This window comes from Stenella coeruleoalba (assembly GCF_951394435.1).
Source record: "Stenella coeruleoalba genome assembly, chromosome: 1".
NCBI classification, from domain to species: domain Eukaryota; kingdom Metazoa; phylum Chordata; class Mammalia; order Artiodactyla; family Delphinidae; genus Stenella; species Stenella coeruleoalba.
The window spans coordinates 24,482,976-24,607,400 of NC_137169.1; the positions used below are offsets into that span (position 1 = coordinate 24,482,976).

The window sequence follows — 124,425 nt, forward strand, 5'->3', positions numbered from 1 at the left end:
GTATTAAGTGCTAGAGACTGGAAGTCATGAAGGGAAATTAACTGAAAACCAGAGATGGCATTACTCATTCGGGAGCAATCTATCTCTCCCAAAGTGAGAATACAATTTGCACCCTCTAGGGATGTTTTATACTCAAATCTTTATTCCCCAGGCTAGGGCCTCTATTCCCTACAAATTCTAAGTGGTGCTGCTATTTCCTGCTAATGGGTTTCTACCCAGCCTTCGAAGAAGGCACTTGGGAGGAGTGAAGAGGCTGAGGTTAGAGGAAAGCCCTTGCAGCCTCCAGGACCTTGGTTCTTCCCAATCATTGCCAACTTCTCAAGGGATTGGTAGGCTTTTAAAAGTGCAGCGTCAAAGTTCAAGCCTTGTTTTACCCCAAGCCAAGAAAGATGAGGGTGTGTGGAAGGGACTGGACTAATTGTGAGGTATGTAGCCCCGGTATTTATAAGGGATTAGGGAGTGAACTGTGATTGTGATAGAGGTGTGAAAAGTGGCTTGCAAACTATCTTTGGCCAAGTCTCTTCTGGTTAAAGGCATAACCATATCTATAATTATTGCTTAGGTTTGAAATCTGAGTCACCATTCCTTTTGAAGATCTCACTCTACTTAGTAAAGGTTCTAAGCATTCCTGCAGTAAAGGAATGCTATTTCACTTTATTTAACCCAGTCTTTCCTGAACTTATGTGCGCATGGGATCTTTATGCCCAAAGTACCTAAGACACCTGGGAAACAGTGTTCTGTGGAATACACTTTAGGAAACCTCAACCTGTAAGATAAATTATAGTACAAGCTCTCCAGCACTTGGCTCCTACTTAATTTGGCCCCATCACTGACCATGCTGAAGTTCTTTTGGTTCATGAAAACACACCAAGCTTTCAAGCTTGTGCCTGCTGTTTGTTAGAATGCACATGTTTTTTGCCTACTGGCAAAGTCCTACTCATTCTCTAAGTCCCAATCTAAGCATAATCAATCTGTGAAACTTCCTTAACTCCCAGGAACAATAAAGTGCTTTCCATTTCCAGTGTAAAGTGAATAAACTTTATACTTTATTCACTGTACTAAAAGTAATTGGTTTGACAGGTTTATCACCCTGCTGGTTCCTTCATTAATGAGTTAAATCTTGGACATGTGCTCACTTAAAACTATCCTCTTTCTTTTATAACTTAAGTAGGTGATTCGGTTTGTGAGCTAAAAGTATAAAACCAAACACGTTCAGAACAGGTTGGAGGTGTGAAGACCTCTGTGTTGAGGTAGGAGATTCAGAAAAGACACACTGCGCTCCCCAGTGCCAGATGACATTCATCAGTGCTGATCTGTGTGCCGGGCAGAGTCACCCCGCGAGCCAGAGACAGTACCTGTCGTGGGGGTAGAAGGCAACTAATAGCATTTCTTAATGCCTGTCAGTTTAAGAAAGACAAGCACAATGATAAAAAAAAGTCTTAGACAATGTCATGGCCCAGCAGCACCAAAACTTTCTCATATTCTTTTTGAGTTGAGTTTGATACAGCATTCCAGCCAATGCTATTGCTACCAGCTGAGAATGCCCCAAATCTGCCCACTTTAGGAAACCAGAGGGTAGGGATTGCTGCTCAGAAAAGTGCTTTTGGCAGGAGGCAGAGTAGACACAGACTATGTTCAGCTTCTTGGAAGTTTAAATGGACTGTATGTATCCCCTGGCCATATCATGCTCTGCTAAGATTTACAGTGGTCAAGCCTCAAAGAAAAGACAGCAATAAATCCAATCCACATGGCTCTTGTAAAAAGGCATCAATTTGGCTTTTAATACAAAATGAGTCAGAGAAACAAAGAAAGAAAATATCATACAAGTTATTGAGTTAAAAAAAAAAAATCCCCAACGAATAAATTTCGGTCACATTCCCTGTCTTCAGCCTAAATTAGGAAACAGGAGACTATGCACCAACCAATGTGTGTCCCTTTGAGGAAACCTTACTTAAAAAAAAAAAAAAAAAGGAAAAAAAAAAGTCAATCCCTGAAATCTGGCAGGTGGTTTTTAAGAGGCCACTGGTAAGGTTGCCTTAATGATCCTGATGAAATAGGATACTGGGATACTTGTGGTTGCTGGAATATGGCCACCTCCTCCTTGTTTCTTGCTAGTAATGATCTTCATCTGAAGGGAGGATGCTCGCTGGGCATCATTTGATGCCACTTATGCTGTCTGAGGTCTCAGGGTCAAGCAGCCTTGTGGAGTCTTCCATTCCATATCTTCACTGAATCTCTCCCATATATAGTCTCTTGTCACTGGATGCTGAGAGAACTGAGGTGCAAACAACAGAGAAGATAACTCGAAATAATGAAGGCTAAAGGAGACCTGGTGCTCAAGGGCTCTTACGTTAAGAGGCAATTTTGGTATAAAAGAGCAATTGGATTTAGCTTAAATTCCTCTCCTCTTAAACACCATTCACAGGAAACTACAGTATAGTCTGACTTTTCAATCCAAGTCCTCTCAAAACCATGAGGGTGGACTGTGCTATGGGAAATACATTATCAGGGTCTAAATCCTGATGTCCCTTGTCACTCAAACCTTAAGAAAAAGACCTTCTCAGTCATTATAGAAGAGAAGAATCAATGTCTTTGTCAGTCATTTTGTAAACGTGCGTCCGCTTGGAGAAAGTTACGTTTTCTCCTTAAATTCAAAGCTCATTATCTAGTTTAGCTAGCCAATAAAATGTTAAGTTGAAATTTATATCTGAACATTAAGAAACATCATTTTTTTTTTTTTTTTTTTTTTTGCGGTACGCGGGCCTCTCACTGTTGTGGTCTCTCCTGCTGCGGAGCACAGGCTCCGGACACGCAGGCTCAGCCGCTCTGCGGCGTGTGGGATCTTCCCGGACCGGGGCACGAACCCATGTCCCCTGCATCAGCAGGCGGACTCTCAACCACTGCGCCACCAGGGAAGCCCCGAAACATCATTGTTTTATCCAACTACATCACTGAATCATAGACCTGAAGCAAGTAAACTCAAAAGAACTAGAAATAAACAGACTAACCAACCCCGCTTTGAGGTTAAGAAAATGGATCATTGCTCTTACCCTCACCACTTAGAACAATGGTGAGACTGTCAACGATACCCATAAAGACTGTTTAAAAGGAAATTCACATAAAACAGATGCCCACCTCTGCCTCTGTATTCTTAGGGCTCTTTAGGGAGATTCCCTCACTTTCCCTTTCCCCACAGTCAGGACAGACTTACTGATGGGTTCGTCGGGGTGGAAAGCCACTTCATTGATGGAGCCAGCGTGGCCGGGTAGCTTATACAAGATCCTCCTGCTTGTGGTATCCCACACATACACAAACCTGCAAGGTATCATGAAGAGCAAGGCTAAGGCCTCCCAGAACTGAGGATAGAGGAGAAGCATGGCTTTTTCAGGGAAATGGAAGCAACCCTTTATTTATTCAATCCTTATTTATTGAACTGTGCTCTGACGTTTAGAAACTAGGAATATAGATTTTAAATAAGGCATGGATCCTGCTCTTGAGCAACTAAGTGAAAAAATAGGAATAGCTAAAAATATCAGCATTACTGGTATTTTCAAACACAAGCTTCTGAAATAGGAAAGATCATGGAGAAGAAAGACAAACGTTTTTCCTACAGATCCCACACAGAAATCTTCTTTAAAGAGCACCCAATATAATTAGGGTGTAGTTAACTTCATATGCACCTAGGAATGTCTTAAAGGTAACCCAACTCATGGCAGGTTGCAAGACTAGGCTGTAGATCCACCTGAATTTCTTCGTACTGTATTCAAATCACAGAGCCCAGAGGCGGGACAGGACATTTCTGCGATATAAACAAAACCCAAACATACACTTGATCCAAATCTTGCATTGAATTCATGGACAGAAAGAATACTGAATTCTAGCATGGGAAGGGGCCAACAGAAACCAGCTAGTCTAAACTCATTTTACAGAAAAGAAAACTAAGGTACAGTGACTTTTCCAAGGTTACACAGTTCATTAGTGGCTCAGTGGCAGAATTAAAATGAGAACTCTTAATATATTCTGGTATTCTTTCTCTTACCACCCTCAAATACCTTGTGTCCCTTGCCATCCTCCATTCTCCCCCACCCCTGCCAAAAGAAGTTCCTTTGACCCTCAGCCTTGCTTGGGTCATTTTAAACTGAAGGTAAAATAAATAGATATTATCTTCATATGACCATGCAAAGACAATCTGTTGGTAAATTTAAAAGGCTGGTTGTTTTCAAACAGGTTATACCAATTATTTACGTATTTGTTTTGTTCAATCAACACCTAAAAGGGTACACTCATCAGCACTTGATTATAAAATACCTACTTCTGAACAACATTACACTTTTGGTCTAAAATGCAAACAAACAAGAGCTTATTAATTACACTGTTTAGCTCACAAGGGCTAGGCTCTGTAGGAACTAAATAAAAGTTCCATGCAAGGTGGAAGAGAAGGAACCCCATCTGTCTACAGACTCCCTGGCTCTCATGCTCATATTTTCCTCAGTGTCTTCTTTCTTGCCATAACTGTCCTCATTAATCCATCTACAGCTATGTGGCCTACTGAAAAAGTGTATAAGTTCTGGGTTCAAGTCTCAATGCAACTATTTAATAGTTAAATAACCTTAGACATTCATTTAACTTCTCTGAGCTTCTCTTTCCTTAGTCAAATGATGGAGTAATGATGGAGACAATGTTGATCTCACAGCTTTGTTGAGAGAAATAATGAAATAATGTATGCAAAGTGCCTGGCACAGAGAATTAATGATAGCTATTGTTATGATGAATAAATAAACGAGCAAAACAGAATCACATGAAATCAACAGGCTGAATATGAATAAATCACTCACAACAGAGAGACTGACCACTCTTCTCGTAGTCCTTGATAGGAACTGTTGAAGGGTTTCAAATCTGAACATGAGGAGGTAGGTGAATTGCAAGTAGGGAGGAGAAATTTGCCAAATTCAGGCCAAGCTGAAAAGCAGTTTTCTGAGAAGGAACAATACATTTTCCAGGCACATAAAAGCCAGCAAAACCCCAGCGCTCCAAGGGTTTACTTTGAGGCCTCACTCTGCATGGCTGCCGATTAGATGCTAAATTTAGAGGGGTTCCTTATCCTCTCCTTACTCTGGCATGGCAACATTTGGGAGGAACCAGGCTCCTTACGTAACAGCGCTGCTTGTTGACTTGGGGCTAATTGGTGAGGTGGCCGGTGAAATGTGGCCAACCCTCAGCAGGTAGACATACAGGCTCTTCCTAGACCAGAGCCATGCTTCCACATGTAAGGTTTAAGGAACAGTGGGGAGGGAAAGAGGGAAGAGAGGACACTGAAAGTTAGAAAGGACCAATGTCAGAAACAAACTGCTCAGAAGAAAAGCTAGGCAGATATCATTTAAAAGCTTAATTACATAGGAAAGATATATCTCTGCTGAAAATCATGTAAAAATACTTAGAATGGTTCTTACTCTGTCAGAATGTAAGACATCTTAGGCTGTGGGCCTGTTTTTCAAGGTCTTTAGAAACCTAGCAACTGAAAATCCCTTAGATTCCCTCTTCAGGGCAGCTTGCTAAACCACCAGGACTCAAACCAGCAATGTGGCATGGTTTTACCTGTGCCCTTTTCCCCCCATAAAATACTCAAATACTTGTCCATTTTTCCTGGCATTAAACATGCCAGGGAAAAAAAGTGGACTCTGGAATCTTCAGGTATGTTCAGCATTGTTCACAAGTCAGAAAGGGTGGGACAGACCAAAGTGAGGTTTCTTTATGGTTGTGCTAGAGCCCCAAATAGGAGAAAACTCTGGCACATGCTGAAAGCCCAAGCTAGCCTAGGAAAGGCTTCATGCTTATAGGATGGTGCCTGTTTTAGTCAGGTAGCAGGAAAATCTCTAAGGGGGGGAGAAAGATGGGGTTAAGCTAAAAAGGGTTAAGACACCTCCCATTGGGAGCTAAACCTAGAGTCTGCCATCAGAGGGCCTCATCATTCTTTACCATTCCACATTTGCAGCCCTAGGCACTTGAACACCCCTACTCAACCTCTGACTCCCAATTATAGGTCACCACAGACATGTCAAATACAACAGCATCGGAATGAAGAATTCTCTCCCTTCTGTTTCTCATTCATCACCTAATTCCTCAGGCAGTTTAAATTGATAGTTAAAGCTTCACAGTCTCTTAATTCAGCTCAGGGTTGGAAAATACCTAGCCCACATGCTGCCATACCCCTCACTTAGCAATCTTGACACTTTTCCCATTGAACCCAGACCCAGCTCTGAATCATCCCCAACATAGGCAGCCATTACCAATAGATAAGCTGATATGCAGGGCAAAATTTGACTACCATCCTTGAGCTAGGAATTTATTCATGTAATATTCACTAGCTGCTTACTCATTCAGAGATGAGTAAGACTCATTTCCTGACCTCTAGGAGCATATAATTTAGTAGGGGTGCCCCACTATGTTTGTCTTACTGTAAGATGTAATAAACGTTAATAAAGGTTAGATGTATACAGTGTGACTACAAGCCAGAACAAAGAGCAATTAGTAATGCTTGAGAGGTAAGGGAAGGAGAGAGCCAGGAAAGTTTATAGATATAACATAGGTGATTACTGGAGAGAGATAGGAGTTTGGATAATGGAGAAGAGGAGATATAAGAGAGAAGCCTGGAGGCATAAGGGATGTAAGAACAGGGAAAGTTCCATGTGACTGAAGCATTGTGGTGATGGTGGGGGAGGAGTACACAATATGTATCTGAATGAACTGAAGCACGGCAGAAGAATCTCATGAGGGAAACTGGAGCCAGATTAGGAGTTTGAATTTTACTTTGATGGCAAAGGGAATCCAATAACCAAAGAAACTGTTCACACTCCAGGTGTAAAATGTATCCAGAGAGGGCAGAAATGATGTGTTTGTTCACATGATCCTTAAACTCTTCAGACCGCACATGACTTCATCTCTGAGTACAGCTATAACTCTCTGTCTGCTATAGCTCAGTATCTGCACTTAATGCATTAAACATGAGAAGATACCTGCACGGCTACATCATTCTTTACCTCATGTCCAGTAATCCTTACCTGTCGGCTGAGCCAGCTGCTATCTTGCTTCCATCAGGTGACCAAGAACATCTCAGAAGATTCTATAATGATGAATAAGCAGGAATCCAATGAATATAATAATGCCCCAAACCCCTCTTTATTAGACTACAGCATCACTAAGAGACTTTAAATTTCCTGAGTTTTTTCTTGGCTGTGCCAGACGGCTTGTGGGATCTTAGTTCCCCGACCAGGGATCGAACCTGTGCCCCTACAGTGGAGGCATGGAGTCCTAACCACTAGACCACCAGGGGATTCCCCCTCTTAAATAGAGTTTTAATTATTCTCCTCAGCATATAATCAATAATTATCTTATATTCTGTGGCCCAAGACAGCCTAATTTGATATATTTCAAACCATATAAAAACCAGCTGTAGAAACTGCTTAATTTACAGTAAATTAAGAGTGGACCTGGCAACAAAATTTTATTCTGCCTACACATGGAGGCTCCCCTTGCTCCTTTATCTTGATCCTCATTAAATTTTTTGTTTATATTATAGGAAAATAAAAATAAAACCAATTCTAACAAAAGATAAAATTTGATTTATAAAGTGAAAATGAATTTTAATGGGTTCTCAAAAGAAAAATATTAGTCTATATTAACCAACTATCTGGAGGAAAAGCTTTTTTGAAGAGCTGACCTGGGATTTGAGAGTTTAGAAAAAATTTCTGTCTCTCAGAACTTGGCCTGTGGTGCTTACTGAGCGAAGGGATGTATTCTCAGGGCTCTAATAGCTGGTCACTGGGAGGGTGAGGGAGGCCATCTGGGTAATAGCCATGGGAATCTGAGTCCCATATGGAACACTGATCTATGAGGGTCAAAGTTCCCAAGGAATTAAGATAGGAGTGTCTTGTTGAAGCCCGAAGTCCTAAATTTGAGGGGGGCCCCATCACTATCTATCTATGTGATTGCCTTCTTGCCTATGCTTCTGTTAGTTTTATTTCTGGCAAGAACAGTTTTGATGCAGAACAGTGTTACTAGAATGCAGCCCCTTCTCAGTAGAGCTGTTGTTCCTTATCCTTAGCACCATCCTAAATGTTTCTTTGAATCAAATGGACAGTAAAATTCCTCTGCCATGAAGAACTCACCTTTTCAAAGTTGTGCACATTTCCTTGAAATATCTTCACACACCTTTCTTTGGGAGCAAATGGCCGGACATCCCAGACCCGCACTGCAAATTCAAACAAACAAAGCAAAACAGCTATCAGCCAGGGGCCTCCTGAGAACCCAGCTGAAATCAGTATCATGTCAATGATAGATGCTGTTTCCTGGGTGGAGAAAGACCAACATGATACACTGCTACCTGACAAGGCTTTTTTATTTTTCTAATGGGAACGAAATGCATCCAAGTTCTATTAACAGGGACTAAGGACACAGAGGAAAACTGAGAAGGTAGGAAGGGAAAATGTCAAACACATTGCTGGGGATCTGCAACAGAAAGTAGTTGGGTGTGATACTGATTTCAACAAAACATTCTGCAAATGATTCCTCTGCCAACCCCAAGAGTCACACCTAGCAAAGTTTCAATATGACAATCTAAATACCACTGACTACTGTGACAATCAATCTATAAAAATCAAACTCAGGACTAACCTTTTCTAATTTTGCTCATAGGAGAAACTGACAACTACCAAACTACCAAGAATTAGAAAAAGTGAACTTTGATTCCAATTCTAGCTCTGCTGTATATATGGGGGATATCAGGAAAATAGTGAGGTTCTTTGTGTTTTGGTCGCCTTTATAAAACGAGAATACCACTTGCTCTTTTTTAAAAAATAAGAATATTTTAAGGGTCAAATAAAATGACACATGTGACAGAGCTCTAAAAGATTGGCAGCAATAAACAAAACAATAAAAATAAACAAAAAAATTTGTTATTTTATTGTATAGCTATAACAAGAGATTCTTATTTTTATTTTAATAACCATTTAGGGAATCTCATCTTTCCTTACTATGCACAAAGCTAGAATTAGACAATGGCAAATCTATTGAAATAGGATATAAACACCCACAGTAAGCAGTGGCCACAGCCATTGTTAACTAAAGCTAAGAATCTCATCTTTCCTTACTATGAACAAAGCAAGAATTAGACAATGGCAAATCTATTGAAATAGGATATAAACACCCACAGTAAGCAGTGGCCACAGCCATTGTTAACTAAAGCTAAACCTACAGTGGAATTTGAGTGATGTCATTTTATTTGACTGTGAAAAAACAACAATCCTTGAAGTCAAACAGGTATAAAAAGGTGAGGCTACGCATGAAAGTTTGCTATTCAGCTGAGAATACAGTCAGAAGGTAAGGATGTTCATCCATTCAAGTATTAATTGAGCACCCATTGAGTGCTAGGCACAGTTTTCATTACAAAATGTCAGTGAAAACATTTTCATCTATCAGAGGGGCAGTTCCAAACTCTCCCAATATTAAGCATATAATCCAACAGGTCATCTTTCTTTTTTGCTATAGTAAACCCACCCTCCCATCCAACAATTCAAAAATAAGCAAAGAAAGGACAAGTGTCTGTGTAAATCCAGAATATTGAGGTGTTTTAATGAGGACCTCTTGTCACATAGGGAAGGGAAGATAGACTGGCAGAAAGAGCACAACTGAGATATCAATAGGTCTGCTGATCATCTGAGCTTGGTACTCTTTGAAAATGCTTGAGAACTGCCTTGGATGGATCTCCAGACTCATCTTCCTCAGTAAACTAATCACTATTAGTTTTTTGTACACCGCTTGAATCCATAGCCTTGGATTCATAACATACCAGAGCTGAAATGGGCCTTAAAAGTAAAGTCCAGGTCTCTTATATTATCAGTATAGAAACTGATGCCCAGAGAGGACAAATGCTATGTGCAAACTTGCTCAGGGATTAGATGGCAGATCGGGGACTAGAATCCTGGCCTCTTGACCATCTCTTCTAAAGTTTTTTCCTTTTCTTCCTTTTATTTTTTTTTTCTTTTCTTTTTTATGCCCCTGCCTCCTCCCCTCAAAAGTCAATTTTAAAAGGTTACATATTCCAAGGTATTTAAGATATAGTTCCAACAGAAAAACACAAGCTCTGCAGCAAGAGTTGTGCTGTCTCAAGATAATCAGGTTTCACAGTTCAGGCAATTCAAAATTAACTCACTATTGCCCCCAAACTGACTGTTCACTGGCAATTTAGAGAATCTAAAGAAGTCATATGGAAACAAAAGCATTTTGTAGGTTTGCATGTACCTCTATCAGTTAGATAATGAAAATGACTCCTGCAAAGTTAAGACAGCCGCACACATAAGGCAGTGGTGGTTGTGACACGCAGAACGAGTCGCTTAGTAATGTCAGGGTCGGTTTTTTCTTACGCTTCTGCTTAAAATATGAGCACTTTCTTGTTCCAAATAATTTTTACTAAAACCTAAAATAAGAATAAACTACATAAGGACTAAAATTCTACTGAGATGACCATGATTTAAACAAAAATCACTGGAGGTTAATGGGGAAGGCACTAAAGAAAGAACAACATGGTGCCTGCTTCTATTTACCCACTGCCTTTCAGAGTCTTTATATACCACCGTGTTAACAAGGAACTGATTTCAAACTACAGTCTATACAGACCAATTTCTACGTAACACTATTTTTAAAAGCTAAAAAATGTTCAACTTCAACTGCTGAAATTCAGAGATATCAGTTCATCAGAAATGCCTAAAGCATCCTCTGAACTCCTTTGTCCCTGATCACAACAGAAGTAAAAAAGTAAAAGGTTTCCCCTAGGCCCAGATATCACATGTCCCTTAGGATCTATCTCACCAAGCAGGCAGGGAACAAATTTATTTACTTTCTTCCCTATCCACGGACTAAACATTTAAAAAAATTACTTCCCAACTGGTGTCTTATAATGCAGTATGCTGGACATGTAAACATTGGTCTTTCTGTTCAGGCTTTTATACTTTGGGAGCAGCAGGTTCACTCCTGATGTCTTTGACATCATTGTTTCGGCCCATCAGATAAAATTCTTTGTTGGGAACAAGACTGACAAAATGAGCAAGGTGGCTGGACATGGCATAAAAAGGCTGAAATTGCAGCTATATCCCAGGCATTTTCTTGGTTGAAGACATGCACCTCGAGCTTTTTGAAATGGTCATCTGTTATGTCATCAGCTCAGGAAAATAGCAAGAGCAAATTCCAGCATTGCCTTTTCCTGGGCAGGGAGGTCAGACTTTCTCCAGTTCACACAGACCTGGTCAGAGAGCACTGGGTTCTTTGAGAAGACCCTGTACCGGGCACTGTGGACAACCACGCTATAAGAGCACCTGTCAGCCAGGCTGGTTACCACAATGATGAGTTCCTTGTCAGCTTTGCTGAGCTGGCCTGTTTCCTTGTTACAGATGGCACTGTAGTAAGCAAAGAAGGCTCTGAATTCCAATGGCCGGTGACACAACACTTAAATACATTTGTTAAAAATCCTGTCTTCTTTTCTATCTCCTCCATGAGCTCTACAATATCAAAAGGCAGGTCCTCTTTGTAGTGAATCGGGCAACGGCTGATGGGTTTGGACTTCTCTTCTGCTGAGTCTCATAAAGGTGCAAGTTCAGGGTCATCATAGGCAACTTTTTCCAAAACCTATCTGTCACAGGCAAAGAAGAGACATCTGCCTCACAACGCCGAGGCGGCAAAGCATCGACATGGTGGCATGTGGCGTGGAGGCCAGGCTGCCTTCCCGCGCACCCAGCCCTCTGGGCCTAAAGTTTTTTCTATTACAACCTGTTTTCCTAATTGTCCTGGTGGACACCTGCAAGCCATCCTGGACTCTTTCCTTGGACCCTCATTTACCCAGCACACATTTCTAGTTTCTAATGCCCACTTTCTTTAGGGTCTACAGTGACTGGGCACTGGGAGAGCTTTCCTTTCCAAAGTTACCTGTATTGTCCATTGCATTGGACAAGAGGTAAGAGCCTTCAGAGCTTAAACTCAGGCCAGTCACTGAATCTGCATGGCCTCTCATCGTGTAGGTCAGCTTATTTTGGCGCAGGTCCCAGACCTGCAAAACAAAACAAGGCAGCACTCCCAGAAAATCAAATTGTGAACAGCAAAGAAATAGTTATTAAAGAGTCAACTGCCTGGGAAAATTAGTATGCCTTCTTAATCTGCCTCTGGGCCAAGCATTACTTTACCACAAAATATAGGATTTCTACCAAAGAAGAAAAAACTCTTGCCTTTCTAACACAGAGTCAAAGTTACTAAGTTTGACTAGAAAAATATGAACTAATGAATGTCAAATATTAAGATCAAGTTTAACAAAAAATAATAGAATTTAAAGAGGTTATTTTCAATTCATAACAAAATATATTCGGAATTAAAAAACAAAATAGCATTTAAAACACTTAAACTATGATTCTTAGCAACTAAAAATAAACTATTATAACTATATAAAAACAAGTAAACAAGTCATTTGAAAAAGGCATTATGATTGCATGTAAAATGCATATAACAAGGTAATATGCAAAAATACAGAGGCTTAAAATTTTTCATTTAACGTCATAACATGTATACAATGGAAAAGCATATTTATTAAAAGAAAAATAAATTGTAGGTTCACTGTTCCCTGTGTAGGAAAGGTAAGAGAAACAGTTCAGCTGAAAATAACCTAATGTCAGACAGAAAAAATAAATTGTTCATTAAGTTATGGCTCATAAACACACTGTAACACTATGAGCTCTCATGCTAGCATTCGAAGAGCAGAGTGGAAGGAGTGAGCATTTAGGGTCAGACCGAACCAGTCTTTGCAACTTAAGAGTTATGTATCACTGGGCCACTAACCCTCTCTGAGCCTGTTTCTGGTCTGTAAGATGGGGATAACATTTACTTATGGCTGTTGTGAGGATTACAAATAGAATGCCTAGTACACAGCAGGCCCAATAATAATTGGTAGCTATTATTAAGCAACTCATACAAATATTCTGAAGATCAAATGTAAAAATGTTTATAAAATAATCTACTATTAAGCAAAGAAGGAAAATACAAAACAGTATATTTACATAGACTGAAACTATGTAAAAAATATATTAAAGGCAATAGAAATAGTCTGGAATGTCATATGGAAAAAGAACAGCAATTTTGTTAAGGTCATTGTTATTATATAAAATTTCATCCAAATTCGATTCAGTACTGACACATAGTTTTTCTAAATGAAACAATTTTCTGCTGTCCCTTTAAGCAAGGCACCTTCCTCATCTAGAAATGAGTTTGATGTTGTATGTCAAAGCAATACATAAGGCAGACAACTCCACTTTCCCCATCAATAATTCATGTGTGGAACCCAACACACTTCATATACAACCATTTTTGTGTCAGGATGTTTGTTGCCTCAATAATTAGGGAAGCTTGAAGTGGCTGACATTTTTTTGTTCAAGCTATTGTTCCTTCTCTTCAGAGAAGGCATTGTTGAAATCTTTAGCTTTTTAGGAGAGAATGTAATTCATCATCCCTCACAACACCTGGGTGCTCCTTCCAGACTTTCCTCTTCGAGGCCTGCACATGCTGTTTTGCAGAGCCAAAACGTATCTGGGATTTGCCAAAGAAGAGTGAGTAGGGCACTAATTTAAGCAAAATATTTTGCAAATGTCCTAATCAGCTGTTCAGTGAATGTTTGGGCATCTGATTAGTGGCAGGCGCTGCTGTAGATAAAAGATGTTGTCCCTGCTCTCAAGGAGCTAAAAAAGTGATGAGAGGCCTGGAAAGGGGGCAGTAGCCAAGACAGCAGAGGGATTAATGTTCCCATGGTACATGGATGGGAGGGAGAAAGGGAAGGTTTCACAGACTTGAGCAGGATATGGAAAAAGGAGATTTTTGTTTGTTTATTTGTTTGCCGTACCACGCAGCTTGTGGGATCTTAGTTCCCTAGTCAGGGTTGGAACCTGGGCGCATGGCAGTGAGAGCGCAGAGTCCTAACCACTGGACCACCAGGGGATTCCCAAGAGGTTGTTGGGTTTTTAAAAAAAAATTATTTATTTAATTTATTTATTTTTGGCTGCGTTGGGTCCTCGTTGCGCATGGGCTCACTCCAGTGGCGGTGAGCGGGGGCCACTCTTTGTACGGTGCGTGGGCTTCTCATTGCGGTGGCTTCTCTTGTTGTGGAGCACGGGCGCTAGAGCGCAGGCTCAGTAGTTGTGGTGCACAGGTTTAGGTGCTCAGCTGCATGTGGGATCTTCCCGGACGAGGGATCGAACCCGTGTCTCCTGCACTGGCAGGCGGATTCCTGAACCACAGCGCCACCAGGGAAGCCCCTAAGAGGTATTTTTTATTTAGACAAAACAGAAGGGTATTCCCAGGCAAAGATAATGCATGAAAGCAGAGAGGCATGAAAAAATTACTGGGTTGTAGGGAATTAGGCAAAGAGAGGCAGCAGACAATGCTTGAGTGATAGGCAGGCAAAGGGCAGCTCATGAAAGGTTCTGAATGACTGGCTTGGATTTGATCTCCCTCACTGGGGAGCCACAGAAGGGTTCAGAGTAGTGGAATGAGTTGGCCAGATTCCAGAAAGATCCTTCTGGCCCAGATAATCGGAAAGGATGAGAGCAGAGGCGGGAAAATCTATCTTTACCCACTACTTTAAAAAAAATCATCAACTAAACTCCCATTCTGACTAGAGCTCAGGATTACAAGCAATGCCAAAGAATTGCCAATCAGATCTTCAAGTCATTAAGAAGAAGCGCATTTTCTTCTTTTATTCATTTTCCTCTGACTCCACAATTCTATGCCCAGGAAGAAAATCCCAAGAGGTTGGCAGGAACAGTATATTTGCTCACAAACATATAGAGAATTTGCTCACTCCAGATTTTAAAAGGGGCTTCCATTCCCTGTTTGCTCCCCCCCTTTCTCAGAATAGGCAGTGTATCTGAGAGACAGAAGCAAACAAAAACCAGGCTAGTCAGGAGTACTTCCTAATGTAGTAAGGCAGTAGGGATTTGTCAAGCAAATGCTCAAGGCTGGTAAGCCCCTGACTGCTTAAAGGGTACTTGTTAACTGACTAGAGGCAATTTGATAGAGGCAATTTGCAAGGGACATGGGTTGGGTTCAAGCCCGGGCCATAGCTACTGAAGCCCACACTCCGCAACGAGAAGCCTGCGCACCACAACGAAGAGTAGCCCCCGCTCGCCACAACTAGAGAAAGCCCGCACGGAGCAGCGAAGACCCAACGCATGCATGCATGCATGCATACATACATACATAAACATTTTTAAAAAGAGTCTTTCTGGGTCCAAGGGCAGTTACTCACTCCTAAGCATGTCAGAACAGGACGTTGTTAAATAGGGAGAAGACTGAAATTCTATGGTCTCACATCTCTCAAGCACACCCCTTAGTTATACAAGAGCAAAATGAAGCCAAATAGCTATAGCAACCTGATTTCAAATTATTAACTACTGTCGCCAAAAAACAATCTGGCGACCTGTATCCAAAATGTGAAACATCCTTATATTTGTTAACACATTAATTTTCATCTAGAAATCTATTCTGAGAAAGTAACTAAATATGGAAAAAGTTTCACACACAAATATGTTGGATACAGCAGCATAATTTGTGATAGTGATACATATGAAACAGACTAAATGTTCAGTATATTGATTGCTGCTTACTACATTATGCAATATTCTAAAAATAAAATATCTAGAATATTCTAATATTCTAGATGATGGTAGCTGACATGTGCTGAACACTTACTATGTAACTGCCATGTTGCTAAGAATATTATATTTTTTACCTCATTTAATCCATGTAACAACTGTATGAGGTAGGCTGATTATTCCCATTTAGAGATAAGAAATGGAAACTCAGAGAGGTTAAATAACTTTCTTAAGATAACATAGCTAGGAATTAAGTGGCAGAATCAGAAAAATGATCCTAAGTTCTGGGGATGTTATGTACATCATGGTGACTGAAGTTAACAATACTGCATTGTATATTTGAAAGTTGCTAAGAAAATAGATCTTATCACTAAGAAAAAAGTGCTAAGAAAAAAGTTCTTATCACAAGAAAAAATATTCTAACAATGTGAAGTGATGGATGTTAACTAGACTTCTAAAGTTACTCATTTTGTGTTATATAAGTCATTATGCTGTATACTGAAAACTAATACAGTGTTATAAGTCAATTATATCTCAATAAAACTAGAGAAAAAAAGAAACAGAAAAATGATCCTAACTACAACGCTAAGAAGAAAATAAGATAAGAGTGATGTGATGGAGAGCAACTAGAAGGAGGGCCTAGTTTCATCTAAGAAATCCTCTCTACAGATATGTCTGAGCTGACATTTGAAGACAAGACTAAGCCAGCCATGGCAATATCTAGTGTCGGGGGTTCCAGACAAAGTAGTAGCTATATGTTACTAAGTGAAAAGAGCATCATATAAAATTTTATCTGAACATTAAGACATTTACATACAGAACACTATGGCACAGAAAGAGACTGAGAGGAAATAAACTGAAATATCAAGAGTGACTAAATCTGAATGATGAGACTACGAGTGACTTTTTTTCTATTTTTATTTTTTCTAAACTTTCTTCAGTGAACAAATGATCATTTTTACTACTAAAAACATTTAAATTGTAATAAATAATTTTATCTCAATTTTTAATAATTTTATTCCCAATAAAGTTGATTTATTAACCATACATTTAAATGCATTTTTACATCTCTGCAAAACTTTTAAGGAAAGCCTACCCTGAGTTTTAGCTTGGAAAATAAGACATACTGTAAACAGCACACAAACACGGAGTTCCCAATGCTGACAAGAGAACGTAATGATCCAGAGCAGGTACATGATAAGAATGCTTGAGTTTTTAGAATACTGTGTGCATTTCTAATAAAAAAAAAAAAATCCCTGAAAATGAGCACTGCAGAAAAACTTGAACGTTTGTGGACAGAATAATGACTTTTTAGTTTAGAAAGATAAAGACTACAAAGCTATGATATGATCCAACAACCCCACTCCTGGGCATACATCAGGAGAAAACTCTAATTTGAAAAGATACATGCACCCAATGTTCACAGCAGCACCATTTACAACAGCCAAGACATGGAAGCAACCTAAATGTCCATCAACAGATGAATGGATAAAGAAAATGTGGTATATTATATAATGTAATATTACTCAACCATAAAAAGAATGAAATAATGCCATTTGCAGTAACATGGATGGACCTAGATATTATCATACTAAGTGAAGTAAGTCAGAAAGGGAAAGACAAATACCATATGATACATCACTTACATGTGGAATCTAAAATATGACACAAATGACCTTATTTACAAAACAGACTCACAGACATAGAAAACAAATTTATGGTTACCAAAGGGGACAGGGAGTTGGGGAGGGATAAATTAGGAGTTTGGGATTAGCAGATATAAACTACTATATATAAAATAAACAACAAAGGTCCTACTGTACAGCACAGGGAACTATACTCAATATCCTGTAATAAGCCATAATATAAAAGAATGAGAAAGAATATATATGTACAACTGAATTACTTTGCTGTATACCAGAAACTAGCACAACACTGTAAATCAACTATATTTCAATTAAAAAAAAAAAGTTACAAAGCTATGATGTAGAGTTATCAATTGCCGTACTCATGGGACTATATTTATATATTACTCATATTTGAGATATATTTGGATTTCAGAAAAAAATTGGTATATATCAAAAGACAAAGACTGAGATTAGCTATCTGAAAAAAAGCTGATCCTAAGAGAAGGTATAACATATAACGTGTGTCTGAGAAGACATGGAAAACCTTCAAAACCTGAAAAGGGACCCAGTTCCCTTCAGGACTATAGTACAACTGAATATATTTGTTTATAAAACGCCCTGGAACAGTCTACACAAAGAGCCCGGAATAAGCCACACTACTTGTGGTAAGAAGACATTACTGACACAAGAGTATTAGGCTAGTCTATCCCCACAGTAGATATGAAAAGATCAAATTCTCATAGTTTAAATTTAAAAAGCCAGTCTCAAAAGGTTACATATTGTATGATTCCATTCATATGAAATTCTAGAATAGGAAGTATAGGACAAGGAACATTATCAATGGTTGGTAGGGGTTAGGGATGGGCAGAGAGTTTGACACAGAGTATTATGAAGATTTTTGGGGTGATGGAAATTGTTCTGTACTGTTTGTGGTAGTTACATGAATCTGCACAAGCATTAAAATTCATAGAACTGTACACTAAAAAAAGGTTAATTTCATAGTATGTAAATTTAATAATAATAACTTAAAAGTATGAAAATTATCATAGCTAGATGACACTAATCCACTTTTATGTGTATTAGAGCCCTCTAGTGATTCTAATGATAGTGGGCTCCCAAACTTCACTCAGGGAAATAATGCATTAGCTATTAAGATGATCTAATTAAGCCCCCATGTTCTGACTGTACATTCTCCAAATAGTTATAGGGTGGAAAAGGGATGTGAAGCTGAATTTTGGAAATAGTGAATTTTGAAGTACTTATGAGACATCCAAGTGGGGGATGCTGAGTAGCTGGTTGTACACATGGGCCTGAAGCTGAAGATCTGGGTTGAGAACAGACTCATCTGAACAGAAATGACAATTAAAGTCACAGAATTAGATGAGACTTGTCCAGGGAAAGGTATATATAAGAAGAGCATCTAGTTAAGAACCTGGGGGAATAATGACATTTAAAGAATGCATAGAGAGAATAGCTTGTAGAGGTATCTGAGGAAGGATATGCCTGATGGAAGAGGTAGGAAAGCATATTGTTAGAGCCAGTTTAAAAAACAAACAAAAAAGGACTAAAAGGATCTACTGGGTTTAGTAACAGAGAGATCACTGGTGGCCTTGAAAAGAACAGTGCCAATAAAACAGTGGAGGCAGAAGCCAGACTGCTGAGGAGTGGTCAGAAGATAGGGAACTGAGGAATGGAATGGAGATAAGGCATTAGAGACAGTGAGTGTGGGAAATATTCAGGGGATTTCTCACAGGTATTAAATAAGAGCAGGACTCTGGAACCAAACTCTGCATTTTGAACTGAGGTCTCATCGCTTATTAGCTGTACAGCCTCGGGTTATTGTGCCTCTCTTAGCTCAGTTTCTTCGCTGGTAAAACGGCATTAGTAGTACTTATGTCAAAGGATTGTTGTGAGGCTTAAATGAATTAATAAAGTAAAGCTCCAAGAACAATGTCCGACACAGTTAAGTATTAGAGGATAATGATAACACTATTATCATAACCACTATCACCATCTTTCAAGAAGTCTGGCTGGGGCTTCCCTGGTGGTGCAGTGGTTGAGAGTCCGCCTGCCGACGCAGGGGACACGGGTTTGTGCCCCGGTCCAGGAAGATCCCATACGTCGCGGAGCAGCTAGGCCCGTGAGCCATGGCCGCTGAGCCTGTGCTCCACAACAGTGAGAGGCCCACGTACTGCCAAAAAAAAAAAAAAAAAAAGAAGTTTGGCTGTAAAGGGGAAGATTGACAAGGCAATAACAAGAGAATGTGGAACTGAAGGAAGACTCCCTACCCCACCAAGAGAAGACCTGAGCATAATGAAATGCTAATGAGAAGCAATACAGTTGTTTAAAAATATAGGATCTGGGGGACTTCCCTGGTGGTCCAGTGGCTAAGACTCTGCGCTCCCAATGCAGGGGGCCCGGGTTTGATCCCTGGTCAGAGAACTAGATCCCACATGCTGCAACTAAAGATCCCGAGTGCTGCAAGGAAGATCCCGAGTGCTGCAACTAAGACTCAGCACAGCCAAATAAATAATATTAAAAAAAAATATATATATATAGGATCTGGGAAAATTGATGGCATGAGATCCCAGAGACAGGAAAAAAAGGTTGAAATCCTTCCATTTAAGGGACTACCTTTAGACAAAAGGACATTCCATCCATAGTAACAGCAAAGGAGGCAAGAAGAGATGGGAATACAGTACAATTTCTAGGTAGAGACAACATAAGTTGAGTATTTACCCAACAGTTACTAGTCTCAGAAGGTAAGCAGAAGGTAAGTCAAAGTCTTTGAAATACCTAAGGAAGCCAATAAGTAAAAGCAGACACAAACTGAGTGGCCTCTCCCCACCCCCACACATTTCATATTTACTGGCACTTGCTATGTCCAAAAACTCTGCGAGGTGCTCCAATGAATTTGGCTCATTCAATCCCCATGACAACCCTATGAGATAGATATTATTATTACTCCTGGTGCACACATGATGAAACAGAGGCTGAAAGAACTAGTGTGAAGTCACAAAAAACTAGAAAATAGTGGAACTGAGAACAGACCCCCAAGTCAATTACTTGAAAGCCTGAGCTACACTGTACTGCCTCTAGACACTGTAGTCTATTGCCTCTTTCTCCAACATCATTACCATCTCACATTCTTAGCTATGGACCCCCCAAAACTTCCTTTCCATAGTCTCAAAAAGAAAGACACACTGAGAGATTAGGGTACAGAATCACAAATTGATTTACTGCTATCTCATGAGGCCAATGCACATTTTAAAAAAAAGTTTCAAATGCCTCTAGGCAGGGAATGCACCCTTCATTTTTCGGAGTTCCCACACAGGGACTTCCCACTTCACATTAACTGCCTACTCCCTAATGGCATTTACATGAGCTATAATGCAATCCTGACTTAGGAAGTCAATGAAGACAGGACAGAAGGAAAATAAGTTCTAATTTATCTTCCATTTAGTTGGCATAAAGTGCAAAGCTAAGAAGTTTGGAAAGATTTACCTCTGTGAGTGGAGATAGGTGAAAGGTAAATGTAAGATAAACATCTAACATACCTTGATATCGTTGTCTATTCCACCAGAAATAATCTGATCACTTGTGTCATTGAAGGTCACAGCTAACACTTGGTAGGTGTTCTGAAATGTCTGGATCGCTGCTTTCTTACGGATGTCCCAAAGCTGAAAAAGAGGGCAAGAGAGTCTATAGTAACAGCAATTGCACAGTATACCCCTAAATCCAAGGACTGTGGAGATGAAAACATCTGTAATGGGGACCCTGTTCAGAAACTTGTCTAAATATCCCATTAATATGGTGAGAAGTGACTATAATTTTGCCAACATATCTGAAGGCTGGTGGAACAAATCACTTTGGTTATATTTTCAGTCTCCTTTGTTAAAGTTTGAATAAACATAATTAACATGCCCTCAGAGTGGAAATCTTCACCTCGCTTATTAGTTCATGTGTTCTTAGTACAACAAGGATATTAGACCAGTGTTTTCGAACTGCAGATCTTAATTCATTAGTGGGCTACAACTTACGTTTAAAAAATATATATGGAGAGGAGGTTACATCAGTGAAAATGGCAGAGTAGGGAATGCTCAAAGGTTATCCCTCTACAAAAGCAGAGAAATACCCAGCAAAAAAACCTGACAGAACCAACTTTATCAGAATTCTAGAAACTAAAGTTTACAGCAACTAGGTGAATACTTATTGAGGACAAAAACCACCTGGGTCCTAGTAAGACAGTTTTGTAGCATTTTAACTTATCCAGGCTCCATCCCTACTCGGCAATAGTTTTGAAGACAACAGCCTACATTCCTAGTATAGGTTCCTAAGTACCCAAGGAAGAATGGACCTTATTTCTCATTTTCAAAGAATTGTAGGTTTAAATATAAAAAAAAAAAAAAAAAAAAAAAAAAAAAATTTTTTTTTTGGACCTGTTTGGTGGCTCCCTGATGGCTGAGCTCAAAGGGTTTGACTTTATTTTGCCTAACTTGGAACTCTCCCAGGGCAGAAGCAATTGTCCAAAACATTTAAAGACAAATGCATGAGCCTCTGCTGAATGGGGCAAGGGATAAACAGCAAACAGGAAAGGCTGGGGAATGAGACAGTTTGGAGAATAAGGGCTTTGAAAAGCTTTGACATATTTTTGCAACTCTAGAAGGCCACTTGCATGCCATGGCTGGGCACATGCTTAGGAAAGACCTGAGAAGGCCCTAAGCTCTCAACCTCTTGCTGACCACAAGCAGGAAGTGAAGGCTAATACAGAGTTGTAAACTGCCTGGCTGAGAGGTGATAGCAGGCCCCAACACACCCACAGAGCCAATCTACAAAGACTGGAAGAGTCCTCCCTGCCCCCCCAGGTGTTTAGGGAAATCTCTGCTGAATCGTCAGTGAACCACTAAGCTGATGAAACAGAGATTTCAGTGTCTATACATGACAAAGAATACAGAGTTTACAAAACTAGTTCATAAAATTCACTAAATAAACAACAGCTTCAAAAAGGAGCAACAGGGCTTCCCCGGCGGCGCAGTGGTTAAGAATCCGCCTGCCAATGCAGGGGACATGGGTTCGACACCTGGTCCGGGAAGATCCCACATGCCACGGAGCAACTAAACCCGTGTGCCACATCTACTGAGCCTGCACTCTAGAGCCCGCGAGCCACAACTACCGAGCCCATGTGCTGCAACTACTGAAGCCCGCACGCCTAGAGCCTGTGCTCTGCAACAAGAGAAGCCACCAGAATAAGAAGCCCACACATTGCAACAAAGAGTAGCCCCCACTCACCGCAACTAGAGAAAAGCCTGCGTGCAGCAGCAAAGACCCAACGTAGCCAAAAATAAAATAAATAAAATAAATAAATTTATTAAAAAAAAAAAAAGGAGCAACAACAGGGACTTCCCTGGTGTTACAGTGGTTAAGAATCCACCTGCCAATGCAGGAAAATGGGTTCAATCCCTGGCCTGGGAAGATCTCACATGCTGCGGAGCAACTAAGCCCATGCGCCACAACTACTGAGCCCTCGCACCACAACTACTGAAGCCCACGCACCTAGAGCCTGTGCTCCCCAACAAGAGAAGTCGCCGCGAGAAGCCCGCGAACCTCCACGAAGACCCAACGCAGCCAAAAATAAAATAAATAAATTTATTAAAAAAAAAAAAGAGCAACAACAGACTCTGGAGAGCATCTAATTTCCAGAGTTGCCACACTATGATATTCAAACGTTCAGTTTTCAACAAAAAATTATGAGGCATGAAAAGAAGCAAAAAAGTATTGCCTGTACAGAAGAAAAAAACAGTCTTTCAACAAATGGTGCTGGGACAAGTGGATAACTACATGCAAAAGAATGAAGTAGACCCTTACCTCACACATGCAAAAATTAACTTGACATGGATCAAAGACCTAAATGTAAAAGCTAAAATCATAAAATTCTTAGAGGGAAACATAGGGGTAAATCTTCATGACCCTGAATTTGGCAATGAATTATTAGATATGACACCAAAAGCACAAGTGACAAAAGAAAACAGATAAATCAGACTTCATAAAAATTAAAGACTTTTGTACATTAAAGGATATTTATCAAGAAAATGAGAAGACAACCAACAGTGGGAGAAAATATTTGCAAAACATATATCTGATAAAGGTCTAGTATCCAGAATAAATAAATCTTATAATTTATAAGATTTATAAATAAATATAAATAATCTTATAATTTAGCATCAAAACCACAAAGAGCCCAATTAATAAATGGGCAAAAGGACCCGAGTAAACATTTCTCTTTAGAAGATATAAGCACATAGAAAGATGCTCAATATCACAAATTATTTGGGAAATGCAAGTCAAAACAATAATTAGGTATCACTTCACACTCACTAGGATGGTTATAATTAAAACACACAAACACAGATAATAACAAGTATTGGTGACAATGTGGAGAAATTAGAACCCTTACACATTGCTGTTGGGAATATAAAATGATGTGGCTGCTATGGAAAAGTCTGGACGTCCCTTATTAAACAAAGAGTTACCATATGACTCAGCAGTCCCACTCCGAGATATATACCCAAGAGAAACGAAAACAGTTGTTCAAACAAAAACTTGTACATGAATGTTTGTAGCAGAATTGTTCATGATAGGTAAAAGAGTAGAAACAACTCAATATCCATCAACCGAGGAATGGATAAGCAAAAGATGGTATAGCTATACAGTGGAATATTATTTAGCCATAAAAAGGAATGAAGTACTGATAACAATACAACATGGATGAACCCTGAAACCATACACTGAGTGAAAGAAACCAGACACAAAAGGCCGCATACCGTATGATTCTATTTATATGAAATGTCCAGAATAGGCAAACCCATAGAGACAGAAATAGATTAGTAGTTGCCAGGAGCTGGAAGGCAGAGGAAAAGTAATGACTTGCATAATGGGTATGGGGATTCTTTTGGGGGATGATGGAAATGTTCTGGTATGGGATTGTGGTGATGGTCACACAACACTGTGAATGTACTAAAAGCCACTGAATTGTACACTTTTTAAAGGTTAAAACAGTGGATTTCATGTGAATTTTACCTCAATTAAAAAAATTATGGGAGATATCAGAGAATGTCACATATAGAATGGGTCGGTTCATTCACATATAAGACATACTGAAAGGAATATATACTAGACCATAGTATAAAATGTATTCCTTAATGTTGGTTGTGATAAAAATATTTAAGTTACTGTGCATAAACTACCTAGATGAGGAAACTAAAGCTCAAAGAAGGAAATGACTTGATGAAGAATACCTAGGAAGTCAACAGCAAAATGAGGACTAGATTTTAGTACCGTTTGATTCTATTACGTTAACATTGCATTAATTTAAAAGTACCAAAACGTGCGCTCATTCCTTATAATAACTAAAGTAATATATGCTTGTTTAAAAAAATTAACATTTTTTTTTAGTTCTGTTTTTTTTTTTGGCCATCCCTCGCAGCTCCTGGGAACTTAGTTCCCTGACCAGGGATTGCAACCGGGCCCTCCGCAGTGAGAGCGTGGAGTCCTAACCACTGGACCACCAGGGAATTCCCAACACTTACTTTTAATGGGGGCTTGATTCATTAATAATAGAAGAGGAAGAAAGATGAAGATTAGGTATAACAACTCTAGATTCTCATACTCCAACTAACCAATTGGTTTCTATTTTTTTTTAAATAATAAACTTACAATACAACATGGGTCTACATTTTTAAAGTGTGGATAGTAGGTCCTTAAATATGGTTCAGTAAATGACTGACAGACTTGAGAAGAACCATGAGGAAATGTCTTAAGAGTATGGGTCATTTCATTCAGAAGAGAAAGACTTTGGGGTGACTATGTTCTAGGTTTTAATTTTTTTTTTTTTTTTACGGTACGCGGGCCTCTCACTGCTGTGGCCTCTCCTGCTGCGGAGCACAGGCTCCGGACGCGCAGGCTCAGCGGCCATGGCTCATGGGCCTAGCCGCTCCACGGCATGTGGGATCTTCCCGGACCGGGGCACGAACCCGTGTCCCCTGCATTGGCAGGTGGACTCTCAACCACTGCGCCACCAGGAAAGCCCCTGTTCTAGGTTTTAAAGGGTTGTCATAAAAAAAAGAAATCAACCATGGAATCATAGTAAAGGCCAGGGGTTTAAATTCAATCCTGTGGTAAACAAGTAGAATATGAGTTGTCCCTGTGCCAAGATACCTCTTCTTTCCAATTCTTATGGTTTAGGATGAAAAGTAGTTTCTACTTCATTGATGGAAACATGAACTAAAAAAGGCTTAGTGTTACTCAGATCGATGATGCAAAAAGACTGCTTCACTCCTCTTCTAGAGACCCAACAGCCAATCCTTACCCATCAAACTCTCTGGCTATAGAATGAAGTCCAAACCTCTTAGCTTGGAATTCAAGGTCTTGATAATCTAGCTCTCACATCTTACCAGACTTACTACAATCTCTGTCTTAACAAATATTCTCTACTCAGGTCAAATCAATCTGTCTTTATCGTAAAAGCTACGGTAGCCACTTAAAGCTTGATTCAAATAGTTCCAGACAACCAAAATTTTTAAAAGATTATTTTATTCTGAAATATTCACTTACCAAAAAAATTGTAAACGAGAACATTTTTTTGCCTAAATCATTTGAGTTGCTGACCTAATGCCCTGACACTCCTAAATACTTTAGTATATTTAGTGCGCTTGTCTCACAAGATGTTCTCCTAGGTAATCTCAACACAACCATCAGAATCAAGAAACTAACACCCATACATTACTATCATCCTCAGATCTCATTCAAGTTTCACCACTTGTCCCAATAGGGTCTTTTATTGCAAAAGGATTCAGTTCAGAATCATATGTTGAATTTATTTATTTATTTATTTGTAAATACTTATGTATTTATTTGGCTGCGCCGGGTCTTAGTTGCGGCACGCGGGATCTTTAGTTGCAGCACGCGAACTCTTAGTTGCAGAATGTGGGATCTAGTTCCCTGACCAGGGATCGAACCCGGGCCCCCTGCATTGGGAGTGCAGAGTCTTGGCCACTGGACCACCAGGGAAGTCCCCATATGTTAAATTTAGCTGTCATGTTTCTTTAGTCTCCTTCAGCCAAGAAGAGTTTCTTAGACTTTCCTGGAGTTTCATAACCTTGACGTTTCGCAAAATTATAGGACAGTAATGTTCCTCAATTTGTGTGTCGGATGTTTTCTCATGATTAGATTCAAGTTATTTGGCAGGACTATACTGAAGTGATGTTGTATTTTCATTGTATCCTATCGAGTGGCTCACAATTTTCATTTGTCCCATTACTAAAAACATTCAAAACATTTTTTTTCTTTTAAATTTTGGCTGCACCACATGGCTTGCAGTATTTCAGTTCCCCGACCAGGGATTGAACCCAGGCCATGGCAGTGAAAGTGCTGAATCCTAACCACTAGACTACCAGGGAACTCCCATAACATTCAATTTGATCATTTAAGAGATTCCTCTGGCAAGCTTTTTTGCATAAGACATTCTAGGCCCACCGTGTACTTTCCCTGCCCAGACCTGAAATAAGGAGCCCTTTTAGTGGAAAATGGTATTTAAAGGCCAAGACCTATATAGTAGATGTGCTCATTGGTTTTGGGGTGTTGTTGTTCCTAGACCCTCTAAGTGGACAGTTAAGCAATATATGCATACATAGGTGCACACACATACATCTACAAACACACATTTACATCTAATTTTTTTTCCTACACTTATCTGTTTATATATTGAATGTCGTGAGCTCACACTGATACTCTGAATTCGATACTGACAACACAAGATGCATTTTAGTTTTCTCTTTCTGTATTGGTAAATCCTTTCTCTGACAGTGAGAAATCTGCCCCCCATTATTATATTTACTTATTATATTTACTTATTTGATCAGGCTTCCTGTATGTAACCAATCTCCTACATCCTCTTCCAGCTGTCTCCTGCATGGATGTCCTCTTTCCCTGTTTGAATGTGACTCCCATTCTGGGCTGATTCTATGTGAAACCCCTCCTCACCCCATTTGGGTGACCCCTCTGTGTGAACGCTCTCTTCACTCTGCTCTGGCTCTAATACCACTTTCCAGGCTGCCCTTCCTCAGGGACTCCATCCTTGTCTGAGTCTGCTCAGACTCAGACTCCCTACCTGAACTGCTCCCACCCTGTGTGGGCACCCTCAACTCAGGCTCTGACACCCACTGTCTCCCCCACACCAACGTGTAGATGACTCTTTGACCCTGCTACGGCACTGACTCTCCATGCTGGGCTCCTCCCTCCGGTTCCCCACATTGGGCCATCTACCTCGTGCTGTGTGGATGCCCTCCTTACCCTATGCAGTTTCCATCTCCCTACACTGGATGCGGATACTCCCCCATCCAGTGTGGATGCTCTCCTTTCATCTCACTTGGGTTCTGACACACCACTCTGGGACACTTTGGCCTATCCCCACCTCTAACCCAAACACCTTTCCTACTTCGGTCTATGTAATGGTACCAGGACTTGAATTGTTTGTAAAAGGGAATAACATATATGATTTCACTTAATTGCTTCATTAGAAGAAAGAATGGATTGCTGAAAATGGTTTGAAAAGACTGGTATGGACAATGCTGAGGATACCACTTCTAGACTGAAAAATACAAGTTATTGAAACCTCTGCTTTCTGTTGAGAACTCTGACAAATAAGAAACATGACATATTCCTTCTTAGATAAGCACAAGTTATTAAACTCCTATAGTTATAAACCTAGCAACAGAAAGCAACAATAAAGCATTCCAACTTGGCAAGTAACTAAAAGGCATATGTAAAAGGCTGTTCAATGAAGCAATAATTATATAAATAATATATTGAAATTAAAAATAAAGAACTGGTTAAAAAGTCACTTTAAGTAATGTGATATATTGCACATTTAAAAAATACTGCCTTGAAAATAAATACTGCCTTGAGTATGATTATTTCAAACCATGTTTAATTAAGGGAGAAGAGAAGCAAGAAACTGAAAGAAGGAAAGAGTAGAAAAGAAAAGAACGTATACAATGGAAGGTAGTAGAAAAAGAAAAAGCTAAGGAGAGATGGAAAGATAAATATGAGCACAAAGACAAAATGAAACAAAGTCAGAGAAAAGATAAAAGAAGAAAAGGTGAAACTAAACAAGAATAAGTTCCTAAGGACTTCCCTAGTGGTCCAGGTTTAAGACTTCACGCTCCCAATGCAGGGGGGCCCACATTTGATCCCTGGTCAGGGAACTAGATCCTGCATGCTGCAACTAAAAGATGCTGCATGCCGCAACAATGATCCCACGTGCCACAACTAAGACCCACCACAGCCAAAAAAAGAGAAAAGAATAAGTTCCTAGATGGTTACCATAGCAAGCCCTCAATAAATGTTTGTTAACAAAATTCATTAGGGCACTCTTGCCTCTGCCTTTTGAAATGCCAATTAGCAAATCAGCTGTTAGGTCTCTCCAACTACAGTACACCTACGTTAAGATCTCTGGGAATTTCATGCGAAACTTGTGAAATCTGAACAAGATTGAGGGATCATAGCAATGTCACCTTTTATAGTTATGAGACAAGTTAACGTTGCTGAAAACTGGGTGAAGAGTAAATGGGATCTCTGTATTATCTCTTAGAACAGCATGAGAATCTATAATTCTCTCAACAAAAAGGAAAATAAACCTATTAAAAAACAAAAACAAAACAAAACAAAACAAAACAAAAAGACCTCTGGTAGTTATTCCTAAGCCACAGACTCTCAGCCAAGCATCAAGGGGCCCAAGTGATTGTTTATTACAAGACCATTTAGTAGAAAACATCTCAAAGCAGATAATCCAGTAGGTGAGTGTCACCACCTTTAATTATGAAAAAAAGCAAATTCATTTAAAAAAGCAACAAACAATCACAAGTTGAGTGTGATTTCTCAGATGTTCTCCTTTGAAATCCCTCCCTGTTTAATCATTAAAAAAAAAAATCCAGAGTCAAAAACTAGTGCCAAAGAAAGAATAAAATGGTACTACAAAGCAGCGTGTCCTGTGTGCCCCTGAAGTAGGTTACTATTTCTAGGCCTCATTTTCCTCATCTGTAAAGTGAGGATGCTGGAGGAGATCAGTGGCTCCCAAAATGTCATACCTGCTACATCAAATCACTTGAGGAACACATTTAACATTCTGATTCTAAAAAACACAATACCATTGACATTAGCATCCAAAAAAAGAGAAATACTTGGGTGTAAATGTAACAAAATCTGTACACGATCTCTATGCGGAAAACTTAAAAACTCTAATGAATGAAATCAAAGTAGAACGAAATAAATGGAGAGATATTCCATGTTCACAGGTAGGAAGACTCAGCATTGTCAAGATGTCAGTTCTTCCCAGTTTGATCTACAGATCAATCATACTGATCAATGCAATGTCAACCAAAATTCCAGTAAGTTACTTCACGGATATCAACAAATTGGAGTTTATCTGGAAAGGCAAAAGACCCCAACTTGCCAATACAATATTGGACAACAAAGCTGGAGGACTGACACTACCCAACTTCAGGATTTACTATAAAGCTAGTAATCAAGACAGTGTGATATTGGCAAAAGAACTGACAAATAGATCAATGGAAGAGAATAAAAGGCCTAGAAATAGACCCCCATAAATACAGTCAATTGATCTTTGACAAAGGAGCAAAGGCAATACAATGGAGCAAAGACAGTTTCTTCAACAAATGGTGCTGGAACAACTGTATGTCCACATGTTAAAAAAAAATGAATTTTTTTTGCACCTTTCACAAAAATTAACTCAAAATAGATCACAGACCTATATGTAAAATATTAAACTCCTAGAAAGTAACACAGAAGAAAACTTAGGTGACCTAGGGTATGGTGATGACTTTTAGATATAACACCAAAGGCACAATCTATGAAAGAAATCATTGATAAGCTGAACTTCATTAACATTAAAAACTTCCCTGTGAAAGAAAATGTCAAGAAAATTAGAGGACAAGCTACAGACTGTTGAGAAAATATTTGCAAAAGACACATCTGTTAAAGGACTATTATCCAAAACACAGTAAAGAACTCTTAAATTCAACAATAACAAACACGGACTTCCCTGGTGGTACAGTGGTTAAGAATCCGCCTGCCAATGCAGGGGACACAGGTTCGAGCCCTGGTCTGGGAAGATCCCACATACCGCGAAGCAACTAAGCCCGTGTGCCACAACTACTGAGCCTGCGCTCTAGAGCCCATGAGCCACAACTACTGAGCCTGCATACCACAACTACCGAAGCCCGCGTGCCTAGAGCCTGTGTTCTGCAACGAGAAGCCACCACAATGAGAAGCCCACGCACCGCAACGAAGAGTAGCCCCCGCTCTCCGTAACTAGAGAAGGCCCGCATGCAGCAATGAAGACCCAACGCAGCCAAAAATAAATAAATAAATAAATTTATTAAAAAAACAAAACAATAACAAACAACCAGATCAAAAATTGAGCTAAAGAACTTAACAGATACCTCACCAAAGAAGTACACAGATGGCAAATAAGCATATGCAAAGATGCTCAACATTGTGTTACCAGAGGAGGAGGGTAGAAGAAGTGGGAATTGGAGGAAGGTGGTAAAAAGTACAAATTTCTAGTTATAAGATACATAAGTACTAGGGATGTAACGTACAATATGATGACTATAGCTAACACTGCTATACGATATATAGAAAAGTTAAGACAGTATATCTTAAGGGCTCTCATCACAAGAAAAAAATTTTCCCGTTTTTTTCCTTTTTGTTGTATCTATATGAGAAGATGGATGTTGGTCAAATCTACTGATAATCATTTCACAATATATGTAAATCGAACCATCTTGCTGCATGCCTTAAATTTGTACAGTGATGTATGTCAATTATTCTCAATAAAACTGGAAAAAAGAAGATGTTCTACATCATATATCATTGGGAAAATGCACAGTAAAACAAAAAGTAAGATACTACTACACACCTATTAGAAAGGCCAAAATCTGAAACACTAACAACACCAAATGCAGACAAGGATGGGGAACAAAGGAACACTCATTCATTGCTGGTAGGAAGAAAAAATGGTGCAGCCACCTTGGAAGACAGTTTGGCAGTTTCTTACAAAACCTTTACTGCACAATCCAGCAATTGTGCTTCTTAGTATTTACCCAAAGTGTTAAAACCTTAGGTCCACACAAAAACCTACACACAGATGTTTAGAGCAGCTTTATTCACAATTGCCAAAACTTGGAAGCAACCAAGATGTCCTTCAGTAGGTGAATGGATAAATAAACTGTGGTACATCCAACAATGGAATATTATTCAGCACTGAAAAGAAATGCACTATTAAGCCATGAAAAAACACGGAGGAATCTTAAATGCATATTACTAGGTGAAAAAAGCCAATCTTTAAAGTCTATACACTTTACGAATCTACCTATATATGACATTCTGGAAAAGGCAAAACTAAGGAGACAGCAAAAAGATCAGTGGTTCCCTGGGGTTGAGAGGAATGAATAGGTGGAACATAAAGGATTTTTAGGGCAGTTGAAATACTCTGTATGATACCATAGTGCCAGATACATGTAATTACACATCTGTCCAAACCCACAGAATGTACACCACTAAAAGTGAACCCTAATGTAAACTATGGACTTTGGGTGATAATGACATGTCAATGTAGGTTCATCAGTTGTAACAAAGGTACCACTCTGGTGGGGGAAGCTATCCATGGTGGGGGCAGTGGATATACAGGAAATCTCTGTACCTTTCCCTCAACTTTGCAGTGAACCTAAAACTGCTCTCAAAAAAATAAAGTCTTGGGACTTCCCTGGTGGCAGAGTGGTTAAGAATCCGCCTGCCAATGCAGGGGACACGGGTTCGAGCCCTGGTCCGGGAGGATCCCACATGCTGCGGAGCAACTAAGCCGGTGCGCCACAACTACTGAGCCCGCGTGCCACAACTACTGAAGCCCACACACCTAGAACCCATGCTCCACAACAAGAGAAGCCACCGCAATGAGAAGCCCACGCACTGCAATGAACAGTAGCCCCTGCTCCCCGCAACTAGAGAAAGCCCACCTGCAGCAACAAATACCCAGTAACAAAACAAAAAAAATCCCATTCCAGACCTACTAAACCAGAATCTGGGTATTTTTAGCACGTTCTTCACGTAATTCTGATATGCATACAGGTCAGCAATCATTGGACTAAATGACTTTTAATACCCCATCCTGTTACTAAAACCACGTACTGTATAGTCAGTATATAAAACCTTTTTATTATACTGACTATAATTACACAACAGTCTTGTAAGACATGTATATTATTGTCAGTGTTCTGAAGACTGATAAGCTGAGGATCAGAAAAGTGAACTGCCTATGGTCACACAATTAAGTAAACAGTTAAGTCAAGAATCCAATTATTCTTGGATGGTGGTCCACTTTATTCCAAGTCACAATGGTTCAACAGTTGTAATATTATTCTATATGATACCTAAAAAAAGAAAAAACCCTTAACTGCTTATTATTTTAAACATTTTAAATAGTGTCTGTTTTGGGAAATGTCTGATGAAACAAAGTTGTGGAGAGGAGGGTAAAGCACAGGTGGGAAGACAAGATAAGGTTCACATTATGTCACCTCAGAAACCCTCAACACACAGACAGACAACACCCACCTTGACTGTACCGTCGTCACTGCCAGTGCAGACAAGCTGGGGACCCCTCCTGGCCGGATAACAGGAATTCACAAAGGAAGTGTGCCCCTTCAGTCTTTTAACTCTCTCGCCTGTTTCACTATCCCACACCGCCACAGTTTTATCTGTGGATGCTGAGAAGAGCATACTAGAAGGTGAGAGGAAGAACAAAATAAGTGAAGACAAGGAATAGCAATCTATCTTCTCCACTTGCCCAAACGTGCCAGTTTTCAAGATCACTAACGTGCTCTGACAGCTTGGCACCTGATGCTGGAATGCCTCACCTTACATAACAAAATCCTAATCATGCTCTAGACCCAGTTATAAGGTCTGCTCTATGAAATGTAAGAAAAATTTCCCTGTCAGTCCCCACATTATACATCTCATACAGCAGTCTTCTCAATCTTTCCCTCCTTTTTGATATACAACACTTTACACATCCTTCCACTTGGAAATGTTTAATCACTCCCTGCTGTAGAGGTGAGACACACTGTAGCAATTCCTGACCCAACGGCTTGGTAACTCTCTTTCTCTAAAACTCAAAAGGTTTTGTCTCTGAGGCTGATTTCTAAGTTATGATTGAATTTACAATGCTTTCTTTACTCAAATAGGAAAAATTTATACAAGGCTATGCACCCAGTTGTTCAGGGAACCCTAAAATTTTTAGGGGTCAGAGCTGTAAAACAATAAATGTTTACTGAAATACTGAATGGGATTAATTAACTTTGTATAACCACATTTTTATATATCTGTAGTTATTCTGAAGTTATGCAATTGTTAAAATATTTATAATAAATAGTATGTTATAGTAAACAGATATGACAGGTGAATAACGTTAAGGGTAAAAAGCAGCAGACAAGATTGTACAAGTAGTTCTTTTTTTTTAAATTTGGCTGCGCTGCGTGGCTTGTGGGATCTTAGTTCCCCGACCAGGACTGAACCCAGGCCACGGCAGTGAAAGAGCTGAGTCCTAACCACTGGACTGCGAGGGAACTCCCACAAGTAGTTCTAATATATACAAAAAAACCAAACTGTTTTGAATAGGAAAAAGGCTTGAGAAAAACATATCATAATATTAACAGTGATTATCTTTGGAGTGGTAAAAACGTGGGCTATTTGGTCATTTTCCTGCTTTTTTTTCGAGTTTTCTTGAAATAGATTATTTTATTATTACTTTTATAATAAAAGTCGCTAATTTTTATATATGTAAATTACATTTTATGTCTTAAAATTTTTTTTTCTGCGATGTTGATATGTTAGATAGAGGTGATATGTCTATAAATGCCTACATGGAACAATAACACCTTACTTGGGTTTCAGCGATAGGATAATAAAGTGGCTGTCCAAAACGCAGATTTTTTTCTTTTTAAACATCTTTATTGGAGTATAGTTGCTTTACAATGGTGTGTTAGTTTCTGCTGTATAACAAAGTGAATAAGCTATACATAAACATATATCCCCATATCTACTCCCTCTTGCGTCTCCCTCCCACCCTCCCTATCCCACCCCTCTAGGTGGACACAAAGCACCGAGCTGATGTCCCTGTGCTATGTGGCTGCTTCCCACTAGCCATCTATTTTACATTTGGTAGTGTATATGTGTCCATGCCACTCTCTCACTTTGTCCCAGCTTACCCTTCCTCTTCCCCGTGTCTTCAAGTCCATAAAACGCAGTAGTTTTTGACAGCACAGTCTCCTGAGAGAAAACTCAGGGATGAAATGTGAAAGGATGCCAAGAATTACTGTAAGAAGCAGTTGTCACCCACTATGCAGAATACTCACCTGCCGTCTGTGTTATAATGCAGTTCCATCACTGCTCCACTGTGTCCCTTCAATGTAGCATAGTTATCGCAGTCACCATAGACATTCCACAACACTGTTAGGGCGACAGGGGTTCTGTGAGCATTACTAGGCAACAGAAAACTCACTATTGGCCATGGAAAGGGTACTTATGAATTCACTAGAACAACAGTTCTGAAATTATACTCCTTTGGAACACTATTAGTTCTATTAGCTAGATCAATTTTCTTCACATTAAAACAAAAATAATGCAATATTTTCACATTGCATAAAATAAAAACATTTTAGTTAATGGCTATAATTTTTTAAATCTTAAGTGTTTCTCCTGTACTTTTAAAAAGTTGGCACTCACAGCTACTGTCTGCTATGAGTAGAAGCAGACTGCAAAATGATGGTACTTATGGGAAACTCTGGAAGCTGCAACTGACTTGAAGGTCATAGGAGAACGACTTTATACTACATTCACTCATTGCAAATGTACTAAATACCTATGCCAGGTGCTGGAGTAAAATAAGGTAAATGAATAGACACAGTTCCAATCCTTAGGGAGCTTGGTCCAGCACAGAGTGAAGTTTGATGAGTGTTATTAAGGAACACTCTATACACAATAAGGTATTTAGAGTTATTTTCCTGCTGATAAAACTGTTTCTAGTTTGTTCAATGAAATTAAGCAAATCAGTAGTTCAAGTATGTTCTGCAAAGATCCTTAAGCCTTCCAGAGACTTGGCCACTAGTAAGTTTAAGGAACACAGAACCAGAACACCAAAATCAAAGCAGACATCATCCACCCTGAGGCACAGTTATAAGCAAAGAGCCAAAAGACTCTTCTTGACTAGTAGCTGAGAATCAGGTAGCAGATCCTATTGACGGACAGGTAGATTATCCAAGTGAGTTGCCACGTCAGGACTCCCTCCTTCCTTTCCAAATGCTAAGATTCTGAGGGAATGGATCAAGAGGAGAGCCTCAATATCTTTGGGAAAAAGTTATCTCTCTCCTCTTTACTCCCATTAGCCTGTTAAGCCTAGATCTCCAGTCTTGCTAAATCAGCTCGAGATTTGCCTCCATGAGGACAATGTTCTCAAACCAGAGCGACTCACTTTCCAACTGGTAACGTAATTCCTTCTGTATTTACCACATGGACCCTGAGTTCTCCACCCAAAATCATTCAGCATTTTCATGACCCTATTTTAGCATATTAGCCACATAGTTTGTTATGTGACCAACTTAGACTTATACTCTCTATGGCACTGAAGGTTTTAAAAAGTAATCACTATTTGGCAGACAGCAATTACTCCAGATTCAAAAACTATGCCTTACATATCAGTCGGTCAAATCCTGCAGATGCTAAAGTGGATCCATTGGGGTGAAACTTGCAGCAATACACTTCCCCTTCATGTCCTGAGAGAAGCATGATTGGGGCTTGAAGGGAGGAACATCTTGGAGGCCCCTAAACAAAAGAGAGAAGTACAGAGTAGTCACTACATACAGGCAAAGGAGACTGAAAGGTCAGGGAATGGGGAGTATAAGGAGAAGACAAGGGAAACTGATTGAGTGTATTTCTCCTGATTTAGAGAATGACAACTCTTCGCACATAACTTATGTCTCCAATTTTATACTCTCCTGCTGAAGTTTCCAGTGTCTATCTGTTATACTAACTCTCTTCCTCCCTCACTGTGCTCCCATCCCATACCCAACTTTTATTTAGTTAGTTAGTTTTTAAATTCGAGCGCTCAGTTGCCTGCTTGCCTCCTTTCAAGTTTGACCTCATTTCTTAGGCTGAGTGCCCATATTTTTGTCTTATCATTGTCCTACATCATTTTTTAAAAATTAATTAATTAATTAAATTATTTATTTTTGGCTGCGTTAGGTCTTCGTTGCTGCGTGCGGGCTTTCTCTAGTTGCCGTGAGCAGGGGCTACTTTTTGTTGCGGTACGCGACTTCTCATTGCAGTGGCTTTTCTCGTTGTGGAGCACGAGCTCTAGGCATGTGGGCTTCAGTACTTGTGGCATGCGGGCTCAGTAGTTGTGGCTCATGGGCTCTAGAGCGCAGGCTCAGCAGTTGTGGCGCGTGCGCTTAGTTGCTCCGCAGCATATGGGATCTTCCTGGACCAGGGCTCAAACCTGTGTCCCCTGCATTGGCAGGTAGATTCTCAACCACTGCATCACCAGGGAAGCCCTATACCCAACTTTTAACTGTTCAAATACATTAAACTAATTTCTGCCTCAGGATCTTTTACACTTGTTGCCCCTGACAGGAACCCCCTTCCCCTAGATCTTCCTATGTGTGGCTCCTTTCAAATGTTTCCTCTCCAGAAAGTCTTTCCTGGAACACTCAAGCTCAAGCAGCACCCTACCTCCCTCTGCATTCTATCAACCCTGCTGTATTCTCTCACAGCACCTATCACTATCTGAAATTACCTTCCTTATGTGTTTGTTTACATTTTGTTTCCCCTGGCCTGCCACTAGAAAAGCTCTGTGAGTGCTGGAATCTTACCAGTGTAATTCTACACTGTTTTCCCAGTTTCTAGTTTGATGAATGAATGATTGAACTAAGCTTTCCCAAAACCCTGCAGGGTACAGTTATTAAGCAAAATAGTTTTGATTATGGTCTTGGACATTAAGCCTAGGCTTGGGCAATTCAAAGAAACCTGGGCTGATATTCTTACTTGTCAGACAGAAGAACAAGTTCACTATTAATAATCCCCAAATCTCTTCAGTTTTCCAGCTTACTCATTTACTCAAAAAATACTATGTGCCAGGCACTGTTCTATGCACTGATAAAACAGGATTGAACAAAATAAACAATGGAGCTTGTGTTCTAGTGGGAAGGAGGGGCAGAAAGGAGGGAGGGAAGGCAGAAACAAGTAAAACATATAGATGGTGGTATGTGCTATGGAGAAAAACAAAGTAGCAATGTGGGCTAGTGAGCACAGGGTATTGCAATTTAAAACAGGCTCGTCAAGAAAGCTTTCACGGAAAAAGTGATACTTGAGCAGAGGTTGGGAGGAGTTGAGTGTGTAAACCATGTGGATATTTGGAAGAAGAGTAAATCCGTAGGGGGAGCAGCAAATGCAAAGGCTTTGTGGCAGGAGCATGGAAGCCAGTGTGCCTGGAGCAGGGTGAGCAATGGAAAATTGGTAGTTCAGAGAGGTCAAGGGAAAGAGGGCAAAAGACTGTCAGGATTTTAGTTTTACTCTGAGTGAATTGAAAAGCCAGGGAAAGTTTTCAGCAGGGGGTAATACGATCTGAAGTTTAGAAGGATTCCTCTGGCTGCTGGATTGAGACTAGACTGAGCATCCGTGAACAGAAACCGGAATACCATTAGGATCCTACAGCAATAATGCCAGCTGAGATAATGATGGTTTAGACCAGGAGCTAGTGATGGAGCTGGCAGAAGTAGTAGCAAGTCTGGATATATTTTGAGGACAGTGCCAGCAGGATTTATTGACCAGCTGGTTGAGGAGTTGGGGAGGGGGGTACATATATTTCTTCCGCTGAGCCTAACAGGACCGAGGGAGAGGTGTGATCACCACCTCTATCGTACAAGAAATGTAGTTAAGAGCATGGATTCTGAATTTAAAATCTGTTCCTATCAGTTACTACATAACTTTGTTTCCCCATCTACAAAATGGGATAATAGCAATTCCTAACTTTCAGGCAGTTACCAAGATTAATGGACTTTTCATATACAAAGAAAGCACTTAGTACAAGAGCTCAATGGATGGTAACTATTCCACGGTTGTTACTAATACTAGTCAAGAGAAACAGAGTGAAAAGCAAGTTGCCCCAAGTTCCAAAGCGAGCCAGTATCTTTCATTTCCTTCCTTCCTTCGTTCCCTCATTCATTCATTCATCCATTCATCCATCCACTCTTCCAACTTTCCTGAACGTTTATTCTATGCCGGATCCCTGGAACATTTAAGATTCCAAAGCCCCGGCCCCGGTTTTGAGCTCAAGGTCCTTAAGCCTAATTCTAACGTCTCCTCACAGGGCGGTCGAGATGCCGAAAACGGGCGTCAAACGGGGAAATATATGGCGCATCGCAGAGTGTTGGCTGCTCTTACAGTGCTTTTCTGCTTTAACTCCAGGGTGAGAGAGTCCCGTTCCGTCCCCGCAGTGTGGGGAAAGGGCCGGTGCGGGATCACCAGGTACAGCGCTGAGGAGAGAGGAAGAGCTGAGGGCCGAAGGCCGCCTGCTCCCTTACTCACCGCTTGCAGCAAAGCTCCCGGCGCCGCCTGCTGCTGCCCGGCTCCGGGGCCCGACCCCGCCGCTCCCAAAAGCAATTCATGCCGCGGCCGCTTGACTGGGACCAGCGGCAACTCTGGGCCCTTTCGCTTCTGCTGTTCTATCATGGCGGCAGCCACTCTCCTCAAGCCGCCACTGACCGCGCCGACACCCTCAGGCACCACACGATTGGCTCCAACTTAGTCTTCCCCCGGAACTTCCGGCTTGGAGAAACCAATCATCTTCCAATACTCCCCTCTGCACCGCCCCCTGGAGAGTCTCCTGTTATTGGTCAGTTCTTTCTGCCCTTACGAGAGTACTATTCCAGGATTGGTGAATAGAGCTGGAGTCCCACCTAGGCGCGCTGTGTCCTGTGGGTGGAAGCTCGCTGACTGGGTTTCGGTGTTGCGCGCAATGCTGCGGCGAGGAGACCGGACGCTGATACCGAGTAAGTGTAAGGAAGATCGTGGGTGGGGGCAGTGGAATCTGGAGGCGGCGCCTCCGTTATGTGGTCTGAGGCTGGCCCTTCTCAGCTGCAGGTTTGATTGCAAGGGGCAGGGGTGGCCCCGAGTTCCTGGCTCTTGTGTGTAGTAGCCTGGGTTCCCTTTCTAGGGCTGGAGCAGAGCTTTGGGGTCTCTGCGCCTGCCTGGGGCCCTCGACGACTGACTTTTTCAACAAGAGCCTTCCTTGTCGAGCCCCGTGCCAGGCGCTCCCAGGGAGAAGAGGCCTGTCTCCCAGCCTCCACTAGGGTCCTCTCTGACTGAGGAGGCCGACTTGTTTCTGCCATGATTCTGCAGCCTTTTTTTTAGCGCCTGCTCAGTGCTCCTGAGAGAGACGGAGATGAAGGAAATGTCCGACTCTCGGCTTCCAGAGCACAGTCTTGTTGAGAAATTCGGATTCATACCTGTGAACTAGGCCTTCTCCTTAATCATGCAACTGATATTTATTGTGCAAAGCACTGGGGAGACATTGTGAACCAAACATGGTCTCTGACTTCAGGGCTGTTGTTAGTCCGGTGGGGGAAACAGATGCTCACCAATGATCTCACTAAGAAATGCAAAGTAAGTGCTGCCTACGAGAGGAAGCTGGTGTTATGAGTGCCTGGAATAAGCAGGAAGGTTTCTCTAAGGAAAAGATGCTTGAACTGATACCTGAAGGAACAGTGCTAATTAGTTGGGTGAAGAGAGGAAGGCAGCGTATTCCATACAGAACAGCATGTGCAGAGGTCCTGTGGCAAATGTGAGGAAAGTGACTAACAGGCACAAAGAGGCCAGTGTGGCCAGGACAAAGGGAACAGAGGGGAATGTGGTACATGAAGCTGGAGGTGGGCAGAGGCCAGACTTTGTAGCTTTTGCTTTAAGACTGATGGGAAATCCCTGAGGGTTTTTTTTTTTTTTTGCAGGTGGTGGGGTGAGGGAAGCAGCTTGATCCCTCAGGCCTTAGTAGTGTGAACAGATTGGAGGGGAGATAGATGCAGATAGACCACTTTGGTGAGAGTTGTTGGCAATGAAGACTGGGGTATTGGTGGAACTGAGAGCTAGATATTTCCTAGACTCCTCTGCACCTAAGATGAGAATTGAATTTGGAAGTGAGAGGAGGAGGAGAGTGAGAGGCATGCCGTTTTGCTGGCAAATACCACAGCAGAGGCAGTGAGTTTCTTAGTCATCCACTTTTTGGTTTCATGACTTTCTGCAATGATAGCCATGACTTTCTTGATCATGGCAAAGACTGTTGTTTTGTGGGTTAGGAGGTATTCCTGGGAAGTTCTACCAGTACTTCCTATAGCCCTTGCAGTAGTTTTGTAAGTCACATAATACCTGGCAATAAATCCCAGTTTCTGTTTAACCTAGCTAGAATGTGTTCCAATATGTGCAACTGAACTCCATCAGGGTAGCGGTACTGCCAGTTAGGTGAGCTATAAAGACAGAGTTAAAGGGAAGTTAAGCTATTGTTTGAATGATGGACTATGGAATCTAAGCTGGATAGGGAGGAAAGTGAAGAAAAAAAGAGGGCTGATAGATTGGAAGAAAATAGAGGTCAGTATATCAGGATTCTGATGAGGTCAATCTGCTAGAGGACTTCCCTTTATCCTTAAAGGCCTACTCAGTTGTCACCTTTTAAACTTCTTGCTTCCCCCAGGCCCTTCTTCTCTTTCTTGTTTTCTTAATACTTTGAACCTAATCACTAGCCCTGATCATGCTGCATTGTAATTGGTAACCATTATCCTTACCCGACTAGGAAGCCTTTGATGACAGGGACTGTGTTGAAAAGAATGGTTTAGTGGCAAGTGTGTGTGGCTCTTGGAATGGCCTAAGATTTATCTCTTTCTAGCTATGAATTTTCGACAAGTTACTTCATTCCTGTAAAACAGAGATAGCTATTTTGTAGAGTTGTTTTAAGGATTGAAAGGAGGTTTATGGGGACTTCCCTGGTGGTCCAGCGGTTAAGGCTCTGTGCTGCCAATGCAGGGGGCCTGGGTTCAGTCCCTGGTCAGGGAACTGGATCCCGCGTGCTGCAACTAAGAGCCCACATGCTGCAACGAAAATGCCGTGTGCTGCAACTAAGACCAGGCACAGCCAAATAAATAAATAAATAAATATTTTTTTAAAAAAGAAAGAAAGGAGGTTTATGAAGTGCCTATCACAGAGCCTGACATATAAACATCAATAAAGGTGCTGAACTGATAAATTAACTAACAATTTAAAATAGAGTAAAATTAAGTACTTCAGTATTTCAGTAGACAGTTACAAATTCCTGTGTGCTCTATACTGTGGTAAGCACTGGAGAGTTGAAGGATATGATGGAGTGCAAGACAAGGGCATGCTTGGAAGAATTTCACAATCCATAAAGGAAAGAAAAAATATTCGTAAATAGGATTTGAATCCCATCTCCATCATTCATAGTTCTGTAATCTTGAACAAGGTAATTTAGCTTCTCCTGTGTCTTAGTTTCTTCATCTGTAAAATACCTTACCAAACAGAACGATAATTGCCTATCTTGTTAGGGAGGTCGAAAGGGAATTAACTTAGTTAAGACAAGTAAAGCTTCTAGGTTAAAGGCAAATAGGGAGCACTCAAATATTAGCTATTATTATTAGAAGACTTGGAAGGGACCTTAGGGATTGTTGACTGGTCCTGGGGTCCAGTACCAAAATGGCTAACTCTGAGCAGCCCTTGTCAAGACATTTGACCTCTGTTAGCCTCATCTTCAATTAAATAAGAGTAGTGGACTGAATGACCTTAATAATTGCTTTCAGCTTTCACTTTTTATGGTCCATTTTTGTTTTTCCTTGTTTCTTACTATTTTTCCTCTTTCCTGCCTTTAACCATTTTGTCAACAGATCCATGACCAGAGTGCAAAATGGGAAAAGCATCTGTCTAAGATAGTTACTCTAGAAATTTGATGGGAAGGAGGAGGATTGGGCCACCAGTTTGATATTTGAAAGTCTTCCATCTTTTGACCTACCCAGCGAATTGTGTGGAACTCAGTTCCTTCTGCTACATTCTTTAGACCAGAATGCTTTCTTCTTTCTTTACCTGTGTTTGCCACATAGTAAGGCTCTATTCACTCATTCAAGAAAACTTTGAGTACCTACTGTATACAGGCACTGGGAAGACAAAATCAAATGAGAAATGGTCCTTGGTTACATGAATGAATAAATCCAGACCCTGCTCATCCTAGCCTCCAGGAATGATGCCCTTCTAATTACTCCTTACTAATTTGGGACCTAGTTAGTGTTAGAACTATATACTACTCTTCAGGGACTTCCCTGGTGGTCCAGTGGTTAAGACTCCTCGCTCCCAATGCAGGGGGTCCAAGTTCGATCCCTGGTCAGGGAACTAGATCCTGCATGCTGCAGCGAAGATCCTGTGTGCCACAACTAAGACCTGGTGCAGCCAAATAAATTAAAAAAAAAAAAAAAAAGAACTACATACTCTTCAAAATTTAGATGTGGACGGTGAATTCTTTCTGAGGCAGTGTGGAATAGTGGCTGAGAATGAAGGCTCTGTCATTATTCTGTCTTTGATGTGTCCCAGTTTTTTGACTTATCAATTGATTCGCCTCAATTCTTACACATAACTTAAAAATAAATTAAAATCACTTTAACTCTCAGAGGTCTATCTAATTGGTACTGTTAAGTAACAACAGTAAATCTAAATCTTAAACTTAAAAACAACAACAAAAATCTTGGCCAGATCAGTGAGGTGACATATGAAATGAAGTTTCAAAGGGGCTACATATTATCTTTCCAATTTAATATTATTCTATGAATTGCTCATTGCTTGAGGGGAAGGAGGAGAGGACGTGGTTTTTTTTTTCCTAATTGCAGGCACATTAAAAAAAAGCTGAGAAATCACAAAATTATGGAGGTACAGTACAAATAACACTTCTTGCGGTACGTGGGCCTCTCACTGTTGTGGCCTCTCCCGTTGCAGAGCAGAGGCTCGGGATGCGCGGGCTCAGCGGCCACGGCTCACGGGCCCAGCCGCTCCGCGGCACGTGGAATCTTCCCAGACCGGGACATGAACCCGTGTCCCCTGCATCGGCAGGCAGACTCTCAACCACTGCGCCACCAGGGAAGCCCCAAATAACACTTCTTAATGAATCATTTGAGAGTTAAGTTGCTGACTTGATGCCCCATCACCCATGAATACTTTAGTTTTCCTATAATCATGGACATTCTTCTATATAACCATAATATAACTTCTATAGTCAGGAAATTAACATTGCATAATTACCTCTAATCGTCAGCCCCGCTCTTCCATGTTTGGGCACTGACTCCCCATTCTGGATTGCCCCAGTGTGCAGACACCCTTATAATCCTGCTTCTCCCCACACTGGGTTGCTCTTTGTAGATTTACTCCTCGCCCAGCATAAGCTCTGACCTCACTCTAGGCTACCATTCCCCTGCCACAGCTCCCATTCCCGTTCCCACGCTAGACTTTTCCTTGCTCTGCCCTTTGTTTTGGGAAGGAGGTGGCTAATAAATAACTGGGTCCTTATTGCTTCCTTCCATATCACAATTGTTTAAAACATTCAAGTAAAATGAAATGCATAAGGAATTTTTTGTTTCTAGAACTATTGCAAGGCAACTTCAAATGGTGTACCTCAATCCTTGTCAATTTACTTGCTCTTTTAAGTCTACAGATGTGGTCCTATTGAACTACACTATATCTGTCTCAATGTTTTATAAACTTTTTAAAAGCAGCAGAACTATTTTTTCCAAATGAAATGTTACATAGAAGCTTAATAGGTAAACCAGATCAAAGCAGAATATGCTGTTAAAAGTAGACCTTCCTCACATAACCTCCCTTCCCCCTTGCTACCATGACCCACCCCAAAGCTGGGAGGGCAAGTGGGAATCAGCAATAATCAACCTCTGCCTAATGACTGAGGAGAGGCTCCTAGCTTTGCAGCTGCTCTGTGCGGGACCTCCCGTAACTCAGATTTCTTTGGGGTTGTTCTCCCCCACCTTTGGTATGGAGGCTGTCCTCTTGTTGGTTGATCTAGGGCCCTTCTTCTTTGGCCTTCCTGATCCTGTTGTCCCTAGATATTTCAGAACTGACTTTTTAAAATAAACTTGAGTTAACTGAGAAGCTTCTGGATAACCACCGTACCTCCTTAGGTAGATTTTTTCCTAGGTATTTTATTATTTTTGATGCGATTGTAAATGGAATTGTTTCCTTAATTTCCCTTTCTGGTAGTTTGTTGTTAATGCATAGAAATGCAACAGATTTTTGTATATTAATTTGTATTTATATTAATTTCGTATCCTTCAACTTTAACAAATTCATTGATGAGCTCTAGCAGTTTTTTGGTGGCATCTTTAGGATTTTCTATGTATAGTATCATGTGATCTGCATATAGAGACAGTTCTACATCTTCCTTTCCAATTGGGATTCCTTTTGAATAATGACCATAGAACAACCCTAGGTTTCTACAGAATATAATTCAAAAAAAATTTTAAATACCATTTGGGAAGGAGGTGGCTAATAAATAACTGTGTCCCTGGCAACCCTTTACAATTCTGAAATCGTAAGCCTGTTACTGTCGTTAACAGGATTTCTCTCAAAAATGCATGCCAATTTCCTGCTTGAAGAATTGCATAGGGTTTCTCAGGCTACTGTTCTACAAAAGGAGCAAATAGGGGAGCTTTAAACTTAGCTGTTCATACTCTTATCACCGCAAAAATCTGTACGAAATAACTTAAGATTGTATTGCTCTTTCTGTGACCTTTGTTTAAAGAAGAACAGTTGATAGACTAAGTTGTTTGAGCTTAATTTAGATGTCCTAGCTGCCGATGCCTCTATGCATTCTGTACCTCACTAGTGCTCCAAAAATTGGAGGGATAATTAAGGTTTCTTGATAGAGTCATTGGCCTCAGGTTAATAACCTTTGTTCTAGGATATGAGGTGAGGATGCTGGGCAGAGGGAAGGGAAGGACTAGAGGTGAGACTGCATAGCTGGGAAGTGGAAGAGGCAGGATCCAACCAGACTGTGATACTTGGTTTTGTTTTTTGGTCTTTTTTTTGCGGTACGGGGGCCTCTCACTGTTGTGGCCTCTCCCGTTGCAGAGCACAGGCTCTGGACGCGCAGGCTCAGCGGCCATGACTCACGGGCCCAGCCGCTCCGCGGCATGTGGGATCCTCCCCGACCGGGGCACGAACGCGTGTCCCCTGCATCGGCAGGCGGACTCTCAACCACTGCGCCACCAGGGAAGCCCCAGATTGTGATACTTGGATTTAAGCTGTTTGTCAGCCATTTCTCAAGAACGGACAAATCTGCCTTCATTCTATCTGTGTGCTTTTAATAATGTAATAAAACCCACTTCTGGCTGACGTAAACAGAAAAGGGCAAGTTTATTATACAGATACAGGTTGTCTTATGGAACTCAAGGACAGGGATGTTCCTGGGCTTTGGGATGATACTAGAACTAGGGTCTGGAACCTGACAGAATTTTCTTTCATTTCTGTTTTAAGTGAGGCAGTTCAGTTAATGGATGGTTATTGTAAATCAGGAAGACTTTCCAAAAGTAAGACCTGAAGTAATCATCTGAAAGTGTAGGGGTGTGCTCAGGGTTGAGGAGAGAAGGAGGTATTTGCACACGAAAACCCAAGGAAAATAGAGTTTCAGGTCTTATTGATGTCAAGTAATTAGGAGGAAAAAGAGAACTGAGGACTGTAGCATTAACTTTATCTTTATGTAGCAGTGATTTATGCAGCAAGTAAAGGGGCATGGTTAAGAGCCACTAGATTGCTGGTTTCCTCCCTGTTTAAAGCCAGAAGGCTGAGCAAGAGTACCTCTAAGATCCCTTCCAACTTCAAAGCTCTAAGACTTGGTACTCTGGCAGCATCAGCATCACCTGCGAGCTTGTTAGAAATGCCCACGGAATTCCCTAGAGGTCCAGTGGTTAAGAATCTGCCTTCCAATGCAGGGGACTCGGGTTCGATCCCTGGTAGGGTAACTAAGATCCCACATGCCTTGGGACAACTAAGCCCATGTGCCAGAACTACTGAGCCCACACACCACAACTAAAGAGAAGCCCGCTCACCTCAATGAAAGATCCCACGTGCTGAAATAAATAACTTAATTAATTAAAATAAATAAATAAATTTTTTTAAAAAAGAAAGAAATGCCCAATCTCAGGCACCACCCTAGACCTACTGAGTTGCAATCTGCATTTTAATATGATTCATAAATAGTTAAATAAGTTTGATGCATCCAGCAATGGATTATTATATAGGCATTAAAAAAAGATGTGTTTGTGTATGAATTGCTAAAAAATAATATAAAATGACTATTAATATTAATTAATGGTTTCATGATTCCATTAAAAAACCTACTTGTACATGTAAAAAAGTCTGAAAGGATATAAACCAAATTGAATTATAGATGATTTTCTTTTCTTCAAATTAATGTGTTATCTGAACTTTTAAAATGAGCATGTGTGATTTTAATTTCATTGGAGAAAAAAGTAAGCTATGCTTTCTTTCTGCTTTGTTTGGCTGCACCGTGCACGGCTTGTGGGATTTAGTTCCCTGAACAGGGATCGAACCTGCACCCTTGGCCATGAGAGCACAGAATCCTAACCACCAGACCACCAGGGAATTTCCCTATGCTCTCTTTTCGAAGTCACTTCAGATTTAACGCCTAGAATAGTGGTTAAAAGCGTGGACTCTGATGTCAGCCAGAGTTTGACTCTACCATTTTCTGGCTTTTTGACATAGGCCTAATAAGTTGGCCTCTGGAAGTCTTGGTTTTCTCATCTACATAATGTGATAATTAATAGAACCTACATCTTGAGAGTTTTGAGGATCAAATGAGATATTGGATGTCCAGTGCTTAGCACAGTGCCTGGACATAGTAAGTGCTTGATAAATGTTAGCTCTTATTACTATTATTATTCCTTTTTTACAGATCCATTCACACCCTCCCCCACCAAAAGCTTTCCCTTGGCAAAAGAATAGCAATAATAACAATAAAAACAAAACAGTAGGCTAATGGCCTTGGTAAAGTATCAAATTGAAAAGAAATAAGATCAAGGTTTCCAAAACTCCCCACAGTTATAGTGGACAAAAGAGGTTTGGATAAAAGTACATGGCGAGGACTTCCCTGGTGTCACAGTGGTTAAGAATAATCCACCTGCCAATGCAGGGGACACGGGTTCGAGTCCTGGTCTGAGAAGAACCCACATGCTGCGGAGCAACTAAGCCCGCGCACCACAACTACTGAGCCCGTGTGCCACAACTACTGAAGCCCGTGTGCCTAGATCCATGCTCTGCAACAAGAGAAGCCACTGCAATGAGAAGCCCCTGTACCGGAAAGAAGAGTAGCCCCTGCTTGCTGCAACTAGAGAAAGCCCGCACACAGCAACGAAGACCCAACGCAGCCAAAAATAAATAAGTAAATAAGTAAATTTAAAAGTACCTGGTATTAAATCTAATGGTATTATCCTGTAGGGACAACCTGTGGATCGGCAGCACATTTTTTTTTTTGTTGCAAATGTTTCTCTGTTACCTGTTCTGTTTCTTTGTGACAGGACACTTGAATTAGCTTTAGCAGAAGAGAAATGGAGGAACCATAGAACATTAAGGATGAATTCAGGAAGACCCGAGACCATGGAGAACTTGCCTGCTCTCTACACTATTTTCCAAGGAGAGGTATATTCTTTTGGCTTTGAAAACTTCCCATTTATATCAAGCGTAGATTGAAGGTGAAAAGCAGCTGGGTTTGGAGCTTCTGTCCACTTGAGAATGTCTTGAACATTACAATTTAAACGGGAAGGGCTAGCAGAACATCTGGCTCCCACATGTACCTCCTCTGAGCTCCAGACTTCTAACTACATACTTGGCATCTTCATTTGGATACCTCACAGCATCTCTAATTTATGTTTTTTCTTTTTTTTCGGCTGTGCTGCATGGCTTGCAGGAATCTCAGTTCCTCGCCAGGGATTGAACCCGGGCCACAGTAGTGAAAGCCCATAATCCTAACCACAAGGCCATCAGGGAACTCCCTCTAATTTATGTTTTAAACTGTATTTTTGGTTTTCTCACCAAATCTGTTCTTCCGGTCTTTCCCATCTCAGCAAACGAACCCATTATTCATTCAGGTACCCACGCTAGAAATCTGGGCATCATCTTTGATTTCTTCCCTTGATTTGATCTTGTTTCCTTCCTTCTCCAGTCCATTATCAAGTACTGTCTTTCTGCCTCCCAAATATGTCTCTGGTGTCTATACTTCTTTATCCCTTTGGCACCCCATTAGTTTAAGTTTTCATCTCTTGCCTGGCCCTCCTGGGCTCCCTACTTCTTTTGTAGTCCACTTCCAATCAGTTTTTCCACATTGCAGCCAGAATAACACTTGATTGATTGATTGATTGATTTGGCTCCCTGCACAGCTTGTGGGATCTTAGTTCTCTGACCAGGGATTGAACCCAGGGCCTTGACAGTTAAAGCCCCGAGTCCTAACCAGTGGACTGCCAGGGAATTCCCCAGAATAACATTTTAAAAACAGATTGGACCAAGTTGCTTTCTTGAAGTTCTCCTAGGCTTCTCATTGTACTTGAATGTATCCAAACTTGTTTTCGTGACCCTTACCTGACTTGGCTTCTGCTTACTCTGGCAATGTTGTTTAGTTCCACTCTACTCATGCTGTGGCCACTCTGGCCTCCTTATAGCTCCAAACATCTAAGCCTGCTTCCTTCTCAGGACTTTTACACATGCTGTTGTTTCTAACTGTCCCATTTTCTCACCAACTTCTTTTCATCTTTTAGGTCTCAGCCCTAATGTCATCTCCTCAGATCTTTTTCCCACCATAAATAAATAGGCTCATGTTATATTTATTTTGTACTTGTTTAAAGTCTTTCTTTCTCAGAGGACACTAAGCTCCATGAAGACAGAGCCCTGTCTGTTTTGTTTACTGTTGTATATCTCAGTCCCAGGTAGGTGGGTAGAAAATAGTAGGTGCTCAATACACCTTCATAACTGAGTGAATGATCAGTCTTTGAGGGAGGAGGCATCGTATTTGTTTAGAGAGCAGAGGCATTGGAACCAGGCAAAACCTGGATTCCGTCCTAGCTCTTTTACTTACTAACTGTGTGATCCTTGAGATCGTCACTTAATTTCTTTGAGCCTCAGTTTTCTCTTTTGTTAGATGGAGATAAAAACAACTTTCATAGGATTGTGATGATGGTTAAATAAGCTATCATCTATAAAAACACAATGCCTGAGACGAAGTAGGAATTCATTAACGTTGTCACCCTTTTTTAAAAAAAATTATTTATTTATTTATTTATTTTTGGCTGTGTTGGGTCTTCGTTGCTGCATGCAGGCTTTCTCTAGTTGCGGCGTGCAGGCTTCTCATTGTAGTGGCTTCTCTTGTTGCGGAGCACGGGCTCTAGGCGCACGGGCTTCAGTAGTTGTGGTCCTCGAGCTCAGTAGTTGTGGCTCGCGGGCTCTAGAGCGCAGGCTCAGTAGTTGTGGCACACGGGCTTAGTTGCTCCATGGCATGTGGGATCTTCTGAGACCAGGGATCGAACCCGTGTCCCCTGCATTGGCAGGCGGATTCTTAACCACTGTGCCACCAGGGAAGTCGCCAATCGCCCTTCTCTTGAAGCAAAAGTAAAGCCAAAAAATTGTTTTCAGCGTCTTATGAGTGCCTGTAGTATTTTAACTGTATCATTCTTATGGCATTCATACTTGCTTTATGGTTGACAAAAGTTTTACCACCTAATAACATGAGGCCTTTGAAGACAGGCTTTGCGACTGTTGGTTGGTTATAGATAAATGTGGCTCTAGACTTCTGTTAAGTGTATCCCAACTTGTAATGTGATAGACAGGATACAAAGGATGATAACATTCTAACAAATAGCAAACAACTCTGCTCTTCAGAGCTTCTGTCCTCATTCTTTAGGACCCATAGTATCCCCGGAGATCAGTGAGGTACCAGGGCTTAGAAAACGGAAATGGTAGCTCTGGAGATGAAATTGATTTTTCTGATCATGAAGCCCTCACTTGTCAGGTGTTGCACAAAAGAAAGAAGAGCTCTCTGCCCTCCACAAACTGACTCAGACTTCTAGTAAAGTGGCTCCTGATCTATGTCTTTTTCTTACATGAGATGGGGCTTGAATTAGTGTAGGTTTTATATTTTACTGTCAAGGATGGATGGGCTAGGGTGATGTTCAGAAAGAAGTTTATAGTTCTAATACTAGAACTATAGTTTTACTATTTCAGGAACACATTTTGAAAAATGCCTAGGAGTCACTGGAATTAGGGAGAGAGAAATTTCATGGTAAATTGGAAACAGGAAACTATTTTTCAGAATATTCATCCAACAAACACTGAGTGCCTAATATTTAAAAAGAAGAATTTACATTAAAATTCAAAAGAAATTTTGTAGGCCTAATGTATGTTAGCACTTTGACACGTTACCTGTCAATTGACTTTCTCCAAAGAAATTGTTAACCCCATTTTATGGATAAGGAAACTTTTTAGAAGTTAAGTAATTGCCCAAATGATTAATAAATGGCAAGTTCTAAATCAGGTTCTCCAAGTCTGCAGCTGGGGTTGTTCAACTGTTCATAAATGCATGGAGGAACCAAAAGACCCATAAGAGAACTCTTTTGACTGAATTGGGGTAGTATAGGAGGAAGGTAGATGGTAAATCTGGTTGTTCCACAGTTATTTGTTTGTACCTCTATCACGACATTTATCGTCTGTCTTGTACTATCGTTACTTGTATACGTGTCTGTCTCCTCCATTAGATTGGGTGTTACTAGAGAGCAGAGGCCATGTTTATCTCATGTATCTTGGTAACTTATTCAAATTCATTTAAAAACAGACTGGGCATCTCTCTCTCTCTTTTTGTTTTTTGTTTTCGCTGCACCAAGTGGCATGCAGGGTCTTAGTTCCCTGACCAGGGGTTGAACCCGTGCCCCCTGCAGTGGAAGCATGCAGTCTTAACCACTGGACATCAGGGGAAGCCCTGGGCATCTCTTTTTATACATTGTTTTTATTTCACAGTGCTTGACATGGTATCTTGCATGCAGGTGCTCAGTAAATGTTTGAATTAAATTGAATCCAAGCCTCTTAGGACCAGTTGCCTTTGAAGAAACTGGTGGTGCAGCCCATATCCTAGCAGCTCTTCTCTTAGCAGGCTCAGCAGGGTTGGGGGGCCCAGTGACAGAATAGCTGAGAAGCTAGTATTCATCCTTCCCTTGTCCTCTGAGGGACATCTTGCTGCCAGAGTCCATTAAGCATGGTAGGGAGCCCAAGCATAGCATTGAGATTTGGGATTTGGCTTAGCCCAGCCATAGCCAAAGAAATGCTGAGGCGAGACTGGTGTTGGTAAGTTGGAAATAGCATTGGACTAGAAGTCAGAAAACTTCTTTTCTGTACTTGGTCTTGATACTTTCCAACTTTGTGACTTTAGACAAGTAACATATCTCTGAGCCTCAAATTCCTCATTTACGTTATGGGGATAACAAGTTTCAAGGCCAGTGCAACCTCTAATCTGAAGATGGTAAATTCATTTTACCCAAGCCCTGAGTTCAGTTGAGATAATCACTGAATTTTCTCCCCTGAGCTATTTGATTAATTGTTCCTGGGACATCAGGCAGACTGTGTGAACATCTAAGGCAGGTGCCATTCTGTTAATTTCAAGTCTGACTGCTCCCTAGGAGACACAGTGATGGAAACACCTGCTGCTGGAAATAGGCAAGAATGTGTTTTCCCAACTGAACAGTTGAGTGCATTAACCTTTCCTTTGGGAAGAGGCCAAATTTAGGTCTATTATGATATTTCCTCAAAAGATAATAATGTGACACTGGAGCTTCAGTATTGAAAAGTGAGGTTGTTTTAATTTATAGCAGCAAGGTGATTTGGGCTCCAACTTCCAGGTGCTGCTTTTAAGTTGTTTAGATAATTATGCCCTTAACTAATGATATTAGACAGTATGAAGCATTTTAGCCCTCTTTCTAGAACCCTGGAGCAAAAGCCAAAGTGCCTTTAGTTGGTCCAGAAAGAAGGGATTTTCTTTTATTGCAGTTAAAAATATTGTCTTCTTTATCTATGCGGCCCTGTTTTACAGAGAACAACTCGCTTTGTGAACTTGGATAAGTACTTCATGTCTCTGGTCTTCACTTTCCTTATTTGAAAAATGACAGGATTAGATCAGCTAATCTCTAAAGTCCACCTTGCCTTGATTTTAAGTACTAGTATCTGCCTGGTTGTACTGTTTCTTTGGGAATATCTGGTCCCTAACCCAGTGTAGCATATTCATCATTGTAAAACAAGAGTTTAGGAATTTTGGTTCTTAACCCATTCTTTTTTTTAAATATATTTATTTATTTATTTATTTTTGTCGTTGTTGGGTCTTCATTGCTGTGCGTGGGCTTTCTCTGGTTGAGGCAAGTGGGGGCTACTCTTCGTTGCAGTGCACGGGCTTCTCATTGCTCTCATTGCTCCTCTTGTTGCGGAGCATGGGCTCTAGGCGCGTGGGCTTCACTAGTTGTGGCTCACGGGCTCTAGAGTGCAGGCTCAGTAGTTATGGCGCACGGGCTTAGTTGCTCCACGGCATGTGGGATCTTCCCAGACCAGGGCTCGAACCCGTGTCCCCCGCATTGGCAGGCAGATTCTTAACCACTGCGCCACCAGGGAAGCCCCCCCTTCTCCTTCTTCCTTCCCCTTGTTTTAGTTATGTTTAAGCCAAAACAGTGATTGCCCAATATGAGATAACTAATTTTAAAGTCACTGGAAAGGACAAAGTTTATATGTGTAAGATCGTATTGAATATTTTATAAATAATAATGAATTTAGTGATGAATATAGTATATAGTGACAACTTTAATCCCAATCCACAATTGGGGGGTGGGGTGGGCTGGAGGAGAGCAATAGAGGTAGAGGCTGGGGTAATGATTTATCTGGCAAGGCTTTTGGGCCTTTTGTTTCTATTACATATTGCATATTACATAGATCCATTAAGCCTCTAACTTCTCCATTTTAGGTCAACTCTGCAAAAGACAACTCTTTTTCTCTCTGATTACATCTTTTCAGGTTCTGTCAGATGTCTGTGTATTGGCTTTTTCTCTAATTGTCTTGATAAAACCCAAGACTCTGGTTTGGAGTGAAGTGGAGCAAGCTGTATGGTCTGTTTGGTTTGAAGGTTAGGAAAAAGAGATGTTCTACATGATCCATTTCAAATTATTAAACTTCTCCATTTGGATTGGAGGCCTCAGTTCCAGATAATATAAAGTGTAACTTTATTACCTAATTTTCTGCTGTTTGTTCCTATGTCTTTTTGAGGGATTTCAGTACATGTGGGATTTGGGCATTCCTAAGTACTGTCATACCATCTGACAAACACACCAATCTCACCAATGTTTTTAATATGATCACACATACCTGTCAGTCTAAACTTCAAAAAACCAAAAAAAAAAAAAAGCATTGCAGTACTATTTAACAATAGCCAGGTCATGGAAGCAACCTAAATGTCCATAAACAGAGGAATGGATAAAGAAGATGTGTTACATATATACAATGGAATATTACTCAGCCATAAAAAAGAATGAAATAATGCCATTTTCAGCAATACGGATGGACCTAGAGATTGTCATACTGAGTGAAGTAAGTCAAAGAAAGACAAATACCATATGATATCACTTACATGTGGAATCTAAAAAAAAGCTGCAAATGAACTTACCTATAAAACAGAAATAGAGTTATAGATATAGAAAATAAACTTATAGTTACCGGGGAGCGGGGATAAATTGGAAGACTGGGACTGATGCATACACACTACTATATATAAAGTAGATAATAAGGACTTACTGTGTAGCACAGGAAACTTTACTCAATACTCTGTAATGGCCTATATGGGAAAAGAATCTAAACAAGAGTGGAGAGATATATATATATATGTATAACAGATTCACTTTGCTGTACACCTGAAAGTGACACAACATTGTAAATCAGCTATACCACAATAAAAATTAAAAAAAAATTTAAATTGGGGAATTCCCTGACAGTCCAGTGGTTAGGACTCTGCACTCTTACTGCTGAGGGCCCAGACTCAATCCCTGGTCAGGAAACTAAGATCCCACAAGCTGTGCGGTACGACCAAAAAAAAAAAAAACTTCAGAAAGAACATAATGTTTGACAGAACATCACTTTTAGGCAGTTTTGCAGCAGACAGAGGCAGTCAGTACCAAGTAGAAATTCAGGGAGACAAGGTTAAATGCTATGGGAGAGAGATTCTTATTTGTGTGACAAAGATTTTTTTTTTTTTGTCTTTATAGGTTGCTATGGTGACAGACTATGGAGCCTTTATCAAAATCCCAGGCTGTCGGAAGCAAGGTGGGAAACTATAACTTGAAATTCAGTGCTCTCATTTCACTCTCTTTACTGTCACCCCCACCACAGTTTAATTATAGGCTCTACTTTTTTCAGAGAGTAGTTTGTGTTTTTAGTGTAAAGATACGAATACGGACAGTTGATGACAGTTCGTTTTTAGCAAGTCTTAACTCAGAAGAATGGTGCTCTCTGACTTGTGGGGAGGGCTGGGGCATAACCACTTGTGTTCACTTCTAGAACTGACTCTTCCCTAAATTTCACCTGTGATCCTAGGGCGAGTCACTTGACCTCCTTTGGCTTAGGGTTTTGGGGAGGGCAAGCTACTTATTCTCTGAGGCCAACATTGTGAGTTTTCTGGTATATGGCATGTGGAAAGGAAATAGTATTGTAACGAATACAAATATACATAATGCTTTACTTTTCTTCACAATTGAGAGGTATCTATTGAACATTTTTGGAGTATCCTTTTCACATCTGTAATCTTATTTGTTTCTCAAAACAATTGTGTTAAGTAGAAAAGGTAGGTTCCACAGACTGGTGGCCTGATCAGAATGATTGAGCTAGGTCATGGCATGGCCAGGACTAGAACCCAGGCCTCCTGATGCCTAGCCCAGTGGGCTCTCTGCTCTGTTATACTGCTAGTGAATCAAAAGACTCAACTTGCTAATTCCTTGTGCTAAAATAAATGAAAGATTTATTAAAGATTTTAATGTAAAAGATGTAACCATAAGTGTTTTATCAGAAGAAAATAAAGAAGAATATTTGACTATATAAAAGTCAATATAGGGCTTCCCTGGTGGCGCAGTGGTTAAGAATCCACCTGCCAATGCAGGAGACACGGGTTCGAGCCCTGCTCCGGGAAGATTCCCCATGCCACGGAGCAACTAAGCCTGTGCGCCACAACTACTGAGCCTGTGCTCTAGAGCCTTCGAGCCACAGCTACTGAAGCCCACGCACCTAGAGCCCGTGCTTCGCAACAAGAGAAGCCACCGCAATGAGAAGCCCACACACAGCAATGAAGACCCAACGCAGCCAAAAATAAACAAATTAAAATAAAAATTCAATATAGAAGTATATTTGACTACGTAAAAGTCAAAAACATAATTGCAAAAATCATCATATGCAAAGTTAAGTTAGGAAAAAGAATTTTCAGTCCATATCACACAGGACTAATAAAAAAGAGGAAAGTAGGAAAAGGGGCCAAGGATATGAGAGGATAATTCATAGGAGAAAAAAATACCAGTTGAGCAGTAAATATCTTAAAAGATGCTCATTCTCAATATTGATTAAAAATATAATATAAACTGTGATATATCCATACAATGGAATACGGTTCGTCAGTACAAAGGAATGAGAATGAAGTATTGATACATGTGACAACCTGGATCCGTTTCCAGAAAATTTTGCTGAGTGAAAAAAGCTAATCCCAAAAGTTTACATATGTTATGATTCCATTTATGTAACATTTTTTAACAGCTTTTTTGAGACATAATTCACATACCTACATTTCATCCAAAGTGTACAATTCAGTAGTTTCTAATATATTCTAACATATTCACAGAATTTTGCAACTATCACCACAGTTTGAGAACATTTTCGTCAGAAAAAAGAAACTCTGTAGCTATTAGCAGTCACTCCAAATTCCCTGTCTCCCTCTCTCCTCTGCCCCCAGCCTTAGACAACCAGCTATCTACTTTTTGTCTTTATGTATTTGCTTATTCTGGACATTTCTTATAAACGGAATCATACAACATGTGGTCTTTTGTGGTGGGCGTCTTTCATTCACTTAGCATGTTTTCAAGGTTTACCTGTTTTGTAGCATGTATCAGTACTTCATTCCTTTTATTGCCATTCCAAAATGTGTGGAATCAACAGCCAGTTCTCCGGTTCTCTGATTCTTTGATAGCAAGTGGGCGTCCAACAATTCAGTTAATTCTGACACTAACTACCCAGAGGTACTGTCAGACTCTACAGGTTTAAGGTCTCAGTCTCACAAGACTGCCCTCATTTCAGACACCACTTGCAAGTATCCTGTCCCTGTGTTACGCACACTTCTGTCTGACCTGGCTATGAATTTGAAGGTTCCCACACCACCTTCCCAAGATTGGATAACTTGTTAGAACAACTCACAGAACTCAGGAAAATGCCATACTTAACAGTTACAGTTTATTATAAAAGATACAAATGAACAGCCAGGTGAGGAGGTACATAGGGTAGGGTCCAAAAGGACCCTGAGTGCAAGAACCTCTGTCTCTGTAGAGTTGAAGTTCATCACCTTCATGGTGTGTGGAGATACTTGCCAACTCAGAAGCTCTCCAAACCTTATCACTTAAGGGTTTTTGTGGAGACCCCATTACATGGCCATAATTGATTAAATCATTGACCACTGATCATTTAACTCCATCTCCAGCCCCTCTTCCCTCCCTGGAAGTTGGAATGGGGCTGAAACTTCCAACCTTCTAATCACACAATGATTCCTCTGGTCGTTACCATCTCCCATCTTGAAGCTCTCTAGCGGCTGACCAATAGTCACCTCATTAGCATAAACTTGGGTAAGATTGGAAGGGTCTTGTTATAAATCACTAGATGCTCCTATCAGGAAACTCCGAGAGTTTAGGAGCTCTGTGCCAGGAACCAGGGACAAAGACCAAATACATATTTCTTATTATACCACAGTATCAGTGCCGATATCCTAGTTGTGATAGTTTTGTGATATCCTAGTTTTGCCAAATGTTACCATTGGAGGAAACTGGGTAAAGGGTTCATAAGATCTTTCTGAATTATTTCTTTCAACTACATGTGAATCTAAAATTATTTTTAAAATATTTTTTAAAGTGTTGGCTATTTCCAACAATAGTTCCATTTACTATTGAGAACGTAAATTGTTACATACTTTGGTAATATCTGTTAATGTTTTTAATGTGCTTACTCTTTTGATCCAGCAGTTCTTTAGGGAATATAGTTTGCTTTATGGAATTATGTAAATTATGTACATCTATGCAGTGAACTATGCAGATGATAAAAAGAATGATAACTGTATTTCTAAGATACTTTGGCGCTGGTACTGTCTTCCTTTTACCATAAGGGTCAATGGAAAGTTTTTATACAATTCCACCACACTGATACCTGACTGATAGCAGTTGTAAGACACCATTGGTTATAAGAAGCATTCCAATTTCAGAGATGTTAAAGTGAGGGGGAAAAGTGCATCAGTAAAACAGGGTAAGTCAATTTACTGAAATGGAAAGGTGTCTAAGCTAACAAAATGAAAAAGCATGTTGCACAAGAATTTGTATAGCATGACCCTTCCCCCTTTTAAAGCATGTTTACATATGCCTAGTATTTTAAACATTATTGCGTATATTTAGAAGAAAGTCTGGAAGAATAGGCAACAAATTATTAACAGTGGTCACCTCTGGGGAGCTTGGTTTGCTAAGGGAGAGATGTACATGGAAAAGGGACTTTCACTATTTGCAGTTCTTTAAAACAAAATTTTTCTTTTACAGAAGTCCAACAGCTGATTTTGCTAATAAAGCCATACCTCTAGCCTTGGAGACTATGTACTCTGCTGCAAATTGCATCTTGGCGAATTAGAAATGGCTCACCAGTAGTTTCCAAGCTTGCAATAAGCAATCTGTAATAAAGTTTCTCGTTTTACGTTCACTGGGATGTAATGAGGTGTAACTCATCCTCATCCCTATAGGGTATGCACCTCTTTTGATCCGAGGACAGCTTTTCTTGTCAGTGTACTTGCCATAGCTGCCAGTACCTGAAAGTCCCATCCTTACCTGAATATTTATGTGACACTTTGGGGACTGTGTGGCAATTAAAGGCCTGCCATCTTCCAGCAGTTAGTCTTCAACTCACTTGTGTCCATAGCCTGTCAGGTGATGTCTCTGATTGTGACTGCCAGTTTACAAGTCAATCTGTCAGTCTGACAGCTGTGCTAAGACAAGCGTTGGAAGGGGAGCTCAGGGAGCCAAATAATTAGATGGAAACTCTGTGAGTTCTAATCCTGGGCACTTCTGTAGGTTCATTGGGTAACTGGAGCAGTTACAGTGTATTTCAGCTTCTCCACCCTTGCATGGAGGAAGATGATTAAGTCCCACCCTGAAAGGACTGAGTTATGAAACAACTGGTCTGCAGATTTTAACATCTCTCATTCAGGAAGGTAGACTCTAATTTGAGTCATTTTTCTCAGATTTCTATTCTCAGAATTTTTTAATCACTACTGAGTGAAAGACCCCTTCCTAGTATTGAAGTCTAAACTAGATTTTCCTTCCCCTCTCATGGTGTTGTCCAATAGAACTTTCTACAGTGATGGAAATGTTCTATATTTGTTCTGATGTGTTTTCTAACACCAACCAGTTCTCCAGTTCTCTGCGCACCAACGGGGTGTCTAACAATTCAATTCAATTTTGACACTACCGGGAGTTAGTGTCAGGTCCCATAAGTTAACGGGGCTCATTCCCACAAGAATGCCCCCACTTGAGATGCTAGTCGCAAGTCCTGAGCCACCCTTATTTCTAGCTGACCCACTATGAATCAGGAGTTCCATTGACCCCCTCCACAAATTTGATAATTTGCTAAAATGGCTCACAGAACTCAGGAAAACACTTTCTTTTTGTTTGCTGGTTTATTATAAAGGATACAAACAGGAACAGCCAAACGGAAGAGATGTATAGGTTAAGATACGGGAGGAGGGGTACACAGAGCTTCCATGTCCTCTGGCATACGACCCTCCAGCAAGCTGAGGTGTTTACCAACCCAGAAGCTCTCTGACTCTCATTGTTCAGGAGTTTTTATAGAGCTCTATCTCCAGCCCCTCCCCCAGGAGGTCAGTGGAGCTGAAAGTTCCAATCCTTTAATCACTTGGTCTTTCTGGTGACAGCTCCATCCAGAAACTATCAAGGGGCCCCACAACTAAGTCACCTCATTAGCATAAACTCTAGTATGATCAAAAGGGGCTTACTATGAATTACAAAGACACCCCTATCACTGGGGAAATTCCAAGAGTTTTAAGAGTTCTCTGCAGGGACCAGGGACAAAGACCGAATATATTTTTGTATTATACCACATCTGTGCTGTCTAATACAGTAGCCCAGCAACTTTTAAGTTTTGTTTATTTTGATTAAACTTCAGTGTAAAACATCTGTAGCTAGTGACTATCGTAGTGGACAATGCAGCCCTATATATTTATGAAGTTCTTTTTTTCTCTACTATCCTCTGCCCACCAGCACTAAACTATGAAATTTTGAGAGTAGAGATTGTTCAGTGTTAAACACTTTTAAAGTGCCTTGCTTGTGGTTAGTAGCACAAATATTTTTTAGCGAAGAATTCAGGTTTAACAAAATATTATTGAGTTCTATTTTCTGGTCAGTATGTTATGTGGGAACACAGAGATAAGAAAACATAGTCCCTGCTGCTCTCAGATTGTTCACAGTCTAGAGATGTAAACAAATTACAATGTGGTGTAATAAAATAAGTGAAGTTGCCGTTAATCCACTGAACTGTGGAATAGTTAGGCTGTTGGGATGAGTCGGGGCCTACTACAGTGCCTGAGATATAGTGGGTGTTCATTGAATTTTATTAAATGAATACATGAATCCTAGTCCCAGCTCCCCCATTTACTAGCTTCTTGACTATAGCAGGTTGCTTAGTCCCTGAGCCTTAGTTTCCTTATCTGTGAAATGGGATGATGTGTATACTTTAGTTTCTTGACAAGCAGGATGATGTCTTACTCATCCTTGGATCCACTTTTGCTTATAATATAGTGGATATTTAGTAAATGTTTGAAGGAATTCATAATCTCAACAAGATAAAGGATGTGCAAGCACTTTAATTTATGTGCTTACATTATTGTCATATACTGCTGATTGGAGATAACTTATTTGACAAGTCTAGAGAGGGAATGCAGTGCCCCAAAGATAAAGGAGACCTTTTATTTTGACATTTTTGGGCTGCAGCTGTCCCCTAATAGTTTGTAAGTTTTAACCTCTTTCCTTTATTGTCAATGGAATTTGTGAAATTAATGGTGAACCTAACACAGTTGGGAGAATATTCTTAAGGGAACTATAATAGGCTGTCTGTTTTTCTCATATGGCGATTTAGATGCTAGCTCTTTCCAAGTTGTCAGAATTTTTTTTTCTTTCTTTTACCAGCATACACTCAGATGGGACTCATTCTGTTTAAGTGTTATGTTAGGTTTACTGAAAGATGATGGATTTGATATGCCCTTTGGGCATTTACGGCTTAATGTCAGAGATCCAGACACACACTCCCCCCTTCCATGTGACATGATGAGCAAAGCATTTTTGTTGGTTTCTGTTCTGGAGCGTTTGCTAGAACAGAATTAGATGTGTTTCTACTGTTGTAGATGAGATCTTTCTCTTTTTAATTGAAAAGATAACAGATTGATAATAAAAAAATGGAGAAATATCTACTGTGTTGTAGAAGACCTGACAGACTCATATTTGAATTGCAGTTCTTTCTTTATCAGCTTTGTGACCATGGACAATTTACTTAACTTCTAGACTATTTCCTCATGTGAACCTAATGTCACAGGGCTGATGTAAGGTTTAAATGAATGTGTGGATGTTCTGTATCTAGTGAAATACCCAGTACCAAGGAGGGAGCCTCATGTTTTATATGGTGCCTTCTACCATATGCATTTAATCCAACTGTTGGTAGTGTATCTGGGTAACAATGAAGTACCTCCCAAGAATTCAGGCTGTCTTCCGAGAATGAAACTAATGATGAATCCTACACAGAGTATAGGATTAGCCATAGACAGAAATATACCAGGTAATTGCCTATAAATCTGTGACTGAGGAGTTGGGAGCATTCAAGACTTCAACAAGATAATCTGGGTTTAATTCTAGGGAAAAAGGGATTGGAATGCAATTGCACTTTAGTAGGCTGAAGTCTAATTGATTGTATCATTCTACTAGGGAGAGATTATATGAGCAGATATCAATCTCTGGAACATAGTAAAAGAAAGCCTGAGAGCCTGAAGTTGGCAGTGTTTATTTTGCCTTAATAAGGAAAAAATGAATCTGATGGTAGGAACTAGAGAGATGGATTCTTTTATGAGGGGGTCCGTTAAACCTTCATGGACTGGAAACATCTCTCAAAACGTTTGTCTCCCTTTTGTTCTGATTCCGTGTTGAAGCAATTTTTGATCACTAATCTAATTTTTCGGTATTTGATACTGGGGTCAGTGGGTAGTTTACCTAGATAAGGACTTGGAACCTTCCAAGTATAAGAAAAGTGTATCCTCTGTTGTAAATTAATAAATTGGTGAATTGTGTCTATCACCGAACCAATCACTAAATTGACAGTCTGATTAATGTATTTTGGCATGTAAGCATCTGCATGCTGAAGGCTCCTACATTTGTATCTTCAGCTTACACCCCTTGTCTGAGCTACAGACTTACATATCCAACTGCCTACCTGACATTTACATTCAACACTGTGGGCTAGACCATTTCTCTTGTTTAATTCACCCAATAAACTAAGGAGATAAGCCATTAATGTTTCAACTATAAAAATCCTACACCCCAGCATAACAATTTTTATGTTCCCTTTTCATCTGTGTGCATATGAGACATAATTTTACATAATTTCAATCATAGTGTACATATAATTTTACATTTTGCTTATATATATATATATATATATATATAGGTTTTTATGGTTAAAATTTTTATGGTTAAAACTATTGCATGCTTATAGAAAAATAAGGGAAAAAACTACCAAAGCAAATGATCGTTGTGTGATATTACTACCACACAGAGATAGGCACTGTTAACATTTCAGTGTTTTTTTTTTTTTTTATTTTTATTTTTTTTATTTATTTACTTTGGCTGTGTTTGGTCTTCGTTTCTGTGCGAGGGCTTTCTCTAGTTGCGGCAAGCAGGGGCCACTCTTCATCGCGGTGCGCGGGCCTCTCACTGTTGCAGCCTCTCTTGTGGAGCGCAGGCTCAGTAGTTGTGGCTCACGGGCCTAGTTGCTCCATGGCATGTGGGATCTTCCCAGACCAGGGCCCGAACCCGTGTCCCCTGCATTGGCAGGTAGATTCTCAACCACTGCGCCACCAGGGAAGCCCAGTGTATTTCTTTATGGTCACATATGTGCATAAAAATTAACATTGAGATTAAGATTATATTCTATATATACATTTTGCAGCTTTTACACTTAATGAATGTTAAACATTTCTTTGTCTTTTAAAATACTTTTTGTAAACATCTAAAAGCATTATTCTATCATTCAGATGTACCACATAATCTTTTTAAGTTGTTTGTAGTTTTTCATTATTAATGCTTTACAAAAGTGCCATATTTAACTAAGAGAGATGACTGGGCCAGAAAATATCCTGCTTTGGGATCACATGGGAGAAGGACAAATGGTTAACTCACTCTTTCTTTGTGGTACTCCAATAAATAGACCTGTTTGAGAAAAAAAAAAAAGTTCTCTCAACTGTATTAGGTTCAACAGTAATTTCTTTCCCAACTTCCATTAGCAGTTCAGGAAAGAAGTGAATTTGAGAATTAGAGGACAGTTGTAGCGGAAAAATGTCAAAATGAAACGTTACCCATTCCTTTAGGGCATCTGAATTTCCTCTCTGGATTTTCCATTTAGGTTACTCTGCTCATTACATGATCATGAAAAAGAAAAAAGCCCAGCTCCATGAATTTTATCCAATTTAGAGATTATGTGATGGTCTAAAATTTTAAACATGGGTTATATAATGTATATAGAATATTTTGGTTCCTGGGGTATTGAACGATAGGCTATCAACCTCCAGAATCAGCTGAAGTAGGTCTGAGAGACCCAATAACCATGATCAGAGAAAGCAGTGGCTTCCCACAGGAGCTCCAAACACAGGGTAGATATTTTGAGTTACAGGCATGTGCTGACAACTTTGCGTATGCATGTGTGTGAGAGAGAGACTGAGAATAAAGGTTAGTAATTCTCTCAGGAACCTTCAGGTAAGGCAGGTTTTTTGGACATAAATCTTTGTTTGACTTGTCAAGTTTTTTCTTTAGATTCCTGGTTTATTTTCATTCAAAATAATTGTTTATTATATTCATTTCCCTCAATATAGTTTTCTCTATTATTAAAACATCTGAAAATAAAACATTAACCTGCGATCCATAGCAGTTTAGATTATTTCTTTCTAATTTTTAGAATCTGTGTTAAGCATTTTTATTATTTAAATGAGAAAATGCTAGTTGCCTACAATGTTTGGCACATAGTAGGCACTCAATAAATATTTGCAAAAGAGTGAATTATTGATGTATTTTTACATAATCTTTTGAACATTGTTTTTAATGGGCCAAGTAGCTGTACCATAGTTGACTTAACCATTACTCTATTGCTAGATATTAGGTTGTTTCTAATTTTTTTCTGTCTTAAAAATACATTGAATATTTGATATAGATCACTTTTCTAGGTGCATATAGATTTTTCTGTGTATAAGATTATTTTTTTAGTCTCAGAAGTGATTATGGGTCAAGTTAATTATTAGAACTCTTGGTTGCAAGGGACAAAAATACAGGAGAAACGTTTTGTCTAATTTAGTTGGGGAGTAAATTTAGCTTCCACCGGGGCTGGATCAGGTGCTCAGTTTATGCCTTCAGGGCTTTGGTCGCTTCTTTATGCAGCCTCTTCTTTTGCTTCCCTCTGGCTTACTCTTGCCACCTGGTGGTAAAGATGAGCATTGGTAACTTTCTGTAGTTTATAATCCTGACAAAAGGCTTGAGAAAGTGGATTTGATTTAGCTAGCATCTTGTGTCTGTCCCTGAACCAATCAATTGTTGTGGCCTGGGGAATGAAGTAACTTGATTGACCACGCCTGTGTCATGTGCCCACAGCTGGGGGTCAGATCAGCTCCAACCAAATTATAAGGACTGACCAGATTATTTTAGAATGTAGGGAAGGTGGTTCTCCCAGAAAAGGACCTTGGACAGACAAGGAAAAGGATTTAATTTTCTTAAATATTTTTATCACTCTTGATAGCCATTGCTAAATGGTTTCTAAAGATTTATATTAGCCTCAGAAATATTTCTTATTTTACTATACTCATATCAACATTGGATATTATCTTCTAAATATTTTGCTAATTTAATAGATTAAAAATGTCACCTTGTTTATATTTACTTTTTTCACTTATCATAATTATTTTCTGTAACTGTCATTTAAATGGCTGCTTACTCCTTTCTTTTTTGCTTTGGCTGCATTGGGTCTTCGTTGCTGCGCGCAGGCTTTCTCTAGTTGGGACGAGCAGGGGCTACTCTTCGTTGCAGTGCGTGGGCTTCTCATTGCGGTGCTTCTGTTGTTGCGGAGCACGGGCTCTAGGCGCGCGGGCTTCAGTAGTTGTGGCGCACGGGCTTAGTTGCTCTGCGGCACGTGGGAGCTTCCCGCACCAGGGCTCGAACCCATGTCCCCGGCATTGGCAGGTGGATTCTTAACCACTGCGCCACCAGGGAAGTCCCTGTTGACTCTTTTTTGAAAGATTTATCATAATTTACCAAGCTGTTTTCCAATTATTCGTCGTTTAGATTGTTTCGTCATTTTTATTTTTAACCTTGGTAGGTAATAATACTGCAAGTATTTTTTTTTTACATCTTTATTGGAGTATAATTGCTTTACAATGGTGTGTTAGTTTCTACAAGTATTTTTATATGCCATAGATTTTTGCCTCTACTGAGTTTTTCTTTTGGAAAAATTCCAGTGGTGATATTCTTGCATCAAAGGTATAAACATCTCTATGCCCTTTGTTTTCAAAGAATTTTAACAACTTGTATTTTTACCAGTATTATATAAATGTAGTTGTTGTATTACATCTCTACTAACATTAAACACTATTTTAAAGAATATTTGTTAGTTGATTAGGTATAAAAAGTGATCTCAAATTGTTTTTTTAAATAAGTTTATTTATTTATTTTTGGCTGTGTTGGGTCTTCGTTGCTGCACATGGGCTTTCTCTAGTTGCAGCGAGCAGGGGCTACTCTTGTTGTGGAGCCTGGGCTCTAGACGCGCGGGCTTCAGTAGTTGTGACATGCGGGCTTAGTTGCTCCGTGGCATGTGGGATCTTCCCGGACCGGGTATCGAAACCATGTTCGATCCCTGCAGTGGCAGGTGGATTCTTAACCACTGCGCCACCAGGGAAGTCCTCAAATTGTTTTAATTTGCAGTTTTAAATTAATGAAACCTTTTTCAGTGAATCTCCAACTCTTCTCCTTACTGTGTTATTTAGAGTATGAATACCAGACATGCCCTGTGCCTTATTTTATTTCTTCTTCTTGTGCTCAGGTCTGGTCCATCGAACTCATATGTCATCCTGTCGCGTGGATAAGCCCTCTGAGATAGTAGATGTCGGAGACAAAGTGTGGGTGAAGCTTATTGGACGAGAGGTAAAGTTCTGTGCAACTTTAACTCATTAGAAAGGATTAGGAAAAGCTGGGATTTTCTTAGTATTTCATGATGATATTTCATGAGTGTGTATGCATTGTTAACCATGGCTGATAATCTTATTTTTGAATCCTGCCACTATAATCTGACTTGAATTTAAACCTTTGGGCTGTCTGTCATGCAAACTCAGAAGGAATGGTGTGAACTGTATGATAAGTGTGGTGCAATAAGTACATGTTTATAAAACTTCCTTCCCTGAAGTTCACCCACATGGTGGGTGTGAAGAAAATACCAAAAAAGTAAAGAACCAAAAAGAGAGAAGAAAACTTAATCTATGAGACTATCTTTTAGTAGAAATCTTCCAGATGGACTTCAATTTGGACCAAAGCAGAAAGGGGCATAGAGTTTACAGTCATTTTTTCCTCATACCTGGCACCATGCAATATGAGGGAAATGAGAAAGCATTGGAGGATCCTGTTAACAGCAACTCACTTGAGGGTCTGCGGGTATGGACAAACCACAGGAGAAATGTGCACATACGCTGATACCTGCTCTTTTACCAGAGAATTGCAGGGGAGACAGGCCTGAAAGAAATATTATTCGACAGTATTTGAGTGCTTATTATGTACTAGGTCTGAGGGATACAAGAATCAGATGTAAATGACTCCAGTGGTTATGGAACTTATATAGATTATAACTGGAGGAGACAAATAAAAAGTAAGCAAGCTAAAATAATTAAAAATATAAGTTATAGTAAGTGCTCTAATAGGTTCAAACAATGTGGAGGTAGATTTAGATAAAGGGGTCAGGAATGGGCTTTCTGCGGGGATGGTATATGAGCTGAGACCCAAAGGAAAAGGAACTAGTCATGTGAAATGTTAGGAAAAGAATATTCCAGGCAAAGAGAATAGCTAATACAAAGACCCCAAAGTGAAGAGGGCCTTCAAATGCTGGAGGAAGCAAAAGAAGACCAATGTGGCTAACAACTGTCTTCACATTTAAAGATGCTCTTAATTGTTTTCATGTTTTGTTTTGTTTTGTTTTTTTGCGGTACGCGGGCCTCTCACTGTTGCGGCCTCTCCCGTTGCGGAGCACAGGCTCCGGACGCGCAGGCTCAGCGTCCATGGCTCACGGGCCCAGCCGCTCCACGGCATGTGGGATCTTCCCGGACCGGGGCACGAACCCGTGTCCCCTGCATCGGCAGGCGGACTCTCAACCACTGCGCCACCAGGGAAGCCCCTGTTTTCATGTTTAAAAAGCTTTTAGACGAAGTCCAAAAGGAGATCTAGTCCACTGGAATGTTCTGAAAGCTATTCTGTGCTCATGGATCTCTGAACAGATTATTATGCTGAACTATCTAAAAGAAACAGCTTTCATTTTCTTCCTGGTTACTTCCACAGGCCCCAGATTTCTGAGCAACCATTTTTGTCTTTCCCCCCAGGAGGGTCAAGAATGATAAGAAAACCATTTCCTAAAATGCTTTTGCCATAGGATCTGCCTGTTATGCTTATTAGTACCCGCAATGTTCAGAGCACAGGACCTTGGCCATAAGAGGAACTCAGTGTTTGTTACATGATAAAAACTTCAATTCTTTGATAATTTTAGACCAGCAGTCTAAATGATGTACTTTGAGCTTTTGCTGACTTTGCTTTTGTTTTTTTCAGATGAAAAATGATAGGATAAAAGTATCCCTCTCCATGAAGGTTGTCAACCAAGGGACTGGGAAGGACCTTGACCCCAACAACGTTATCATTGAGTAGGTAAAATGTTTGGAAAGGCTAAAATCCTTCTACTTCTCAAACCACAGAATGCTGTAGTGAATCAGGCCCACTTGGGAACTCTACTGTTTGTAGGCTATGATATTGATGAGTTATGTGACCTTTGTGAGCTTTGGTTTTTAGAGGTATAAAGTGTTAAAGATAACACATTACTGCATAGAGTTCTAAGATGAAATGCTAACATGCACCTCCTAGCATAGAAGTGCACTGTCAATGGTTTCATTTCCTTCCCCTTATTCTTTTTCAGCTTCTGACCTTGAACCAGTTAGCCAACAAGCATTCATCATGAGATATTTGTTATTTGCCTTTCTCCTAGCTCTGGGACTGAAAAAAGGCAGAGACCATGTAGGAGGAATAACTCCAGTGGGGTTTTAGACTCCTGCATATTGGGATGTGCTGTGTTCTGAACACAGCACCTTACTTTCACTGGCTCTTCTGACCTTTCATTTATGAATGGAAAATTTTCTCTGTAGGATACTGGCTGGTGATACAGGGAATTTGCTGTCTCAAAATCTTTCTTGAATACAGGCATACTTTGGAGATACTGTGGGTTCAGTTCTGGACCATCACAATAAAGCAAATATCTTAATAAAGTAAATCGCATGAATTTTTTGGTTTCCCAGTGCATATAAAATAATGTTTACACTATATTGTAGTCTATTAAGTGTGCAATAGCATGATGTCTAAAAAACAGTGTATGTACCTTAATTAAAAAATACTTCATTGCTTAAAAAATGCTCAAACAATGACAGTAGTAACATCAAAGATCTCTGATCAGAGATCACCATAACAAATATAATAATAATAATAATGAAAAAGTGTGAAATATTGCAAAATTACCAAATTTGATACAGAGACATAAAGTGAGCAAATACTGTTGGAAAAATAGTGCCAGTAGACTTGCTCAACTCAGGGTTGCCACAGACCTTCAAATTGTAGAAATCGCAATATCTGTGAAGCTCAATAAAACGAGGGTATACCTGTATATGCCAGTGGTTTCTAACCAGGGGTTCCTAGGTCGCTAATATCCCTTGAAGGAGTCTTGGGGGTTTATGAACTGTTTCAAGTATTTCAGAAAGCCAACTAAAAAATCATACATTTACCCTCAGGTTAACCATGACATTATTTCACTGCTTCTCATGATAAAATATCACATTCTTTATCTCATGCTAATTGGGTGCTCTTAATGGCCATCATGTTATTTTTTTTTTTAAATAAGAAAAAAATAAGAAATGTTGTTTGAGTGGGATCTTGGCGGCACAATGTTTGGAAACCCTTAGGTTTATAGTTCTGAGCAAAATCATTTTGGATATGAAGGAAATTTACCTAAAAGGAAGGGAAATGATACTTATTGAATACATACTATGTGCCAGGCATTATGCCAGGTGGTTTGTGTACATCAGTGCATCTAATTCTCATAACAACCTGCAAAGTGGGTGTTATCTCCATTTTACTTTATTTTCTTAGTTTTAGCTTGATGCTTGGTGATAATTTGCCTGTGGTTATATAACACTTTCCATTTACATTAGAAATCTTTTATAACTCTGAGCTCAGAAATGTCATTTAAGTCTAGCATTTACTGATTGCATTGTAATAAATTACTTCTGCACCAAAGAATCCTGTCTATACAGACTCATTAAAAGCAAGGAAATTTCCCAAAGCCACCCTTATAAGGATAAAATATAAAACAAGTAAGATAAAAGAGCTACTTCTCTTTCTCACAACAAGGGAGGGGAAGGGAAAGGACCCCCTGGTTTTATGATGAATACGTCTTTATGTATGGACTACTTCTAGTAATGACTAAGTGACCGAACTGTAACTTTTGTTGTAAACTATTTCTAGACTACATCTAGGAAAGAAGCATGGCATAGTGGAATGATGACAGGTTTTAGAGTTAGACTTGAATCGGAAAGAGTCCTAGTTCTGCCACAAGCTAGTATACCACCCTGAGCAGATTAGCTAGCCTCTTTGAACCTCAGCTTCTTCAAAATGGAGGTAATGACACCTACATCTTAGAAATTATGGTATGATTTAAATAAAATCTTGTTTATAAAGAGCCTAATTGTCTAATCTATAGTAGAAACTTAACACATAGTGGTTACTTGTAGTTATTGTTTTAAAATGTTTCTTTGTTTTTCCTCTAATATCTGAGATTATCATACCCTTTCTTTTGAAAGGATATATAAAACCCATGAGGCAGAGGCCACATCTTATCTCCCATAGTGCCTAATGTATAGTAGTCGTTAAGTTAGTGCATCCATTTACTCATTATTCAACATATATTTACTGGGCTCATATTCTATGTGAGGTATAATGGCAATACCAAGGTTTCTGCCTAAGGACCTTACTGCCTAGTGTAATGTGATAATTATGCAAATAACTTTAATTTTAAGACAACATGTAATAAATGTTAAAAGAATGTTTTAAAGGAAGGATTCTAGGAATTAGCTTGAAGAGGAAGAGTTGATATTAGGCCCTGATGGTCAGAGAAGACATAGCAATTGAGCTAGGTCTTGAAGAATGGATAAGATTTTGTCAGGCAGCAGGGGAAAGAATAGTATTCCAGGCAGAAGAAATAGTCTTGAGGAAAGGAATGAGGCAGGAAAGCACATGGCAATTCAGGAGTCTTGTTTAAGGAAAGAAGAGGGTATGGTCAGGTGCTAGAATGTAGGGCTTGAAAGATACGTTGGGGTCAGATTGTGAACAGCTTTGAATAGCAGTCAAAGAATATGAATGATTTTTAAAGCCTTTGAGTGGGAGAGACTCCTGAGCAGATTATTCTCTCCAGGTACCCCATTCTCTGGCCTCACCCTGTTAGGCTCAGTATCTTCATGCTACACAGCTACACAGAGTTTGTCAACTACCTTTCATTTTTCATCAAAATCTAGCTGTCTTATATTTCATTCCCTCAGGCCCCAAAGTATTAACGAGGTCATCCAGTAAGTGAATCTGCAAGGGGTTAAATGGAAAGGGGTTAAATGCAGTGTCCAGTTAGGTTTAGCCGGCATAGTATAGTCTTTAGAAAGAGCATTTATGTTTCGCCACACTGTAATTATCCATTTATATATCTCTTTCCACTGGTAGACTATCTACCATGTCCTATCATTTTAATGTATTTACTCATATCATTGTACTAGCACTGGTGCTTGCCACTTAATAAACTTAAAAAAAAAAAAGAAAGATTAATCCAGCTATGTGTGCTGGATGGATTAGAGGCAGGGAGACCAGTAAATGAATTATTACTGTTTAGGTGAAATGTAATGAAGCCTAAACTAGCGTGATGGCAATAAGGACAGAAAGGGAGACAGGTGGTGAGTGACACATTTGTTGAATTGGGCGTTAGGTGGGAGGTATGATTCGGCTTATAGTATGTTTGAATCTGCAGTGTATTGGAATTCATTATAATGAGGGTTTGATTAAGCTGCAACTCATAGTCACTTGAAACTCAGTTCTACAAATAAGGACATCCGAAAACAATAGAGTTTTCGTGACTGTTCAAGTTATGTCCCCAAGATCCTGCCTTGGTGGGATTTTCTGTTTGTTTGTTTGTTTAATTTTATTTTATTGTGGTGAGAACATTTAACATGAGATCTACCCTCTTAAGAAATATTTAAGTGTATAATAGTATTGTTGACTATACATACAATGTTGTACATTAGATCTCCAGAACTCACTCATCTTCCTTAACTAAAACTTTATGCCTGTTAAGTAACTCACGCACATTTACTTCTCCAGCCTCCTCGCCTTGGTTTTTGTTATTCAAGCTTCACCCTTTGAACTGACCCTCTCGCATGACCCATACCAGACAGTAGACCTCCTATCATTTGACTAAGATTCTTCTAAGGCAAAAGCTAGGGATTTGAACAGACATTTTCAGAACTTACACCATATGCTTTTCTGGTCTGTCCCAACTGGGAAGCCACTAGTCACATAGGCTATTTAAATGTAAAGTAATTAAAAGTAAATACATTTGGGGGCTTCCCTGGTGGCGCAGTTGTTAAGAATCTGCCTGCCAATGACAATGACAGTGGCAGACAAAATAAATAAAATAAATAAATTTATTTTTTAAAAAAAGTAAATAAAATTTGGTATCCAATTCCTCAATCACTAACCACATTTGAAGTGCTCATTAGCCATAGACATAAACTCAGACATAAATAGTCAGCAGTACAGACATAAATTTATAGAACTGTCCATCTTCGCATTCTTTTGGACAACAGTATGCTAGATGGTGTGCTTTCTGCTCAGATATAGAGAAGAACATGACATAGACTTTACTATTCAAGTCCTGGTTGTGGTACAAGAGGATGAGGCAAAATGTAAACAAATCAGTAAAATAAAGTGAGTATTTAACTCTGCTTGTGGTAGAGTTTATAGAAGATACGATATTTGAGCTGAACTTTAAAGAATGAATGGGACAGAATATGGAGTATCTTCACCCTCTCTGTTTTTTCTCTTGAGCCCACATATCCCATGAAACTGTTGGCTGAAATTTGTGAAGTGAGTAGCTCTGTTTTGCTTTGATATTGTTATCCTGCATTTCTCTGGGTAATGTGGCTCTTTCGGCAGAATATTTCTGTTTTTGCTGGACTCTACAGAGACCTGGTTGGAAAATCTTAGGTGAAGTCAGAGGTCAAAGTTAAAGATGTTCAGGTAAAGAAAAATATTTTGGATGAAGAACAAAGAAATTGCAACAAGCTTTTTTTTTTAAATTTTAAAAATATATTTAATTAATTAATTTATTTTTGGCTGTGTTGGGTCTTCGTTGCTGCGCATGGGCTTTCTCTAGTTGCGGCGAGCGGGGGCTACTCTTCGTTGCGGTGCGCGGGCTTCTCATTGTCATGGCTTCTCTTGTTGCGGAGCACGGGCTCTAGGCATGCGGGCTTCAGCAGTTGTGGCTCATGGGCTCTAGAGCACAGGCTCAATAGTTGTGGCGCTCGGGCTCAGCTGCTCTGCGGCATGTGGGATCTTCCCAGACCAGGGATCGAACCCATGTCCCCGGCATTGACAGGGAGATTCTTAACCACTGTGCCACCAGGGAAGCCCCAACAAGCATTTATTGATGCTGTTGCTTGCCAAGCCTTGGGCTGAGGTGCCAGGGAAACAAACACAAGTAAGATATTTTTAAACAGGCCCATGATCTAGAGTAGAAACAACTCTGTGGTGTGATATGTGCTAGGATTGACATGTGTATAGGATACAGTTAGAGTTTGAAAGAAAGAATGATCAGGAGTGATACTCGTCAATTAAACATTTTCTAAGAGCACTCTTTGCAGGTACTGTGTGTTATAGTAAAGATAAGAAATAAGAGCTATGACAACTAGGGTACTTTGGCTCTTCTTGTAGGAGTGTAATTGGTAAACACACTGTCTGGCAGTGTCTACTAAGGCAGATGCCCTACAACCCAGTAGTTCCCCTCCTACGTGGAACTAGGCATTTCCCAAAGGAATGCATATACATATATATGTTCACCAAAAGACGTGTGCTAGAAAGTTCACAGAAGCACTTTCATAATGGAAATTACTCAAGTACCCATCAACAGCAAAATACTTTGCAGCAATGAGAATAGTTGATTCACAACTACACGCAGCAGTTGGTTGGATCTCACAAAGTAGCGAAAGGAGCCAGACACAGAAGGGCCCATTCTCTGATTCTGTTGATATAATTTACAAAAATAGGTAAAACTAATCTATGCTGTTAGAAACTAGAGTAGTAGCTACCCTTGGGGGAAGCACCGTGACTAGAGGGGCTTCGGAGGTGCTGGTGATATTCTGCATCTTTATCTGAGTACTGGTTACTGGGATATTTCAAATTGTAAAAATCAGTGAAGCTGTATACTTGTGAACACTTTTCTGTATGTATTTTATACTTTGGTCAAATGTTTAGAATTTTTAGAAAGTGTTATGCGAATGTGAACAGAGATTAATTCTGGCTGAGGGGCTCAGGAAAGATAACTGGTTAGAAGGAGGTGCAGTAACTGAGCTGAGCCTTGAAATGTTTGGGTGTAGTTAGGTGGTGAAGTGGGAGTAACGAGGGGAAGCAGAGCATTTCAGAAAGAGGGAGCTGCCTGAGCAGAAACAATGAACCATCTGGGGAAGGTAAAATAGTCTGGTTTGCCTTGAGCATATTGTACAAGATGAGGCTGGGAAAGTAAGTTAGAGACAGACTGTGAAAGGCCTGGAATACCAAGGAGCTTGGACTTGATTTTCTAAGAAGTTTTTGAAGGTCTTTTAAACCCAGGAGTGACCTTGTAAGGATTGCAGGGGGCTTAGCAAGGTGAGTAATTATATATTCATCCCCTGTGCATCAGTGAGATGGAATCTAGTCTCATTCATAATTATTAATTCAGAGCCTTGTCCTGAATGAAAAAAATTGTCATTTCATGTCATTTCTTTCACTGCCTGTTTCCTTATGCCCAGTGCTTTTCCTTTCTCCCTTCTACCTGACAGAACAAAACAAAAAAACAACATGGAGTATTAACTTGTAGTATCTCTGGCCATCTCTTAAAAGGGCCAACAGTCAGTATCATTTCATTACAGGCAAGAAGAGAGGCGGAGGCGGTCCTTCCAGGATTACACTGGGCAGAAGATCACCCTCGAGGCTGTCCTGAACACTACCTGCAAGAAGTGTGGCTGTAAAGGTAAGGCGAAGTCTCTATCATTTTAGTTTTTCTCTCTTGTGGATGGACCCTTTATGAGATGCGGGAGGCCCCCTGGTGTGGGTTAGCTCACTGTGGTTTTTAGCCAAATGCTGGCCTCACCTGCTCATCTGCTGTTCCTACTAGACTCACATCAGAGTTCATGGCTTGTTGCTTTTTCTGTTTCCTTTTCTGAATGCTGGCCCTGCCAGATACTACACCACCACCACTACTCCCCTCTCTCTACGGGTGATGCCCTGCCTGGGCAAGGTCCCCATGTACTATGCCAGGAGGGGTAAGAGTGTTGGATTATGATTAACACTCTAAATTTTTATCTCGAAGGATGATTATTGTTCTGCTGCAAAAATTAAGTGACTTGGAAATATATTCCTCTAAGGATCCAAGTCAAGCTCTTTCTTGCTTATTACCTTTATCTCTATAACTTCAGAGTTCTGAATACAGTATCTTTTTAGTAATAAAGAATACAGGCTAGTCACTTCCTTTTAGCTTTGTTTCTTCAAGTTTCCTCCAGTCCTACTCAAATATTAAAGAGCTCTTTCAGCCTGACTTCCCTTGTTGGAGCTATAATGAGAGGTATTGCCAGCTTCTCGTTTTCAGAGTGACCTCAATTTGTCACCCCTTCTCCCTAGCCTTTCACCTACCCAGCTCTCTTGATTTTTCTACAATGAGTGGTAGCAGATTTGTGCCCTGGTTGAGGTCGTGGGGTTTAAGCCCCAATTTATCATTAATGTAGAGGGAGGAAGGGAAAAATAAAATAGAAAGAATACTTCCTCATGAGTATTGTAGGACCATTTCCAGCATAGATATTTGGAAAACTCTATGCTGTATTCTCCTTCCAGGCACCATCCCGCTTCTGGACTCCGAGTTGCAAAGTAGTTTACACATAGCTTTTTGATGACTTCATCAAATTCTTTATGCCCCTGAGAGAGGGTCTACAAAGAGCTCAGACAAAACCAGCTGTGTAGCATCTGTTAAAGGGCCGCTTAATAGCAGTGTAGGCTCAGGGAGGGTGGGGTTCTCTTACCTTCAACTTGTGTCCACCAGGTGTTACATGAGGCAGAGAAGAATAATGAGAGATGGAATTTGGCCCAGGCAGGCCAAAGGTGGTTGGTTTTGATGCAGCAGAAAGAGCACAGGGCAGGGAGGTATGAGACCTGGGGTAAGTTTTAGCTCTGCTGCTGTCTGTGTGACCTTGAGGTACTTCTCTACTCTGGGCCTTCATGTCGTCTGCAAATGCAGTGTTGGATTTGATGATCTCTCAGGCCCTTGCCAGACCTGACAGTCTGTGAATGTTGAGTGCCCCTAGGTGACTGCTGTCTTTCTGTGTGTTAGCTTGAATCTGAGTGCTGCCTTCCTGCTTGCTGCCTAAGAGCTGTCTTCCTTTGGGGCTTGGCCTGCCACTCGGCTCCCTCTGCTAAGTATTCCGCTCTCTGGAGCAGCCTTTCATTGTCAGGAATAAGTTCCAAATAGACCTTTAAAAATTCCTGAGCCCAGTTGCTAATGGACGGCAGCACAAGCCTGTGTCCTCACGTCCTTTGCCATTTCCAAAGCGGTGCCAGGGTTTCCCACAGCTCTAGGACCAGATGCTTGTCTGGCTCTGGTTAAGTGAGCAATGCCATCTTGAGGTGATAGAAAATCTGCTCTGAAGGCAACAGCTGCTCTGAATGAACTCATTAGTACCTCCTGAACGAGCCAACCCTTCAGGAACTTCTAGGGAAGATCCACCTGCTAAGGTAAGAGACTGCCTCTTCCCTCCCTACCTTTTCTACTTCTCTTCTGCAGGCCACTTTGCAAAGGATTGTTTCATGCAGCCAGGTGGGACCAAGTACTCTCTGATACCTGATGAGGAAGAGGAGAAGGAAGAGGCAAAGGCAGCAGAGTTTGAAAAGCCTGACCCCACGAGAAATTCTTCTAGAAAAAGAAAGAAGGTGAGTGCTGTCTTTATTTTATTTATCATATTGAGTTTTAAAATAAAAATATACTTTCTGCAGATATTTTAGAAATACTGAAAAACATAAAGAACATTAGGATCTCTTGTAATCTTTCCACCCAGTGAGACTCTTATAGTAGTTTTGGTATATTCTAATATTTTTTCTAGGTAAATATATACATACATATAATATAAACATATATATAATTTTCTAGGGAAGTGTATATATAATTTTCGTATATGTATGTGTTTACATATAAACACACAAGCATGGTCATACTAGGTATAGTTTATATCCTACTTTTTTCATTATATTTATCAAAAGCAGGGCTTCCCTGGTAGTGCAGTGGTTAAGAATCCACCTGCCAATGCAGGGGACACGGGTTCGAGCCCTGGCCTGGGAAGATCCCACATGCCGCGGAGCAACTAAGCCCGTGCGCCACAACTACTGAGCCCGCGTGCTGCAACTACTGAAGCCTGTGCACCTAGAGCCTGTGCTCCGCAACAAGAGAAGCCACTGCAATGAGAAGCCCGCGCACCACAATGAAGAGTAGCCCCCACTCGCCGCAACTGGAGAAAACCTGCGTGCAGCAACGAAGACCCAACGCAGCCAAAAGAATAAAATAAATAAAATATATAAATTTATATTTATCAAAAGCATTTTCTAGTATCCTTAAGTGTTCTTCAAAACTTGATATAAGAGCACCATATGATATTCTACTCTATGGCTATATGATGGTTTATTTAATAATTTTTCTATTGTGGGATATTTTTGATTACTTCCAACCTAAATCTTTGGCCATATCTCTTATTGCTTTCTTCGGATAAATTCCTAAGTAAGATTACTGAGTTAGGGCTTTAAGACTCTTGATACATGTTATCAAATTGTCTTTCCAGAAAGTACTTATTTTACACCCAGCAGGGGATAAGAGTGCCTGTCTCACTGAGTTGTATCTTCCATCTACTACTTCTAGCAAAACAATTCATAAAACAGACATTAGGGCTTCCCTGGTGGCGCAGTGGTTGAGAGTCCGCCTGCCGATGCAGGGGACATGGGTTCGTGCCTCGGTCCGGGAAGATCCCACATGCCGCGGAGCGGCTGGGCCCGTGAGCCATGGCCACTGAGCCTGCGCTCCGCAACGGGAGAGGCCACAACAGTGAGAGGCCCACGTACCGCAAAGAAAAAAAACAAAACAGACATTATTGTGGTGCAGGAAAAAAACAGTGCATTTGTAGCATACAACATAGAAAGGAAATGAAAAAAAACTATATTATAGTTCGGTCAGAAATAGTTGTTCTCATGTAGTATAGTGTTTTTCTTTTTTTTTTTTTGGCCACACACCACAGCATGTGGGACCTTAGTTCCCCGACCAGGGATTGAACCTGCGCACCCTGCATTGGAAGGCAGAGTCTTAACCACTGGACTGCTGGGGAAGTCCCTAGTGTAGTGGTTTTCTAATTGTGGCTGGTTATTAACTTCTGGGTTTCTTTTTTGGTTTTGTTTTGTTTTTTCAAAGCTTTGGCAAACTTTTATTGAGTGGTCATTTTATTCCAGGCATTGCAAACCTAGGAATATAAAAACTGTGATAAGGTTCTTGCCCTCAGTGGGCATTATCTACAAATTCAGCATTTTCTTCATTTTTTAGATGAGGAGGAAGGTCCATTGTACCATTATTAAGAATTGCCCCAAGTATATGGATAATAATATATCGATCTGTATATTCTTTTCCCTGGGTGATCACATCCCTCCTAAGACTTCAGCTGCCCTGACCACTTTCACATCACTAAGTAATAGCCCACTGGTACTTCAGACTTTGGCTTGGAGTCAATCAGACGTAGGTTGAGGCCCTTCTGTGCTACTTACCAGCTATATAACTTTGGGCTCAAAGTAGGATCATTGTGCTCCTTGAACAACCAAAACCCTTGTTTGTACCTTGTAATACTAGTTTTAATGACAGCAGTAACCTCTCAGTCTCCCAAGAAAGAAACAATATGTAATTAATTTTCTTCTCCTTACTATCCCATGCCTAGTCAGTCACCAAGTCCTGTCCATGGTACCTTATAATATCCCAATTCTGTTCCTTCCTCCCACTCCCACTACTACTGTGCATTTCACCTGCTTCCCTCTCTCACTTATATTCAGACTATTGAATTAGCCTAGGGAGATTTTAAAACTACATATTTGCCTTCTACCTCTTGAGTACCAAGTTCACATCTGGGCATCTGATTTTTTGGAAGAAGCACCTTCTTTATCTCACTGCTCAATTCTCTTCATTGTTTTTTTGCCCTCTGCTTTAATTCTGAATGTGGACTGCTTGAGGCTGTGTCTGTTTTTATTATTCCCTTCTCATCTCTAACTACCTTCTCCCTAAGTGATCTCATCCTGTCCAGTGGTTTTGAATACCATTTATATGCTAATAATCCCCCAATTAAGTATATGTATCGTTTTTTAAATCCAAGTCTATAATTCTCCAAGTCTGTAATTCTATCTCTAACTTTTTCTCTGGAACTTCAGATTTAGATATTCAACTGCCTATTTGACATCTCCATCTGATTGTCGAGTTGACATCAAGCTTAGCACACTCCAAAACTCTTCAATGTTCCTCCTACCCAAGGCTGCTCCCTTCATATTCCTCCCTATCTCAATGAATGGGTCACCAGTTGCTGAAACCAAAATCTGCAGCCTTTGGGTATAGTGTTGTTATTGTTCTAATTGTAGTAAAAGATATGTAACATAAATTTTACTGTCTTAATCTTTTTTTTTTTTTTTTTTTGGCGGGAGGCTGTGCTGCACAGCTTGTGGATTTTAGTTCACCAACCAGGGATTGAACTCACCCCCTCGGCAGTGAGAGTGTGGAGTCCTAACCACTGGACCACCAGGGAATTACCCCATCTTAACCGTTTTTAAGTGTACAGTTCTTTGGCATTAAGTAAATTCATATTATTGTGCAATCATCACCACCATCCATCTCTAATACTCTTTTTTTTTTTTTTTTTGGCTGCGTTGGGTCTTCGTTGTGGTGTGCGGGCTTCTCATTGCGGTGGCTTCTCTTGTTGGGGAGCACAAGCTCTAGGCGCGTGGGCTTCAGTAGTTGTGGCTCACGGGCTTAGTTGCTCCGCAGCATGTGGGATCTTTCCAGACCAGGGATCGAACCCGTGTCTCCTGCATCGGCAGGCGGATTCTTAACTACTGTGTCACCAGGGAAGTCCCTCTAGTACCCTTTTCATTTTGTAAAACTGAAACTCTATACCCATTAAACAATAACTCCTCATTCTCCTTTTCTCCCAGCACCTGATAACCACCATTCTACTTTCTGTATGATTTAGACTACTCTAAGTATCTTATAAAGTGGAATTATATAGTATTTGTTTTTTTGTGACTGGCTTACTTGAGTTAGCATAATGTCCTCAAGGTTCATCCATGTTATAGCATGTGTCAGAATTTCCTTCCTTTTTAAGACTGAAAATATTCCATTGTATGCATATTCCATATTTTGCTTATTCATTCATTCGTTGTTGATGCTAGGATTGTTTCCACCTTTTGGCTTTTGTGAATAATGCTGCTGTGAACATAGTTGTACAAATATTTCTTTGAGATCTTGCTTTCAATTTTGGGGGGTATATACCCAGAAGTGGAGTCGCTGGATCATATGGTAATTTTTTTTTAATTTATTCATTTATTTTATTTATTTTTTGGGTGTGTTGGGTCTTCATTGCTGTGCACGGGCCTTCTCTAGTTGCGGCAGGTGGGGGCTACTCTTCGTTGTAGTGTGCGGGCTTCTCATGGCAATGGCTTCTCTTGTTGCAGAGCACGGGCTCTAGGTGTGTGGGCTCAGTAGTTGTGGCTCGTGGGCTCTAGAGTGCAGGCTCAGTAGTTGTGGCGCACAGGCTTAGTTGCTCCGTGGCATGTGGGATCTTCCCAGACCAGGGCTCAAACCCGTGTCCCCTGCATTGGCAGGCAGATTCTTTAACCACTGAGCCACAGGGAAGTCCCATATGGTAATTCTGTTTTAATTTTTTTTGTGGAACCACCATACTGTTTTTCACGGCAACTGCACCATTTCACATTCCTACCAACAGTGCCCAAGGGTTCCAATACAGCATAGTGTTTTATTACTGTCAATTAGGTAAAAGTGGATGATGTTGTTGTTCAGTTGTTCATTTCTTCTGTCTCTTCTCATTTTTTCTTTTTTTTTTAAATTTATTTTTAATTCCCAGGAAAGGATTGTTAACGTATCCAATCAGAACATGTCTCTTCCTGTTTAAGATCCTTCAGTGATTTCCCATTGTACTTTAAAAAAAATCCAGACTGCCTCCTGTGAAAACAAACTGTCTAACCCTAGTCCTCTTCAAGTACTGCCTTTAGCAGGCAGTAAATTATATCTAGCTAAAACATTGTTGTGTCTTTTTTTTTTTTAATTTATTTATTTGGTTGCACCGGGTCTTAGTTGCGGCAGGTGGGCTCCTTAGTTGTGGCATGCGAACTCTTAGTTGCGGCATGCATGTGGGATCTAGTTCCCCGACCAGGGATCAAACCTGGGCCCCCTGCATTGGGAGGGTGGAGTGTTAACTGCTGCACCACCAGGGAAGTCCCTGTTGTGTCTTTTTTATGTATCTATTTTTACAGTTATCTTCTGCTTAAGACAGGGGCTGCAAGTTTTCTATTTACAGTGCTGTTATAAAGTTTCCCTTTTAAGTAGGACTTTTTAAAGCAAAAATTCAGATATTAAGAAAAAATTTAAGTAAAAAAATAGCAGTTTATAAACACACGGAATAAAAATTGTGGCACTATTATATGAATGAATGGCACTTGGAAGACACTGATTTAGAGCAGTGGGGATATTATTTTAATTTGGTACTGTTCTCCTGTGAACCAAAGAAATAGAAATTAACAAAGGCCCCTACTTCAAGTACTGCCCTCCAGAAGCCTTCTGCAAACCTTCAACATTGCCATGTTTAGCCTAACTCCCTCACAGAGGCAACTGTCCCCAACCCTGCAAGCAGTATTGCTTTCTTTTTTTTTATTTTTTATTTTTTTGCGGTACGGGGGCCTCTCACTGTTGTGGCCTCTCCCGTTGCGGAGCACAGGCTCTGGACACGCAGGCTCAGCGGCCATGGCTCACGGGCCCAGCCGCTCCGTGGCATGTGGGATCTTCCCGGACCGGGGCACGAACCCGTGTCCCCTGCATCGGCAGGCGGACTCTAAACCACTGTGCCACCAGGGAAGCCCCAGTATTGCTTTTTAAAAAAAAATTTTTTTAATTGAAGAATGGTTGATATACAATATTATATACATTAAAGGTGTGCAATATAGTAATTTACAATTTTTAAGGTTGTATTCCATTTATAGTTATAAAATATTGGCTCTCTTCCTCGTTTTGTACAGCAGGGGTCCCCAACCGTCCTCCCCACCTGCCCCTCGGGGCCACACAGCAGGAAGTGAGGGAGGGAAGCTTCATCTGCCGCTCCCCATCACTCACATTACCAACTGAACCATCCCCCCACCCTCCATGGAAAAATTGCCTTCCACAAAACCGTTCCCTGGTGCCAAAAAGGTTAGGGGACCGCTGTGGTACGGTGTATCATTGTAGCTTATTTTATGCATAATAGTTTGAGTATTGCTTATTTTTGAACACAGGGTTTGGCTTTACATATCTTTATTCTTGATGCTAGCCTTCTTCATAGAGGTCTGAGGACTTGATTTAAAGAGGGAAATGGGAAGCTTCCACCATATTACCTCATTATTTAAATATAAAACAAAAGAAGGGCAACCCATAATCTTACTACTTTACCAGAATCTATATTATTGTGGCACATATTTTCTTCTAGCTGTTTTCAAATGCATGTTTTACCTAGATGTAATTAAAATGTATGTATAATTTTGTTTCCTGTTTTTTACTTTGTCATGTCATCGTTCCATTTTTGCCACATAGTCTTTTTTTGAAATAAATTTATTTATTTATTTATTATTTTTGGCTGTGTTGGGTCTTCATTGCTGCACACAGGCTTTCTCTAGTTGCGGCAAGCGGGGGCTACTCTTCGTTGTGGTGCGCAGGCTTCTCATTGCGGTGGCTTCTCTTGTTGTGGAGCATGAGCTCTAGGCGTGTGGGCTTCAGTAGTTGTGGCGCAGGCTCTAGAGTGCAGGCTCGGTAGTTGTGGCGCACGGGCTTAGTTGCTCTACGGCATATGGGATCTTCCGGGACCAGGGCTCGAACCCATGTCCGCTGCACTGGCAGGAGGATTCTCGACCACTGTGCCACCAGGAAAGCCCACCACATAGTCTTAAAATGTTCATTTGCAGTGGCTATGCATATTACATTAGGTGGATGCTGAGGAATTGCTTTTCTGAGGGCAGTGGAGGATGTACTTAAGAACCTGGGCTGTGGAGACAGACTGCCCGGCTTCTAATCTCAGTTGGGTCACCTCCTCACTGTGGAACTTAGGCTAATTACTAAACTTCTCTGAATCTGTTTCCTTTATAAAATGGGAACAATAAGCATCTACTTCATAAGGTTGTTAGGATGCGGAGATGCACATAAAACTCTGAGCACAGTGCCTGCATACAGCAAAGCCCAGTGCGTGTCAGCTACTGGTAGCTGTTGCTTAAAAACAGAGGCTTTATCATCACTGTGCAAGAGGTGCACAGTGCACCTCTTGCACTGTTGGTGGGAATGTAAATTGATACAGCCACTATGGAGAACAGTATGGAGGTTCCTTAAAAAACTAAAAATAGAACTACCATACGACCCAGCAATCCCACTGCTGGGCATATACCCTGAGAAAACCGTAAGTCATAAAGAGTCATGTACCACAATGTTCATTGCAGCTCTATTTACAATAGCCAGGACATGGAAGCAACTAAGTGTCCATCGACAGATTAATGGATAAAGAAGATGTGGCACGTATATACAATGGAATATTACTCAGCCATAAAAAGAAACGAAATTGAGTTATTTGTAGTGAGGTAGATGGACCGAGAGACTGTCATACAGAGTGAAGTAAGTCAGAAAGAGAAAAGCAAATACCATATGCTAATACATATATATGGAATCTAAAAAAAAAAAAAAAAAAGCTTCTGAAGAACCTAGGGGCAGGACAGGAATAAAGACACGGACATAGAGAATGGACTTGAGGACACGGGGAGGGGGAAGGGTAAACTGTGTTGAAGTGAGAGAGTGGCATGGACATATATACACTATGAAATATAAAATAGATAGCTAGTGGGAAGCAGCTGCATAGCACAGGGAGATCAGCTCAGTGCTTTGTGCCCATCTAGAGGGGTGGGATCGGGAAGATGGGAGGGAGATGCAAGAGGGAGGAGATATGGGGATATATGTATATGTATAGCTGATTCACTTCGTTATAAAGCAGAAACGAACACACCATTGTAAAGCAATTATACTCCAATAAAGATGTTAAAAAAAAAGAAAGGCTTTGTGGTCAGAGACTGGGTTTAAGTACAGACACTGGGTTCAAAAAGTTCTTTATATGTTCTAGATATCAATCTCTTATCAGATATATGACTTGCAAATATTTTCTCCCATTCTTTGGATTGCCTTTTCACTCTGTTGGTAGTGTTCTATTTTTATTTTTCAGATTTACATTAAAAAAATTGTGGTGAACAAACACATAAAACTTATCATCTTAACCATCTTAAGTACAGTTCAGGAGTGTTAAGTATGTTCACATACTAAGTATATGATAGTGTCTTTTAATGTACAAACATTTCCATCATGATGAAGTCCAACTTATGTATTTTTTTCTTTTGTTTCCTGTACTTTTGGTGTTGTGTTCAAGAAATCATTGCCAAATCTAACGTCATGAAGCTTTTTCCTTCTGTTTTCTTCTAAAAGTTTTATAGCTTTAACTCTTACATTTAGATCTTTGATCCATTTTTTGAGGGTTTTTTATTGTTGCTGTTTGTTTGTTTGTTTTAACATGGTGTAAAGAAAGGTTCCAACCTCATATTTTTGCATGCAGATATCCAGTATCCCCAGCACCATTTGTTGAAAAGACTGTCCTTTCTCCATTGAATGGTCTTGGCATCCTTTTCAAAAGCCATTTGACTGTACACATGAGGGTTTATTTCTGACTCTTCATTCCATTCCATTGGTCCATATGTCTGTCTTTTTGCTAGAGCCACACTGTTTTGAATGCTCTAACTTCATAGTAAGTTTTGAAATCAAGAAATGTGAGTCCTCCAACATTGTTCTTTTTCAAGGTATTTTGGCTCTTTGGGGGTCCCTTGAGATTCCATATGAATTTTAGGATGAAATTTTCTAATTTTGCAAAAAATGTCATTGGGATTTTGGAAGGGTTGCATCAAATCTGTAGATTACTTTGTGTAGTATTGGCGTCTTAACCATATTAAGTCTCCCAGTCCATGAACATTGATGTTTTTCCATATATTTGTGTTGTCTTTAATTTCTTTCAGCATTGTTTTGTAGTTTTCAGTGTACAAGTATTTTTGCCTCTTTGGTTAAGTTTATTCCGAAATATTTTATTCTCTTTGATGCTATGGAATTGTTTTGATGCTATGGAATTGTTTTCTTAATTTTCTTTTCGGATTGCTGATTGTCAGTATATAGAAATACAACTGATTCTTGTGTGTTGATTTTGTATCCTGCAACTTTTCTGAATTCACTGATTAGTTCTAACAGCTTTTTTGTGGAATCTTTAAGATTTTCTACATGTAAGATCATGTTTCCAAACAGGCAATTTTACTTGTTTAGTAGAGCTAGATTTTTAACTGTGATTCTGTGTGTATGTTCCAGGAGTTTTTCATTCTCTTTTAACCTTTTAGGGGTTAAATGGTATTTATCAGATTCCTGAAGTGGTTCTGTGGATATCTCACTTCTGTGGGTCTTTGGTTGTTTTTGTATTGCTTAATACACCTGGTGCAACTAGTTATTGCTTTGCTTCTAAAGCTTCTTTGAGATGTGTATTTCAGTTCACCAAAATAATTATTAAGGATCTGCTAGGTATGAGGCACTTTATGACCTGCTTAGTCAACCCATTATCCTACCCTCTGTTGCTCTTCACTTAGTAGAGAAATGGTCTGATGAACAATGGCAGTAATAATCATCATATCTTATTATTTTTAAAGTACCTTTATGTATATGAACTTCTAACTCATGAATCCTCTTTGATTAAAAAGTGCTCCAGGGGGCTTCCCTGGTGGCGCAGTGGTTGAGAGTCCGCCTGCCGATGCAGGGGACATGGGTTCGTGCCCCGGTCCGGGAAGATCCCACATGCCGCGGAGCGGCTGGGCCTGTGAGCCATGGCCGCTGAGCCTGCGCGTCCGGAGCCTGTGCTCAGTAACGGGAGAGGCCACAGCAGTGAGAGGCCCGCGTACCGCCAAAAAAAAAAAAAAAAAAATAGTGCTCCAGGGAGCTGAAACTGTAAAAACTTCCCCCTTGATGCCCATTGTTTCTACCAAGATATCATCTAGCGTCATTGTCTTTTCACCTTGTCATTAATCGCTTTATTATCTTTTATGCCTTATATTTGTTTAGTACTTACAGTTCATAAAATATCTTCTATTTTTTTTTTTTGGCCACGCTGCACAGCATGCAAGATCTTAGTTCCCCGACCAGGGATCAAACCCATGCCCCCTGCAGTGGAAGCGTGGAGTCTTAACCACTGGACCGCCAGGGAAGCCTCAAAATATCTTCATTTTTTATTTTGTTTTATCCTTACACAATCCTGTGTGGTAGCCAGAGTAGGCATTATTATCCCACCATTTTACACCTTAGGAAAATGGAGATTAAGAGAAATTGTCTCACCTGAAGTCACACAACTATAAGAGATAGTGCTGAAATAAGAACCCAGTTCTTTAGATTACTAACCCAATATTCTTTTCTATACCACACTTCTACCATTAATTCATTTAGCTCTTCAATTATTTATTTACTCAACAACTATGTATTGAGTGCCTCATACTTTTCTATTGTGCATTGTGTTAGGTGATTGACTTATCAGGTCTTATAAGATCGCTTTTGGGCCAGATTTTGCTCTGTTACCCGCTACCCTTAGTAATCATCTGATGTCATCTATTGATTTTTTTAAAATTTTCAAACGTGTTTCATTTATTTGTTTTACGTGAATTTGTATTCCTTAAATGTATTTCACTGAGCTGATAAAGTGAAGTGCTGTAGGAATATGCTCTCTATTGATCTGTTTCTGTTCATAACCGTAAATCAAGTTTCCAGGCCTCCTGTTTCTTTCCCCCATCTAAATCTTTGATTCCACAGGAGGTTGGCTTTCCTTATCAGTAAAAACTTCTACCTGAGATGGATATTTTGGAGTGTGCGAGAGTGGCAGATTTGGACACCTGTTGCAGCACTAGTTGGCTCTGGGCCATCCAGAATTAGAACCAGAAAGTCAAAAACAGTCTACTGGGTTCTCATCTCTGCTTCTTTACGAGACTGCTTCATTGTCCCACTTCTTTCTGCAGTCTGGTAGAAGAGAATGTCTAATGTAAAGTCTCTAAGACAGGAGAAGGTGCTAGGCATGTTGGGAAATCAGGAAATGGCCAGGATAAAGAAAGGGTGTCACCTGTTTCAAATAGTGCCTGGCACATATTGGCATGCACCTTTGAATTGATAGACTCTGTCATATGTGCCATGTGTAACTCCTCGGGTTCCTTCCCTCAGTGAGGCCTACCCTCAGTTTGGAGAGTAATAGGGACTGACTCCTGCTGCTGCTGGTGAGTAGGGGCAGGAGTAAGAGATCTTTCTAGCCCTGAGCCCTCCACTTCTTTTTATCAAACATACATGAATTGAATGCATGTCCTTGTCCAAAAATCTAGTACGTATTGGTTTAGTTCTATGCAATACCTATTCAGTACCATGACGGTTTTCATCCCAGTGTCTGAAAATTATAAGTCATTTTTGTTGGGCATAATTAGAACAGGAGGAAGCTTTGTGTTGCAAATGGAAATGGACTATGAAGAGGTTGATAAAATAGGAACAAAGGTTTTTGTAGTGAAGCCCTGGATAATCTTTCATGAACCTGTGGTATGTGCTTTGCTAGCCTCTTTCACTTATCATATGCCATCATGGGTCTTTCTGAATCAGGCTATATTATGAGGAAGCATCTGCTTTGGGCATCAGGCTGCTGACTTATTATAATGAAGTTTAGCTATATTTGATCCAGAATGTAATTTTCTTCTTTTCATATGGCTACTATAATTACTCTCTGCTGTACTATATTTAGAAGAACAGAATAGGAATGTCATCCCTTTGGCTGCAGTGCTGGCTCTGTTCTGTTCTCCAGAGAACTTCTGGTGCCTATCTGAGAGAGAGGTTGCCAGTCCTGGGCCTGTTCTGCTGGAGCACAGAGAGTTGTCCAGTGTATTCTGCTCGAAAGCCTTCAGGATTCTTCTTCTTCTATGGAATAAAGTCTGAGTTCCTTTAAGACTCTTCACAATCTGTCCAACATCCCAGCATCATCTCTCACCAGTCCTTTCCCTCACATACTGTACTCCAACCTCATTCATTAAAAGAATTTCTGTTGTGTGCCAGGTTCTGTTCTAGTCGTTGCAGCAACAGTAGTGAACAAAACAGGAAAATCCCAGTCTTCATGGTACTTACTTTCTAATGGGAGTCACAGACAACGAACTAGTAAATAAATATAAAATAATACTAATATTTCAAGTACTGAAAATTGCTATGGAGAAAAATCAATTTGGTAATGAGAGCTAGGGAGTACTAGAATAGGGGTAAAGGGATGGCTGACTTGCCATTCTAGATAGGATGGTAAGGGCAGACCTTTCTCATAAAGCATCATTAGAGTGGATCTTTGAAAGAAGCGAGAAAGCAAGCTACTCAGATAAGTGGTGAGAGAACATTTCAACAAGTACAATAGTTAGAGATTGGGAATGAGCTTGGCATGTTTAAGGAACAGTAAGGAGGCCAGTGTAGCTGGAGGAAGTGAATGAGTTAGAGGAAACCAGGGCCTTATAGGAGAATCTGAGGACTTCAGCTTTCACTTAGAGTGAGATGGATGTCATTAGGCATTTTACTAGAGGGATGACATGATCTGACTTATCTTTTAAGAGAATTATTCTGGCTACTGTATGGAAATTAGATGGTTAGAAGGCAAAAGTGGAAGTAGCAAGCTAGTTAATAGATAGTATTAGTAATCCACATGATCAAGTAAATGAGGCCTAAGAACTGACCATAAATTTGGCCATGTGGAGATCATTGGTAACTTTGACAAGAGCTGTTTCAGTAGAGTGGTGGGTTGACAACCTGGTTAAAATTGTTTAGGAGGGTTGTTTTTTTTTTCAAAATGGGAACTATTATAGCACATTTGTTTATTTTGGGGAACAAATTGATGCAGGAGAGAGGGGACAATTCCTGGACCTATGTCTTTGAGTAGGAAAGAAGGGATGGGATCCAGTACAAGGTAAGTATGCCACACAGGATCTTTCAGGCATTTGCTTCATTCTGTCTTCCATCTGGCTGGAAGGCCCTCAGTTCCCTTCTTCCGTCAGCACTACTACCACTACTCCACCTGCCAAAGCCATGTTCATCCTTCAAAAGCACAACACATTACATATCCTTCATGAGGCCATCCTCAAATTCCTCAGACATAATTGATTTCTTTCCCGTGTGTGTCCATGGCATATTGTTTGTACTTTTCTTACATCACTTCCGTGGACTGCCTAGTGTCTTAATTAATCTTTCTCCTTGATTAGTGTATCCCTTGAAGGCTTCTGTTCCCTGATTTCTAATGTCATTCAAGTACTATAAGAGACAAATTAGTTAATAGATATTACTGGCTTTTAGAAGGTACTCAACAAATATTTGTTGAATGAATGTACTGTATGGTTATTGGGAGTTATTCTTTCCCTTGTTTGATGAGGTTGGCTCAGGTTTGGAGGAATGGTGCCAGTCACCACTCCTGAGCTACTGAATGTGTTTACTTTGCATGCAGCTATGGCTTTGCACTAGTAGGTACTCTGTATTTGTCTGAATTCTATTAAAAATATGTTCTTATCTCCTAAGCGACACTGTATGTAACTATGGCTCTCTAAAATGCTTTATAGGTAGTAAAGTTCAGTAAATACTTGTGAGTTGATTAATAACCTTCTCCCTCTGGTCTTACCCTTTCCAAGCTATGATAAACTGGTGCTTATAAGCAAATTCTAACCAGGAATCACCCTCTATCCTACTTTATAAAAATTAACCCTAGAGAATCAGTTTGAGAATCAAATTATCTCTTGAGAATCAATTATTTCTCAAGAATAAGAGAATAAATAACCAGTGCTTTCTCAAGAATAATTCTTAAGAATAAATAAAACAGAATAAATGCTTGCTTGCTTGCTTGATTTCTGGCTAGATCAGTGCCTTTGGGCTAGAAAATGCTAACTTAGGTGCTGGCTTTAACACACAGAGCTAAAAAGAACATCTAATTTGGGGCCCAGCCTGAGTCAAATCCAGGTTCTACCATTTGAGCAAGTTACTTTATCTCAGTAAACCTCTCTGAAGTTATAATTTTCTTTCCTGAAAATATAGAGATTATTATGCCCACTTAATAGATTTGTTTTGAAGGTCATGGGGTATGTGTGCCAAGTGCCCAGCCCAGCATCTAGAAAATTAGGTACTCAATAAGTGTTAACTGCTGTTACTCCCCTTTCTCAGTTTACGCTGGGCTGCTGCAAACCTTTTTTTAGAACTATAGAGAAAGTGGATGGGCTAGCTGCTGTAGCACAGGATATGTGCTTCTCAGAGAGAGGTTTTGAGCAATGGCTTCTTTCCCCTGCCCCTCTGGCCTGTCTACTATGAGCTCCCACTTCTGGGTCATTACCCTTTACCTTATGCTCCTCTTCCCCAGAATGTAGCCAAGGGACCAGAAGCCAGCTTCACCTCTGACTTTCCAACTTCACCTCTACTCCAACTCCCAACTTTCCTCTTGAACTACAACATACGAAGTAATTTTTGTTCTCTAGCTCAAGGTTAGAGACAAAATGAAAATGATGCCACCTGCTGGAAAACTAGATTTTCTTTATTCGGGTTGCAAAAGAGCTTTTACATCAAGATTGAGGTCTAGAAAGCCATCTCCCCAAGTCCTCCTTGCTACCTAGAGTCAACGTTCTAGCTTGCCAGGGTTCTCTAGTGATTTGCTTTTCTCTTTCCTCCTTCTGAGCCTGTATCATTGAGAAAGTGGAAATAATGCCAAACTCTGAGTTAGAAAGTGTGACGTTCTTGTCTTGTCTTTGGTCACTTCTTTGAGTTGCAGTTTTCACCTCTGTAAAATAGCAATAATAATTCCTGACTTCTGACCTTACCAGATTATTATTACAAGATACGAGATGCAGAAAGTTTGATAAACTAAAGTGCTATTTGTTTGTAAGGAAGTATTATTACTTTCCTTTCTCATTTATGTATCCAGGCTGGGCCAGTCTTAGGGGAATTGGTGCCAGACTCTGCATCTGCTTGTTTACTTTCCCAGGACTCTGTCCTACCTAAGGGGCAGAGACTGGTGAGGCTGCCAAGCCCATGTAGCCTGTGATTAACTTCCATTATCTTGCCATCTAGGAAATTGCAACACCATAAGCCAAACCATGGATTTGCCGACTCTCAACTTCTCCCAGCCATGGTTCCTACAGCTTGATAACTTGGGCCTGGGAAGCTTCCCCTCTCTCTACTCCACTGGAGACTCCAAGAAAGAATTTTGGTTTAATCTTCTCTTAGAACTTTGACTCATCTGCTGTAGATACTTGGCCAGATTGTCAGAGCATTCTGGGAGTTCTCTGAAATAAGAGAATAATACAATACTTCTAGCTACCACTGAGTTCCTACCATGTATCAGGCACTATAGTTAGTACTTACCATGTTTAGTCCTCATAGCATCCTTTGAAGTAGGTATTTATTATTTGTAATTTACTGAAAGGAAAACTGAGGTTCAAAAAAGTAAAGTCTTGGGACTTCCCTGGTGGTCCAGTGGTTAAGACTCTGTGCTTCCAATGCAGGGGGCGCCGGTTTGATCCCTGGTTGGACAAGTCAGATCCCACATGCCACCCAGCGCGGGCCAAAAAAGAAAAAAAAAAAGTTAGGTCTTTTGTTCTAAATCACATAGTTAGTAAGTGGCAGAGTTGGAATTTGAACTTAATTCTTTTTTTTTTTTTTAATTTTTAAAATTTATTTTTGGCTGCGTTGGGTCTTTGTTGCTGTGTGTGGGCTTTCTCTCGTTGCGGCGAGCGGGGGCTACTCTTCATTGCGGTGCACGGGCTACTCACTGGGGTGGCTTCTCGTTGCAGAGCACAGGCTCTAGGTGCACGGGCTTCAGTAGTTGTGGCGCATGGGCTCAGTAGTTGTGGCTCGTGGGCTCTAGAGCACAGGCTCAATAGTTGCGGCACATGGGCTTAGCTGCTCCGCAGCATGTGGGATCTTCCTGGACCAGGGATCGAACCCATGTCCCCTGCATTGGCAGGCGGATTCTTAACCACTGTGCCACAAGGAAAGTCCCTGAACTTAAGTCTATCTTATTCCAAAACTGTTGTTCTGACCACCATGTACCGTGAGGCCTCCCATCACTATACAGGAAGAGGGGCCATGTGCAATCAAGGAAAACTCAGGAGATTTCCAGTCATATGATCTACATGCAGATCCCAGCCCTGCCTGTGTGATCTGGGGCGAGTGGTTTCCAACTTCTCCAGCCACAGATACTATCTCTTCACCACCATGTGACACAGGTGCTGTTCTTATCTCTGTTTTACATTTGAGGAGACTAGGCCTCAGTGAGGTGAAATGACTTGCCCAGGGTTACAGAAGAGTAATAGTAAGTGGCAGAGCCAGAACTCATGTCTGGGTCTAACACCTGGTTCTGTGTTTTGTCCACCATTTCTCACAGCCAGCTCCCAAGACCTAGTCTATCAGGCAGACTTACAGTCTCCGGATGCTGGATGGAAGCCTAATGGGAGGAGCAGGAGCCTTGCCCTCTTCTACTCTCACTTTCGCCCCCCATAGTCTCTCCTTAGAAACCTTACCAAGGCAATATACATATTTGCAATTCAATGAAAAGGTTTATTCAGTGCTTACAAACTGTTCCAAGTACCCCACAGAAGCCTGGGAATCAGGGTCTCAGCCTTTGTGTGCGTTTGTGCTGTTAATTTGGTGGCGTAGTGTGGTGGGAAGTGTTGAGAAAGTTCTTTCTGAGCTTTTTTCTTTATCAGTATACTCTTGTAAGGTTGGTTGCGAAACTTAGAGATGGTAAATATTCAAGGGTAGCAGGTGGGGCCTTATTAATTGATGGCGGTTATTTTCCCTGGCAGCAGGGTCTAATAGAAACCAGACTGGGAGTCAGGAGTCCTGAATCCATTACTCTCATATTCTTGGGCATGTGAAGTACTGTCTCTAGTCAGACTAGGTGATCTCTAAGGACTCCTTTCAGCTTTAATATCCTGTGCTTTTTAAAAATGAAAGTAATAGGGAGTTCTCTGGTGGTCCAGTGGTAGGACTCAACGCTTTCACTGCCACGGCCCTGGTCGGGGAACTAAGATCCCTCAATCCGCGTGGCACGGCTGAAAAAAGAGAAAGAAAGTAATAAATGCTTGTTTAAAAAAAAATGAAAAAGGACAGCGGAAGACCTCAGCTTCCCTGTATGCAGTTCATTCCTGAGGTAACACTTGTAACTGTTTGTGTCCTTTCCATTGTTTTCTGTGTATTTTAAATATATACAGGTCTGTTAAATATACATATTATATTATGATTTAATGTACTAAATATTATAATTTATATATGTAAATATATATAATACATATGGTGTGCATGTATATGTGTGTGTGTGTATAAACATACACACATATATTGTTACATACCCTGGAACCTAGAATACATACTGCATTATGACTTGATCCTTTTTCGCTCATTTTGAGCACTTTTTCTTGTTAGTACTTAAAGATATAATTTGTTTTTTTAATTAATGTTTTTTTTAATTATTTATTTTTGGCTGCATTGTGTCCCCGTTGCTGCGTGCAGGCTTTCTCCAGCTGCGGCTCGTGGGCTGTAGGCACGCGGGTTTCAGTAGTTGTGGCGCACAGGCTTTGTTGCTCCGCGGCATGTGGGATCTTCCCGGACCAGGGCTTGAACCCGTGTCCCCTGCATTGGCAGGCGGATTCCCAACCACTGGCGCCCCCAGGGAAGCCCTAATTAATGTTTTTTAATCTATTAAGTTATCTCCTAATGATTACAGGCCATGATTTTTTAAAGCAAATATATACATACAATGTTGAGTTTTTATTTTATTCATTTATTTTTTTTAGGAAAAGAAGAAAAAGAAACATAGAGACAGGAAGTCATCTGACTCTGACAGCTCAGACTCTGAGAGTGATACAGGCAAGAGGGCAAGGCACACGTCAAAAGACAGCAAGGCAGCAAAGAAGAAGAAAAAGAAGAAGAAGCACAAGAAGAAGCACAAGGAGTGAGAGTGGAAAGAGTGGAGGGGGTGGTGGAGAGAAGGAACCAGGAGCCTTGTGCCTTGAAGCGTTGGCTCCTGGAAAGACTCAGTAGTGAGAATATGGCCTTCCACCCCATTGACTTCTCTCCCATGGGAGATGGCTTCCCCTCCTGCCACAGGCAGGTTTGGGAGATATCAAAAGTATCTGCCTGAATGAGTTGTTTTCTTATCACTCCAGTCCCTTTGCAAGTGACCCCTGCAGCTGACCCATTCATTCACCCAACTTCCTTCATTCAGCAGAAGGTCCTATTACCCTCTTCCAGCTGCCACTGCCAGAGCCAGAGTCCAGGCTAGAGCCACAGGTACTGCTGTGGAGGTGAGTCTGGCTGTAGTTGGAGAACAGAGTGATTGGCCCCTCCCTGTTGGCCTTCCTTGGGCTGATTGGTGGGTGGTATCTGCTGCATCCAACAGAGGGGCAGAGGGAGACTGGCAGTACTAGGGAGAACATGGTAAGAAGTGGTGCTCACTTTTTCCATTCCCTCTAACATGATTCTACTATGTTAGAATGACAGCCAGGGGTCACAGCCAGAAAACCATTGTTTGCAGTGACTGAGCTTGTGTGTGACGTTCCGCCTGATCACTGAACCAGACAGCTCAAGCCAAGATCATTGCTTTACTTTTATTTACTACAATGTGAATCAGTTGGTTCCATTTCAGGTCTCTGCTTAAATTCCTGGCCCTAAATGGAAGTGTGCTTGGTTTTAAACTTATTGAGAGTCCTTATTGGTATAATCCCTCTTCCTGTAACTTACAGACTTAAAAGTCACTGAGGCTGCATTAGGTGACAGAAAAACATTTAACATGTTACCTTAGACCTTAGAGAGTGGCCCAGCTAAGGGACAGCGCCAGAGGCACTAGCAAGTCACAGCCTTCTTAGATCACTTATAAGCCCTCACTTCTGTAATGATCAGATGACCTCTCCCCCAGGGCTGATTAGAGAACCAGTAAGAATTTGAACCATGAGTAATGGCCTAGCACATAGGCAGATGCTCAGCAGTCATCTTCGCCAGTGGGCATTTTCTCCCACTACCACTGGCACAAGCCTGGATCCTGTGTCCTAAGCCTGTGTTCTGGAAAGAGAGAGACCACAGCATTCCACAGAGAAGAGCAACTGTCCAGACCCAAAGGCATTCAGTGCAGGATGGACCTGAGGTGACAGTTCAGAAGCCCCACCACTGAGTGATTATTCCAGGTTGGACTAGCTCATTTGGCCATAGGGAGGGGGCAGTGTAAAGGGAAGTTGTAGGTACAGCCGTTTTATTTTTTGTACGTGTAAGGTGATCAGCTATCACTGTCCCTGAGACTGTCCATTGCAGTCTCTCATCCAGTGCTGCTTCCTGAGTGGCAGTCGTTTATGCCTACTCTCTCACACACACAGAAACTGAGACTCCCAGAATCATGTCACCAAAAGCAAAAAGGCAACTGGGTGGCCTAGGTGCTGCTTTATTGACCTCAGAGCACCCTTTGGGTGCAGTTAAAAAAACAAACATACACAATGAGAACAGAACTGGATCCAGGCTGGTGCCACCTGACCCCAGGAGAACTTCCCCAATCAAGGTGGATTTATACAAAATGCCAAAGGAAAAAAAATGAGTCAATCTGGTGCTGAGTCCAGGAGTAGCCAACTGGCAGAGGAGGAGTTGTTGAGGGAGTGGGCAGGTCATGCCCCTTTCTCGTAAGTGCGAGTGCAAACTGCATTGCAGTGGGTGAGTGTCTGGAAGAAAACACAGAGTCAGGTTAGGGCAGGGGTGTACACACAGAAGGTACTGGGAATACTCTCCACTCTGATGGGGAGAGCCCTCTACCTTCATGCTAAAAATTTTCATTTACTGCCTACCTACTACGTGCCAGGTGCTTTACATGTATTTTTTCCTAATGCTTACACCAAGTCTTCTTTTTTTTTTTTTTTTTTTTTTTGGCCATGTCATGTGGTTTGCGGGATCTTAGTTCCCCAACCAGGGATTGAACCCGGGCCACAGCAGTGAAAGCACCAAGTCCCAACCACTGGACCACCAGGAAGTTCCCCTAAGTCTTTAAGTTAGGCATTGTAATTCCTCTTGTAGAGATTTGGGGAAATGAGCTTTCAGGGAGGAAGTAACTTGGTCAAGATCCCAGAGTGTTTCTCTTTCCCTTGTACCACTCCTCTCCCTTCATCTTTAGTGCCTAAGATGGTGCCTGGCACATAGCAGACAAACAGGTGAATAAAAATGTCCAGAGGCTCTTGGGAAAGGACTTTACTAGGCCACCAACTCTCCATTCTTTCCCTAACTTAGGGTAGTGCCAGGGCCAGAGGCCTGAACCCCCAGCATCCTGCCTGGCATCACAGAGCCAGGCCCATGGTTTCACCATAGCTTAACTGCCCAGTGAGTATTTGGTGCTGTATATCACATTCCCACCAGAGCTAGGTAACTCATTATTAACTCTGCAGGGCCCCCTGCCCTGTGTAAGTGCAAGAATGCAGTGACCAGGTTACACTGACCCAAGAAGGTCTGCAGTGAAGATGCTGAGGCGAAAACCTGAGGCCCTACAGAATAAGGAGGCAGAGATCACGGGTGGCTGCTGTCTCCACCCCTGGGGGTGTTCAGTCAAGGCTACATCCTTCAAGTGAAGTCCCCAAGTTTGTCCCTAAACAGACAGATCTGCCAGCTTGTTTGTCATTTCCAGCCCAGGCCTTAGGTACTTGTAGTAGGCCAGGCATGGAAAGCTCTGAGAGGAGGTGAGCCTGGAATGAAGTAGAAATCACTGTGCTGTCAGTTGGGGCCCCACCGATCACCAGCCTGTCCCTGCCCAAAGGCTTGGGAGATGGGAGCCTCTCCTATGGGCCTGGAATCAGATTTGGCCAAGCTTTCTACCTCTCCCTGGGGCAAGGCAATGCGGCAATGCAGAGAATGAAACTAAGGCCATGGAGTGCGCCTACTGTAGTGGTCCCACACCAGTGATGCTCTGTGCTCTGCATCCACTGTCTCCTTCAGACTTCGCAGCAGCCCTACAAGGTTAGTGTTATTAACACCCACTTTACAGTTGGACTTGGAGAAGGTGACTTGTCCAAAGTCATGCACCCTATAAGCTGAGATTTAAACCAAGTCCAAAGCCACTACATAGAAAATTCCTACCTAATACCACCCAGGCCTGCCTCCACCCTCCATTGTTCCAGCTTCCATTGGTCCCGCTGATGACCTTGGCTTTTCACAATAGGCTTGGCTATTGTGAAGAAACGAATTGGGTGAGGCTCCAGAGTTATCCATCTTACCAGGATGAGTTTCCCAGCAACTACTTCCCGCACAAGTGTTGTCTCTTGTCCGTTCCACTTCTGCACGTGGACGAGTTTGCCCCCATCCAGCGTCACAATGGACTGTGGAAAGAGGGTAGAGGCCTGAGCTGAGATCTGAGCTAGGATTGAGGGGCAGGAAGGGGTCTGGTCACTGGGGCCACAAAGGACCCAGCCTCTATCCCTATTGACAATGCTAGGATCAGAGATCAGGCAGCCCACCTCCAACCTAGCCCCATAGGATGTCTAGTTCACCACTGCTGCTAGGCCGGGGGAGGGGCCTTCAGCTGTTGGGCGAGTAGGGAGAGGCAGATAGCACAGTGGAGAGGAACAGCCTGGCTCTGAGAAGCGCCACCAGCCTTCAGGATGGGCACTTACCCCGTACTCTAGGTGATGCCCACAGCCCAGTCTCACTAAGACACAGAGTGGGGGAACCAGCCCAATGCCTGTGAAAGACTGGTGAGGAGGAGTAATCCTGAGACTCTCCGGCCAAGTGGTGATCACACGTAATGTCTAAAAGACCCCTGGGGGTGGGAGGTATTGGAAAATTGGACCCTGCCCTGTATTCCTACTCCTCTCGGTCCATATCAAGTGACCCCCTTCAGGTGACGAGTGGGCAGCAACTGCCAGGTCCTGGGACTGCGGGCCCTTGGAGTGTTCCACAGCCCTGGTCAAATGTCCACTTAATCTTATGGGTGCTGCCAGCCTGCATCAGCTGGCTCTCATTTGGCAACTCTCCCAGGTCTCTCTTCTCTAGAAATTTGGGGGCTCTAAGCCAGGCTAGGGTACCCTGACTGACCAGGGTTCAGTAGAAGAGTCTGCAAAGGCTGTGTGTATGTGCTTTGGGGCCAGTGGGTCGGTGGGTGTGCACCCTTACCACCACCTTCCTCCTCATTCTCATTCCTCTAGCTTTTTGTCCATTCAGAGCAGGTTATGTTTAGCCTAGGCATCCCAGAGAACTACCGTTGTGTTTAACTGGGGTTCTTGCCCTTCAGGAAGGTGGGCTAGTTCAAGGAGGTAAAGGCATGTGGTAGGGCAGGCACCTCTCTCCAAGGTAGGCTGCCATCTTTGGGTACCATCCCATCTCTGCTGCCAGCTTCCTGTATGATCCTGGGCTGGGCTCCAGCTTCCTCCACAGGGAGGAGATTAGACCCTCTCCTCTCCTTGGGAGCAGCTGTGAGGAAGAAGAAACAGCTGAGGAGCTGAATGGAAAGGTCTGGTGGAAAGGTACTGCTATAGGTACACCCTGTTGAGAGCAAAACCCCTTAGTTGTCTCTTCCATGCCTGGCTCAGTGGCTGGAAGGCCTGAGGCAAGCTGCCAAGACAGCCACCACCGGGTGACAAGTCCTAAGACTGGGGGCAGATGTACTCTCCCTCCCAGAAGGAGAGGGGCTAAGGCTTGGTGAGAAGACACTATAAACACACCAAAGACAATGCTCTATCCAGAATATAGTTTTTCGTGCCTGTAGGCTGGCAGCATTGGAAATGGTTTCTCAGGGTCACTGGCCAAGCCCTGGAAGTGGAGGCTGGAGAAGAGGAAGCATCTGAGTAGGTCTCAACCTCTTGTCCCCAGCTGTCTCCTTGGCTCCTGAAGGCCAGGATGACCTTTCGGTGGAGGACCTTGACTTCTGGGCATTGTTCCTAAAGCACCCGAGGTCACAGCCATGTCCACATAAGCCCCCATCTATGGAAGGGGAAAGAAAGCCAGAGCTGTTGCATGCCATACACAAGGTCACCCAGCTGGAGCTGGCGTAGACAGTGAGGTCAGACTATCCAGGCTCTGTGCTGCCCACTCCCAGAGGCAACAGGTAGATGCTTCCCAAGATGGGAGGGAGAACAAGATAGGACTAACATGCATTTAGCACTTGGGACATCCCAGCACTGCACAGGCGTTATGGACCTCATTTGCCACTTCAATCCCCCATGATAGCCTACCCCTCAACGTGCAACAATAGGGCGCCACCGTAATCCCCTTCAGGGCCTTCCATTCCCCATGGACCCTTCCTTGACTCACCTTGACCTTCCTGTCATCTGCTGTTGTCTCATCGAACTCCACTCCCAGCTTGAAGCTGACCTCCGTGTTCTTAAAGGTGCTTTGTGTTTTTATGGTGATTGTGTCCCCGTTCACTTCGATGACTGTGGTAGGCTTGGTCACGTTGGCCACCTGCCTGGTAGCAAAACCCACACCTGAGGGCAGAGGGAAGGGTATGAGTATGAGCTAGAGCAAGAGGCAGGGTACAAGGAGCTCAGTGACCAACTCTTAGGCCTGGATGTGGGGAAGGGGGAAAAGAAGGGTGAGAACTTTCAAAGACTTTGCATGGCTGTTAATTCAGTCTTCCCGTTAGCTCTGTGTGGTGAAGAGACATTACTTATCCCATTAGACAGATGAGAAACTTAATGGACAGGCATGTCTCACAGCAAGTCAGTGGCAGAGCTGAGATTAGAATAAGCTACTATTAAGTGCTTTCTGTGTGGTAAAAACTACACGTGTAATCTCATTCAGTCCTTCCAGTCTCCCCGAAGGACTGATGCTATTATCTCTATTTTACAGATGCAAAAACTGAGAATGAGTTGAAGCCCAGGGTCACAAATCTGGAATTCAAATCCAGAATGTTCAACTGCAGAGCTCACTGTACTGCTCATCTATAAAGGCTGGAGCGCAAGGCTCCCTTCCAGGGCCCCTGAGCAGCTTTCAAGGCACAGGCTGAGGGAGAAAGAAGTAAATGTGGACTTTGCCTTCCAGAGCCTATGGACAAGAATTTTCCACCTTTGAAAGTTTTTACCCTGAGATGCACTGGTGCTCTTGTGCCCCATGTATGGTAACAAAGACATTTTCCAAGCCTCTTAACCATGATCTAGGAGGAGGCAAAAGGGAGTGTTTGTCTCAGTGTGCAGATTTAGGAGAGGCCTAAAGTGGTGGCAGTCAGGACTCCAATCCAGGTCTCCTGGTCTAAGGCTCTGTGGGAACTCCCCTCCTGGCCCAAGCATGGCTTCCCTGAGTGCTGCAAGAGAGTGTGGAACAAAGAGCCCTGCAGGTTGTGGCTTTCCCGAGATCTGTCCTTTTGCCTCCAACCTCCCCCTCTGCTCCGAGCAGCCTCTGCTGAGCTGTCCTCCAAGGGCAGAGGCTGTGGCGAGGTGGTGGGTGGAAAGTCTCCAGATGTGCCTGGCTACATGGGTTGTTTTACTTAATGTTTATTACAGCCCTGAATGGTGGATTTTATTATCCCCAATTTACAAATAAGGCTTGGAGAGTGAAGTGACTTTTGCCCAAAGTCAAAGGGTTAAGTGGTTGACCTAGATTTGAATTTAGGCTCTAAAACTGTTCACTTTTCCTCCTGGGCCATCCTGCTTCCCGGCATGTACTTCATCTGTGGCCTACGGCCACCAAGTGTGCCTGAGATCACTGGTACTAAATAGGCTGGGCCTCTTTGTCCTCTGAGAACTCTTGGTTTAAAACAAGAGGGGCACAGGCAGCTGTGCTGCTGCTGGCCCACCCTGCCTGGCTACTGAGGGACTTGGCCTTGCCCCCTGTTATCAGAGTGAGTCAGGTCAGTCCCACGCCCCAGCACAGAGCAGGGCCTTGTCACTGCACAAGGAGCTCTGTTTACTTAGGACCTACCCAGAGGTGTGGAGCGTTTGAGGAAGGAAGGCATTGTGGAGTGGGTGAGAGACTCAGCTAAGAGAAAGTTACAGAATTTGGAGTCTTGCGAAGAGATGGGTTCTACTTAGAAACGAAGCTGAAGCTATTTACTGAGAGCTAAGGAAGGTCTTTTCTCCCCCATGGGTATCTCATTTTTTCCATCTAAGGAAGGTCTTTTCTCCCCCATGGGTATCTCATTTTTTCCGTCTAAGGAAGGTCTTTTCTCCCCCATGGGTATCTCATTTTTTCCATCTGTACAACAGCAGGCTAGCTGGATTCTCAGCCCCCTAACCCAGGTTGGGGCAAAATAAGGGAGCAAGGGTGGTACGGATGGTATGACTCACTTCAGGGACCCAGGTCTTCAGTCCTAATGTCTGCTGGGAGACACTTGGGAGAGGAACTAGCTGTGGGCATTCCACCTTCCCCAAGAGCTGCCCAGGGTCCCCTACTTCTCCAAGAATTACTACCTTCCTGGAATCATTGGGCATAATGCTCAGCATAGAGTAGGGGCAGTTGAGCACTTTGGCCTTAAAAGCCAACAGTTGCGGTCCTTATTTCAGGGGTCAGGAACAGGTGGGAGGTGCCTGGAGTGGACCCCCCACCCCTTCTTTGGGTTATCCAGCCCCCCTTCCCTGGAAGGAAGGCATGGAACCTAGCTCAGTCATGAATAACATTCCAGTTTTCCCTATCCTAGCCTGGGGGGCCAGGATAATCTCATAGCTGGGGATTCCAGAGAAAGGATATCACCCTCTTTGCCTGGCCCATATTAGAAGGGGAAGGGCTGAGGTCAACGCTTAGTTAAGCAGTTCTTACCACTCCCACCCCTGGGGTCCATAATGGGAACTTCTCTGGGTTGCCGATCTAGAAATTTAGCTTTCATAACAGCTCTGCTGTGGAATTGATTTGACAAGTTTCTACTCTCTCTGGGTCTTGGCTTCTTCAACTGTTGAACCAAGGCACAGAGACCTCCAAAGTCCTCCTCTGCAAGATTCTTTGAATCTTCATTCTCCCCCATCCCAGCACCACAGCCTCCTAGACCAAAGACCCTCCCTGGCTTTACCAGGTCTTGGCTTTGCTCCAGGCCCCTTTGCTGTACCCCTCCACCAGACACCTCCCCAGTGAGCAGTTATCCTTGGGTTGCAGCTGGTGATGGGGCCTCTTGCCCTACCCTACCACTAGGCTGGTTAGTGAGAAAGAGGGCACCCTGCAGCGACAATCCTTTACCCTAACTAACCCAACGTAGAGGGTGAGGGGTTGGTTGTTGCTAACTGTGCAGGCTCCTGTCTCAGCTCCTCATATCCTGTTCAGGGCTGTTCCCCCTTCCATCTTCTTCCTCCTGGGGATACCCTACTTTAAGCCATAGGACACTTCCCATCAATCTGCCCCCTTTCACTGTTCAGGCTCCAGTTCTTAGACCACCCATGCTCCTCTTCTTTTCCTCCCTCCCCTCCCGTTTTATCCAAACCCGCCCCCTACCTCCAGATCAGAAGCCTTTCTTCCCCGAAAGCGCCTCCCTGCCCCCACATCGACCGACACAGCTGCCTCCTTGAGCCTCCTTGCCTGGGAATCCCTCTTGCCAAGTTCAGAACATGAAAGCCCCCTCCCCGGAATTCCCTGGCGGTCCAGTGGTTAGGACTCTGCGCTTCCACTGAAGGCGGCAGGGGTTCCATCCCTGGTCGGGGAACCAAGATCCCGCGTGCCGCGTGCCGTGTGGCGAGCGCGGAACTGGAAGAAACTCCTCCCAACAGGCCTCGCATGCCCTAGCGCAGGCTGCCACCTTCTCCGCATCCCCGGGTTCCCCAACTTTTACCAGGAGGGATGCAGCAGGCGTGAAGGGTAGGTAGCCACAGCTGGAGCGCTGCTCCGACCCGGCACGCGGCCAGCCCATCCCCAGCCCAGCATCCCGAGCCGCCCTCACCGATTGACTTCATGTAGTCATCGAAATTCTTGCTGTCCACTAACTTCCAGGTGCCCACGAAGGCGTCCACCATGGTGAGGCTGGGCTAGGCTGAGAAAGAGACGATAGAGCACGCGTGCAAGGATTCCGCGACCTGCGGCTCCCAGCCCGCGCTGCAGCTTTAAAAGGCCCTTGCATCACGTGACGGGGCGTGGCCCACACCCCGCTCCCGAAATAGGAAGCCCCAGGCAGGCACTAGCTAGCCTGGGGCTGGCCGCCCATCCTCCAACCCACCGCGGGGAGGGGGAAGGGGCACCCGGTGGCGCCCGGCTCGCCTACGTCAGCGCGGGTCCCGGGGGTCCGAGTCCCTGCCCCGGGCTGGTAGGACCTATTCCCTTCCCTGGCCTCAAGGCGCTCTTCAGAATCTAAAAAGAAAACAGTTCGGGGCACGGTGCCCGTGAGCTGGGGCGCACGCCAGGGACATCTTCCCTCCCCTGGTCCCTCCCCGAGCTTGAGGTCAGAACAGAGATGAGAGTCTAGAGGAGAAAGGAAACTTTGGGGCTGATGCCCACGCCGGGAAAGCTCTGGCCGACTCTCCGCGGCGCAAGCATCTCGGTCTTCATTTTACAGGTGACGGGTCCAGGGCTCAGAGGGGGAGTGATAAGGTCGCAGGAAATAAGGAGTGAGTTGGAGTCCAGATGGCGAGCCTGGTCTAGCCGGCCCCAGACCCTGCGCTCTGCCGCCACTTCCCACTGCCCGGTGGAGGGGAGAGTCACCGCGGGCAGCGAGTGCCCTCCGCCTGCTCCGGGCAAAAGCGTGACCCTTCCCGTCGCGCCGCGCCGCACCTGCTCCTCACGTGCTCGCCCCTGCCTACGGAATGTCTCCCGCGCTAGCCTTTCCCTCCTGCGGTCCAACTACCCCTCCACCGTGCCAGTGCGCCAGGCTTTTCTGACCTCTACGCACAGCTCCGAGCGTTTGCTCCGGTCGGCCGTTCCCTCCTCACCCGCCTTCAGAAATTCTGTCCTTCCAGCCAGCTCTTCAAGGCTCAAGGACAGCTCCCCGTTCTGCCTGACTGCTGCGGCCCCCACCTGCTGCCCTTCTCTGACCTCTGCACACTGGCAGGCAACCGGCACTTTCAGAGACCGGCAGTCACCTACCTTGTTTGACACTACAGTTTCCAAAGCACTTTTAATAACAATCAGATCCACCTTGTATTGCTGTTTATTGCATGCTGAGGGCTTTCAGTGCATTGTCTTATTGAACTTTTAAAACAAAGTCCCTGAAGCAGGTGTTATTATTATCCTTTTTACAGATGAGCATAGTTGAAGCTTAGAGGAACCCATTCATTTCTTAATCCAGCAGTTATTAAAGCACTTACTTTGTGCCAGGCCCTGGGCTAGGCTCTGGAAAGACAGCCACGAACAAGACACACGCTCATGAAGGAAGACACAAAACATAATGGAGTGGTGCCCAGCTGAACCCGGGCCCGCAGAGGTCCTCACAGAGGGGCCCAGAAGGGGCCCGCCAGCTCTGCCACACATGTATCAATACAGAGTGGTGGGCTGCCTCCCTGTACCTCTGTTTCTCCATGTGGAAGTAGAGAACATCTGCTCCCTTCCCCTAACTTTCTGGGAAGAAGGCCAGGGAGGAAGAGCCCTCTCTCTCCCAAGGTCTTGGTTCTTTTGGACAGGTCCACTTGCCAGAAGACCAAGGGGGCTTATTTCTGCCAAAGCTGCAGGACAGGCCTCAGGGCTGGGCACAGAGCCCTAGTGACCTCACTGCCGGAGCAGGTACAGGGGGAGGAGGGGGATGGGATAGTTTCTAACTCAAGGGCACAACCTTTAGACACAGGGCCTCCTCCTCTCTCAAACACTGAGTGGCTGGAGAGCCAGGGACCAGAGCTCTCTCCCTACATGGTCTTTATAAAGCAGTGCTGGAGAGCTGGGGCTGGGCTAACAGCTGCTGGCAGATAGATGTGGGTTCCAGTTCTGATTCCAGTGGGTACTAGCCGTGGCTGTGGGCAGCTCACTTAAACCACTCTGAGTCTCAGTTTCATCTCGAAAATGGAGGAAATGACAATATTTACCATATAGAGGTGTTGGGAGATCAAATGAGATAATGCATTTAAAATGCTGTACAGTGGTTAAGAATCCGCCTGCCAATGCAGGGGACACAATGTTCAAGCCCTGGTCCAGGAAGATCCCACGTGCCGCGGGGCAACTAAGCCTGTGCGCCACAACTGCTGAGCCTGCGCTCTAGAGCCTGCAAGCCACAACTACTGAGTCCGCATGCTACAACTATTGAAGCCCCTGCACCTAGAGCCTGTGCTCCGCAACAAGAGAAGCCACCGCAATGAGAAGCCTCACACCGCGACAAAGAGAGTAGCCCCTGCTCGCCGCAACTAGAGAAAGCCCGCGCACAGCAATGAAGACCCAATGCAGCCAAAAATAAATACAATAAATAAATTAAAAAAAAATTTTTTTTTAATGCTGGGCAAGGTAGATTGAATAAATATTTGCTTGCTGCTGCTGCTGTTATTATCTCCATGGATAGTGCAGGGCTCCTAAGACCTGGTATCAGCTCTGCCCCTCACCTGCTGGGCCACCCAAGGCAGATTGCTTTGCTTCTCTAATCAGCTTTCTTATTTCTAAGACAGGATTAGAAACTGCTGTGGCTGTGAGGAAGTGGTATAGAGATCTTCAGGGCGGGCTGAGGGGGACGCTGCCAGAAAGTCCTTTTGCTTCCTCTCTTGGGCCCTGCCTAAGTTGAGCAGCATGGTGCTTTGAGGAACTCTAGACAAACCCCAGACCCACTATTCTCGCTGCCCTAACCCCATCTCCCCACCACGCTCAGACCTGGCTCATCAAAGTTGACGCCTAGCCTCACCCTATCTCCTTTCCACGTGACTTTTATCCTTATCCCTTCTAGGTATTTGCAGCCTTTTCCTCATCCCTCTGATTACGTGCATCCTCCCTGCCCTTTTATGCTCACTACATTTGGGGAAAGAGGGGCAAGAGGAAGGAATGTGGGCCCTGTCCCTTTTCCTGCCCCCCTTTCTTGCCCTTGGTAGATCCAGATGTGGATTTAACATCTAGCAAGCAGCAAGACCAGTCCCTGCCAAGAGCAGTATCGCCCCAGCCCTCACCCTATAGTGATGTCACTGTACTATGTTTCCACGGCAACCACAGGCTGGAAAGATAGAGGAGAGACGAGTAACCAGGAGAGAGCCAATGAGATGGGCTGGCAGCACCGGATGATCCATGGGGCCATGGGGAGGCAGGGAGAGGGAGGCCTACTCAGCATCTTCAGCTGTTCCCTGGACCTCCCTGCCATCTGGACGCCTCCACTAGGGGATGTGCTGCTGGAGCAGGGGAGGTATGAGAGATAGAGGCCAAAGAAACTGAGCTTGGAGGTCCACTGACCCAGGGGCTTGGAAACCTCCCTTTACCCCTTCAGGGGCTAAGTCTATGGATGCTGACCCCCCTCACCCCACTCCCAATACCTGCAACTGGGAGTTTTTCTCTTTGGTTAGTTATGGGGGCGGGGCTCTCTGTCTCTGCCTGCCTGGGAAATCAAGTCTTAGACAGCCCTTCTCACCACACCCTCCCCCCTCCCTTGGTGCATGTTCTATTCAGAAGCAGTATCTTTGGAAAGAGACCTGGTTCTAAATCCCAAGCCGGACTTCCCTGGTGGCCAGTGGTTAAGAATCCACCTTCCAATGCAGGGGACGCAGGTTCCATCCCTGGTTGGGGAACTAGGATCCCACATGCGGTGGGGCAACTAAGCCCATGCCCAGCAACTAGAGAGCCCGCACGCTCTGGAGCTCATGCGCCACAACTAGAGAGAAGCCCGCGTGCCATGGTGAAGAGCCCGCGTGCCTCAACGAAGATCCCGTGTGCCGCAACTGAGACCCGACACAGGCAAAAATCAATCAATCAATCAATCCCAAGCCTGCCACTTACTAGCTAGAGACCCAGAGCAAGTGCCTTCCCCCTTCTGAGTCTCCTTTCCTCCCAAATGGAGGTAAGCCATCTACTTCTCCGAGTTGTCATGAGGATTGAAAGAGATAACATGTGGAAAGCCTAACACACACTAACACTCAATGAATGGTGACTCCCTTCTCCCTTCTGGGTCCCCTCCCCAGGGCAGTTGACCCAGCAGTGCCCAAGAATGAGCCAAGGCCCTTTGAGACCCTGAACCAATAGAAGAGGATCCAAATATATCTCCTCCTCACTGACGTCACTGAGTGCCTTCAGATGCTGCAGAGAAGTTTCCTCATCTCTCCCTTTCTCTTCAAATAAATTGAGCATTCCTATGCCCAGCACTGTGCTGGGCTCAGTGGAGACCCACTGAGAGAACAGGAGAGACACAGCCCTGCGCCCCCTGAGCTCACAGTGTGCGGGGATTGCAGCCACAGTGGGTGGAATGGAGTGTTCTGTCACTAGGAAATCGCTTCCTCGTTCCCCCAGAGTTCTAGATACTGTGGGTCTGAGAGAACAAATGATGGCAAAAGATAGAGGCTTACTCAACACCGGTTTGCTTCTGCGAAACGGCTGCCTGTGGCGGAATGCTCCCTGGAAGGAGAACAGTGGCTCTCCTTACAGGGAGGCGTGTGGTGTGGGGTGAGTGAGGGCAGTTCCTAGTGAAGGGCAGTCACCCCTCCTTCCCAGAAACCGGCTGTGCGCCCTGTTGCTGACGGAATCAAGCCCAAACTCTTTAGCCTTGTCTCATCTGTTTCGTTAGACCAATTTATTACTGAAATCCTGCTCCAGGAAGAGTGCCTGGCAGACAGTAGGCATGAATGAATGACTACTGAATATTGAAGGAGTGAATGAGCATATTGAATGTGCAAATGAATGAGTGAGTGAGTGAATCTATCTATACCTCCGCAGCTTTAGGGGCTCTGGAGTGAGACTCACTTGGGTTGCAGTCCTGCCCCCGTTACTTACCTCCTAGCTGTGTGACCTCAGGCAAATCATGATCTCTCTGGGTCTCCATTTCTCCATCTGAGAAAAACACAACACAGTCCCCACCCAGCCGACCTCCCAAGGACTCTGGGAAGATAAAGAAGCAGGGTGAGTTTGGGAATGCAGCACAAAGGTTAATTGTCTCTCTTCTCAGCCTACTTCCCTGGCTGCCCCCGACCCTCAGTGCAAGACCCACTCCCCTTTCACCACAGCCTCACGGCCCCCGTGCTCTGGCCCCCACCTGCCTCTCCAAGCTCTCTACGCTGCAGCCACTCTGCCCTTTTTGTGCCTTGAAGGGGTGCCGTGTTTCTCGCTCGCTGTCTGCCTAGAATATTCTTCCTTCCCCGGCCCTACTCTTTTAATTAACTCCTGTTCACTTTTCAGCTTTCAAGCTTAGCTCTCCCTTCCAACAGGAAGCCCTGAATCTCCCTGTCATAACACTTGTCCTGTTTTCATGGGGTCCATTAGTTTCAGAGTCTGTCTTCCTATTACACAAGAAACCCTGTGAGGGCTCCCCGCTGTGCCCACAGGGCCTGGTGCAGGGCTGGGCGTGGATTTGTAGAGGCGACAAATAGTCTCTCTCAGCAAAGAAAGCCACTTGTCCTCATCAGTGTTCTCTCTGTTTGAAAAGTACCCTCCCCCGCCCCTGCCCTTGCCTACTGCTCTCAACTTTCTTCCTGCCAAAGTATCCCATCTCCTGTCCTCTTTCTCATTCCATCCCTGAGGGCCGTTTTCCGGTGTAGAGTGGGGACCCAAGTACTCTCAGGGGAGAATCGCCCTCTGGGCACGTAGGTGTAGCCTGAGTCTCTTTGGGGACAGGGCGGTTCCCAGGAAATAATCAGACCAGATCCCAGACTTGGGGCTGCCCCTGGCTCCTTCCCCAAACTACTCCTCTATCAAATGAAAAATTTGCCTCTGAAAAATTACAGATGATATTGGAATTAAGTAAGGTATAATTAGAAAGGTAAACCTGTGCTTACAAAACAGCACCTCATACCACCCTGAGTTCTGGGTCACGTTCTTGTGCCGTGTGATCTGGCACCAGATGGTTCAGTGATCACTCCCTCGAGTACACTTCATTCAGGACTAGCTTGCCTAGGACTCTGGAAAGTTTCAGGTAGCTCCAGGAGGCTCAATGAACCTTGTTGTTGTGGACACATGACCGCTTGTGTATCCTTAGGTGAGGAGAGCTGGCAAACCATGGCAGGGGGCCTGGCAGGGAGCTGGTGTTGGTCTGAAGCGTCTGGGGCCAGGCGTGTTCCAGGAAGCAGACACAGAGCCAAGGCTGTCAGCCTGGCTTGGGCTCTTTCAGGGGCCTGGGATCTTGGTGTTGGCTGGGTGTCAGTGGGGGGTAGCATCCCCAGGCTCTGTAGTAAACAGAGACACTAGATAGGAAAAGGAGAGAGTCATTTGCAGGAAGGACTGGGTTGGCTGGGGGACAGCCAGGACTGGAGTCCATGGTGAGAGATTTCCCCTTCTAGGCTTCAGTGGTGGCAAGACCAAGAATTAGAAGGCTGGGATCAGACAGAATCAGCAGGGATGTCGGATGAGCGAGGTTGTCTTCCCCGCAATGGGGTCGTCCAGTGCAGGGGTCAGATGAGCCCAGGGTGGCATCAGGAACCAAGGGCTGGCTCTTCATGTCACCTTCTCCATGTGATGAACCAGTGTATGAGCTGTCGGGGGCAAGGGGCTTGATATGGAAAGATCCCTGGCAGGCAGTTGAGAGATATGATACCAGCTGTGTGAACTTGGCCAGTCAATCTCTGTTCCGGGGTTGTTGGAAGGGACAAACAAGATTGTGGGTGTTGAGAATCTTTGTATGCTATAAAGTGTGGTGCAGAAAATGATTGCTAAGATCGATGCAGCCCTTACCAAGTGCCAAGTGCTGGACTTCACAGTTTTCTGTCTTTCAACTCTTATAATCCTAACAATAAGCCGGTGATGCAGATCCTACTGTCCCCGTCACCCGTTTACACGTGAGAGTGAAGACTCGGACCCGGGCAGACTGGCTCTAGAGTTTGTATGGCTTAAGCACTATTCTACATTACCTTTCCCCGTGACCATCTTTGCCCTGTCTTGTTCTGCGACCTTGGGCCAGTCTCTTCCCTTCAATGTCCCCAACTCCATGTTGGGGGTTGGGCCAGATGAGCTCTTTAATCCTTCAAGCTTTGGCAGTTGGTGGTTCTCGAAGGGAACTTCCAAGTGGGGAAGAGGGTGAGGTGGGGCGAGAGCGAGGAGAGGACAAATTTTTCCAGCATCTCTGCCCCAACCCAGCCCCTCCTTAGTGGGTAGATTGGCAGGCTCCCCTTTGCCCTACAATTATGGGGCCAAGGGAGCAGGTGATGCTTAGCACCAGCCTGAAATACCCACTGGTCACTGGGGGTCACTGAAATCTGAGTGCCAGGACACCCGACAACAGGCGGTCAGGGCCTAGAGGGTAGCAGGGCCACAGCCTGCTGGAGCCACACCTCTTCGTTCCTACCCTGGGCTCTTCGTTCCCACCCTGGGCTCCCGTCTCCTCACTCAGGGTCAGTTTATCTGGGCACCAGGCCTGCTCTGGGCCCTGAGATAGGGCTATTTCTAGATGTTCTCCTTGTCTCCTTTGCCTGGGCCTTCAGCCAGCTCAGGTCACCCACATAGACCCCCCCCCCCCCACACACACGCATGCACGCGCGCGCGCGCGCGCGCACACACACACACACACACACACACACACACACACAGAGTGTCCTTTTCTCTCTCTCACCCACCGCCACTGACTTGGTGCCTGGCCCTGTGCAGGGTACTGACAACCAACAGATATCTCACATTTGACTCTCACTCTTTTGAGAGATGGGAGAAGTGGATGCATATACAGATGATGACAATACAGAACAGCTATCACTGTCCCAGGGGCTGTACACAGACCGTGGGAGACCAGAGGAGGGAGCTGTTCATTCTGCCAGGAGGGTCAGGGAAGGCTTCACATAGAAGATACCCTTTGGGCAGAGTCTTGAAGAACACATCAGAGTCTGCTGTGTGTGGGGAGAGGAATTGGGAAGGCAGAGGAAGAGGGGATAGTTAAGCAAAGATGAGATTTTCCTGCTGATTCATCTGGGAGGAGGGCAGAGGATAGAAGTGGCAAGTGATGAGATTGGGAGTATAGTTTAGGGCCAGACACGAAAAGGCCTTGTCCATCACAGAGGAGGTGGCCTTTCTTCTGAAGGAATGGGGAGCCACGGAAGGTTTGGGGCAGGGCAGCACCATGATGTGACTTGTATTAAGGGAAGAGTTTTCTGGCTCTCGTGGAGGCTGGACCGGAGACTGGTTAGGAGGCTGTGGCAGCTGTCCCAGTCTGCTCACCCACGCCTGCAGCCAGCAGGAAGGGGAAAAGGGGAGGTGACACACCTCTCCTAATGAAAGGCATGACCTGGCAGGTGCACACGTCTCCTCTCTCGGCCAGAAATTAGCCACACATCCACATGCAAGCGAGTCTGGGAAACATGGTCATTATTCTGGACTGCCTGTTGGTCTAGAAGAAGGAGAGAATGGATATCAGGGGACCAGAGGTCTCTGACACAGTGGTTAAAAGCCTCTCTCTGAAATCAGACTTCCTGAGTTCAAGTCCTGCCTTACCACTTACCAGCCGTGTGGGCAGGTTACTTGCCCTCTCTGTGCCTCATTCACCTCACCTGAGGGTACAATGAGCTAACACACCAAGTGTTAGAGTGGAGCCTGGTACATAGTGAGGCCCAGAACTGTCTTTGGCTTCTGAGAGTAGGGGCTGTTTTGGGGACACGTGCTGCCTGAGTCCCCTGGCAGAACTGAGGCACCCATGGGGGCTTATGTATGGCTAGGGCACCCAGGATTAGTTAGCCCCTTCCCTTAAACCCCATGGTTTAGCTGAGGCAGAGAATGCTGGGAGCAGGGCATGGGGGTCCTGGGAAAAGAAAGGTCAATTTTGGAGGGAATTCGAGAATACGTGGCCCAAGGAAAAATACCCCTGGACCCAGGAGCTTCGGAGGCAGCCCAGCCCGGAACCCCTTCCTCTCTCAGGAGAGCAGATCTCCCAGAACCAGGAGGTGGTTAGTTTTGAGTCAGGGGCCCTTGAAGCAGGGCTCAAGGGATCAGACTCATAGCTGCTGTGTGACCCCAGGCCTCCAGCCATTATTGCCCCTCTCCTGACCTGGGTCTTCCCATTTGGAAGCTGGGGATCACTTATTTCTACCTTCCTGCCGTGTGACTGTGAAGATTAGAAGTCAGTCCTGGCTCTGGAATTGGTTGCACCTGCAAGGCTGAGCACCTGGAGGGATGGGTTGCTGCGGACGACAGTGCGCCCCCTCCTGGGAAGGCAGAGCATTGCAGTTCCGTCCTGCTGTGCCACCGACCTCCCTCGTTTGGCCTGTGCTCCCTTTCCCAGGCTACTGGCTGTGAAACAGGGTGAGATAAGTGCTGATGTGGGAGGGAGAGGAGAAGAGCCTAGAAAGATTGCGGTGGGAGGGAGGAGTGGGGAGAAGATATAGCAACTGCAGGAAAAAGGCAGAGGGGTGAGATTGAGGGCTCGTGGGCAGGGATGAGAAGCTTAGCGTGAGTGGAGAGGTGTTTAGAGTTAGCTTTGGAGGGACCCGTTCTCCCCATATTCAAGCCCAGGTGTGGAGCTTGCTGAGGGCGGGCACTGTGCTTCATTCATCCTTCTGTCCCCTTCCAGGACACCGCATAGGCCCCCACCAAAAACAGGTCAGCTATCAGAGCTCGTTGGTTGACTCATGCCCCACCCCAAGTCTTCGTGAAGCCCCCTTCCTCCCAACCAGACTCCGCTTCAGGGAAGATCTGAAAGGCAGCCCTGGGAGGAAAGAGGTGCCCTGGGAGACAGGAGACTGGGTCCCAGGCAAGGAGCCCTTGTTGCCTTGCTCTGTGACCTGGGACAAACCACATGCCCTCTGGGCCAGTCTCCCCATCTGAATAGCACGAGGGGGCACTGTGGTTTGAGAGCCATTGTACACCAGAGAATCCCGTCTTCACACGAATTCTTAGGCGGAAGTCCAGGAGATGAAACAAGCAAAAGGGAGCTGCACTGCTGAAGCCAGGAAGGGGCCTGGAATCTACTTGTGTGCTCCAGGAGGCCAGCAAGGCCAGTGTGAAGAGTGCCAGGATGGACACTTGGATCTCTGGGCCTGGCAGGCCTGCCTGTTCTTTCTGCAGCCTGGGGGTGGGGGCGGGGATGGTGGTGGGCAGATGAGTTTCTAAGCAGCTTTGGCGAAGAGCAGGCAGAGCCCTTCCCCGGGTTGCCCTTCGATCACTGGGAACTGGCCCTGCCCACCCACAGTAGTTCCCTCTGGGGTCCCTAGGCTGGAGGGAGGGACCCCAGAGAGAGCCCTCAGATTCCAGGGCCTCTGGGTGCTTAACAGGGTTTGGAGTCCTGAGTAGGAGGATGAGGAGAGGGGAAATGAAGGGGAACCGCAAGATTTGGTGTCAGGAGGCTCCTGCCAGCAGGTCAAGTGGTCTGCAGCAGCCACTGCCCCTCTCTGGGTCCCAGTTTCCCTGGCTGTACAATGAGGGATGAATGCAGTGATATCTTCAAACCCTTTGTCACTTGTGACTGGAGGAAAGATGGGGGTGGGGCTGGAGATTGTGCTGTCATGCTGAGTTTCCCAAGAGAGATGGAATCCTGCTTGGAATTCAGAGGCAGTGATGGTGGGCGTGGCATCAGAGGCATGGAGGGGGTGAGGTGGGCTGGCGGGAAGACTGACCCTGAGCCTGGGCTCTGCCACTAAGTTGTTGTGTGTGTTGTCCCCTCTCAGGGCCACGCTTTCCCCATCTGTCTAAGGGGACCAGGTGCTCCCAGATCCAGGATTCAGTGACTTTCTGGAGTCAGATTGGGACAGGGGTCTGGAGCAGGCCCAGGGCCAGGGTTCCATTTTGCAGAGCTGGGAGTGGCTGTCATCAGCCGTGGGAACCTGAGAGTCAGGTAGGATGCAAGTGCCGAAAGGAACTTAGGGGTCATAACACCCAACAGAAGGGCAGCCAGTTGCCCAAGGTCCCAGAATGGGTTGGGGGCAGAGCCAGGCCCAGAACCAGGACTCCTGACTGCCCGTTTCCTCTTCTCCTCACAAGAAGCCCTGATTGTGAGGTACAGGAGCAATCCAGGAAGGGGGGGAGACTGACTCCTCCCTGATCCCTGGGGTCAGGGAGGACAGAGGTGACACATGAGGACATTGTGGCGCCCAGTGTTAAGCCCAGCTAGCATGGCTTCCTCTCCTCTCTCCCTGGGGCTGGTGATCTGGGAGGTTTCCATTGCCTTTCCTATTTTCCTGCAAGGCGAGGGGTGCAGTGGGGCATTGGGATTTTGCAGAGACAGAGGGGTCCTGATTGGGGGGGGAGGTGAGGCTGGGCTGGGGGGTGCAGGGAGGAACTGAAGACAGAGGCTATTCCTCATGTCTGGGGTGGGGTGGAGTACTGCCTTGTAATTTCTGGAATTCCCGCAAAGACCAGCATTCTAGTCCCCAAGTCCAGAGGAAGAGACATCCCAGGCATGCACAGGCTGGGACCTGGGACCTGGGACCCTTTGCTGCAGCGCTTGCACTTGTACAAACGTCTCCTGGAGCAACAAAATACAAAGAAACAAATAACAGTGTACATGCTTGCAGTTGGGGCAAATTATGAACAGCAAGATACAAAAAGACCAAAAACTCAACAGCTACTTCTGAGGTGTCAGGAGCAAAAGCAGGGCGCTGTGCATGATCCCTGCACACAGCGCCACCAAGGGGGTGGGGAGACCACAAGCCCCACTCTGATCTGACCCATGAACCCCCCCATACCCTCACCCCGCTTAAAGGACCAGCTCCTTCCCCCCCAACCCCACACCCCCCGCCCCCAGGGAGCGAGCAAGGGAACCTGTTACTTGTTTTCTCTCCCGCTTTTTTTTAAAATTAATTAATTAATTAATTTTTGGCTGCATTGGGTGTTTGTTGTGGTGCGCGGGCTTCTCATTGCAGTGGCTTCTCTTGTTGCGGAGCATGGGCTCTAGGCGTGTGGGCTTCAGTAGTTGTGGCTTGCAGGCTCTAGAGCGCAGGCTTCAGTAGTTGTGGCGCATGGGCTTAGTTGCTCCGCGGCATGTGGGATCTTCCCGGACCACGGCTCAAACCTGTGTCCCCTGCGTTGGCAGGTGGATCCTTAACCACTACGCCACCAGGGATATCCCTTTGCTCCCTCTTGCTGCAGCATGAGTCCCAATAAAGCCTTGCCTGAATTTCTCTTATCTCTGGCCTCTTATCAGTTTCTATTGGTGAAACAGTCCAGGAACCTGGGTCAGTAACACAACCGCATGTGACCTCACATACACACCCAGACACTTACTCACATATTCCCGCCCCTTGACTGGTGACATAATTGGTGGGGCCCAGTGCAAAGTGGGCCCCTTGTTTAAAAATTATTAAGAATTTCAAGATGATGACAGCAAGCATTAAACCAAGAGTGAGGCCCTTGTGAGTGCAGGGAAGCTGACCACACCCTTAGACCCACCACCACTGAGGCACACGCTCCCTTCCCTCCAGAAACACACAACTAACTACACCAGCCCCTGGGTTCCTGGAGCCTCACACCCAGCCAGAGCCCCTCGCAGCTGGGCAGGTCCAGCTGCCCCTCATTTGGGGTGCGAGATCTCTCCCTCTTACTCAACAAAACTGCCCCCCCTTACACACACCACCCTGCCTGCTGGCTTGGGGGTGAATGATAGAGGAGAGGGCGATGCCAACTCCTCCACCCATTATGTGTGCCAGCCTGCAGGGACGCAGCTGACAGTGAAATGCCAATAATAATATACGTAACCCTTGTTGAACATTTACCATGTGCTAGGCACTTCTAACACTTTATAAATATTAACTCATTTAATCCTCACAGCTTTATGAGGGGTATTGTCAGTTATCGCCACTTTAGATAAGGAAACTGAGGCACAGAAAAGTTGAGTCACCTGTCAGATCACACAGCTAGTGAGGGAACTGGGATTTGAACCCAGGCTGTCTGCTCCAGAGAGCCTTCTCTGTCGGTTGTTGCCATGGTGCTGGACCAGGAATGTATCAGGCCCTGTGGACCCAGATCTCGCAGGGCCTCTTGTGAAATGAAGAAAAAAGGTGATTATGATGCAGCTTCACCTTGACTGGGATCCAGGGACAACCCCGGGAGCCCCAGGATGGTCACCAGGCCGCAGAAACACAGAAGACTGTCTTTATTACAGTCTAAATATTTAGAAGATATATGAGCTAGAGACATATTCATTTTTTATCTTTTCAGAAACAAAAATGTCATATATGTAATGAAGGCATTTTCACTGACAACTGTGTACATGGTTGGATCATGGACAGTCCACATGGTGGCCAGTTATCTAGAAGACTTTCTCACGAACTGGAATGAAGGGAAACCTGCCCTGCCAGCAAGTCCTGTTCATCCAACTGGCCTCCTTTAATATCATAGACCAGACTTCCCTGGTGGCGCAGTGGTTAAGAATCTGCCTGCCAATGCAGGGGACATGGATTCGATCCCTGGTCCGGGATGATCCCACATGCCACGGAGCAACTAAGCCCGTGAGCCACAACTACTGAGCCTGCTCTCTAGAGCCCGCAAGCCACAACTACTGAAGCCCGCATGCCACAACTAGGAGCCTGTGTGCCACAACTACCGAAGCCCACGCACCTAGAGCCTGTGCTCCACAACAAGAGAAGACTCTGCAATGAGAAGCCCGCGCACCGCAATGAAGACCCAATGCAGCCATAAATAAATAAATAATTTTTTTTAAATGTTAAAAAAAAAAAATCTTAGACCTTCGGGAGAGTCTGCCCAGCGCATGCCCACCCTCCTTCTCTCAGAGTTGCCCCTCCCCACTCGATGTGATCCTTGAGGCCCGGTCTGAATCCTTGGTCCCGCTCCTCCACACCCCTGGCCATGACTGATTGGTCCAGGAATGTCTACCTGCTCCAAGCCGGCCAATCAGATCTTTTGTCTGGGGATGGTGGCTCTGCCTGTCAACCCACTGCGGCTGGTCTCTGACCTAAGAGCAGGTAAACTTGTTGACTGTAAACTAGCTGCCTTCACCTTCACTGCTGTTTGCACAAAAGAAAAGAAGAAGGAAGCTGTGTACAGGGGAAGGGACGAATGAAGTAGTGACGAAGGGATATGTGGGGGGATAGGGGAGCTGGCCCTCCCGCTGATGGCCACAATTGCTCTTCCTCCCCGGCATGCATCCCTAGGATAACTCCTGCTGTCATGTCAGTTAGCCTGAGAAATTGCTGTTCCTTGCAGTCCAATAACCTTATTTAAGTTTAAACTGGAAAACGGCAAAGAAAAGTACCACAAAGCCCCTGAATGTGTTGGTTTTATTGTCGTTGTTGAAAATGACAGATCCCAAAGCCACAGAGCTATCTGTGTCCTGGGAGTGTCCCCAATGGAAGCACGAGGTCATCTGTCTCTTTGTTTGGAAAATGCTTCCCACAGTGGAGAGGGCTTCCCCAAGACGAAATGACACCGAGTTCCCTTACCAAGTTTATGATTAATCTCTCTATCCGAAATTTTCTTCTCTTTCTTGTCCGCTCTGACCTCAATCCTGTGCTAACTGAACACTCATCAACCAGAGTCAGATGACTAAACTTGCTGCTGTCAGTAACATCATTAATGTACTAAAATTGCTGCTGTAAGATATCATCATCAATGTACAAATTCAGGTTTTTTCTCCAGAAACACCTGGCTTCTCCAGAAACATCTGGCTGTTAGCCAGATGAGCTAACAGACCCCCACCCCACGCCCACCCCAGCCATGGACTACCTGGCCAGATAATCGTAACCCAGAGACATCCTGACTTCTGAAACTATAATTAATGAAGAGATGTCACAGCGCCGTCACTAGGCGATGATTAATCCCGGCCTCTTTGTTCTTCCCCTTTAGAAAAAACCCCGTAACTCAGAGACCAAGTTGGGGCTGATCTGAGGTTTATCTCCCACTCCCTTGCTTGACATCCTGCAATAAACCCTTACTTTGCTGCCGACTCCCGCTGTCGGAGTTTATCTTTCTGCACTGCTGGCACACGAGCCCTTTGCCTGGTTTCAGAAATGTGCTTTGCAAAGGACTTTATCAAACTGGGGTTGTCCGATGGTGTGCCAGCAAATATACCCTATATGCATATGTACATATATGTTTATTATAAATTTTACTGATAAAGTGGATGTGTAGAACACAATCTACAAATAACTGCACAATGTAGGAACTCTTGATTGTAGATTCCACATAGTCAATTGATTCTCCAGAAGGCTTTTGTTAATTTTTGCTGAACTCTTGCATGTCTAGTCAACCTATGGCTGCAATTCAATCCAAATTTGAAATGGAGTTGCATTCCAGTCTGCTGTACTAACTCTTTTCCCCGTAAATTTATTGTCATTAAATCTGATATGTGATCTGCTGTTACACTACTCACTCTCCCATAAATATATTCATTAAACAGAAACCTCTTTCAGCTTCAGCACTTTAGTTTACACTGTTAATATTTCATCCATCACTTTCTTTAACCCAGAAAGTCAACAAAACAGCAAATCAAGGCCCGATTTGTGACTTTTGCCAATCCCCACCTTGGCCGACTTCAAGTTACCAACGTGATATCACAAAGCAGAGGTGGGAAGAGGTGTGTGGAAGCACATCATTCATTATTGCCAAAGTTCTCCTATTCGGTTACAATAGATGCAGATAACCTCGAGAGAATAGAGAATAATAAAATGTAGTAAAATCAGTAGGAAGTCGTGAGTTTTGAGTATTATCTTTATTTTAATATTTCCTTTTTTAATTGAAGTATAGTTGATTTACAAAGTTGTGTTAATTTCTGCTGTACAGCAAAGTGATTCAGTTATACATATATATACATTCTTTTTCATATTCTTTTCCATGATGATTTATACCAGGATATTGAATATAGTTCCCTATGCTATCCAGTAGGACCTCGTTGTTTATCCATGATTTAATATCTCTTAATTGTAAATTTATACAATTTAATTTTTAATAATGACTGTTCAACAACCTGAAATTGCAAAATTCCCCAAACTGTAGCAACTGGCTCCTGAAAGCTGGTGTGAGCCAGCGCTGGCGCACTGCTGGATTTGTCCCCATCCAAACGCACCCTATGGGACATTGTCAACAGAAGAGGCCCCGTGACTGGAGAGTCTGTGGTGAAGCTGTTTGCCGTGGGAAAGTTTGACCTGGTTTGTGCCTTGGAGCAGAGGAGGAAACTTGAAACAATGACTCTGTCAAATTCAAGGACACATCGACGCAGCCAGTTTGGCAGGGCCATTTTGATTCTTTCATATCAAAACATGAGATTTCTTTTTTTAATTACTAAGTGCTCAACAGACATCCTCGACCCTTGACCTCAGCCCCTCTCTGCCCCCCACTCTGTGTCTGAGACTCACCCCACTTATCACAGTCTGTAGATGCCTGTTTTCGACCCAGGCACCCAGAGGAGAAGCCCTTTTTGTTTGTGAGATTTTTCAGTCTCCATCACAACTTGCTTGTCCCTCTTTCCCAGGGAAAAGCGGAACTTTCACTAAGATCGCTATCTTTGCGTAGCCAATGTGACAGGAAAATTTGTTTAATTTTAGAAGAATTCAGTACCTGTTTTACTCATTCTCACCTTTCGAAACCCTACTCACATGTCACCTCCCTTCTGATATTTCATTTTCCAGCATTGCTATGGCTATGACGTGTCCATAATCCAATTGTACTTGTTCAGATGAGAGTGTAAATGTTTGTTTACTAATCAGTGCCCTTGACTAGGCTGTGAATTTTTCCTCAAGGGCAAGGGTTGTGTCTGTCTTGTATGCTATTGTGTGGCCAGTGGCCAGTACAGGATCTGGCACTGAGGATTTTCTCACTAAATATGTCAAGTTAAAACACCTGAATAGGGCTTCCCTGGTGGCGCAGTGGTTGAGAGTCCGCCTGCTGATGCAGGGGACACGGGTTCGTGCCCCGGTCCGGGAAGATCCCACATGCCGCGGAGCGGCTGGGCCCGTGAGCCATGGGCACTGAGCCTGCGCGTCCGGAGCCTGTGCTCCGCAACGGGAGAGGCCACAACAGTGAGAGGCCCACGTACTGCAAAAAAAAAACAAAAAAACACCTGAATATATATTCAATGCTATGGGGCCTCCTATAAGCCCCTACAAGCTGGGAGGTCACACTGTGGTTTGGGGGTCATTCTGGTAGGTCCCCCTTTGGGGTCTGGCTGCAACATGCAGGGCCCTCTCAGGGCCCATGATGTCTCTGCTCTCACCACTGTCTCCATCCTTTCTCCTGTTCCAGCCTGGGGAGGGCTTTAGTCTGCTTAACAGTTTCTCTTGCATGGGAAGCAGGAGAGTAGGAAAAGGGCAAAATATTAGGAGAAAACAAACAGATCAGTACATATTTCTGGAGTGGCTTTTATGTACCAAGCACTGTTCTAGGCCCTGGGGTTGCAGCTATGAGCAAGCAGACAGTTTCTTCTCTCAAGGGGAGCTGGGGTGGGCAGACAGTGATGGTCACAATGGCTACCCTTTATGGAGCCTTACTATGTGCCTGTGTCATCTCATTTACTCCTTCCAACAACATAATGACATGTGTTACTATTATCCCCATTTTATAGGTGAGGAAATAGAGGCAGAGAGGTTCAGTAACTTGCACCAGCTAGTAGATAATAGGGGTAGGATTCTGAGCCAGGCAGTCTGAAAATTAAAGAAGGTCATGGGGTAGAGAAGGGCTGGCCGTGCATCCAGCTGGGGAGGACACTTCTAGCGTTCCTGAGTGAGGAGGTGGTGTTTGAGCTGAGGGCCGCCTGATGATAAGAGGCAGACATGCCTGGATCTGGGGAATGAACATTCCAGGCAGAGAGAAGTGCAAAGGCTCTGATGTGAGAATGAACTTGACTTATCAAGGGCTGGAAGGAAAGCCACTGTGGCTGGGAGGTCAGGAGTAAAGGAGAGAAAGTAGCAGGGGGTGAGGGGCGAAGTAGACGGACCCAGATTGGCAACATTAAACTCCGTGGAGCAGGGAGGTTGCAGACATCTGGGCTGCTTCCCTTGCGCTGGGCAGGGCCAAGCCCTATGCCCATAAGCTCCAAGAGGTCATTATCTCCTGCCCCTGGAGGCAGCTGGGGCACCCATGCCTGGGGCCTATTCTAACCTCTCTTTGGTCCTGGGACCCTGAGGACTATCCAGCTGCCAAGGGGAAGGGGGCCAAGGGTGGGCTGGGGTGGAGGCCCTGGGGCCCAGGGAAGACATTTGCAGGAGGCAGGAGGTGCTGACCCCTGGGTCAGAGACCTGAGGTCTGTCCCAATGGTGGCAAAGGCATTTTGATTGGAGTCATTAAGATCACTCAGCCTTGATGGCCTGGACTTGAGCCAAGCTGTCCTCATTGGCTCCCCTTGACTTCCTGGACTGACCTCTCCCACCACCCAATGACACGAGAGACCCCTCTGGGGGCACTAACCGACACCCCCTCTTCTGGATTCCAGGGCTTTCTCCCTGCCCCCAGTCAGGGAAAGAGCTCCTTTTGGAGACCAGCCATTGCCTCTGCCCCCCACACGCACTTTCCCCTGCATCCTGGGGGTTCAGCTGAGGCCAGTGCAACCACATTTCCCAGGGCCTCCTGGTCCTTCCTGCCCACGGGGAATTTTCACCCATGTTCCCTCTACTGGGAATGTTCTTTCAACTTCTGTTTACACTGAAAATTCCTCCTACCTTATTCCTCAAGGTATAACAGGTGAATTTCTTCCTCCCTTCCTTCCTTCCTGTGTTCCTTTCCTCCCTCCCTCCTTCCTTCCTTCCTTTCTCTTTTCCTCCCTCCCTCCCTCCCTTCCTTCCCATCATTCATTCATTTTATTTTTTTAAATAAATTTATTTTTATTTATTTATTTTTGGCTGCGATGGATCTTCGTTGCTGCACGCGGGCTTTCTCTAGTTGCGGCGAGTGGGGGCTACTCTTCATTGTGGTGCGCGGGCTTCTCACTGCGGCGGTTTCTCTTGTTGCGGAGCATGGGCTCTAGGTGCACGGGCTTCAGTAGTTGCAGCACACAGGCTCAGTAGTTGTGGCTCGTGGGCTTAGTTGCTCTGCGGCATGTGGGATCTTCCCGGACGAGGGATCGAACCCGTGTCCCCTGCATTAGCAGGCAGATTCTCAACCGCTGCACCACCAGGGAAGCCCTCATTCATTCATTTTATTCATACATTTTAGGCATTCATTTATTCAGCTTCCACCAGGCACTGGGGGCACAGAGGGGGTAGGACAGATTCTGAGGTCAAGGAGTGTATTAACCTGTGTGAGAGGCAGAAGGTAAACAAGCAGGACAGGTTACATACATAATGGACGGGTCCCAGTGCAGAATAAAAATGTGAGACCCGTTGTTAAAAAATCATTAAGAATTTCAAAACGGTGACAGCAGAGCATTAAACCAATCAAAGGGTGCTTCCTAACTAGGGAGCCCTTCTGCAGAGTTCGTGTCCCCAGGAAGCTGGTCCCGTGAACAAACGATTCCATCAGACATGTGGTGGCGAGCCTGGGAGTCATCCAGGGGGAGGGGATGTCCACAAATTGCCAAAAGCGGAAGGAGAGAGATGGAAGGACTCTTTTTGGAAACTGCATGTTGTCTGGACATGAAAAGGGGCCAGAGGAGCAGGCAGGGTCCGATGTAAGGGAGTGGGTCTTTATTCTGTGGGCAGTGCAGAGCCACCTGAAGTTCTAAACAAGGGTGTGATCAGATTCTTCTTCTGAAAAGATTATTCTGGGACCAAATAAGAAATACAAATTAAAATATATGAAAAATATAAATAATAATACATATAAATGATACAAAAAATAAATGTGAAAAAATTTCCACTTCACTAGTAATCAAACAAATTGAAAGTAATGTTTTTAACTTTTTTTTTTTTTTTTTTTGCCACGCTGTGTATCTTGCGGGATCTTAGTTCCCCGACCGGGGATCAAACCCGTGCCCCCTGCAGTGGGAGTGCAGAGTCTTAACCACTGGACCACCAGGGAAGTCCCAAAAGTAATTTTTTTTTATTATCAAAAAGTGTTGTTTACAATACCAAAACTTTGGAAATGACTTTAACCCACATAGATCAGGCTGGTGCCCTTGTCCTCACAGCTCCCGAGAGGTCTTGGGGTTCTCCGGGGCACATGATTGACATGGGAGACATTCCAAGGGGGTCGGCTTTATTTGATGATAAGTAATTTCAAACCTAATTTTTGTGTTCAAACAAACATGACAATCACACCACATGGCCACAATAAAAAATATAGACAATGACAAGTGTTGACAAGGATGTGAAGCAGTTGGAACCCTCACCCATCGCTGATGGGAATGGAAAAGGGTGCAGCAACTTTGGAAGGCAGTTTGGCAGTTTTCAAAATGCTAAACAGAGTTACCATATGACCCAGCAATTCAACTCCCAGGTATGTACTCAAGAGAAATAAAAACATATGTCCACACAAAAACTTGTTCATCAATGTTCATAGCAGCATTATTCGTAATAGCCCCAAAGTGGAAGCAATATAAATGTCTGTCAGCTGATGAACAAATAGAATCTTTTAAAAATGCTTTATTCGTATAATGTAATGTTATTTGACAATAAAAGAGAATGAAGTGCTGATACATGCTATGATACGGATGAACCTTAAAAACATTATGTTAAGTGAAAGAAGACTGTTACAAAAGCCCACATAATTCCGTTATTTGAAATGTCCAGAACAGATAAATTTATAGAGACAGAAATTAGATCAGTAGTTGTCAGGGGCTGTGGGGAGAGAGGAATGGGAAGTGACTGCTTAACGGGTACAATATTTCTTTTTGGGGTGCTGAAAATGTTCTGGAATTAGATAGTGGTGGTGATCACACAACCTTGTGATTGTTCTAAAACCCGGTGAAATGTACACTTTAAAACAAATGGATTTTATGGTATGTGGAATATATTTCAATAAAGCTGTTTTTTTTTTTTTTTTGAGAAGAAATCATGAAAACAGTCGAGCAAAGAATTAGGGTGACCAGCTGTCCCAGTTTGCCCAAGACTAAAATCAGAAAAGTCCCAGGCAAAACAGGGTAAGTTGGTCACTCTGCATAGAATGCAAACTTTACATTTATTTGAATGATCAAATGTGAGAATTTAAAGAAATTTCCTGGTTATATGAGAGGTAAAGCAGGGGGAAAGCTTAAGGAGCAATGACCTAAATGTCCAACAACAGGAGGTAGTTAAATTCATTCATTCATTCATTCATTCCCCACTAGAATGTAAGCTCCACAGGGGCGAGGGTTTTTGTCTGTTTTATTCACTGCTGTACTCTGAGGGCCTAGGACTCTGCCTGGCACACTGTCCATGAATGTTTGGTGAGGAGAGCTGTATGCTAGGTGCCAGTGGTGCACTAGTTCCTCCTGTCCTAGGGCTTAAACTGCCTCGTGGCTAGTTTAATAAGCAGACAAACAAGACACTAGTGAACAGATGAGGGAATAAGATAATTTCAGATAGTGATATATGTCATGAAGAAAATAAAGT

General features: G+C 43.0%; 3 protein-coding genes across 4 annotated transcripts; 1 reads left to right on the plus strand and 2 right to left on the minus strand.

The window, feature by feature from the left end:
* Window positions 1-730: 730 nt before the first annotated feature.
* On the minus strand, window positions 731-39,181 carry SNRNP40 (small nuclear ribonucleoprotein U5 subunit 40). Its single transcript, XM_079918807.1, has 10 exons — window positions 39,017-39,181; window positions 36,127-36,256; window positions 34,792-34,885; window positions 32,993-33,158; window positions 20,863-20,985; window positions 11,974-12,094; window positions 8,166-8,248; window positions 7,059-7,120; window positions 3,212-3,315; window positions 731-2,275 (listed from the first exon to the last, which is right to left on the minus strand). Exons 1-10 carry the CDS (start codon window positions 39,158-39,160, stop codon window positions 2,226-2,228), a joined length of 1,077 nt encoding a protein of 358 aa, XP_079774933.1. The 5' UTR covers window positions 39,161-39,181; the 3' UTR covers window positions 731-2,225.
* A 173-nt stretch (window positions 39,182-39,354) lies between these two features.
* On the plus strand, window positions 39,355-94,638 carry ZCCHC17 (zinc finger CCHC-type containing 17). 2 transcript variants are annotated; one of them, XM_079901322.1, is made up of 8 exons: window positions 39,355-39,480; window positions 48,073-48,193; window positions 54,826-54,883; window positions 66,197-66,297; window positions 67,960-68,051; window positions 74,613-74,713; window positions 76,514-76,659; window positions 93,934-94,638. In XM_079901322.1, the coding sequence occupies exons 2-8, from the start codon at window positions 48,128-48,130 to the stop codon at window positions 94,093-94,095; spliced, it is 726 nt and encodes a 241-aa protein (XP_079757448.1). In that variant the 5' UTR covers window positions 39,355-39,480; window positions 48,073-48,127; the 3' UTR covers window positions 94,096-94,638. The 2 variants fall into 2 exon arrangements, with proteins under 2 accessions (XP_079757448.1, XP_079757449.1); XM_079901323.1 differs by lacking the exon at window positions 48,073-48,193 and having other exon boundaries at window positions 39,429-39,480.
* Window positions 94,639-95,554: 916 nt separating this feature from the next.
* Window positions 95,555-103,108, minus strand: FABP3 (fatty acid binding protein 3). The gene is made up of 4 exons (XM_079901324.1): window positions 102,954-103,108; window positions 99,410-99,582; window positions 97,378-97,479; window positions 95,555-95,841 (listed from the first exon to the last, which is right to left on the minus strand). Exons 1-4 carry the CDS (start codon window positions 103,024-103,026, stop codon window positions 95,788-95,790), a joined length of 402 nt encoding a protein of 133 aa, XP_079757450.1. The 5' UTR covers window positions 103,027-103,108; the 3' UTR covers window positions 95,555-95,787.
* Between the last annotated feature and the right edge of the window lie 21,317 nt (window positions 103,109-124,425).

What these genes read in the sequence shown, in the direction of transcription:
- ZCCHC17 (XM_079901322.1), top strand. Translation starts at nt 48,128, where the DNA reads ATGAATTCAGGAAGACCCGAGACCATGGAGAACTTGCCTGCTCTCTAC. An exon ending in CCCAACAACGTTATCATTGA is followed by an intron (nt 68,052 to 74,612) that starts GTAGGTAAAATG and finishes ATTTCATTACAG; the next exon opens with GCAAGAAGAGAGGCGGAGGC. An exon ending in CAAGAAGTGTGGCTGTAAAG is followed by an intron (nt 74,714 to 76,513) that starts GTAAGGCGAAGT and finishes TCTCTTCTGCAG; the next exon opens with GCCACTTTGCAAAGGATTGT.
- FABP3 (XM_079901324.1), bottom strand. Translation starts at nt 103,026, where the DNA reads ATGGTGGACGCCTTCGTGGGCACCTGGAAGTTAGTGGACAGCAAGAAT. An exon ending in TGACTACATGAAGTCAATCG is followed by an intron (nt 99,583 to 102,953) that starts GTGAGGGCGGCT and finishes CTCTGCCCTCAG; the next exon opens with GTGTGGGTTTTGCTACCAGG. An exon ending in TTGCTGGGAAACTCATCCTG is followed by an intron (nt 95,842 to 97,377) that starts GTAAGATGGATA and finishes GTTTTCTTCCAG; the next exon opens with ACACTCACCCACTGCAATGC.
- SNRNP40 (XM_079918807.1), bottom strand. Translation starts at nt 39,160, where the DNA reads ATGATAGAACAGCAGAAGCGAAAGGGCCCAGAGTTGCCGCTGGTCCCA. An exon ending in AGGATTTGACCGACTGATAT is followed by an intron (nt 34,886 to 36,126) that starts GTAAGGCATAGT and finishes TCGCCCTAACAG; the next exon opens with TGTTGTGGAATGTCTATGGT. An exon ending in GAATAGACAACGATATCAAG is followed by an intron (nt 12,095 to 20,862) that starts GTATGTTAGATG and finishes TTTGTTTTGCAG; the next exon opens with GTCTGGGACCTGCGCCAAAA.